Below are 127819 nucleotides of genomic sequence, written 5' to 3'. Positions count from 1 at the left end.
GGAGTTTTGACTTTTTAGGCTTCTAAAAATTATTGAAGTGAAACAACCTGCTCACAAATCATAGACATACAAACCATAACGAGGGCTCACATGAATTTATAACATGGGGCCACGGGCAAAGAAGTTTGTGAATTACTGATATTGATGACTCAAATCACATTGTACACACAGTCTGATGTCTTGAAAATGCATTAAATATCTAGAAACTCACAAATAAAGACCAAATATACAGACAAACAAACAAAAAACGGAATTAATTAATTGAAAATGAATGCCAGCTTACCATAAATTAAATCTGACAAAACTGACAAACAATAACAAAAACATAGTTCATGCAAGAGATCATAGTAAGTAGGTAAAAAAAGAGGTGGATATCTCCTGTAATGTTGCAAAGATCTTCAGTTAGCAAATCTGATAAAAGTACAGAATAAATACAATAAAAACTGACCTGGTAAACCTTGAGATCATCTCAATGTTATTCTGTTGGTGTGATCTTTTTGTGATGAGTCAACACGATGGTGTACGTTGCACTATAGCCTCCTCCAAGGTGAGTCAGTTTGTCCAGTTTCAATTTAATTAAGCTCTATATCAGATGAAAGACAGATGGAAGTCTGATGGAGATGGATAATTGTTTGGACAGCAGACATTAATTGAAAATGAATGGAAAAATACATAATGGATCAGTCTGGCTGCCCTGTTGGATGAAGCCTGAAGTGAGAAAAGAGAGAAGAAAGAGGGAAAGCTAGAACTGAGAAGCCTATAGCACTGTCTGAATGAGAGTAAAAGCATAAAACCCAGTTTTTATGAGACTCCACAATCAAAGAATATACTAACTATACTGGAGATTTTGCCATTATTTGAGATTTTGGACATGGTGGTCAACGAAAACAAAAGAGTTCATCACCTTTAGTACAGGAACATTCACTAAATGTAATGACAATCTATTAATCTGCCTATTAATTTCAATATTTTCTCAGGTGCAAGTGTAAATTATAACCTGGTCATCAAAAGCATTAGATTCATCTTGTGAGTAATCACAACAGATTTGATACCAATGAGAAAAATGAGAATCTAGTCATAAAGTTATCGTGATGAGCTCACTGAGCCTTTCCAAGTAAAGCCATTCGTAAGTCGAAATGGACCCGTGGAAAACCTGCCCAAACCCGACATGAATAAATACATTTTCAAAAAGAAGAAACCTGACTTGAGGGCAATAATAATCAAAAATAACAGAGAATTTTGATGGTAATCACTGTAAACTGCATATGTGCTGTGTAAGGTGTTGCGACAGGGAGGATTGGGGAACGATCACTTGGTTAAATATTCACATAGTTATTGGTATTAACTTCATCACCACCTCACTGGTCATAACAGAAAAACCCACTGGACAGTTGGCGTATTTGCAGGTTTTTCATGTTGTCCCAGAAAAATGTGACTTATTTAATTCTTATTCTAGTCGACTGAAAGCTACTATGAAACAGTCTCATCTCCAATTATGTTTCAAAAACAAAATATTATGTGTTGGAGTGGGGTTTTTGACATTAAAAGCATTTGGGAACCATTGTGTCAAACAACAGAGCAACATAAAATATTCAAGAACAGAAAGAAAGGAAAAGTCAACAGGCAGATGGTAGGAGAGTGTCAGCTAAACAAGCAAAGTGGAAGCTGAGTGATCTTTTTTGTCTTTTTCTTTATCTGTCTGGATGGATTTCTGCTCTGTGACTCAATCTGTTTTCAGTTTTCTCTGCTCAGGGGAGAGCAAAGAAAAGAAAAATAACAGGTGAGGTGAGTTTTTATACTTGTGCTGTCAGAGATGGCTTTATGGAAATGGGTTTTGGGGAAAGTAGGAAAAGAAAGAGACAAAAGATAATGACAGATACCCAGAGAAGATGAGCTTCAGAGAAAGGGAGACAGAGAAAACAGAGGGGGGAGGAAAAAGTGAATGCATGAGTTGAAAATAGAGTAAGAGAGGAAAGCTTAGTAGAGGAACATGTAGAGGAGATATGGTGAACAGGAGGTATTGAATTCATGGAAATTGGGTTATAGGGAGAGAGCAAACGCTTTTTTCTTGCAAATGTGTTGTTCACACCTGAATCCGCCTCAATTTTGTTACAGTTTCCCGATGTCGTGACACTGGACAAGTCCTACACACAGTGAATATATAATATGGAGTAAAGTAAAAACTTACCACTGCCTTTGGTAACTAGACAAATGTGTCAATAAGGAAATTTGAAGTCAGGATTTAGTCAAACGCAGGCAGTGCAAAAGAATCAAAAATAAAGAGAGGGCTTGCAAACTAAACTCTGGACCAACTTAAGAATTCCTGGTATGTATGTGTGTATTTCTGCAAGTGGAAGAGCGAGCAATGCATTTTGCGTATGCTTTATCAGGCTCGCTTGTCAGTTAGGAGAGCAGATCACTGGTATAAAGCAGTGGTTCCCAACCTAGGGATTGGGCCTTCTTCTCATGAGATGAGTCCAAGTGGTTGCCATTTGATTTCTGCAGCAGAAGAAACAAAATTTAGCTCCACAAAATTAAGATGAATTTTTGTACTTTAGCAGTCACGTTCTTCTGGAGTTTTGACTTTTTAGGCTTCTAAAAATTATTGAAGTGAAACAACCTGCTCACAAATCATAGACATACAAACCATAACGAGGGCTCACATGAATTTATAACATGGGGCCACGGGCAAAGAAGTTTGTGAATTACTGATATTGATGACTCAAATCACATTGTACACACAGTCTGATGTCTTGAAAATGCATTAAATATCTAGAAACTCACAAATAAAGACCAAATATACAGACAAACAAACAAAAAACGGAATTAATTAATTGAAAATGAATGCCAGCTTACCATAAATTAAATCTGACAAAACTGACAAACAATAACAAAAAACATAGTTCATGCAAGAGATCATAGTAAGTAGGTAAAAAAAAAGAGGTGGATATCTCCTGTAATGTTGCAAAGATCTTCAGTTAGCAAATCTGATAAAAGTACAGAATAAATACAATAAAAAACTGACCTGGTAAACCTTGAGATCATCTCAATGTTATTCTGTTGGTGTGATCTTTTTGTGATGAGTCAACACGATGGTGTACGTTGCACTATAGCCTCCTCCAAGGTGAGTCAGTTTGTCCAGTTTCAATTTAATTAAGCTCTATATCAGATGAAAGACAGATGGAAGTCTGATGGAGATGGATAATTGTTTGGACAGCAGACATTAATTGAAAATGAATGGAAAAATACATAATGGATCAGTCTGGCTGCCCTGTTGGATGAAGCCTGAAGTGAGAAAAGAGAGAAGAAAGAGGGAAAGCTAGAACTGAGAAGCCTATAGCACTGTCTGAATGAGAGTAAAAGCATAAAACCCAGTTTTTATGAGACTCCACAATCAAAGAATATACTAACTATACTGGAGATTTTGCCATTATTTGAGATTTTGGACATGGTGGTCAACGAAAACAAAAGAGTTCATCACCTTTAGTACAGGAACATTCACTAAATGTAATGACAATCTATTAATCTGCCTATTAATTTCAATATTTTCTCAGGTGCAAGTGTAAATTATAACCTGGTCATCAAAAGCATTAGATTCATCTTGTGAGTAATCACAACAGATTTGATACCAATGAGAAAAATGAGAATCTAGTCATAAAGTTATCGTGATGAGCTCACTGAGCCTTTCCAAGTAAAGCCATTCGTAAGTCGAAATGGACCCGTGGAAAACCTGCCCAAACCCGACATGAATAAATACATTTTCAAAAAGAAGAAACCTGACTTGAGGGCAATAAGACCTGGGGCCTGTTTCACAAAAGCAATTGCTTATAAACAGATCGCAATCAGCGACAGCAACAAGTTTCACAAAAGGTTGTGACCCGCAAATTTGCACATACGTTTGCGTATTCAACAGGGCTCTCACGTGCTCATGCATGGGTGGCAAGTGTAGCGTTTGTTTCGATTAGTTAAATGTGCCAAAATTAGCAGAAGGGAGATAATTTCATGTTGCAAATTGCAAGTTGCAAATTTGGTGCAACGGGCCCCTGATCCAAAATGTGTTCGACCCAAACAGACCCAAGGAGTGAGACAACACCAACACGGGCTGCAGCATGATCTGCCACCAATTGCATAACAGTTACGTTGTTTTTCTTTTCCATCAACCAATCAGCTTGCTTGAAGCGTTGTTGAGCTTTAGGAGGTGTGTGCATCGACTCCTCTGCAAGTCTACGCGACCTATACTTACCCGTAACACCCTTCTCTGCGTATTTGCGGATACGTTTACATGTACTATCTCGGAGGAAGCATAATTCCAGTTTTATGGTTGAAAAGAGCAACAACACGTAATTTTTACTCAGTTCACACTTTCCATCTGCATCAAAAAATAAATTTTTCTTGTGTGATGATTGTGACGCACCAGGTGTTTAGAGCTGATAGTCCACTTGGGCATCAGGCTTATTGACACACAGGCCCGAGTACTGTGGCAATACAACAGGATCCCATCTGACCTAGTTAGACTGAACATAGTTTTGACCTGGCCACTTCGGTTCCTGGGTTAGATCTTAGTTACTGGGAACCGAGTGAACCCGTGAAGACCTATACAACTAAGTCTAAGTAAGCTCTCGAAGCCTAGCTGCATAGGTACGCTACTTACCGACTGGTTTAACTACAAGTCTGATCAGTAAGCAGAAAGGGAAAGACAGAGTAAAGGCAAATGGAGGGAAAGTTTGTGGCGATAAACAGTTCCTGTGCTGCTCCCATGTTGTCAAAAAAGCTTCGCTGGAATGTGTTGAACACAAACACACACACAAAACCCCCCCACAGAATCCAGAGCTGTGGGCTTTCTTCACAGAGCAAGGTCACAGATGGCTACTAATGCCCCGATCACAAAAACATCAACCTCTATCTTCATCTCCGCCACTACATCCTCCCTCAGCACACACACACACACACACACTCCCACATCATCCTCCACTCTGCTTTTTTCACTGAATAAATTAATCTTAACAGGAGCCTTTTCTCCATCATGTGTTGCTCCCGTGTTGCAGCATAAAGTGTTGTCAGTAAAAACAGATTTATATGGAAACATGAGGCAAAGAAAATGCATTATGTAATACATCAGCAACTTGTCAGCCACTCGTGTGTTTAATAGTGTCTGTTGTGTGTGTGTTTATCAGATGTGAGGCCGAAAGATTATTGGAGGCAAAAAGTTGATGAATTGTTACTTGAAATGACTTATTATGAAATACATACATGTATGTAACATGTATGTGTACATTTCTTTTCTTGATTTTTCCTCGTAAAGCACTTTGTAATCTGTTTTTTTTAAGTAGCATATAAATAAATGTTATTATAATATATATTATTACATAAATTAGTCATTTGTACCCTCAAATTATTGGCCTCTAGGGGGAAGTGAAATCCAATATAAGATGACAACCCAGTTTCTTCACTTTATAAAGCTGCTATGTTAATATTTTAGCAAACAATTCCCTACTTCCTCACTGTTTATCGACTTTATATCGAATCGGTCCCACATACACCGTCCTGCTGCCGGTAATACTCAGAGCACCAAATGTGTATTAATCCACCACTAAAAATAGTCCCCAACAAATGAACTATTTACTCCTATTTGAGTAACGTTTGCCCAGCTATTTTAGGAAATTACAGAGCCTTTTTTTTTTATTAAACTATATATTTGTGAACTGTTTTTAAAGATTTACATCTTCGGTAGGAACCAATTGGATCGGGGCCACAGACAGGATAGCGAAGTCCCAAAGTATTGATAGATGGTTTATCACATTGTTGGTTTTGGCCTTTTCACAGGATTTGTTAGCATTAAGAAAAATCTAGAAAATCATCATTATCCTTTCAGGAATCTGCTGCTGACAGCCAATATATCCACATATTACAGACTAAAGACGCTAAACACCAAGCAGCATGTTTAGACAACTTTTACTATCAGATATGTAACCCCTGACACTTGGCAGGCTCGGTGCGAAGGAGATGTCTAAGCTAAGATCCAGAACATCTCAGGTACGGAGGAAATTTGACACCATATTCATGCTCACTCTCACCCCAATTTGCACAATCTATATGTCACATTTGTGATAATGAAAATCCAACTTTAACCTGGCTTCCCTCCACTCCTTAATAGGTGAAATCAACGAGGGACTTTTCCACCTGTACTCACCTGTTAAATATATTTCATTGAAAAAGTGTCTTGTCTGCAAGCATTCAGGTACTCTGTCATATGTATACGTTTTTATCCTGTCCCATGTTTCATTTATTCACTAAAAGTGGCGTTTGACATCACAGGTCTACTTTCAAAGACCTGTTCCCTTTTTAGAGGTTGAACCGCCTCGCTGCTGCGTGGTGCAAACATCAAAAGCACGTTCAGTCTCAGATGTATTTTTATCCCCTCAGCCCCCCACACACACTCCCCTTGTCTGAGGTGAATAGACCCTTTTAAAGGATTTTGTCTGACCACTTCCTTTATTCTCCCCGCTGAAGGCTAATTGAGGTTGTGCAAATTAACAGAGGGAGCTGTCAGACGGTGGGAGGCTGGGGTTGGGGGGGGGGTTGGATGGCGGAGAAAATAAGCGCTTCCTCCTCAGTGGTTCCCAAAATAACCCGCCCCCGTGGCTTGATCGCCCCACTCCTGAGGACTGGGTATCCCAGCTGTGAGACGGGCTGTCAGAGTCGCTCTCTCTCTGACACACACACACGCACACACACTCCCTCCTCCTCTACTGTGCAGAGAAAGCAATATCAACACCTACACACACACACACACACACACACACATCCAATACAGATACAATACTCCCTCTCTATGGCTTATTTATTGCTTCCATTTTTATGTTATTACATTTTTAACTTTGGCATCTTATTATGCTGCTGACAACCATATCTGCAATCTTTACTACCATGGCCAAAAGTATGTGGACAGCCGAACATTACACCCACATGCGATTGTTGAACATCTCATTCTAAACCATGAGCATTAATCTGCTGCTAGAACAGCCTCCACTCATCTGGTTTCAGGCTTTCCACCAGATGTTGATCTTGGCTGCAGGGATTTGCTCCCATTCAGACACAAGAGCGTCAGTGAGGTCCGACACCAGTGTTGGGTGATAAGGTGTGAGTCACAGTCGGCGTTCCAGTTCACCCCGAAGGTGTTAGATGGGGTTGAGGTCGGGGCTCTGTGCAGGCCAGTCAAGTTCTTCCACACCAAACTGGGAAATCCATTTCTTTATGGACCTGGCTTTGTGTACGGGGATGTTTTAGTAATGTTACTTCTAGGTTGTATTTTTCCACTTGTTACATGTATTATCTGTTTGAATAGTTTATTTCACTCTTTTTATGTTATTTTATTGTTGTATATTTTATTCAGTTTCATTGTGTACTTTCCCCCCCATGATTTATTTAATTGTATAAACTGAAATGTGTTAGTCTTGATTAACATTGATAAAAGGTGCTGTATAAATAAAGTTTATTATTATCATGTTGAAACAGGAAATGGTCTTCCCCATGTAAATCATTTTATTAAAATCTGTCTGTCTATCTATCTATTTATTTCAGGATTCTGGAAATACATTCAGAACGGTGTTAAGGGTTGTTAAATGACCTGAGGTTTTCAAACAATGCTGAGTAATTGCAGGAGATTTATGAGAAAAGACATGAGAGATTTCTAACATTATAAGACATTTCTAAAGAGAAATGAAAGAGATGGATGAATCTTGAGCGTAAGAGATGCCCATGATAAGGACACTTCTTTAGTACATTTTAATTTAATTTTAATTGAAATGGAAGGAGCTCTATTAGTCAAGCGAATTCATGAGTCAAACTTCACAACCTCCTACAGTCACATTTGTTCAATGAAAGTGGCATTTGACGTCACAGATCCTCTTAAAAAGAGCTGTTTTCTGTTCAAAGGTTGAACCACTGCTCGCTGCTCTGTGATGCAAACATCAAACACACGTTCAGTCTCACTTTAACTCTGCAAGTCACATTTTCAAGGGCATACTGCACTTGCTTAAAGGTCCAGTGTGTAACATTTAGGAGGAGCTATTGGCAGAAATGGAATATAATAGTATAATAAAAGTATGTTTTAATTAGTTTATAAAACCTGAAAATTACCTTAGAATGAGCCGTTTATATCTACAGAGGGAGCGGGTCCACTTCCACAGAGGTCACCATGTTGCGCCGCCATGTTTCTACAGTAGCCCAGAACAGACAAACCAATCACTGGCTCTAGATTGGGTCGTTGGCGTTTTTTGCGAGTTTCACGGCCACCGCAGTTTCTCCTACACGCTTGGAAGGGGAGGGTGAGGTAAGCGGTATTCAAATTGTTGCAATCTGCAATTTCACCGCTAGATGCCACTAAATCCTCCACACTGTGGAGCAAAACACAGTTCAAACCCACAGATGGTTATTTTTAATTCTAGTGGCCTGCCCAAAGTTTTCAATATGTCAGGCAGGCTGAGTTTTGGGTAAACAAAAAATAATGCGCAAGAATTCCATTTGTTGTCAGTCTGTCTGTCTTAAACACATCATACTCCTCCTGTCTCGTGTTGTTGGGATGAAAATGGCACCATGATTGCTTGTAGCATACAGAATGAGCAGCTGAGAGCCTGGGAGAGCTTTAGAGCGTTCTACAACAGAATAAATAAATACAAGGCAGAAAATGAAAGGTTTAAATCACCTCAATATCTATGTCTGGATGAGCCTTTGTTATTTTCAAGTTTGCAGAGAAAGCTTGATTTTTTTGTGCCACTGAAGTTAAATCCAGGTTAAACACAAAAGCGTTACCATGTATTTTCTTCTGCACAGGATCTGATGCAATCATCCCTTGTGGAATTTATGAGCACTGACTTTAAAACCTGGCTTTGATGTTAGAGGACACGCGCTCCAGTCGTGGATATTTGGATGAATTAGCTGCACAAGACTGGAAATATTGAATAAAATCAAAATGGAGAGACCACGAGTTCAAACAGGAAAATGTATCCACTGCAGGCTAAAAGGAAAGAGTGGCTGGATTGTAGGAGAAGATGGGGGGAAAACCTGAGACAGAGAATAATGATTTTAGTTCCTTTAGCTGGGGTTGAGATGCCTTCAAGCAGAACGCTTAAAACTAGAAACGTCCTCAGTGAAGCCAACAGTGGGGGGGCTGCAGTTGTACTGGGCAGCTTCCAGGTATGTCGATGTAATTGAATTTGAGAAAGGCAGTGTAAAAGAAAAAAGGTTGGAAGTTCAGAAAATTTCCCCAGGATAAATATAAGTTAAAAACATGAGAGTCAAATATAAACAAAAGAATAGTGGAGTTTTTATTTTCATATCTTGTGACCCAGAGCTCCATGAATGAGTGCAGGGTGAAAGTCATGCTCCACCTGCTGTGTGAGCGGCCTCAGGTGATGCTGCGAGCTCGATAATACACCTGGCCGACTCTGCCAGCATATGGACACCACCAGGGGAGGAAATGTAAGCTGCCACGGGGGATTATTGCAGGTTACACATGATCTATCTATTCTCTCCCACTCCATGTTTACATGGACTTAAGAAATCATGCTAATGACCCTAATTTAATGCCATATCTACATTAGGATGCTATATTATCATGATATGATCCGGTTACAACCAGTTTATTAACCTCAGATGCTTTCTCTAATGTTCCTCCAGCTGTTGTATTGCACATTTTGAATTCAAGTGGAGAAAAAAACAACTGAACAGCAATGCCAAAAATCTGAAAAATCAACCAAAATATTGCAAACACATTTTTATCCATAGCTGAGGTGGGAAAGTTAGTGGATGGAAAAAAAGTAGATGCAATAAAAAAACAAAACAATGATGCAGCAGAACCTCCTTCCACTTCTTCTTTTGGTTTAATTTCCTGCAGTGTAGACAAAGTGTTGCCTCGCCGCACCATTACAGGCCTCCATGCTACATGCTGCTCTTTTAATGCTCAAGGTGAAACTCAATATGGTAGAGTACACTCTGTGAGGCAGTTGTATTGCTGTAAAACTTGAGCAAACAAAGTCATTGTTCCATTAAGGTAGTGGTTCTCAAACTGGGGGACGTACAGCCACTGCAGGGGGGCGCGTGGATGTTGAGCAGACCTAAAGTTGCGTTGACATAAACAAACAAAAGTGCTCTGATGCTAGCAAGGCTGTTTTGCTAACCTGAATCTTTTGCTTATTTCAGTCGCCCGTATTATTAATTATTGATAAAAAATGAAATCCGCTTTTGCTGGGGTGGGGGTTGAACTTTTTTCGGCTTCTGAAGGGGACGTAACAGAAAAAGTTTGAAAAACTAGCTGTACATTGAGGTTGTACTTGAGGTTGTACTGAGCTAAATGCTAATATCAGCATGCTAAAATGCTCACTATGACAATGCTAACATGCTGATGTTTAGCAGGTATTATGATCACCGTGTGCTTCTTAGTTTACTGTATTAGCTAAAATTTGCTTATTTGCACTAAACAAACAGTTGAGGGTGATAAGAGTGTCATTTGTACAACACTTTAGTTTTGTGATTTATGACCATTTGGTCATGATTAAAAATCCAAAAAGTTAAAAAGTTAAGGTATCATCAAAGTTATTACAATTCATCCTGAGGAGAACATGAATGTCTGAACCAAATTCCATGGCAACTCAAAAACACAAATGTCAACCTCATGGTGGCGCTAGAGGAATAGTCGGGGGCTCACCAAAGTCAGTAGGATTCATCATCTGGGAACAATGGATATGTGTACAAAATTTCATCTGAATCCATCTGATAGTTGTTGAGATATTTCAGTCTGGACCAAAGCTAAGACTAAAATTGGTCTTCTTTGATAATGCATACTCTGTTTTCTTTACAGCTAATCAATGAATGCAGTTTACATGAATTTCTCTAATTCATAGTATCTTAATTTGTGTAATTTAAGAGTATTTCAGAGATTTCCCTTAAAAGCGACCATTTCGGACATCCTTTAGCACTGCAGTCACATTTCTGGAATTTTGCTTTGCCTCTCATTACGTGAATGTTGAGGGGAAGTAGAGTCCCTACAGGTCTGGATTAATATCGATCATCCACAAATGCTTGAAATTTGCTTTCCACCTGCAGCCTATAATTTCATTGATATTATGTGCATTTTCAAAGAGCTGAACCCATGTCTTATCCTGCATGGACTCCACAGGTGAAAGAATCCTGTAACAGGTAAATGACAGGTATTTGTGATGTACTCTGCTGGATCCATCTTGCTCTTTGGTTTTAATTTGTCCTATTCATGTTGTTGAAAGGAGATGAGAATGAAATCATGTCAAGATGTTTTTGTCAATATGTCAAGAATTGAAAAGAGGCAAAATATCATAATGTAAGCATCAATGCTAAATGTCAGAATTTGTTGTCAGTCCCTCAGAAATGAAGACAAACTGCTTCTTCTTTACAGGCTCATCATTTTGCACCAACATTCACCTTCAATACAAAAGGAGAGAAATTCTGTACAGAGCAAGAAAAAAAATATGTTTCCTCTTGAAGACAAGAGATAAATGGCAAAGCATTTGAAGCAGTAGGTCACACAGCTCTACTCTATATCATCAGACTCCGTCAGGAAGGCCGATTCTCACTAACTATCCTCATCAGGTCGTCTTATGGGGAAGAATCAGTTGCAAGAGTTGTCTCCTCTCTGTTGGGGTTTTTCCAAAAACATCTAAAGCGTGACGTACAGAAACAGGAAGACATTCAATTTCGTCATCACTCTGGGGCTCCACCTCTCAGGTATCATCCAGTGAGTTCACTGGGTGTTGTTCAAGGGCTTTCCATAATCATCCATCGATTACCTTAGCTGAAGCTGAAGTCCATGCCACTTCATTTCCACCAAATGTCAACCTCATGGTGGCCCTAGAGGAAAAGTCAGGGGATCACCAAAGTCAGTAAGGCAAGGCAAGTTTATTTATATGGCACATTTCATACACAAAGGCAATTCAAAGTGTATATGAAACAACTAAAACAGAAAATAAGACAATTTATAAAAGAAAGAATAAATAAGAACAGTAAAAAATACGGTAGATTTAAAAGATTTAAGAAGTGCAAAAGTATAAAAATGTGACATCTTTAGATGACCCCAGGAAAGGCATTGGCAAACAGAAACATTTTAAGCCTTGATTTAAAAGATCACAGGGTTGGGGTAGATCTCAAGTGCTCTGGAAGTTTATTCCAGATCTGTGGTGCATAGAAACTGAAAGCTGCTTCTGCGTGTTTGGTGCTGACCGTGGGGACGGTGAGCAAACCTGTCCCAGAGGATGTACGAGCTCTGGATGGCTCGTAACAGAGCTGCATGTCAGAGATGTATTTCGGCCCCAAAACACTCAGTGCTTTGTAAGTCAATAACAGCATTTTGAAATCAATTCTTTGATGCATAGGAAGCCAGTGAGGCAGCAGTGTTTTGAAAAAGATGCAGCTGTCTGGTTGATTTTTTACAGACTTTTACAGAGACCTGGAAAGACACAATTACAGCAGGATTCAGCATCTGGGCACCATGGATATATGCACAAAATTTCATCTGAATCCATCTGATAGTTTTTGAGATATTTCAGTCTGGACCAACCGATTGACCGTGGATGTTGTGGTTCATGGTCGGCGTCTCACCCCTTATCAGAGCTTTTTAGCTAAAAACAGCTGCCTGCTGCTGCTGGAAATGAGGAAATGGGCTAAAAGAGACTAAAAAGCTCCATAGAGCTGCAGTGTTGGTAGATTCATTACTACACATAATCATTTTACTTATTATATTAGTATAAACCTATTGATGAGTAGAAATTGGTAGAAACAGGAGACAAGTTAGACGGTGTAGTCCCTCATTCAAAGACAAGTTAGTTAATAGCAAAATAAAATCAGATCTCTGTAGTTTCCTAATAATTTCCTGGGAAGAACTATGTGTTTTTGTGCTAATTAAATGGGAAAAACATTACACTTATGATTCATTCATTCAAATGAATTGCCAATGTAAAAGAGTCTTTTAGTCCGAGGACAGCAGGTCAGCTGAAATGCAAAAATGTGAAATTTGTCTACAGGCAAGCACAATTCAACATATATGGTGATCAAAGTTTCCAATAATAAATGAATAATAAATGGTAAGCTGAGATTTTCTTTGAAGGAAAGTCAACACAACTAAACTTTAACTAAAATAACAGAACTTTGTCTCTATTTTTGCGTTAACTATAACCAACGTACATTGAACTTTTCATGAAACTAGGAAATTATGGAGCTGTAAAATGAAGTGTTAACGATACATTTTACACAAACTTAACATGGGTTTTCCAAATCTTCTTCAGTCAACACTTTGTCAAAAGCGTTGATAATACTTTCAGTCATTTTTTGGAGCTATATTAAGTTTTTGCTACACTACTTGTTAGTAGCGTACATTCATTGTTGGCTTTGGTCTCTTCAGGGAATTTATTGATACAAATAAAAAGATAAAACAACATCAGAGTTATCTTTTGAAAGCAATATCTCTGCCCTCTCTCTAACTCTGCCTGTCAGTACCACCGGGGGGAACGTAACATAAGCCCTGCAGAGGGGGTTAAGAGAGGTTGCAGATTAAAATGCTATGACACTGGGAGTTGGATAGACTTTAAATAATGCATGCAGCATCATCAGCTCTGTGTCATGTGGACGAGCCAAAGCTGCAGAGACTCCGTTCAGCCTGAGAGGCCCTGAGGCTCTGGATGACCTGCCGGATCTCCAAGGCTTTGAGCGGGTCAACGAGCAAAAATGAGGAACAGTTCAATTTCAATAAGGTGGTATTTGCTTTACAGCAAAATAACACATTGCATCAAGAGAATAGCTTTGTAAATGTCTCTTCCCCTGCATCTAATCTTTATGACTGAAGCAGGTTTTACAGGTAAAATCAATAGAGGTGCGACGTAACTAAGTACAGTAAAAATGCGAGATACTTTTCTCTTTGTATATTCCATTTTGGGAGTTTTTTCTACTTTTCCCTCCACATTTCTGAAGGGAAATCAGACATATGTCACTGCAGACTCAGATTTTACACTCAACATGAAATAAATATCAATGTTCTTGTTTAGAAATCTTGTATCTACGCTGTCGCACAGCCTAGTTTCAACGCAACGATACAGTGGCCTCCAGTTTCTCCACTAACTCTCCGCTAGAAAGTGAATAAGCATATTTACCAAAATGTTGAATGCTATAGGACTTGTTTGCTTTTTACTAAACATTTTTTTCCACATTTCTAAGATCAATAAGGGATCACAGCTTCTACTTGGAAGGACCAACAGTAATTACATTTTCAAAAATAAAGCAGCTTATATATATATATATATATATATATATATATATATATATATATATATTCTATTCACCAAGTTAACAAGTCCAAATCAAACAACAAAATATCATCACAAAATGTTGAAAAAGAAATCAGTTTCATGATGTGACGCTATGATCAAGGTTTGGTTAGGTTTAGGCACAAAAACAACTTAGTTAGGTTTAGTGAAAGATCATGTTTGGGGCTAATATCACTCCTTTGTTCAGGTTCGGGGCCTCCGTCATCATGGTTGCAATAATAAATACGTGTCAACAGGGTCAATTAGTTAATAGCTTTAGTATACAGGCCTCAACCTCAACCATTTTAAATTACATGTGCATGGTTTATTACCTGCTTTGAATAGGACTTGGTTTGTCCTGGACTTAACTCAGTTCCACCCCCCTTTTGGATCTGGTTTTAACTCAAACTTACCTGATCTGACTTAGCCAGGACCACAGAGAGTCTAAGAACTGGGGCATCCTCATGCAGAACAGCGAGAGGAGCTCCGTCTGCAGGAGTTTGTTTTGTTTTTGTGGGCTTCCAGCGACTCCCAAAAGAGAAAAATAATACAGCCTGCTCCTTGATTGCACTCTCCCTGTTGTCTGCGTTCTTGTGTTTGCTGTTCAGGTGAAATTGCTGGGAAAGATATTGCTGCTTTATTAAGGCAGTATGCAGCAGACACAGAAAGAAAAAATGAGAGCGAAATGAGAGGAGAAAACATTTCGTGAGCTGAATTTTGACTCCTGATCACAGGCGTGTGCCAACATCATCCACTGAGCCAACAGGACAACATCCAAAGGCAGATTTGAATTTTAATTCATTTATTCATAGAGTGAGCATCAGGACCACTGAACAAAATTATACTAATTCAAACCCCCACAACTTTCACATATAAAGATATTTTCTTTTTGCTACTCTTTCACACCCATTGCACCTCAAACTATACTGGGTATGGAAGTGTTTGCATTTACCACTCAGTACAGGACTCCATAGTGTTACATCCCCCCATTGGTGGATGTGGAAATGTGAATGTGTGAAATGTGCTAATGTGAAGTGTTGCTCCCAAGGCCTCAGCTTTAGGTCATCCTACCTCATACTGCTGGTTGGTGAATCTGGCAAAATGTACTTAAAGTATCAAAAGTAAAAGTACTCATTGTGCAGTAAAATGTTTCTGGATGAATGTTACTGCTGCATTAATGTGTATGTTGCATTTTACTGCTGTAGATGTTAAAGGTTGCATCTAACTACTTTATATACGGTTGGGTAGTTTAATCTACAGCAATGCATCATGGTCTATAAGATCATCATATGTTTGTAGCGTTGCCATCCTGTGAGAACCACGTATCTCTAAAAAAAAATTCAGCTTTGTGATGATGCATTTTCCAGCTGATCCAAGGGGGGGGGGGGGGTTAAATAGTTTAGAAGTAGGAGAATTTTCTCAACCCATAAAGGAACTTAATCCTTCAGTTTATAAGAAAAATTCAAAACCACCACATTTGGAGATACATGGTTTTCACTGAATGTAGTGGAGTAGAAGTATAAAGTTAAGTATAAAGTAAAGCATGAATGGAAATATTCAAGTAAAGTACAAGTACCTTGAATTTGTACTTAATGCAGTACTTGAGTAAATGTACTTAGTTACATTCCACCACTGGAATGTAGGGATCTGCGGCCAATCACAGACCAACTGGGGGTATAGAAAGGCTGAGGGTAGGGTTAGGCAATATGACGTTACATACCGCGCGATGGTAGAAAAGTGTCCACCGGTAGAGATTTGGCAACACTGTTTCCACCGCAAGAGCTATCCCTTAAGATGCCCACACATGATCAGCCACTCTGCGCTGGAACTGGAAGTTCCAAATAAAAGAAGAAAATAATGAAACGTTATGAAGTACGGTAAGGTATGGTTATTTTAAACCATTTCTTAATTGAATTTACAATATCGTGATATATACCGTTACCATGATAAAAAATTACATATACCTAGATTTTGGCCATATCACCCAAGCTCAGGGACTGCTGATTTGTTTTATTTCATTTAACAGTTAACTAATTTAAGTTGTTTAAGTTGTTGTTTTGTATCTTAAAGGTGCCCTGTGGAGTTTTCTTGTAAGTAAAGTTTCCACTCAGTGTTGCTCACCAAAACACCTTGTGTGTATCCTTGAGGTCTAACAAACGTGTTGAATGCATTTCCTTCCTCATAAATAATTAGCAAATCGGATATTTCTGAAAAGTGTGAAACCTGCATTGTTTACATCCATATTTACTTGCTAGCAATCGTCTATATCCCTGTCTTTGTTAGTGCATTGCTGCGTTTCTTGAAGCATTACCACCACCTGTAGATCAGTGGGATAGTGTGAAACCATGGGCAGGAATGTGTATCCCACCTGCGTGTGCACATGACAACAAACACAACAGGAACCCACATGTAGAAAATTGCTCCATAGCATTGCTAGTGGTCAAAAACTCCACATGGTACCTTTGACTCCGTGCCAGGAAGCAATTTTTGTGATAAATAAAAATAAATGAATAAATGTAATGTAAGCTGTATCACAATAATGCGATACCTAATACCATATTACAACACTGATAAAAATGTTTCACTTTGGTGTCTGACATATACAAAGTGTATCCCTCCCTCCTCTCAGCTCTTCACAGCAGATAAGATACTTGGGCTCTTTAAGTCTCAGGGCTGTTTACCTGATGAAGCCTTTATAAAAAACCATCTACAGTAGGCGGAGGCACACTCACTCCAGCAGCAGCTCACATCAACCTCTTTTCCTCCTCCCAACCCGCAGGCTCCACCTGCAGAGCCGCCCCATCTAAAATTGATTACGGTGACATTTACTATTCATAGAAAAGGTTACTAGAGTAACCCTGTGCTGTGCCACATGTTTGAGTGGAACATTATTCCCAAACAAATGAAGAGGCTCTCTTCACTGAACAACTGTGTACCAGAGCTGAATGACAAACTGGTTGTGTAATTATGAATAATATGCATATCTACTGTGTATTTGGTTTATATTTTTCAAAATGGAAAGTGTTTAAATTATTACTGTAAAATAAATATTTTAGTATTTTGATGGAGTTCTTTTTGGCACAAAACATGGCTGATGATGATCAAAACTTTTTCATACATTATTGACCTTGTGACTGGTTTCTGAATTATTAGTATTTTTTAAACAAGTTCTCTTATTGTTAAAATGCAAAAAAGTCAGTTAAATGTAATATAGCGCTGCTTTATAACATGGCCTCGGAGAATCTGATTGGCTGGCAGGTGTCAGCTAAAACTGTAAATTAGAGTTTCGGTTTCTTAATCACTACTAAAGGGGTGATATTAACCTGCAGGTAACCATGGCAACAATACTTCTGTTTCATCCTACGTTATCTGAACTCTCAGCGGTGAATCCAACCTGACCATGGGTTAAAACTGACTTCAAACGCAGCCTCCATTTTTTTTTCCCATTAGAGGCTGTGTTGATGCACTCTGAGGTGCCTCAGTAATGAAAAAAAATTCTTCTTAACCTCCATTCAATGTCTATTTAAAATTGATTAAATATTAATTTTGAAGTCCAACTGAACACACAAAAGTGATCCCTTTTGCAGTCAAAAATCATTAATTGTTTATAATTTTTTTAATTGTTTAAAAGGAAAAAGGGTCTTTCGAGATATATCGAAATGCTTTTTTAGCCTCCAAACCTCTGAGTGGCAGAATAAAACATGTCATTTAAGTTCAGTTGGAGTTTGATAAAATAAAAAATTTCATGACACATTTGCTCTTACTGCTGCACAAACTTTTAGAGGTCATGCAGAGGCCTTTTTTTTTTCATGCAGAGGCCATTTTTTATTTAGTGAGTTTTGACATAAAAAAAATGACTATATATATATAATGACTGTAATTATGAATAGTATCTCATTAATTAGAAGATGCCACATCAAAATTATGAAAGACACAATTCACTATTGACTCTAATTGGGCTTCCACACAAAGCTGTATGTTAGCTGAACTGTTTGAACACACTTCAGGTTTTGATTCAGCAACCTACATTACAGGCATCAGCCGCACATAAACAATATCTACATGTGTTCCACTTGAAGTCATCCAAACCATTTCAACAGCAGCTACAAGTTAGCAGATAAATGTTTACATTAGCTTTCTGCTAAACATTTCCAGTCACAGCGTCGTGCTGGGGAGCCATGATGAGTCTAACATGGAGGTGTTTTTACACTGTGTGGGCGTCCAACTCGAAGGCTGAAAGGCCTCAGAGGAGACGGAGCTCCTAGCTGGCTGCCGTCCATACAGTGAGTGCTCTTCATACAATCAAACACACTGCATCTCGCTGCTCTTTAATTTGGCCAGTGCACATTCAAGTGTTTAATCAGATTCATGCTGTGTTTCATCAGTTCGGCCTTTCAAGAAATCTTCTTTCTGCTTATGTTGTATGGCACATTTTCAGCATCAGTTTTGTGTAATGAAACCAAACCTCTGCCCTGTTTTGAAACATTTTACTTGATTCAAGTCTCTAAACACACATTATGAGAGCCGTGTTTACTAAAATCGTGCTTTTACTGACTTAAAGATGCATGAAGTTAGACAGCCAGACAGTCTTTTCAAAAATGAACTACTTGGGTATAAAAACACGATATTTTTCAGTACAAGTATCAACATTAGACATTAATAGACACGAATAATGATACTCAGTTCTAACCTCAAGACTGTCCTCGAATGCAGTTTAAAAGTTTAACCTCTTGAACTTTGATTTTGTTCTTAAAGGAATAGTTTGATATTTTGAGAAATATGCTTATTTGCTTTCTATCTATATGTTGAATATAAGGCTACAACCAGCAGCCAGTTAGCACAAAGACTGGAGACAGGGGGAAACAGCAACAAAGGTCACCTACCAGCACCTCTAGGCTAATTAACTAACAAGTTATATCTTGTTTGTTTAATTCATACAAAAACTGAAGTGTAAAAATGACATTTTATACTTTGTTGTCACCATGAGATTGTCAGGCAACTAGTGGAGAATCCAGAAAGTCAAGGTCAAGGAATAGTCCGGTCCCCCGTAAAACCACGTTTAAACACTTCAGTTTTTGTACAGCTTAAACAAACAAGATATAGCCTAATATGTTAATCAGTTGACTTTTGAGGTGCTGGTAGGTGAACTTTGTTACCATTTGCTAAGATTAGCTTAACTCCCAGCGAATAAGCATATTTCCCAAAATGAAGAAAATGAAGACATGGTTAAAATCTTATTTTGCCTGATTAAATTAATAAAAATGAATAATAATTGGTTATAGGCAGAATCTCTGATTTTATCCAGTTAATGGAGTAGCCAGATACCTTACTATAATTATTGATCAGATTATGGACTGAGGGTGTGGGTGAGGGATTCGTAATGCATAACAGGATGTCATCGGCATAAAGACTATTTTATGATGCCATGACTTTGACTGGATGCCTGAGATACGGTCACATTGCCTAATGGAAGCAGCCAGGGGTTCAATGAAAAGTGCAAACCGTAGTGGGGATAATGGGCATCCTTGTCGAGTGCCTCTTTTTAATTTAAATGATTTGATATTTGGTTACAACAGATGCAGCAGGTGAATTGTATAGTGTTTTGATCCAAGTAATGAAGTATGGCCAGAATCCAAAGTGGTTAAGGGAGGTGAAGAGAAAGGACCAGTCTACCCTGTCAAACGCCTTATCTATGTCCAGGGTTGCTATGATGAATGGTGGGCTGTTTTGGGAGAAATTATTTTTTATAAAAGTTGATCAGGTTAAATAATCTTAGTGTGTTTTCTGAGGAATGCCTGCCTTTGATGAAGCCAGTTTGATCTATGTGTATTACTGATTCGAATCTAACTGATAAAGCCTTGCTTATAATTTTTATGTCCGTGTTAATTAATGATATGGGGCGATAGTTGGAGCATTGAGTGGTGTCCTTATTTGGTTTTGGGATGAGTGTAATATAGGCAGTGTACATATGATAGGGCATGGTGGTATTTTGGTGAATTTCAGATATTACTTTGAAGAACAAAGGTGAAAGGAGAGGCCAAAACTGTTTATAAAATTCTGCTGGATAGCCATCTGGACCAGGTGATTTATTGTTGGGCATGAGATGAAGTGCTCTAGCGATTTCCTCTAGGGAGAGAGGTATCTTTAGGTTTTCTGTTTGGGTTTGAGTTAGTTTAGGTGGGGAGACATTCCTCAGAAATGCTTCTGCTTCCTCCAGAGAGGTTTTCTGGTCTGGTCTGGTCTTGTGGAGGGATTTTGAGTTATATTTCCAGATGATTGAGATAATGATATATTTCTCTGTTTGTTGTTTTAGTTGATTTACTAGAAATTTAACAGTTTTATTTCCAAATTCAAAATATTGTTGTCGAAGTTTAAGGAGCGTATATTCGGTTTTTCAGAATGTTTGGTTTTCTGAAGTTCCTTCATTATTGAATCAGTAGGTGCTTGAGAGGCCAGAAGGTCCAGTCTCTCCACCTTTTTTTGGAGGATGTGTTCTTTTGCAATTTCTTCTTTCTTTTTGTATGAACAGTATGATTATTTTTCCTCTCATGACAGTCTTTGCAGTTTCCCATAGTGTACATGCTGTTATTCCGGGAGAGTAATTGGTTTCGATAAGGGATGCCCTTTCTTTTTATCAATAGTTATGGAATACTTTAAGTAATGACTTATTGAAGTGCCATCTGCAGGGAGGATGGGGTTGGAGTTCTGCTGTGAAAGTAATACCAATAGGGGCAAGATCAGAGATGATAATGCTATGGACGGCTGGGTCCCCATTTCAAAGAGAACCTTTCAACCTTATAACAACAAATATTTTTCATTTCATTTTCTTGCTATTACCATGGACCAAATTATTCTGTTGTTTTCTTAACAACTATAACTTTTCTTGTTCACTTTATCTTGTTATGTCACGAACCTTTCTATATTTTACACAAACTCTACGTATTTCGTTAAAATAAGAACAGTTCTGAATATAACGACAAATGGATTTATCTCATTAAAACAAAAAACTTACTGTATATAACGTAAATTGTTAGAACAAGAAATTTGTTATAACATGAAAAGGAATTTGTTAAAATGAGAAACTTTTCACTTTACAATGAAAAACTAAGCAAATTTGTTATTTGTCTTTGGTGGCAGAAATACTCTGACGTACACTATAAATAAAATGTATTACTATTATTAATTAAACTTTATTTTAAACAAGCAATAGGAAGTATGTCATCACCCACAAATGATGCAGTCACTTTTGGGCCAATCAGTGCCAGAAAGGATCATTGTCTAAGTATATTCAACTAAATGTTTACACATATTTTTTATATGTTGTGACTTATGTGGGCTGCATCTTGTATTGTCTATGATATGTTTGACATTAGTAAAAAACCTTGTTATCCAGTCGTGGTGAGCTGTGAGAGGACAGTGTTGGGCTGCAGGCAGAGGGCGGGTGTGCGTTACCTCGGCCTATCACGGACACATTTGAAAGACCCGTTTGAAGCCAGCAGGAGTGGGAGATGAAAGTCCTGGCACAGCACACTTTGACATCATCAAAACACAACTCCCTCACAACACTCAGTGGCTCTAATGGCTGTGTTAAAAGGTACTTTTAAATACACAGATTTACAAGTGGCCGCTGGCATGGTCCATGTGGTCTTTGTTCTGAATTGAACATGAATGAATTCTACATAATGAAACAGGAGAGCATCCAGAGGAGATACAGCAGAGCAAAATAATGGTTATTTACTGAGATTGAGCTAGTTAACATCCAGGCAAAATTTTGAATTTGTTTTGGAGATTCAAAGCAGTAAAATAAAAATAAAAACACTTAGTAGCGTGAAGTTTCATTGACAACTGACGAGTAAATACTTTGTACCACCAGTTTTGGGGATTTTTATGCTGTCAGATATATGAGAAGGAAGGATGGAAAGAAGGGAGGAAGGAAGGGAACAAAGAATGAAAAGGTAAAAGCGAAGAAAAGAAGAAAAACAGGAGGAAAGTGAAAAGAGGAAACAAGGAAGGGGGGAAGAAAGCAAAAGTAATAGACATACAGAAAGGGGGGAAGCAAGGAAGAAGGAAAAAGGAGGAAATAAACGTTATTAAGAAAAGGAGAGAAGGAGTGAAGTGGAAAGTATAGAAGGAAGAAAGGAATAAGAGGGAATGCAGAAGAAGAGAAGAGGAAAGGAAGACATAAAAGAACTTAAGAAGAAGAAAAAGGAGGGAAGAGGAAGAAAGGGAGGAGGAGGAAAGAACTGAGGTAGAAGTAGGGCAGAAGGGTAAAAGGGGTGGACAGGAGGAAGAAGTACGGAAAAAGGAAGTAAAGAAAGAAGGGAGGAAAATGGACAGGATAGAAGGAAGGGAAGACAGAAAAAAGGTGCAAAAGAAGCAAAGAAGAAAGTAAAAAAGAAAATAATTCAAGAGGAAGTCATAATAATCAAATAGGAAAAACTGAAAGAAAGTTATATTAGTTATATTTTAAGAGTTTATCTCATGTTGAATGTCACATTTTAGTCTGCAGCAATCAGATAAATGTGAAGAAAAACATGTCGTACAATATTGTTGCATACAGTTTTGCTCCCTGATAGCAGAAGTAGAAAATCTCCCCAACAATATAAGTACCAGTACCTTCGAATTAAGTAAAATAAGTAAAAGTAGTTATTTTCCACCTCAAATAGAAAGAGGACATGCTAACACGCTGATGCTAAGCAGCTTTGTTTAGTGTGTTAACATGCTAACATTGCTAATTAGCACTAAACACAAAGTACAGCTGAGGTTGATAGGAATGTCATTAGTTTTGCAGGTATTTGGTCATAAACCAAAGTATTCAACGAAATCAAATTTTGGCCTGCTGGTGGCGCTAGAGGAAAAGTCAGAGGATCACCAAAGTCAGTTTGATACACCCTCTGAGGATCATGAAATCCAATAGTTGTTGAGATATTTCAGTCTGGACCAAAGTGGTGGACCGACTGAAACTTCCATCAGCTACAAGCAGATACATTTAATATATATGAACTTATATGAACAAACTCAGATATCTGTTGGTATGCAAGTGCAGCATCAGTGAATCTTGTTGTACAAATCTGTGACAATGTTTTACTGATTGGAGCGCTGCAGCAGCAAATGTTAAAAGCTTCCACCTTTGTGAGAATTATGTGTAAAATATAAGCGAGACACAGTGTGTGTGTGCAAGCCGTCCTTAAGAGGAGTGCAAGTCTTCCTTCCTCTGAAAAACAGCTTGTGACATTTGAGAGATAATTGACACTGCATTTTTCCTCCCCTCGCAGCCTCGCTCCCCGCAGCCCTTCATTTTCCCAGGAGTGACCCCGCTTGCTCCGATGAAGTGCTCTTCACAAGGTTGTCATTCGAAAGGTCAGATCCAGAGAGGGAACGAGGCATGAAAGAAATAAGATGGAGATCCCACCATCCATCTCGCTGTCTGGATCAAGACTCAATCTGACCTTCAACAGTATATCAGCCTCAACAAGCTATCAAAGTGTATGTGGGAGCGCAGTGCATGTTGCCTGTTCGTCTGAGTGTGTGTATACAAGACAGAATGAAGGAAGAGACACAGACTGACACAGAAAGCCTTTAACAATTAAAATGGTCCTCTTCTTGTGTGCACTGCATAATCAAAACTATTTTATTTTTGTCTCAGTGGATAATTTAAAGTTATAGCATTTTCAAAAAGGGCAGCTATAAGCATGTCTTGCCCTTGAATTGAATTAGTCAACCTGTGGGGCAACAGTATGAAGCAATCAGACAATTAATCCTCTTAACTATGGCTGAAACTTCTTTTCTTTTCTTTTTATGATTATTTGATTTGATTATTAATTTAGTTTAAACAATGTCAGAAAACAGTGAAAAATGCCCATCACAATTTCCCAAAACCCAAGTTGACGTCTTCATAACGCTTGTTTTGTCTGAGCAACAGTCCAAAACCCCAAAATATTCAGTCAACAATGATATAAAACAGATAAACAAAATCTCACAATTAAGAAGCTGGGACAAGAGAATATTTGGCATTTTTCTTGATAAATGACTTTAACCTTTAGATTATCGAAATTGTTGTTAATCAACTAATTGTTTCAGCATTTAACACAATAAGATTTCAGTCACTGTTGGTGACAATGGTGCCAACATATGTGCCTATTTGCATATTTTTATGGATGAGTTCTTGCACTAAACACGTAGAATGAAAACCTTTAATCGATACAACATTAAAGTCTGTAGAGTGATTAAAAGTACAGCAATTATCTGTGGAGGTGGTTCTTTGTTTTGTGTGAAATCTTTGCAATAGCTTTAAATGTCAAATTGTTTCCCATAATAAAAGAAATAGTGAAATGAAACTGAAAGTGCAACTTTCATCAATTCAATCTGGGAACCAATCAGGAGCAAACTGAGTCGCAAAACACAGAGAAATCCAGACTTACAATGCTATAGTGTTAAAAACACACAGATACCTCGCATTACTGTTTTTATCTGGTGACTAAAACTATATAAAATTACTTGAGAGTTTGGGTTAAGTTCATAAAAGACCAATAAGCAAATAATGTGTGTGACAAAAAAACCTTATTGTTCCCCCTCAGGCATAATTAAATGCATAATTTTGAAAATGGCCACATGGAACCATGATTTCTTTTACCAAATATTGTGAAAAATGAGCGTCATAACCAAACTCGTTCCTCTTTGGCTCCCCTCACTTAAGAATTACAGTAATCCGTCCCTTTAGACCAGTTTTCCAATTAACAGAAAAACTGGACTTAACTAGTTAGTAGTACTAAATAGTCTTCCATCAACTGAAAATACTAAATTGTTCCTGTGCTTCTCAATGGGTGGTTGTTTGCTTAATATGAATGTATTTTAGTAAGCAGTTTAAAGACTTCACTTTGTGCTCTGGTGGTTTGAGAACTAAAACATCAAGAAGAGTATTATTCCTATGCTGACCCAAAAATGTTTTGGAAAAAGAATCGTGCAAACCAACTAATATGGAATTTAACAAAATCCCACTGTAGCTTGTCTTCCCTTCCAGTAAATAAATGAAATAATAGTTTTCACCTGGATACACCTGGTCAGAATAAAACCTTTGGAAAACCTTTGCTGTGTTCATGTCACATTGGACTTTGCTGTAAATTTGACCTCCTGCATGCAAAAAAGCCTCTAAGCGATGAGAGCGTGTGGGATTTTTTTGTGATCTGTTGAAATGATTTAATGTCGAAATATAAAGAACATCTGTTGCTATTTGGCCATGGTTGATTTACGAATAAAATTATTTTGATTGAGGGCTCCCAACAAGTGATACATGAAAATGCTTCCTGTTCTTTGGCTATGACGTGACATGCAGCAGTGGGTACAGCAGATGTTGGGATTACTTTCCTTGAATAACTATGAGGCAAGAAACATAAATCAGAGAAAAATAAAAGCAGAGTTTGGATTCATGGTGCAGCCTCCAGCTCAGAGGAGAAGAAACACACATGAATTTCCATCACTGAAAAGATGGAAAAAGAGAAATACTGCAAGGCTGAAATCCCACAGGACATCTTTCTTTTTACAAGGGAAATATTTTCCACGAAATAGTATGATTATTAATATCCATATATCTAGTTAGTGTTACTTTTTATCTTTTATTTTGTCCTCGTTGTCTTCTCAGGGAATGTTTGTTGATTTATTTGGTGGATGCTTTTATCCTCACACTGCATTAAAGCAGTGGTTCCCATCCTGGCCTCTAAAAACTATCGAATTGAAACAATCCAAGAAGGCAACATCCCTCTTTAGACATACATGACTTGTGATAAGGGGTCGCAAGTAGACATTACTTTGCTGTAAAGGAGCACAAGCCAAAACACTTGAGGAACCACAGCCGTGGTGAGGTCAAACCCGACTTTGCCTGGCAAAATTTTGGTAAAAAAGCAGGCGGGGCAAGAAACAGCACGGGCAGGGTTACACGCAGAAATGGCAAAAGCTTGTGTGGTTCCACAAGTTGTAAGTTATACAGCTTCTTATCAAACACTTAATTGTCATTAACGTCTATTACACTCACTGCACCTGAGCAGCATCATTGCTTCTCTGCTGCCTGCCTATGGAGTTACATTAACATAACATTAACATAACGATATAAACACTCAATATGTCCTGAATTAGTCAATAGCCCATCATTCTCAAACTGGCTGGACACTGGAGAGCCTTGAAATTGTGCGTGTCAAAGTTCAATCAGAACAAATGAGGTGGGGAGGAGGAGGATATGGACTGGCAGTGATGAAGAAGAGGGTGTCTAGCATCCTGAACAATGTTTCCCACCCCCTCTTCCACATGCTGGTTGAGAAGAGAAGCGTCTTCAGCCAAAGACCTATACCACCAGGGTTTTCCACCGAGCAGCACAGGAGATCATTTTACTTTTTTGCTTTTATGTTAGTACTTGCGTTTGACACTTGATTTTGCACTATTCTTTGTGTGGTTTGTTCGTGTACTGCTGCTGTGACATGTGAATTTCCCCCCGGGGATAAATAAAGTATCTATCTAAAATGAATGGGGAGTATTGACCTTCACAGTGTCACATTCATTATGGCTGACTGTAGTAGAACACAGCAACAAATCTGACAGTGGATGTGGTTAAATGCTCCACAGTAAGCCGTGAGACAGACCAAAACTAATATCAACAATTATTGCACTATTATTGGTTTGCTGCTGTGTTTTTGCCCTGAAGCAGCAGTTTTATCTGAGTAAACTTCTATCGAACAGATGATGAGCTTTCTGTTTACATCCCCAAAAATCACCTATTTGAAAATGGTTCCCCTGAGAAAGATGCATCACTCATTAAAGTGGTGGAGTGTGTGAAAATGTCAAACAACAGCAGAGTGTTTCCAGCAGATCATCTTTGTCTTCCTTCAAGCAAGTAAATATGTGAATAAAGATATTTTGAACACCAGACGTAATCATGTAAGATTTTTATCTTTGATTAGATTATGAATGTTTAAAGCAGCTCTTTCAAATCAAACTGTTCAGACTGAGCTCTTATACTGAGAATTAATTTTACTGTTCTGAGTAGATGACATGTATCACAAATGTGTATTTTGATCTGATGAAAATGATACCTGCACAATGATTTCTTCACCAGCTGCTGAGATTTGAGGCTTTCAGGTCTCACCTTCCGGTCAGTGCTTTACATTTTGGAACAAAAGCACCCTGACCGCTGACTGACATTGCAAGACTTGCAACTGCGACTGTTCTCATGCCTCAAGAAGCAAAGTGACAAAGCAGCGTGAGAGTGGAAAGTGGAAGATAGACATGACTTTTCGTTCATGTTATTTCAACACCTCATGCGTACTGAGTGCTGTGTGTACATGGTCTATGTAGCGTTAGCTGTCTCTCTTTATTGGGTCAGTTGTGGTGATGGTAAATAACCAAACTGTCAAAACTCACAGCAATGGGGGTGCCTGTAACCTTAGCGTCAGTAAAAACTAGCAGCTGCTCTCACTTGACTTGAGGCACTACAGATGTCATTAAACGCCACAGACTTTTTCCACTTATAGAAGACAAAGATTTTCAACCAATCAGAGTAAACTTGACCTTCCCTTCGAACATAACAAACCACACGGACAATAAATTAAAGAACGTTTTAAGAATTTTTGAAAAGGTTTATTACTTGTGCAATAATTTAGGCTTCCAGTATTTTAAAAAATATCATGTCTGTGACAAGCAACACACATCTAAAATATACTGGTTATTTTTACTTCTGTAGTCTGTAACAAAATGGACTGCCTTTAAATTCCTGTGAACATATTGCTCCAATAAATTTTAAGTAAAACAAAACACGATTACATTCCCTTTAACACCTACTGTATGAAGACAATGCTTACATATTATATATTAAAGAATGTATCGTAATAACATCGAATAAGTGATGAAGGCTTTTTTAATCAAATACTGTTCTTTAAAACATCGTAGCTATTATTACAAAGTGAATAGTGAGACCAAGATCACCAAAACTACAGCAGTCAGCACTTAACACACAGTGATGTAATTTACATCTAGAGTAAATGTAAAAACTGTGCACAAAATATAGTAGCTACCATTAGTAGTAGTAGTAGTATGGCACACATGAGCTAAATACTTAAGACAGCATTTAGAAACATCTGTCCAGATATCAGATTAAATATCGTGGGCATCTGGACGGTGAGGGCTTGGAGCCAGAGAGAGAAAATTTAATTAATCAAATTAAAAATCTGTATTTATATCAAAATCACAAAGCTGGAAACAGTCATATACGACGGGCAAAACCTCAGACACGTAAACTGGAGATTATTCTGACATGCTAAGAGTTAAAGTATCTTTTGTTCATTTCCAGGCAGACAGCTTCGCATGAAAAGAAAATAGCCAAAAGGCAAAGTACAAACTGGGGGGAAAAAAGGGTCAAGACAGCAACTTGGTCCCTTCAATCATCTTCATTAGCTTACATGTGTCAGAACAAGCTCCATCATCAGCGTAGATGAGTACATGAAAAGAAAAAAAAAAACACCTTCTGTACATTTATTTAAGGAAGTGGCAGCACGACTCTGGCTCCAAGCCCGTGAGCTGGGGTTTGGGAATCTGGTTTTCTACCCTTCCTCCTCTCTCTGCGTAATGTTTCTATCCATGCAATGTGCTCTTCTAGTGGACTATCATCATCCAAGTCTGGACACTCACAGTAACAGTGGATTATGCAGGAGAAGAGTTTGTTCAGTTGGAATCCTGCATCTCCGCCTCTGAAGCCTCTTCATCCACGCCGACATTCGACTGTTCCTCATCTGGAAAAAACATGCAGATGCTGGATTACTCCTCAATCTTTCAAATTAGAGTTGACTTTGATTTCTGTCATGGTTTTGTTTTTGAGCATGTACCACAAAAGTGAGGGAGTGAACGGGAAATAAAGCTGAGTTTGAACCCTTTTCCAGATCTAACTACCACTACAGGTACTTTAACAGGACTTGTATTACGGTGCTCTGTTCCCAGGGTCCTATTTATATGGCACGTAATGGGAACATGACAAAAGGCCCTGAGTTCCCCAGTTCTAGGGTTAGGGGGTTAGGGAACTTAGGACCCTGGGAACATAGATACGCTGCCAGACAATGCATGTTTCGCAGGTATAAAGATAAGATGGCAAATATGTTTACCATGTTTACTATCTTTGTTTAGCATGTTAGCATGCTAACATTTGCCAATTAGCAGTAAACACAAAGTACAGCTGATGGGAATGTCATTAGTTTTGCAGGTATTTGGTCATAAACCAAAATATTGGACATGTTAAAATTTTGACCCGATGATGGCACTGGATGAAAAGTCAGAGGATCACCAAAGTCATTAGGATTCATCCTCTGGGGAACATGAATGTCTGTACAGAATTTCATGGCAATCCATCCAATAGTTGTTGAGATATATACAGTGAGGACACAAAGTGCCATTGCCATCCCTGGAGCCACTAGCGTGGCAACATTTTTTTATACGATTTTTTAACTCTAAATATTGATATCAGTATCTGCCTAAAAAAGTTCAGGTACGGTTCAGACTCTCCTGTGAACCGAAGTGTTTTCAAGCTTCAACTTTCTTGATTTTTATAGTCCTTTTTCTAATAGATTTTGATAACCTTATTTAACAAGCAGGAGCCTGTTTGATTGATGATGATTGTTGGTTTCAAATTGTAGATATATTTCTGGGTTCCTGCATGCTCATAAGTATGACATGCGTTTTGATTCGTTTAACATGTAAAAATCAATAGGAGAGGAAATGATCTCATGTTGCAACTTTGGTGAAACAGGTCCCAGATCCTTAACTACATCAAGCTAAATAGAAGGTCAATTAAAATCTAGATAGAATGTCCACTAAAGAGCAAATGTCTGCTTTGTTGTTGCACAAACCCCAATTTTTTATAGCAAATATGGTGGATTCTGCTGTTCAGTTGCATTTCACAACATCAAGTGGTAAACCCTCACTGGAAAACTGCATGTATCCTGAGTTGTATGACTCCAGCAGTTCCCTGTTTGGGAGCCAAATGATTAGACTGACTCGATATTGCAATTCCTTTCTCAACTCAGTGATGCATATCATCATATTTCTGTGCAAAATATTATGCCACAGTATACCAATACTGAACATCTCTGCTCTTGAGTGTTTCCTCCTTTTGTTCAGTTCCTCCGGTCAGGTGAGACTGACTGCAAAGTGTGTCATTAGCATAAACAACTAACTACTGGAAGCCATTACAGGAAATAACCTTTTGTGAGTATAAAGAGACAGATGGCCAACAGCTCCTCATGTTTGGAGAGACACTCAAAGGCAGCTGTTTGTATGAACACCAGATAAGGCCAGCCAGTGGTGGAAAGTACATTTACTCAAGTACTGTACTTAAATATAATTTTAAGGTACTTGTACTTTACTTGATTATTTCCATTTTATGCTCCTTTATACGTTTCAGAGGGAAATATTGTACTTTTTCCTTCACTACATTTATCTGACAGCTATAGTTACTTGATCATGATAGATCATGATTTTACATAAAAAAACATATAAGCTTATAAAATAAAATACATTGTTAAACATTAAACCTTTTTGGCTTGTGATCCCTTTACAAAAATATCAGTGTTTGGTTGGGGCCCCTTGTCACGTTTCAGATGTCTGAGTTGCTGAGTTGCTGAGTTAACAGTTCCACCAAAGAGAGATTTCCCCTCTAAACTTCTCAGATAGTTTCATCTAAATAAATGTTTGATGTAAAATGTACATTTATCCGATATTTCACAAAAAAATCAAAGATTAGAGAAAACAAATTTGTTTAACAGAACTTTGTACTTTCTTCTTTCCTCTCCCATTAATCATCTCACGACCCCTCAGATTTATGTTGCGACCTTTTGGAGGGGTCCGACCCCTAGGTTGAGAACCACTGGACTAAACTAGCTTACAGTATTTTAAAGTAGTTCAAACTAGCTCCATCTCGAGCAGCTACAACAGTTAAATGCTGCTCTAACATCTAAAACAACATAATAATATAGTCACAGGAGACATTGTACTGCAGAACAAGTACTTTTACGTTTGATACTTTAAGTACACTTAGCTGATACTACTTCTGTATTTTGAAATGCATGAGTATTTTTACATTGTTGTATTGCTACTTTTTCTTAAGTAAAGGATCTGAGTACTTCTTCTACTTTTGACTTTTGTTCCTTGTAATTGGCCAGTTTAAATCTAAATGAGCCAAATAAAAAAAGGAAACAAGGTCAACCTTTCCGCTGTGGCTTCAGACCAAAGAAAGCAAACTTTCAGTGACCTCACACTCCTCCTCACCTGCAGTTTGTTCCTCTGCACTCTGTCTCTCAGTTTGGGCGTCCGGAGAGCTCGGCTCGTCCGGCGGCCAGCGGAGCTCGCCACTCTCCACCTCGGCTCCGTCTGTCGGCTCGACCACTATGGAGGGAAGCCTCTTGGACAACTTTGGATACCTTTCATGGGTATCTGGGAAGATCTGTTTAAAGCTTTATGTAAGGTTAACTAAAGGTTTATCATATTTGGGGGGATAAGAACATCATTACTCACAACACGTGAAAGAACAACAATCTGGTACAAATGGGATTAGGAAAACTGTGTATAAGAAGAAGGATTAGCAGCTGGATTTATGAAGATGACTTCACTGATTTGTTACTTTGATCTCTAACTTCAAATGTGCATATGCTTGTGATGCGATCTTTTCTATTTTCTAATTAAACTGTATCTGAAATTACACACATCATTGGTCTGGAAACCCTGTAAGCAATGATCTGGGCCAGGGTGTATAAAACTGGGACTTCCTGTAGAAGCTTTGTATAAAGAAGCTAAAAGCAACTTTTAGCAAAGTGTGATTCTTCACTGCTGACTGCAGTGACTCCTAAGTCTTGTAAAATAAGGACTTTAATTATGTCTACCCAAAATTCACCCCATCAGCCAATAGCAGGCCTCCAAAGGTGACATGTCATGCACACCTTGTCATGATTAAGACTACCCAATATTCATTGTATCCAACACTGGCATATATTGAACAATGCAAGAAGAAAGCTGTTATGTTTACAATATAAATATATTCTATCAGGAATATCATTCGTAAAAATCTTTAATGGGTTAAAGAAGAATATAGTTATCAGTCTAAGTGATACTCGTCTGTGGAGGTCCTATAAAATGCTTGTATGTGAACAAACTACATGTTTAATTGCTTCTGTTATTCCAAAAGAGAGAATTTCCAGGAAAAGTTTACTGGCAGGTTTTTATATTTCGAATTTGTCATTTCTACGTTTTGTTTCAAATCTCAGCAAATATAAGACGTATTGCATTAGATTGACAGACATGGTTAATATGAACATTAGGAAGAATCACACTGACATATGAACATTTGATTGTATTCATGCTGAATCCATCATGTCTTGAACCTCCTCTTGTTGTATAGGAGTGTGAGGGACTGGGACAGACCTGTACCTTTTATCAACTTATCATATATTTACAAAATATGGAAAGTGTGTTTATTCTTAATTCTAAGAATAAGAGCAAACTTGTGAATTTTGACAAAATTTTGCTTCATTTACAAATGCTGACCGTGGTTATTTGCAGAAAAAAAGACATCGAGAGGTCTACTACACACAATTTGGTGGAAAACTGTACATTTTTTAGTTTACTATAACCATTGTTTTAACTGACTATATTTGAATGGGAAACAGGTCCTGGTTATATGTGACCTAAACCTAAAAAAATAAAAAACAAATCAACTAAATTAAGCCCAGTTTTATCCTAGATGCCTTGATGTCCTGACCTGCAAATCCCCAATCAATGCTTCCTGGGAAACGCACTACAAACATCCTTTGTTCAGTCCATGTTGTTGTAGTTTTCTTGAGCCGTTTTCACCAAAGAAAGTCCCTTCAGAATATATCAGTCTGAAAAGTTGAAAAACATAAGCAGCAAAGAGAGAAACAGAACATCTCACTGGCAATTTAAAATAAAGCATGAGTGATCACTCTTTACACTTCACCTAATGATGATACATTATGTTTAGAAAATAAATCGCACAGTAGTAGATGATAACTCACTCGGCTGGATAAGACACATACCATTTACTCACAGCAGGACTGAGTCCAACTAAAGACCTTAGTCGCGTCAGCCCACATTTCACTCTTGCTCATCGCTCCTGTGACTGTACGCTTTCTACTCGAATAAAACAGGACTGCTTTCAAATAATCTAAACACACACATTCACACAAATATATTCACACACATCTGGAAGGATACTGCGTCCTGATCTGCTGCCGCTCCACCCCCACTAAAGTCCTCCGTACCTGGCTCCAGAGAGTTCATCACCTCAGCCATCCTGGAGGAAAACACGCAGATGATCACCAATCAATAAACTGTCTGTGCTGTGTTTCTCTACTCTGCTTCCTTTGGCTTTTTTTGTCTTGAGTTGATGTCACACAATGGATGTTCAATGTTCTCTTACTGATTTCACTTACAGCCTGTGGATTAGTGCAGTGTTCTAATTACTGACCAGTGTAAAAAAAACAACTCTCTACTGTAGAACTACAACTACCTAAAGTGTGCACTGAATACTTTAATTACTTTACAGACTCATTTATTAGATATTTCCTAATTTAAACATCATACATCACACATTAAACACAGACAAAATACAAAAAGTATTACAAGTATTAGTAGTATAGCAGTAAAAGTGTTGTTTTGTTATCAGTAAGCTACAATTACTCAGGTATCATTTTGGCACCGTTAATGAAAAATGTCTAACACTAATGATTTTCTAAAAGTTGCCCTGTGGAGTTTTCTTATAAACAAACAAAAGTTTCTGTTTACATTCAGTGTTTCTGATCAAAACGCCTTGCGGGCATCCTTGAGGTCTAACAAACGTACTGAGTGCATTTCCTTCCTCATAAAGCATTTGCAAAACCGATGTTTTGAACATCATTTAACCACTAACTAACATTACCACTCGATTTGGCTAACTCAGACTACTGAAGCCTCGTATTAACTTCAGCTGAACTTGAGAATGCTTTTTGATATAGAACAAGAGCTGCAGATATTACAGCGTGGTCACTCGCTTCATGGCCTGTATGGAGAGGAGAAATGATTACAGCCACCATTAACTCTTCCAATGTACATACAGACATGTGAGTGTTGTATTAAGATAGACTTTAGCTATAAAAAAAAAGACTGAAAATATCTGATCAAAGAATAAGCAAAGAAGATCCAGCCTGGCAGTCGATACCAACTTTTAATACTTGATGCTAGAGACACATGTTGTTCGGTACTAAAAAAGTATTGAAGTTTGATATCCACCCCTAACTGCTTCCCCACTGCGTTCAACTCCATCAACCAGGCACCAATATGCGTTCACTTTCTTTAAAGTTAAGCAGACTTAGAAACTTGAACCTGCAATAACTGATTTTTTTTGGCCACTTGAGGGCGGCGGAAACAAGTTGCGAAAAACACTGACATATTATCACCTTTTACGTTGATATGGTGAACTTGTTAGCAAGCAGTTGCTTATTTACACATCCAGCAGTTACGGAGTAACATGATCATTCATTTGAGTCGTGTTTGTGTCACCTCTCTTTTAGCTCTGTTTTTGGTCTCAACCAACTCCTGAGGGAAATATCAGGCTCTTTAGCTGCTAAATGCTCCACTATGTTCACCAGCTGGTCTCTAACTGTGTCTGTCTGCTGTTTGCTGCTGAGCAGGTAGTGAACAGTGAGTTTTTACAGCTTTTTCACTGAAAACAGCTGCCTAAAAACGAAGCTATGAGAGCGGTGAGAGTGAACCAGAACAGTAAAGTTGTGGCCGGACAGATAAACAATGAACTGAAACTCAGTAAAGCCGAGGGGAGCTGCAGATTCAGCTCATACTTCTCTGTAGGCTCATCACTACGAGTGACCACATTGTTTTCACATTGTCATTTTATACATTGTTATTATAAAAAATATCGATTATAGCTGCTATATAACTGTTGAACAGTGTCTCAGCAGAGGAGACACCACACCTCATTGCAACATCATGGCATCCTTCACCTCCAGCTCATCCACTATTTTCTTATATCGGGACACCTGGTCGTGCATTATCACTAAATAATACTGAAAGTAGAATAACACTGGACTGATACCGTTCTTTTATTAATAAAATATAATATATTAAAAACCAGCCGGCAGTACCACTCTTCTGCTCACTAGTGAAAGGCAGACTTTACATGTGACAAGTTATCAGAAACACCACTTTCCATACAATCACACTGGCAGTTGCTGTTGCCATGGGGACGAGCGATTGAGATTGTATGCCTCTGATTGTCTGAGTAGTGCACTTTGCCTGAGCGCACGAGGCCGAGAGCTGATTTGGGGGTATTCATGTGTGCCGTTACGCAGCAATTACCGCCTTCAGGACGGAGCCATGTTGTTGTGAAACCTGGAATCGCTTCTGCCCTCCATCACCGCAGCACCGAAACAATACGGCCTTTATTCCTCATCAGAGGCTCGTATTGTTCTTCTGTAGAGAATCTGTGCGGTCACTCTAGTCGGTCTCATGTCCAGGTTTTAAAAAGGGAAAAGGCTCTGCGGCTCTGAAGGTAGCAAACTGAAGATGCCTGTGGAGCTCTGCACATGATTCCAGTCTGATCTTGTTTCTGAGAAGTGCATTCACTCTGCAGTGATGTGAAGCATAACAGACACAAGAATTTAAATGTTGATGCCAGGCGTGACGCTTCTGTCATGCTTTTCCTCCAGCTGAATAATAATGCCTTATTTGAGCCATTAGGTTATCCATGCGTTAATGTCTGCCTGTTTACTCTGCGGGAAGCCGCTTCACTTCTGCCTCAACAGAGAAATGAAATGTTAAGTCTCGTTACATTTTTAACTGGTTGAAGATGAAGCAGCAAGTGTTTCAACTGGTGGTTCAAATTATGGCATCTTGCATTTTAAAACGTGTAATACATCCATTATAGGTCTTGAGTTGAATTGAGCAGAAGGTAAAATTCTTGGCCATGAAATAAAACTCATTTTATTTTGGGCTGTGTTCTTTGAGTGTTAAAGTAAATAACACTTAAGTGAAGATTTGATGGTCGTTGACGTATTAGAAGTTGCTTTATTAAGGCAGTGAATCAATACTTTCAACCTGACAACTGAAATCCTAAACTCCTAAAGATCCTATAGATTTCTGAGCTGTGAACTACAAATATTAAAGGTGCCCTGTGGAGGTTTACTTTCATTATTTCTCACCAAAACTCATTTTAAATCATGCATTATTTACATCCATGTTAGCTTGCAAGCAGTCTTCTTTTGTTGGTGCAATGCTTCACTTCTTTGCACATTACAAATAGTGCGAAACCAACAGCTGTGGCCACAAACAAAACTTGAGACCCACCTGTAAAAACATTGCTCCACAGCGCTACTAGTCAAAACCTCTACAGGGAACCTTTAAGCATCCATTGGAGCTACAACTAACAATTGTTTCATTACTGTTTAACGTCTTGCTTTAAAGAAAAGATCGAAACTGATGGCAGATACCGATCACAAGTAAGTTAAAGTAGAAATATGACTATGTAACAGTACATAGTCCTGCATTCAAAATCATGTAAAAGTAAGCACATATTATCAGCATAATGTACTTAAAGTATCAAAAGTAAAAGTGTTATGTTTTTATATATCTTATTATTGGATTATTATTACTGATGCAATACTGTGCAAGCAGCATTTTCATGTTGTAGCTGGTGGACGTGAAACTACTGTTAACTACTATTTGTGTATAAAGTAGCATAAAATGATAAAACTCCAGTAAAGTACAAGTGCCTCAAAAGTACAGAACTTGAGTAAATGTACTTAGTTACATTCCACCACTGGATGAATCCAATATAAAGTCTTAAAATTGCGTCTTTTTTTGTGTTATTCACAGTCAAAAAACTGAAATGTAATAATTTATAATGATATGAAAAAGAATACATTTCGAACAACTAATCAAATATCAAAACTGTCATCAGTTACTTCTGTGTTGATTGATCAAACAACTGTTTCAGCACTAGTCGTTATTTTTATAAATATCTATTGTCTATATCTTTTCAAAAACTGAAACTACAAAAGCTAAAATCTAAATCAGCTAGAGCTGAAACGATTAGTCCATTAATAGATTAGTAAAACGACAGAAAATTAATCGGCAACTAGTTTGATAATAGATTCATTGTTTAAGTCATTTTTCAAGCAGAAATTGCCAAGTTCCAGTTTCTCAATTGTGAGGATTTGTTACTTTTCTTTGTCTTATTGATAATAATCTGAATATTTTGGGGGTTTTGGACTGTTGGTCGAATTAAACAAGACATCATGTTGGGTTTCAGGACATCCTAACAGGCATTTTTCATTATTTTCTGATTTTATAGACTAATAAATAACCGTCAGATTAACTGATAATGAAAAAGATTGTTAATTGCAGCCCTGAAAATCAACTGTACAAGCCAAAACCCACAGGAGCAGCCTGATGTACTGCAGCATCACTTTGCTGATGTTGGATTGCAGACTTGAGTTTGAAGCCAGATTCTTGCACCTACTAAAAAAATTAAATCTGATTTTCACGTGAAACACCACCAAATCTGCAGAAAATGATTCCGCTTGCAGCCACTGTCTCATCTTCCATCCTTACTGTTTGCTTTTCGGATGTAAGATGTACATCTGGTGTGACCTCACGGATTAATATTCCTCCTTCATGAGATTAATCACGGTGGAGACCAGTTAAAGGGGCGGCGGTTCCAAGAATTACCATCCTCCAGGACTGTTCGACAATCAATTTAATTCCACTATTTCATTTTTGCAGATATAAAGGATATTGATGGGATTTTGCTAGAACGGCCGCTCTACTCTCGCTCCTCTTATCGCCCCAGCTGCATTTCAAACATTTTCTGCTACTAAATCGGAGCCAGCAGCAACACCACCTCCTCAAATGCAGGTTGCTCAGATAAATCCAGCAAGTTTTTACAGCCCAAGGACATGAAAAAAAAAAATTCAATCCATGGCCAAATATAGAGAAATTTACTTACCACACAGCCTTCTGAAAGGTTCCACTGCTCTGTTTTTGTTGCAGTCTAATTTGATTTCTCTTGTGTTTGTTGGCCTAGTTCACATTTCCTGTTCTATTTTTCACTTAGTTGATGTTTAAATGGCACAGAAACTTAGTTTTATGCATTTGATACATTGGCAACATATGTATAATTAATAAATGTGGTTTTGAGAGCAGGTTCACTTGCATGGCACACAACAGGTAGCCAGTTTACTGCAGGTAGCAGATACTATTAATAGATAGTGTATAAAACACAGCTTCTGCTACACCTACACTTAAACTCACTATACAGGCTGATCAGTGCTTTCTGCCTACAATCCCACACAATGAGCATCACTAAACCTCTAAGGTACAGTTTAAATTATTAAACTGCTCAGTCTTTCAGTTACTTTTATGAAAACGAATAAAGGCAGCTTCTAGATCAGTGTTTGAAATGAAGAAACGTTTGTCTGATTGTTTCCAGAGTGGTTAAAAGGCGGATGAAAGCTCCGTACCTGTCTGCGGGCTGATCCAGTGTCTCAGAGCAGGAAGGTCTCCGTCCTCCGCTGCTTCATCACACTGATGCTGCTGATGCTGATGATGAGGATGATGATGGTAGTGATGATGATGATGATGATGATGATGATGCGGGCTGTTGTGGGCGACAGGCGGCGGGGTGCGCGAGGCTCCCGGTGAAGTTGCAGCTCGCCTAAAAGTGTTCAGAGACTGCGCAGTGGAGCGAGACCGATGCTGCCTTCAATGGCTGTCGGAAACTTTGAGGTTACGAGAGGGAGAGTGCGTACGAGGCGCTGTAGTTAGACTAAATGGCAAAAAGTATGTGGACACCCCGTCCCATATACGTTTGTGTACTTTTGGTGGATTCGGTTAAGGATTATTTTAATGCTACAGCATACAATGACATTTTAGGCAATAGTTAGCCCCAGTTTGTGCCTCTCATGTATTGCCAACATTAGATTCCAGTCACAGACAACCACTGATCTTTGAAAAACCCAGGAGACTGAAGGTATTTATGTATTTATGTTATGCGGATGACACTCAGTTGTATCTCCCTGTCAAGCCCACTGACCTCAGTATGCTGAGTTCTCTGCAGGACTGCCTGTCTGACATAAAAAACTGGATGTCGATAAATTTTTTTCAGCTCAACTCAAAGAAAACTGAAATCCTTGTTATTGGGCCCCAACACATCACTAAACATATACTGCCATCTACTGGTAACCTGTCACAACATATCAAGCCTGTTGCAGGAAATCTTGGTGTCCTGTTTGATAGCAATTTATGTTTTGAGCAACATATCACTAAGCTTGTCCAATCATGTTTTTATCACCTCAGAAACATTGCAAAAATCCGATCCTTTTTTTAATCTTACTGATGCAGAAACTGTTGTACATGCTTTTATCTCCTCACGCCTTGATTATTGTAACAGCCTGTTCACTTGTCTTAATCAAAAAACTTTGAAAGGACTGCAGACTGTACAAACTCAGCTGCTCGGCTGTTAACCAGGACCAAGAGGTTTGATCACATCAAACCTGTTTCAGCCTCTTTACATTGGCTCCCTGTTTGTTTTAGGATTGATTTTAAGATCTTGTTGATTACTTTTAAGGCTCTTCATGGCCTGGCTCCAGATTATATTTTAGACCTTTTAATCCCTTATGAACCTTCACGTAGTTTGAGATCTTCGGGCAGGGGTCTCCTGTCTGTTCCTGAGTCCAGGATGAAAACTAAGGGGGACAGAGCTTTGGCCATCAGGGCCCCGAGGCTCTGGAACAACTTGCCCGAAGACATTAGGTTGTCTGAGTCAGCGTCTTTGTTTAAGTCTCTTCTCAAAACACATTTGAAGCACATCTGAAAGCATATCCTGATTTTACCTGAACTGGCTGTTTATTTTATTGCTTTTGTATATTTTATGTGTTTTATTTCTTTATATTTCATCATTCACCGTGGTATTTTATTTCTCTTGTTGTGAAGCACTTTGTACTTTGTTTTGATAAGCGCTCTATAAATAAAGTTTTTTATTATAATTATTATTATTGTTGTTATTATTATTATTATTATTATTATTATTATTACTATTTCCAGAATCCTCAAAGACTATAAAATATAAAGCAATACAATGCAAATGGATTATAGACAAAATCAACTGATAATAAAACATTTTATTTCTGTTTCACGTCATATAAATCGAGCATGTCATTTATGGCTCTTTGTCTGGATTACAAAACGCCAGGCAACTTGAGGAATGGGGTTAAAACAAAACATCTACTGCACTTTTTTATTGTGCAGTAGATGTTTTGTTTTTTACTCTTCTATAATTATTTTTCTGAAATATTGATGCTTAGCTCTGTGACTGGAATGTAATGTAATAGCCTACATATGAGGCACAAACCGGGTCTAGACAGTGTGTGTTTCCAACTGTGTGGCAAAACAGTCGTTTCCTGTTTTAACATGACAGTACCTCCATGCACAAAGCCAGCCCCAAAAAGAAATGGTTTTCCCAGTTTGGTGTGGAAGAACTTGACTGGCCTGCACAGAGCCCCGACCTCAACCCCATCCAACACCTTTGGGATGAACTTTAACGCAGACTCTGAGCCAGACCTGATCACACAGCATCAGTGTTGGAGCTCACTGATGCTCTTGTGACTGAATGGGAACTCATGAATTGCAAAGTAACCATGTTGCTCCTTTCACACTAGTCTATTTTTTTGTTAGTTTACAACTTAGGTGCTTGCAGGTTTAATTTAGAAATGATCTGGTTATTTACTAGATGAGTTTTTTTATTTATTTATTGAGTAGTAGTGACCTACAACTAGGCCAATTAGCTGTGATGCATTTTGGTGTTACAAGGCCAAATTATGCTAATTGAGCGATTAAGCTCTGAATTTAAACCTGATGAGCGGTGAGTATATTCCCTTCATGCATCGCGTTCCTTGATTAAACACAAGCCATCAGAAAAACTTTTTGTAGCGTTAATTTTTATCTAAATTCCCGACCAAGTGCGCTCTTGAATCGGTTTTGATTGATGGCGGAATTTACTAGGAGCACTTGAAGGCAGCACCTAATCAGCGGTGAACCGAGCAGCCGTTGATGGTTCTAATACTGTTAGCAGTTAGCTGAATTTGTCAGGTAAGCTAACTTGCCACATTTTACACTATAACGCTAAAACTTGAACTTAGGAAGATGTCGTCTCTTCTTATAGGCCTATTTTAATGTTATAACATTTAATTAAAGTTAGTGAAGGGTTATGTGATGCTAACTATCAAACAGCAGCAAAGCCTATAGCAAGAAAATATTCCTCTTTTTTGTCATTAAGCTAGCACAGAAAGGTTTCATTGTGTGTTATACAGATAATTCACTTTTTCTAACCTTGTTATTTTATCCCAATAACACACAGTGATTGTAAAAATATACTTGTGAGCTGTGTCTCCCTCTAGTGTCCAAATAAGTTGCATGTGTATTAATGCTTCCTATGACAATGTTGTGTAGTCATGAGCAGTTTTATTACTCAATAAATAATACTTACTCAAGTAAAAGTAGCAATACCACAAGTAAAAGTAGCAATACCACAGTGTTGAAATACTCTGTTACAACTAAAAGTCCTGCATTCAAAAGTTTACTTAAGTAAAAGTACACAAGTATTAGTATTAAAATATACTTAAAGTACCAAAAGTAAAAGTACTCATTATGCAGAATGGCCCTTTTCAGAAAAATGTATATTGTATTATTGGATAATTATTGATGCATTAATGTGTAAGCATCACTAATGTTGCAGATAGTAAAGGTGGGGCTCATTGTAACTAGCCTACTTCATGCTTAATCCATAAAAATACAGTACATCATAATTTATTAGTTGATTATATTTTATATAATTAATCTGAATCTGTAAAGTAACTAAAGCTGTCAAAATAAATGTAGTGGAGTGAAAAGTACAATATTTGCCTCCACAATGTAGTGGAATAGAAGTATAAAGTAACATAAAATGGAAATACTCAAGTAAAGTACATGTACCTCAAACCTGTACTTTAACAGCACAGTACAGTAAATGTACTTATTCCGCCACTGGTCATGAGATGATAACCTTATGTTAAGTAATGTATTTTTGATAATGTCATATTTCTTTTTTTTAATCCTCTCATTTTTGCTTTTTTATGTTAAAACAGAATAATTTTCAGTCTTGCAGCATTTTATATTTGAGAAGTTTTCCAATACTCATTCAGCCCACTTTGACCAAATCTGATAGCACTAAAAAGTATGACGTTATTTAAAATTTGGTGAACTAAAATTTCACAAAATATGACATATTTCAGTAAATCAAATGAAACAGAAAAACCAGGAAAAAACACTCTTTGGGTCAATGGGGCCACAACCCAAACAGGTTTGAAACCCACTGACCTGGATTACAGAACATAACTCTCATCATCAGCTTCAGCCACAGGTTTGCATATAGTAATATTTATTTATTGTGTATAATTTTACAAACAGAGTTAAAGCCCATCAGAATTCAAAGAGGACCAGTAATCAAATAAAACTCCAGAGATAATTAAAAGCTATTTACACAGCCAGTTTAATATTCCCACTTTGTACAGTGATATTGAAAGAGAATATACTGTTGATATATTTTTACTGTAGCAAATTAGGTTCTAAGCAAAATATTAATAAAAATATAGTTGCAGAAATACACTTGCTGTGTTTCATCATAAGCGTTTCATTTCAGCTTTGCATTGCTATTGTTTCTTTACATTTTAGCTACAGCAACAAGAATATCTTGGTGATACGTGTACATATTCATTTTTCTGTCATATACTGCACTACAGTGAAATGATTGTAAACATATTTTGGTCATATGTCAGTAACATTGATAGATTTTTTTCAACAGTCTTGTTCAGATCAACTGTTTTTAAATCAAATGCACTGGTGATTATCATCTGACAAATAAGAGCACAAGTAAGTTGGATCCGTGTTGCACATTAAAAACTATGAAACGACAAAGATATTATAAGTTTTGATAATCAAAAGACATGGCTTATATTTGGTGAAGCAAATGTCATAATTTGCATTAAGGGCATTCAGTTACACAGCTTATTAACAACTTAATCACATTGTCAGTGTGAATTACATGAATCCATCTCTTTATAGGCCAACAACATGAAACCAGAGACTGAAGTTAACACCTGAACACTGACAAAATCTTTCCTGTGATTGGTAAGTTAAACTTGCTAACGATCTTTTCCAGTTGCGAACCTGTTTTCTATCTCAGCCTTCTGTCACTTATGGACTTATGTGACTTATGGGCAGTGAAATTTAGAACCCATTGGCCACTGAGGCTGGAAACTGAAGGATTGTATCTTTAGACATAATTTACATCTAGTTATTTCATTTTTCAGCTCCATCAAAGAACCTCATTTTCTCAGAGTGCACAGAGTCTCTCAGTCGTTGAATGGATGAAGCTGTCTCACCTGAGACAGAAGAGTCAAACATATGTGTAATTTGTTTAGTTATCACAATTGTTTCTTTGCTCTCACTTTTTTCACTCGATGTTTCCCTAACTAAATGCCTCTCATAGACCGTTCTCTTGCCGCTTTGTAAATCTTCGACAGTCCACGATGAAGCTTCGTTAGCCTCTGATTTTTGGAGAAGGCCTCCGGTTGATTGGACTTGGATAGCAGTTAGTAGCTTGGCATGCTGTGCTTCTGGGGTTGCTTGTATATTGGATGTAATGACATGTATTTTTCCAGATTCCAGTCTGAGCGTGTCTTCCGATGAAGATGAAACTCCTGATGACGGAATGGTGATTTTCTCAGGCAAGTCGGGCTCAACCGAGATCAGCTCAGTCCTTGTGGTGGAAGTAATGATGTTGCTGTGAATCTCTCCAAGCCCTGTAGCAGCATTGGGATCAGAGTATTTGACAGTTACCTTAGTTGGAGATGATAAGGACAGGCCAACATGCTCACTTGTCATTGCAGAGCTAATATCAGCAAAGGCATCTGATGACTGGACAGAACAGGTGGGGCTTATTTCCTCATCCACTGTTTCCCCAACTAAGCTCTTTTCATCCTTGTGCGTGTCTTTTTCAGAAATCCTGGCAGGTTCTGATGGGGAGGACAGCCCAAACTTGGGGAATTTAAACCAACCTGTCCTCTCAGGACTTTTGACAGTATCTTGCTTGGTATTTGTTTCCTTTGTCTCTAACTGCTTTCCACTGGGTTCATCTGTTTCATGAACTTTCTTTGAGGTTTCAAGACTTTCTTCCACTTTTGGAACATCAAATTCAACATCAACATTCTTGAGGATCTCACCAAATGATGTCAAAGTCATTTTAGGTGATTTTCTCTCTCCTTTCGGCTCAACTTCCATTTCTAGCTGATCTTCTTTGCAGGGGACATATTCTTCTTCAGCTTTGGGTCTTGAGAAACTCAGCTTTGGCATTTTAAATGATGGTAGTTTGAATTTACTTGGAGAGGTAAGACCCACACTGTCAGTCTCAGTCTTTGTTGTTTCAGAATCCGTTATTGCTGCTTTGGATACATCTGTTTTAATATCAACACTTAGACCTTTGATGTTGACCTCCTTGAGTTTAGCTCCATCAGCTTCAGCTACCTTGTCTGCATCAGGTGATTCTACAGTGACATCATAGGTAGCACCTCCAAATTTCGGCATTTTCACCGTTGGCATTTTAAATTTTAATGGTGATCCTCCATCATCTTTTGACTTAGCTTCAGTCTCAGAAGCTTTAATTTCCACACTAGCTGAAGATTCTTTGACGTCAATTTCAGGGAGTTTGACTTCTGCTTTAACTTCTGGCAGTGTGATGTCTACATCTTTCTGTGATGCATTTAAATCTTTTTCAGGTCCTTTTGCTTTTGGTTGTGCAATGCCAAATGTTAGCAATTTAAACTTGCTTCCTTGTCCATCATGTTCAGCTTCAAGCTCAGGAGCGTCAATTGGCATTTCAGGTTGTTTGACTTTCACTTCTCCCTCTGGAAGAGAAACATCAACATGTGGAAGCTTAGCACTAAGATCAGGTTCTTTAACACTTGACTTTGAGAAAGAAAATCTGGGTAGTGAAAATTTTGTTTTTTTCAAGTTTGCATCAAGTTCTGCAGCAGGTGGCTCTTCCACTGAAATAGCTCCAGAAGGTCCTTGGACTTCAACATCTGGTAGACAGACTTCTGCTTTGCCCTCTGGTGATGTAACATCATCGTTGGGTGTTTCAAGGTTGACATCAACATCAGGGGCTTTACCACCTGTCCTTGAAAATGAAAATTTAGGAAATGTCCAGTTTGGTCGTTTCAACTTGGCTTCAACCTCAACTGTAGCTGCATCTGGTACTGAAATAGCACCTTCAGGTTCTTTGACTTCAACATCAGGCAGTTTGACCTCAGTTTTAGCTTCTGGTAATGTGACATCTACATCTTTCTTTGATAAACTTAAATCAATTTCAGGTCCTTTAACTTTAGGCATTGAGATGCCAAACTTGGGCATTTTAAATTTGCTTCCTGATCCTTCAAGTTCACCACCTTTGACTTTCACATCTACAAATAGGCCTTCAGTGTCAATGCTGGGTGCTGTGACATCCACTGTAGTTCCCTCTCTAGGTACTTCCAGCTTCGCTCCATCAATTTTAATGTCTTTGTCCACATCAGGTGCCTCCACACTGACCTTTGGAGTAGCAGCTCCAAATTTGGGTAATGTGAATGTTGGCATTTTAAATTTTGACGGTGATCCTTCAACATGACCTGTTTGAGCTTCAATCTCAGGGGCTTTAATTTCCACTTTAACAGACGGTTGTTTTATTTTGACATCCGGAAGTTGAACTTCAGCTTTGGCTTCTGGGAGTGTGACATCTACATCTTTCTTTGATGAGCTCAAATCGATTTCAGGCCCTTTCACTTTTGGCATTGAGATGCCAAACTTTGGCATTTTATACTTGCTTTCCTTCCCATCTAATTCTACTTCACCTTCTGGTGGCGTAAGCTCCACTTCAGGTTGTTTGACTTCCACATTTACTTCTGGAAGAGAAACATCAACATGTGGAAGCTTAGAACGGACTTCAGCTTCTTTAACACCTGACTTTGAGAAAGAAAATTTGGGTAGTGAAAATTTTGTTTTTTTCAAGTTTGCATCAAGTTCTGCAGCAGGTGCCTCTTCCATTGAAATAGCCCCTGAAGGTCTTTGGACTTCAACATCTGGTAGACAGACTTCTGCTTTGGCCTCTGGTGATGTAACATCATCGTTGGGTGTTTCAAGGTTGACATCAACATCAGGGGCTTTACCACCTGTCCTTGAAAATGAAAATTTAGGAAATGTCCAGTTTGGTCGTTTCAACTTGGCTTCAACCTCAAATGTAGGTGCATCTGGTACTGAAATAGCACCTTCAGGTTCTTTGACTTCAACATCAGGCAGTTTGACCTCAGCTTTAGCTTTTGGGAGTGTGACATCTACATCTTTCTTTGATAAGTTCAAATCAATTTCAGGTCCTTTAACTTTAGGCATTGAGATGCCAAACTTTGGCATTTTAAATTTGCTTCCTGATCCTTCAAGTTCACTTCCTTTAGCTTTAACATCTACAGATAGGCCTTCAGTGTCAATGCTGGGTGCTGTGACATCCACTGTAGTTCCCTCTTTAGGTAATTCCAGCTTTGCTCCATCAATTTTAATGTCTTTGTCCACATCAGGTGCTTCCACATTGACCTTTGGAGTAGCAGCTCCAAATTTGGGTAATGTGAATGTTGGCATTTTAAATTTTGACGGTGATCCTTCAACATCACCAGTTTGAGCTTCAATCTCAGGGGCTTTAATTTCCACTTTAACAGACGGTTGTTTTATTTTAACATCTGGAAGTTGAACTTCAGCTTTGGCTTCTGGGAGTGTGACATCTACATCTTTCTTTGATAAGCTCAAATCAATTTCAGGTCCTTTCACTTTTGGCATTGAGATGCCAAACTTTGGCATTTTAAACTTGCTTTCCTTCCCATCTAATTCTACTTCACCTTCTGGTGGCTTAAGCTCCACTTCAGGTTGTTTGACTTCCACATTTACTTCTGGAAGAGAAACATCAACATGTGGAAGCCTAGAACTGACTTCAGCTTCTTTAACACTTGACTTTGAGAAAGAAAATTTGGGTAGTGAAAATTTTGTTTTTTTCAAGTTTGCATCAAGTTCTGCAGCAGGTGGCTCTTCCATTGAAATAGCCCCAGAAAGTCCTTGGACTTCAACATCTGGTAGACAGACTTCTGCTTTGGCCTCTGGTGATGTAACATCATCGTTGGGTGTTTCAAGGTTGACATCAACATCAGGGGCTTTACCACCTGTCCTTGAAAATGAAAATTTAGGAAATGTCCAGTTTGGTCGTTTCAACTTGGCTTCAACCTCAACTGTAGCTGCATCTGGTACTGAAATGGCACCTTCAGGTTCTTTGACTTCAACATCAGGCAGTTTGACCTCAGCTTTAGCTTCTGGTAATGTGACATCTACGTCTTTCTTTGATAAACTTAAATCAATTTCAGGTCCTTTAACTTTAGGCATTGAGATGCCAAACTTTGGCATTTTAAATTTGCTTCCTGATCCTTCAAGTTCACTTCCTTTAGCTTTCACATCTACAGATAGCCCTTCAGTGTCAATGCTGGGTGCTGTGACATCCACTGTAGCTCCCTCTCTACGTACTTCCAGCTTCACTCCATCACTTTTAATGTCTTTGTCCACATCAGGTACCTCCACACTGACCTTTGGAGTAGCAGCTCCAAATTTGGGTAATGTGAATGTTGGCATTTTAAATTTTGACGGTGATCCTTCAACATGACCTGTTTGAGCTTCAATATCAGGAGCTTTAATTTCCACTTTGGCAGACGGTTGTTTTATTTTAACATCCGGAAGTTGAACTTCAGCTTTGGCTTCTGGGAGTGTGACATCTACATCTTTCTTTGATGAGCTCAAATCAATTTCAGGACCTTTTACCTTGGGCATTGAGATGCCAAACTTTGGCATTTTAAATTTGCTTCCTGATCCTTCAAGTTCACCACCTTTAACTTTCAAATCCACAGATAGGCCTTCAGTGTCAATGCTGGGTGCTGTGACATCCACTGTAGTTCCCTCTTTAGGTAATTCCAGCTTTGCTCCATCAATTTTAATGTCTTTGTCCACATCAGGTACTTCCACACTGACCTTTGGAGTAGCAGCTCCAAATTTGGGTAATGTGAATGTTGGCATTTTAAATTTTGACGGTGATCCTTCAACATGACCTGTTTGAGCTTCAATATCAGGGGCTTTAACTTCCACTTTGGCAGACGGTTGTTTTATTTTAACATCTGGAAGTTGAACTTCAGCTTTGGCTTCTGGGAGTGTGACATCTACATCTTTCTTTGATGAGCTCAAATCAATTTCAGGACCTTTTACCTTGGGCATTGAGATGCCAAACTTTGGCATTTTAAATTTGCTTCCTGATCCTTCAAGTTCACCACCTTTAACTTTCACATCCACAGATAGGCCTTCAGTGTCAATGCTGGGTGCTGTGACATCCACTGTAGTTCCCTCTTTAGGTAATTCCAGCTTTGCTCCATCAATTTTAATGTCTTTGTCCACATCAGGTACTTCCACACTGACCTTTGGAGTAGCAGCTCCAAATTTGGGTAATGTGAATGTTGGCATTTTAAATTTTGACGGTGATCCTTCAACATGACCTGTTTGAGCTTCAATCTCAGGAGCTTTAACTTCCACTTTGGCAGACGGTTGTTTTATTTTAACATCCGGAAGTTGAACTTCAGTTTTGGCTTCTGGGAGTGTGACATCTACATCTTTCTTTGATGAGCTCAAATCAATTTCAGGACCTTTTACCTTGGGCATTGAGATGCCAAACTTTGGCATTTTAAATTTGCTTCCTGATCCTTCAAGTTCACCACCTTTAACTTTCACATCCACAGATAGGCCTTCAGTGTCAATGCTGGGTGCTGTGACATCCACTGTAGTTCCCTCTTTAGGTAATTCCAGCTTTGCTCCATCAATTTTAATGTCTTTGTCCACATCAGGTACTTCCACACTGACCTTTGGAGTAGCAGCTCCAAATTTGGGTAATGTGAATGTTGGCATTTTAAATTTTGACGGTGATCCTTCAACATGACCTGTTTGAGCTTCAATCTCAGGGGCTTTAATTTCCACTTTAACAGACGGTTGTTTTATTTTAACATCTGGAAGTTGAACTTCAGCTTTGGCTTCTGGGAGTGTGACATCTACATCTTTCTTTGATGAGCTCAAATCAATTTCAGGACCTTTTACTTTTGGCATTGAGATGCCAAACTTTGGCATTTTAAATTTGCTTCCTGATCCTTCAAGTTCACCACCTTTAACTTTCACATCCACAGATAGGCCTTCAGTGTCAATGCTGGGTGCTGTGACATCCACTGTAGTTCCCTCTTTAGGTAATTCCAGCTTTGCTCCATCAATTTTAATGTCTTTGTCCACATCAGGTACTTCCACACTGACCTTTGGAGTAGCAGCTCCAAATTTGGGTAATGTGAATGTTGGCATTTTAAATTTTGACGGTGATCCTTCAACATGACCTGTTTGAGCTTCAATCTCAGGGGCTTTAATTTCCACTTTAACAGACGGTTGTTTTATTTTAACATCTGGAAGTTGAACTTCAGCTTTGGCTTCTGGGAGTGTGACATCTACATCTTTCTTTGATAAGTTCAAATCAATTTCAGGCCCTTTTACTTTTGGCATTGAGATGCCAAACTTTGGCATTTTAAATTTGCTTCCTGATCCTTCAAGTTCACCACCTTTAACTTTCACATCCACAGATAGGCCTTCAGTGTCAATGCTGGGTGCTGTGACATCCACTGTAGTTCCCTCTTTAGGTAATTCCAGCTTTGCTCCATCAATTTTAATGTCTTTGTCCACATCAGGTACTTCCACACTGACCTTTGGAGTAGCAGCTCCAAATTTGGGTAATGTGAATGTTGGCATTTTAAATTTTGACGGTGATCCTTCAACATGACCTGTTTGAGCTTCAATCTCAGGGGCTTTAATTTCCACTTTAACAGACGGTTGTTTTATTTTAACATCTGGAAGTTGAACTTCAGCTTTGGCTTCTGGGAGTGTGACATCTACATCTTTCTTTGATAAGTTCAAATCAATTTCAGGACCTTTTACTTTTGGCATTGAGATGCCAAACTTTGGCATTTTAAATTTGCTTCCTGATCCTTCAAGTTCACCACCTTTAACTTTCACATCCACAGATAGGCCTTCAGTGTCAATGCTGGGTGCTGTGACATCCACTGTAGTTCCCTCTTTAGGTAATTCCAGCTTTGCTCCATCAATTTTAATGTCTTTGTCCACATCAGGTACTTCCACACTGACCTTTGGAGTAGCAGCTCCAAATTTGGGTAATGTGAATGTTGGCATTTTAAATTTTGACAGTGATCCTTCAACATGACCTGTTTGAGCTTCAATCTCAGGGGCTTTAATTTCCACTTTGGCAGATGGTTGTTTTATTTTAACATCCGGAAGTTGAACTTCAGCTTTGGCTTCTGGGAGTGTGACATCTACATCTTTCTTTGATAAGTTCAAATCGATTTCAGGCCCTTTTACTTTTGGCATTGAGATGCCAAACTTTGGCATTTTAAATTTGCTTTCCTTCCCATCTAATTCTACATCACCCTCTGGTGGTATAAGCTCCACTTCAGGTTGTTTGACTTCCACATTTACTTCTGGAAGAGAAACATCAACATGTGGAAGCTTAGAACGGACTTCAGCTTCTTTAACACTTGACTTTGAGAAAGAAAATTTGGGTAGTGAAAATCTTGTTTTTTTCAAGTTTGCATCAAGTTCTGCAGCAGGTGGCTCTTCCATTGAAATAGCCCCAGAAAGTCCTTGGACTTCAACATCTGGTAGACAGACTTCTGCTTTGGCCTCTGGTGATGTAACATCATCGTTGGGTGTTTCAAGGTTGACATCAACATCAGGGGCTTTACCACCTGTCCTTGAAAATGAAAATTTAGGAAATGTCCAGTTTGGTCGTTTCAACTTGGCTTCAACCTCAACTGTAGCTGCATCTGGTACTGAAATAGCACCTTCAGGTTCTTTGACTTCAACATCAGGCAGTTTGACCTCAGCTTTGGCTCCTGGGAGTGTGACATCTACATCTTTCTTTGATAAACTTAAATCAATTTCAGGTCCTTTAACTTTAGGCATTGAGATGCCAAACTTGGGCATTTTAAATTTGCTTCCTGATCCTTCAAGTTCACCACCTTTGACTTTCACGTCTACAGATAGGCCTTCAGTGTCAATGCTGGGTGCTGTGACATCCACTGTAGTTCCCTCTATAGGTACTTCCAGCTTCGCTCCATCAATTTTAATGTCTTTGTCCACATCAGGTACCTCCACACTGACCTTTGGAGTAGCAGCTCCAAATTTGGGTAATGTGAATGTTGGCATTTTATATTTTGACGGTGATCCTTCAACATGACCTGTTTGAGCTTGAATCTCAGGGGCTTTAATTTCCACTTCGGCAGACGGTTGTTTTATTTTAACATCCGGAAGTTGAACTTCAGCTTTGGCTTCTGGGAGTGTGACATCTACATCTTTCTTTGATAAGTTCAAATCGATTTCAGGCCCTTTTACTTTTGGCATTGAGATGCCAAACTTTGGCATTTTAAATTTGCTTCCTGATCCTTCAAGTTCACTTCCTTTAGCTTTGACATCTACAGATAGGCCTTCAGTGTCAATGCTGGGTGCGGTGACATCCACTGTAGCTCCCTCTCTAGGTATTTCCTGCTTCGCTCCATCAATTTTAATGTCTTTGTCCACATCAGGTACTTCCACACTGACCTTTGGAGTAGCAGCTCCAAATTTGGGTAATGTGAATGTTGGCATTTTAAATTTTGCTGGTGATCCTTCAACATCACCTGTTTGAGCTTCAATCTCAGGGGCTTTAACTTCCACTTTGACAGAAGATCCTTTTACTTCAACATCAGGGAGTTGAACTTCAGCTTTGGCTTCTGAGAATGTGACATCTACATGTTTCTTTGATAAGTTCAAATCGATTTCAGGCCCTTTTACTTTTGGCATTGAGATGCCAAACTTTGGCATTTTAAATTTGCTTCCTGATCCTTCAAGTTCACTTCCTTTAGCTTTGACATCTACAGATAGGCCTTCAGTGTCAATGCTGGGTGCTGTGACATCCACTGTAGTTCCCTCTCTAGGTACTTCCAGCTTCACTCCATCAATTTTAATGTCTTTGTCTACATCAGGTACTTCCACACTGACCTTTGGAGTAGCAGCTCCAATTTTGGGTAATGTGAATGTTGGCATTTTAAATTTTGCTGGTGATCCTTCAACATGACCTGTTTGAGCTTCAATCTCAGGAGCTTTAACTTCCACTTTGGCAGAAGATCCTTTTACCTCAACATCCGGAAGTTGAACTTCAGCTTTGGCTTCTGGGAGTGTGACATCTACATCTTTCTTTGATAAGTTCAAATCAATTTCAGGACCTTTTACTTTTGGCATTGAGATGCCAAACTTTGGAATTTTAAATTTGCTTCCTGATCCTTCAAGTTCACTTCCTTTAGCTTTCACATCTACAGATAGCCCTTCAGTGTCAATGCTGGGTGCTGTGACATCCACTGTAGCTCCCTCTCTAGGTACTTCCAGCTTCACTCCATCAATTTTAATGTCTTTGTCCACATCAGGTACTTCCACACTGACCTTTGGAGTAGCAGCTCCAAATTTGGGTAATGTGAATGTTGGCATTTTAAATTTTGCTGGTGATCCTTCAACATCACCAGTTTGAGCTTCAATCTCAGGAGCTTTAACTTCCACTTTGGCAGAAGATCCTTTTACTTCAACATCAGGGAGTTGAACTTCATCTTTGGCTTCTGGTAGTGTCACATCTACATCTTTCTTTGATAAGCTTAAATCAATATCAGGCCGTTTGACTTGAGGCACAGAAAAACCTAGACTTGGCATTTTAAACTTGCTTTCTTTTCCTTCATGTAGAGTTCCTGTAGTTTTCATATATATTGATGGGGTTTCAGTGTCAATGCTGGGTGCTGTAATGTCAACTGCAAGAACGTCTTCATTAAATTTAATGTCAGCTCTATCAATTTTGATGTCTTTGCATGTATCAGGCACTTCTACTGTGGCACTTGGACTACCGACTCCAAATTTTGGTAATTTGAATGTCGGCATCTTAAATTTTGACGGTGATCCTTCTCTATCCTTTGTCGTAACTTTTATCTCAGGAGCTTTAATTTCCACTTCAGCAAAAGGTTCTTTCAGGTCAACGTCAGGGAGTTTGACTTCAGCTTTTGCTTCTGGAAGTGTCACATCTCCTTCTTTCTTTGATAAACTTAAATCAAATTCAGGCCCTGTTATCTTTGGCATTGTGATTCCAAACTTTGGCATTTTCAACTTTTCTCTTTGTCCATCAATTTCTGCTTCACACTCTGGTGGTTTCATATCCACAGCAATTTTAGGAGCTTCTGGGAGTTCAACCTCTGCTTTGGCTTCTGTAAGTGTCACATCTTTCTTTGAGAACCTTAAATCAATTTCAGGTCCTTTTACTTTTGGCATTGACATTCCAAACTTTGGCATTTTGATCTTGCTTCCTTGCCCATCAAGTTCACCTTCAGAATGCCGGGATTTAATTTCCAGTTGAGTTTTTTTAACCTCCATCTTTGCTTCTGGAATTGAAACATCTACTTTTTCAAGATTAATGTCAATTTCAGTGGCTTTGGGGAGTTTAACCTCAGCCTTAGCCTCTGGTAATTTGACATCTACATCTTTCTTCAATAAGCTTAAATCAATTTCAGGCCCTTGTACTTTTGGAATTGTGATTCCAAACTTTGGCATTTTAAACTTGCTTCCTTCCCCATCAATTTCTGTTTCACACTCTGGTGGTTTCATATCCACAGCAATTTTAGGAGCTTCTAGGTGTTTGACCTCAGCTTTGGACTTTGGAAGTGTCACACCTACATCTTTCTTTGAGAAGTTTAAATCAATTTCAGGCCCTTTTACTTTTGGCATTGTGATTCCAAACTTTGGCATTTTGAACTTTTCTCCTTGTCCATCAAGTTCACCTTCAGTCTGCAAGGACTGCATTTGCAGTTCAGGTTTTTTAACCTCCATCTTAGACTCTAGGAGTGAAACATCTACTTTTCCAAGATCAACCTCTGGAAGTTTGACATCAGCTTTTGTCTCTGGTAATTTGACATTTACTTCTTTCTTTGATAAGCTTAAATCAAATTCAGGCCCTTTAACTTTTGACATTTTCATTCCTAACGTTGGTATTTGAAACTTCCCACCATGACCATCCATTTCTGCTTCATATTCTGGTGGTTTAATCTCCACAGCAATTTTAGGGGCTTCTGGAAGTTTAACTTCAGGTTTACCCTCTGGAAGTTCCATCTTAGCCTCTGGAATTGAAACATCTACTTTTTCGAAATCAACCTCTGGAAGTTTAAGATCAGCTTTACCCTCTGGTAATGTGACATCCACATCTTTCTTTGATAGGCTTAAATCAATTTTAGGTCCTTTTACCTTTGACATAGAGAAACCAAGGTGTGGCATTTTAAACTTGCTTCCTTTTCCGTCCTGTTCAGTTCCTGTAGTTTTCATATCTATTGAAGGGCCCTCAATGTCAATGCTAGGTGCAGCAATGTTAACCACTGACACCGCTTCAGGGATATTAATGTCATCTCCATCAATTTTGACATCTTTGTCCATATCAGGTACTTCTACAGAGACGTTTGGAGTACCAACTCCAAACTTTGGTAGTTTGAATGTCGGCATCTTAAATTTTGATGGTGATCCTTCTCTACCTTTTGTCGCACCTTTTATTTCATCAGCTTTAATTTCCATCTTAGCAAAGGGTTCCTTTAGTTCAACTTCAGGGACTTTTACTTCAGCTTTGGCTTCTGGTAGTGTCACATCTCCATCTTTCTTTGATAAGCCAAAGTGAATTTCAGGTCCTTTTACTTTTGGCATTGACAGTCCCAACTTTGGCATTTTAAACTTGCTTTCTTGCTCATCAAGTTCAACTTCAGTGTCTAATTCAGGCTTTTTAACATCCAATTTTTTCTCTGAAAGAGAAACATCTGCTTTTGCAAGACTGACATTAACTTTAGGAGCTTCTGGGAGTTGAACCTCAGCATTGGACTCTGGAAGTGTGACATCTACATCTTTCTCTGATAAACTTAAATCAATTTGAGGCCCTTTGACTTTAGGCATAGAGAACCCCAGATGTGGCATTTTAAACTTGCTTCCTTTTCCCTCATATTCAGTTCCTATAGCTTTCATATCTATTGAAGGGTCTTCAGTGTCAATGCTGGGTGCTGTAATGTCAACTGCAAGAACCTGTTGATGAAATTTAATGTCATCTCCATCAATTTTGACATCTTTGTACGTATCAGGCACTTCTACGGTGGCACTTTGAGTGCCAACTCCAAATTTTGGTAATTTGAATGTCGGCATCTTAAATTTTGATGGTGATCCTTCTGTATCATTTGTTGCAACCTTGATCTCAGGAGCTTTAATTTTCACTTCAGCAGAAGGTTCTTTCAGTTCAACGTCAGGGAGTTTGACTTCAGCTTTGGCTTCTGGTAGTGTCATATCTACTTTCTTAGATGAGCTGAAATCAATTTCAGACCCTTTTACTTTTGGCATTGTGATTCCAAACTTTGGCATCTTGAACTTGCTTTTTTGTCCATCAAGTTCATGCTCAGTCTGCAGAGGTTTGATGTCCAGTTCAGGTCTTTCAACCTTCATCTTTTGCTTTGGAACAGAAACATCTCCAAGAGTAACGTCAACCTCAGGAACTTCTGGGGGTTTGACCTCAGCTTTAGCTTCAGGTGGTGTGACGTCTACATCTTTTTTTGATAGGCTTAAATCAATTTTAGGTCCTTTCACCTTTGGTACAGAGATGCCAAGATTTGGTGTTTTAAACTTGCTACCCTTTCCTTCTCTTTCAAGTGTTTTTATCTCTGTCCCATCAATGTTTATATCCTTATCTGCATCAGGCACATTTACATTGATGTCTGCAGTAACTGCTCCAAATTTGGGCAGTTTTTTGCAGATTGTGTGCCCCTCAGCTTCAACATCTTTTACTTCACCTCTGATCTCTGAAAAGGAGATGTCAGCCTTTGGCTTTGCAGCATCAAGATTAACCATCATAATGCCACCATCCTTTTTGGCTGATGAACCACCTACTGAATCAATGTATTCAATGCTGTCAATTTCAGGTATTTTGATATCAGATATGACTCCTCCAATCTGTCCCTTGCCTTTCCATGTTTCAATTTTTGACATTTTTACTTCTTGGTGGAATATAGTCCTTTCTCCTTTTACATCATCACTTTTTTGCTCAGAGATATTTTGTTTTGGCAAGTCAATTCCAATGTCAGGGATTTTTATGTCTGGTTTTGTGATCCCAAAGCTAGGCGTTGTCATCTTTGCCTTCTTTGATTTCTTTTCTGATTCTTTTGAACTGAGTGTAGCTGCGGAGTCATATTCAAATTTGATGCCCTCTGTTGATGCCCTCTTCTCAGTTTCTTGTGCCTGAAGAATGGCTGCTTCTTGTGTACTTTCTTTTCCAGGTATTATAATATGTTCTCGTTTATAAACCTCAGTTTTAATCTCTTTGTCGCTTTGTTTTGCCTTAGCTTTGTATTTCTTTTCAGGTTTTTTTAAATCTACCTTGGTCACAATTAAAAGTTCCTCTGAGCTTAAATCAGCAGGTGTGATCTTTGGTAGTTTGACTGTAGTCTTGGAGATTTCTGGAGAGACAGTTATGTCAAACTTAGTGAAGTGTGCATCATGTTTTGCTTTGGTATCTACAACTTTAGTAGGTGTTTTCACTGATATTCTTTGCGCATTTGCATCTATCACAGTAATTTCTTCAGGAATAGGCACTCCAGACGTGTCAACCTTAGGCAGCTTAAATCCAGGCAATTTTGAAACTGCCTCTTTCACGCTGTCAACATCAATTGACAGTTGTTCGGTTTCAGCTTGAATTTCTTCATAATGTCCTGTAGAAACAGCTTTAGGTTCTTTAATTGTTTTGGCTGTGGTCCTCATAGACATGTCCTCCATACCTGGAATCTCAATGTCTTCACGTTTGGGAAGTTTTGTTCTGGAAAGATTGCTTTTTGACAGTCGCTCATAAGGATCTTCTTTCTCTTCTGTACCCTCAGTTGTAAGCCGCTCAAGTTTAGCTGGACATTCTTCAACATTTAAATACATTTTTTGTATAGTTTCCTCAGTGGGAATTTCACTAAAGCCTATTTTAGGCAGTTTGAAAGTTGGACCTGTCTTTGTTTCTTGTTTTTGTTTAATGTCCTTGCCTTTCTTTGTTTTTTCTTCCCCTTTCTGTGGAGATTGCTGTATAAATGCGACATCAGATATATCAAGTTCCACCTTTGGTACACTCATTTCCATTTGTGTTGTCACTGATTTGGCTGAGATTACCCTTGAACTCTCACTGCTGATTATTTGGGTATTGGCATCAAGTGCTAGTTGATCTTCCTGTAGTTTTGTGTGTGACTCAAAACTTGGGATGACATCTGATTTTTCATTTTCAGGTTGATCTGCAATTTCAATACTTGCCCCCAGCGTTTTCAGCCTTTTTGGTGAGGATTTTGCTTTTGCATCTTTCTTGTGCAATCTATCCTTCCCCAAAATTTTTATTTTTAATTCAGACCGTTCTTTCTTCTTCTTCTTCCCGTCAGGGGACTTGATACCAGAGGAGCTTTCTTGATCTGCCAGAGCCACAGTTAGATCTTCTGTTTTCAAAGTGCTACTTATAGTGATGAGTTCCACCTTGTGTTGAACAGTGTGAGGTTCAGTCAGTTTTTGATCATTTTGCTCAAGTCTTAAGTCTTCCACTACTTTCAGATGCTCTGTCACATAGACTTCAGGTGTTTCTCCTGAGGGGCTTTCAAGGCGCTCAGGTGAAAGCATGTCTGATGCTTCATTTGTCTGGAGAATGTTGCCACTGATCTGCCCACTTGTTGGTACGTCTGTGTCCTGGTCTTCAGATGAACTTACGCGGCCTCTCTTTGTCAGAACAGGGAGCTTTATTTTATTCTTCTTTTTGCCTTTGAGAGCATCCTGAGATTTTATAGGTGACTCTGTGTCACTTGTGGTGGGGCTAAGCTCAAGCTTTCTCTGCTCATCAGCCTCTGAGGAACTGTGAGACCTTGTGAAGCGGGACTTCCGTCCTTTTCCAAAGGAGGGAAATTTAGGCCATGAAATGCGGGCATCACCGCGTCTTTTAGTTTTTCCTTGCTCCCTCATCTCTGGAGCATAAAGATCGTCCTCCTGTTGAGCAAGAGAAATATGAAATGTCAGTTTTAGCCCCAAGACTACCTATCATAAAGAGTCTGAGCAGACAACTTGAAAATAGTTACAGGGATGACGTCAGATTCGATGGCTGGTTCAGTCTCTGTGATGTCTGGTTTGCGTTTCAAGCAGAGCTTCACTTTGTAAGCCTGAGCGTGCTCCAGAATCTGAATGGCATCCTCGTATGACATGTTGTCAAAATATACTGTGGCGCTCAGAATCTGATCACCTGTGTAAACAATAGCAAAATATTTCAGAAGTACTTAGATAAGAAGGCTTTCAGTCTATGAAACTGTTTTAAAAATTAAAATGGCATATACAGTATGATTAGTCATTAGACTTTGTAACTTACTCTTAAAGTTTCTTCAGTTAAGGTAATGACATTTGTATGGATGAAAGTGTTAGTACTTAGTGTATTTGTAGTTTTAAATGGGAGTTTTTTTTGTGGGTGTTGATAATGTAATAGGATTTGAAATTCTATAATTGGAAAATATACAAGAAAATACAATACAAGATTTAAAAGTTCCATAGATTTTCCAATTAACCTAATTAGAAGCTTCATTAATCCCACATTTATCATTCAGATTAGTTAGAGTATGTTTAATTTTCATTGTAATTGTAAAGAAAATGTCACTATAATTGTTTCTCATTTGCAACTGCTAGTTTACCTTCTTTCAGTTTCAGACTTTTTGAGGCAGGTGACTCTGGTACCACTTCCTTAATGAAGATCCCCTCGTTCCCCCCTCCACCATAAATGAGACCCTCTGCACATCCATCTTTGGCTGTTTTCACTATCACCCCAGACTCAGGGCTGGGAACTTCCTGCCAACACATCAAAATAGAAAAGATAAAATAATTTTACCTTTAGCTGTGCTATTGTCTGCTGCAGCACAGCCTGAAGGGATTCACAGATGCAGTACAGAGAGGAGAAGGTGGGAATGTCTCACCTTCAGTTTACTCATCTTTGGAGTTGAGCGCTTTTCAAACATGGACCCAAGCCCAGACTTTTTAGTTTTCTTTCCACTCCCACTTTTTTGGTGTGGGTCATGCTCTACTTCACACTAAAAGGAAAATAGGGAAAAAAAGTTTTAATTCTAACTAAACATGATACTGAAAAAAGATTGCTGTTGCAGTCAGAGCTTCAGCCTTATTTAAACAAAAAAGGTGACAGAGATATTTCATCAACAGGCTTTGAAAGTATTTGCACTGAGAGGGAAGGCTAATGCACTGTATATACATACATTCATACATGGGAGTAGCTGAGTCTGGATCATTTTTGCAATATGCAACAGTAAACAAAACAGAGAGCCCATCTTACATCACACTCTGTTGACTGAACACAAATGCTGTACATGTAGTGGGTTAGTTGATGTATTGTTCCCTCAAATTATTAATTTGTGCACTCAATATACAAAGTATATCCACATATCTCAGTCCAAGATGAAAATAAATTTTTATTAAATCCAATCTGTGTATGCTGAGAGTGCAGAGGGGGAAAGAACAAATGGATTGATGGTGATAATTTATTCCCTCAAATTAGGGAGTTATTAAATGAAGGGATTTGAGGGAACAAATTACTAAATTAATGGAACAATTTATCAAAAATTGCCCCTCACCACTTAGCAGGCTTTGTACAACAACAAGCTATGGTATTCCTAGCAGGCTGTGGCTACTTCAAGGTTGTGAGGAAAGAAAAAGAGCCAACAGAACATTTTCCTCCATTAAAGGATTAGTTTTAAAGTTGCTGACAGAAAAACACATTTTTGAGAGTGGCAGCCAAGCACAGCAACGCACTAAACTTAATGACATACCTCTGTTAACACCACCATGTAGTTTAGGACTGTTTAATGTCAGCATTTACACATTGTGATTACGAGTTCACAGTAATCGAGATGCATGATTTAATTGTGAAATTTCTAGTGGCTTTTATAGTATATAATTCCAATAATTATTAATTTCTACAAATTTGTAACATTTGAGTGTCGGAGCTTCATGTGGAGCAAACACTGATACAGTCCAGTTACAATCTTCTTCAATTTCGTTAATCTTTGTTTTAGTCATTAAAGATACTCCTCATACTTTGATTTTAGGACATACATACTGTAGCTCCGTGTAAGCAGAAATGAGCCAAATGCAAAAGCTTGCTTCTCAAGGTCACAAGCTTGTTTTTCTAACTTAATCTGACTAAGGCATAAACAAAATATTGTGTATACGTATTTAATTAACCAGATTATAGTTTTTGCTCTGTAGTAACCTGATTTCTAAAATGTCATGTTAAAATGAAAGGTGTGAGATTAAGATAAACCCAGTGATTTCTGCTGGAAAAACCTGATTTCTTGATCATGTTTATAGCTTAACTGCATATCCAAGTTATTGAAGTGCATGTAAACAAGTTCTCTGAGTTATTGTCTTAACCAGGTTTCTCCCTGTAACCTGGTTTGTTGTGTTCGTGTACTGTAACATAGTAGTATGTTGGTTCTCTGTACCTCTTTGTCACTGTCAGTGTATTTTTCGGTTTCAGGATGCTCCTCAACGGGGGACGATCCTTGAGGGCGTGGTCTCTCTCCCACTGTGACCTGAGATGGTTCGTCACATATCTGCATGGACATAAGGTCAGTCAGAATGAAAACAGTCACATCTATTCCCAAAACAGTTGTTGTTATCATTTCAAAGATGACAATTGTGTCAGTTTCAGTCAGACATTTTTTCATCTGCCTAAACAGCATCTCCTCCTCTTCAGCCACCTGAAAATCAGTTTTAATGGTACAACTCATGTAGCTGCGCCTGCAGCATGAACCACAAAGGTGTGGAGAAAACTGGATCACAAATAGTGTGATAACACCTTGCTATGCCATAGCAGCATTGACTGGGTGTTTGCCTGTTTGTCATTTAATAATTTTCACATTAGTAGTGTGTTTCCAGGGATGGCAATATCAGTCCAACACTTTGGCCAGAGCAAAATATCTCAAAAATAAATTGTAATTTATTCCCATAAAATTTGGTACAGAAATTAATGGTTCCCAGATGATTAATCCTAATGATTTATCAACTTAATAGTTTTGAACAAGGGCCTTCAGACTAAGTAGCTCAAGAAAAGTAAGGTGTGCCAAATTTAGAAGGGTACAGCTGTTATTTCAATGTGTCAGACACACATTTAATCAACATTTAGGTAAATATAAGTATCAGATCAGACTCTGTATCGGAGATACCCAATATTTAAAGTCACTCACTGAATCGTCCTCTGTACCAGGCTCTGGTGCTCTCAGCCTTCGACCAGCTCCTGTTCACAACAAATAAAACAAACAAACACAGAAAATAAACAAAACATAAATACCTAAATAACATCTGATATGACATCTGCTTATTGTAATAATATTTTAGTAAACAGAAGAGCTTCATTCCAACAGGCTTCACAAGCAAAAGTACATAACTTCATCTAAAAGATATGTTGCATGGTGATGCACAGCTAAAGGGGAAATTGCATTACGTAATTTTAGCAGTACCAGTCATAGAGCAGCTGAAAATCCACTTACTCTAAATGAATAATGTTGTTAAATGTCATTTTTCAAACAGGCATTATACATGTACAAACACAGCAAATAAAATGCATTGAATGATAAATATGTAATTACTTTATTTAACTGTACAACATTATATTAGTATAAAACGTACACTCTATACTGTAACGTTATCTCAGCAGAGTGATGTTTTCTAGCCTTTTTATTGCATGAATGAATGAATTCAACACAGAAACTGCACAAATGTAAATTCACAAAAACAGAAGTTGAGCACTGGTGTTTATCTGCAATTAAGCAGTAAGCTGAGACCACCCAGTCTGACTCCTAGCAGTTGTTTTGAGGCTCAGAGAGACAGTGGAGCCGATGATGAGACTATTTAGAGTTCTTCCTGGCAATAATTCCCCCAGGGACCTGCTGCCTCCTCCATCTGTTAAGTGATCCTTTGTATTGATCCACAGATTTGATTCTGCAGCCCCTCAAGGATGCCAAAAAGGGAAAGTCTGACTCCAATTTGACTATGGTTAGTCAGATTATTATTATTACCCACTCTGATACCTAACCTTTATTTAATTTGATTCCATTTTAAACTGCCTATTTTTTCAGGTTATTTTAATCTGAGGTTCATTGTACTTTGGGATGTCGTCCCTGTTAGTAGTTCAAATGTTTGGGATAAAAATAGCAACTTCCCAAATTTATAAGTTTGCATACTGTAAATCAAGGCTTGACAACTGTGTTGCTCTGTCCTCCACAGCTCCACATTTGCTGTGGTTTTAGATCCTCATTGGCTAATAAATTCATGTCATCAAGAGGCCATTGATCAGCAGATGTTATGTTGTCAGTAGAAATTAGTATTGAATAAATGCAGTTGCACTCCACGTGGAGAATCATATTATTTCCATTGTAGATAAAAATGTTTTTGGTCTTTGAGCAGCTGATTCACTAGCAAGGACCACACCATCAGCAGATGCGTTTAAGTGATTTATTGACGAAAACAAAAGATTATGAGTGAAGCTTGAACTCTTGCACGTCTTCTGTCTATTGCTTTGTGTGGGGAAGCTTTGTGGGGAATCGGCCGTAGCACCCGGCACGACGGAGAGTAGCAAGGAGGGGAAAACTAGGAGAAAGAAAGGGGTGGGAGGGAGGGGCGTAGAATACGAGAGCGAAAGAGGACGAGGTGGTTTAGGTGGGTATTTATGGGAATGCAGGAAGTGGTGTGATTGAGGTGCGGTCCTGCTCCTGAAACTCTGCAGCTCCAATTAATTTTTTTCTGTTGTGGGATAGCTGATAAGTTCTAGGACTAAGACTGCAGTCTTTGTTAAGTCTTACTGAAGCACTAAACTCCTCAACTTAAATGAATTAATTAAAGGAAAATCTCACCCATGTATAATGTTTACATCAATATCGTATCAACTCCCATAACCTGCAATGCTGAACGAGAAGGTCTATAGTTCAATTCTTTCATGGTAACAGGGGTCCCGAAAGCATTTACAAAACAGTAAAGTTAATCAGTGACCACTTTTATCAAAAACACTATAAAAACATTAAATATCAAATCAAAATATTTGTGCAGTAATTCAAATCTTGGGTACCCAAGTGTACGCTCCACATGTCAATAACAAGAAAACACTTGTTTGGGATGTAATCAGCATTTTGCTCCACAAGTAGTTAGAGAGGTTTTTATGGATGTTGTGATATTATTTTGCTCTCAAAATAGCTACCACAAGTAGAGGCTAAACTTATTAATTTGAAAACAGACTTTCTTCTGGGGTTAAGAATTCCTTTAAAACCCTGAAAAAGTGTTACATTTTTAAATAAATTTCAATTATATAACAGTCCTGTAATATGCACAGTATTGAACATATATACTGCAGCACCATAGTTTCTCAACTAACCACCACATTGATACCCACCCACTGCCTTAATGTATGTCATGTGAAGAGCTCTGACTGACTGTGTAACTGCATTAGAAGACAGTTAAGGCAAGAGACTGATGGTGTAAAAAACCTTCTACTGTATCAGGGTGTGTTGCTGCCTCAAGGTTGATAATTCTGAAAAAATACCTGAAACACAACCTGCACTGTCATCATAGACATTCAGTGCTCTGACACCAGGATTAGAAATAATATCAGAGAATATTTATCTGAACTCTGAACACACCGCAATCTTGACGTGTTGTGAAATATAATAATAAACCGTTTCTACAGATGCCTAAACCATTAACGCAAGTGTTGTATGAATCCTTATCATACAGTCATTACCATCCGTCTCTTTCAGTCCAGGTTTGAGTAACAAAAACCTCTCAGAATTTTTAGAGCCCATTCTGTGCAATCAAACAGCTCACCTACCTCCTGCTGTTGTTTATTTAACTCCTGGAAATAAACCGAGGTGTTAATAACACATTGTCCAAACTACCCTTAAACATTCCTGGCGTGAGTGTGACTGCCAAAGTGCCCAAAGTGATTTGTTCAGTCTCAGATGGACAAAGGAGGCGGGACAAAAATAGGTTGCAATCATACCTTGGGTGTCACTCCCAAACTGAATTAAGTGGTTTGTAAAGGTCCTCATGGTGACTTTAGTTCAGAGACTTAACTCTTTGTACCACATATTCCTTAAAATATCTTTACATTTACATGAATCTCTCATTAATTACTACCACACCCCCTTAAATTTCCTTAATTAATTAATGAAGGGAAAGACCACCTTACTTTTCAAGACCACCTTAAACAACTCTCAATTTTTGACAGTTTACTTTCTAATGTAACAAAAAATTCAGAGATGGAACCATTGAAACTACCTTCATCTCAAAACCTCATATTTTTTGGTTTATGTTTATATCTCTAAGGCTTTTGCCATTGCAGCAAAAAAGTAACTGAGTACCTGTAATGAATTTAATTTACTAAAAAGAAATGTAATACTTTAAATTAAAGTCAAGGGACATTTAATGGAATCTGGAGAAACTTAATGAGTCTTTTCACATTAACAACCAACAAACCAATGCACAAAACACATTAAAAATCCCTTAACTGATAAGAGTTTCCATAAACCAATCCAATAATAAGTCCTTTAAAATATCAATGATACTGACACTTTTTTAATATATGACATTTTTAGGGATGGCTAAAATATCTCAGACATTCATGGTCCCCAGACGATGAATCCCACTGGTGATCCCTTGCCTTTACCTGTTAGCATTTAGCTCAAAGCGCCGCTGTGTCTAAGTACAGCCTCACAGAGCTGCTTTAAGCATCAGTCCCCTTGCAGACAAAAACTTGCAAATACGTTAAATGTGCTTCTTGAAATGCAAGCAGGTGAAAGTCCCCCATGCAGAAAGAGAAGGATAGGTAGTTAGGTTTCAGCCATAACAAACAGATTAGATGGAGGAGACACGCCTAGAAACAGGAAGTAGTTTGTCATTGAAATAGTGAGGCAGAAAGGAAAGGTGTGGAGGTTTTGCGGAGATATTTACATTCAAGTCTGGCAACTGTGGTCCATCTCGTGAGAGTTTTCCAACAAGTTTCTGAGAAATGATTTCTTGTTTTACACAACCAGTTTTGAAAGTGGGTTTACAGCTGCACCTATCCATTCAATATTAAATTACTTGTCAATATAGTCATTTTTTTATTTAATTGTATACTTAGGTTTGAGACACCTGATACATTCAATATTCTGTTTTGCGCTGCAGAGTGAAGTGGAGCTACTGATGGTCCAGTGTGTCTTCCGCAAGTTAAGCTGAACAGAATTAGGTAGATTCATTAAATTAACCGGATGCCTGGGTCCCTTAAAACTGTCATGTGTCATGTCTCAAGTACACAGCTGCTGGAGTAGTTAGTCATTGCGTCAATTTGTGCAGTGAGCTTTATGGAGGATTCAGGCCCTGCTTGGCATGACTGGATGATGTATTTCTTTATGTTATTCACCACTTCATCCAGGCGGATGTCCAGTATTTCTGTCCCAACAACTGGCACCGCACATGTAGACACGCCTTTCTCAAATATTTGTCATGTGGGCGCTGTAAAAGGCCTGATAACAACTCTCACTGCTGACTAAAATTGTCAAAATAAAATTACATAGTGAACATATTTACTTGTTTGAATTATTATAGATTAGATATTCATAAACCTGCTACCTAATGTTTTAATTTTACTTTCACAGCAATATTCTGCAGATATGTAAGCACAAGCAGTAGATGCTGAAGTCTTTTGTGGTGCAGATCCTGCATGATTCATATTTGGGTGCAACTGCAGCTCTGGATTTGGGTGTGGCACATCCCTCAGTGCTTGTGCTGATGTGACGAGGAATGAGGCTTATAAATTACTGTGACTGCTCTCAAACAGCACTGATGCGGACACTTAAACTCATCTGTCCTAACACAATGCTGTGTCAGTGAACCTCTCATGTACTCACCTGTTTTAGCATTGATTCAAATCATAAGATCTTACAAAAACAAAAACTGCAGTCCTAGAAATATAAATCAGTTTGTAGATTTACTCTTGACTGAAAATCCTAACTGTATTGTGTTAGTTGCCTGTCCTCAGCTCATCTCTTACGTAACCACCTTCTGCTCCAGTTTGTGTTTCCTGTTGAAAAACACCTGGAAGGCTCCCTGAAGCTCCCCTCTTCACTAAACTAATATAAAGTAATACAGCTCATTATTCGTGCTCTTGGATTTGGATTTGTGTAACAGACACAAGCTCCTTTCACTGGAAGGCAGTTTGTTTGGATCCAAATTATAATAAGATTTGAGTGAAGGAAAAAAAAAACAGAATTAGATTTTCTGCATGGATTATATGAACACGAGACTGCAAAAGCATATGCTTTCAATCTATTAATCTGCTGCAAATTTAGAGCGAGTTTCAACACAGCTCTGGAATTCGTATCTTAATCTGCATGTTTTCCCACAACATGCAATTACACCAATACTACAATATTATTTCAGGTCAGCAACCTACACCTGAGTTGAACTGTGTTTGCAAACAGTTCTTGGTGTTCTGTCTCACATGCCTGCAGCACCAAGTGATTTAAATGTGATCATTTAGTTGAGTTATTTGATTGTAGTTATTTTTTAGTTTATAAAATGTAAGTTATTGAACCGGTTACTGTCAAAGTTGTTAACTGACAGTAACTTTTTATCTTGACCACAGCCATGCAAATAGAGTCAAGTAAACCTGCAGTTCACATATGTTTTTGAGAATTGATTCCAAGTAACTCAAAGTTCCCCTAGTCTGCGTTTAAGTGTCCTATAAGAGTCTTTTCCTCCCAGACAAGAATGAAAATCTAGATGGAAATTTATTAAAAACAAAAACATTGAATAAAGACACAAAATATGAGCAACTTCAGTTGAAACTTTTGGTGTCCCTGGCGCCCTAATTGGTCAAACCATTGTCAAAACTGTAAATTAAAAAATATATATAAAGCAATGTCCTCCTGGATGATGCTCCAAGCAGGTTAAAACAAATCCTCAGATTGACTCTTTTCAGCAGCTACACTTATAAACTGAGGCTGATGGTTTATAATGAATCAGGATCGTCTGCTTTAGTTTAGGCTCCACTGCCAAGCAGATCAGTCACCCCGTCTCATTTCCTAACAGTAAGCTGAGCTTTCTCTCTCTCTCTCTCTCTCTCTCTCTCTCTCTCTCTCTCTCTCTCTCTCTCTCTCTCTCTAACCTTGAGTGTCGCCTGAAGCCTCTCAGAGCAACACAAACCTCTCCACATCTTCAGGCTGATTTAATTAAAAGTAGCAGCAGAGGTAAATGAGGACAATTGTGGGAAATGGAAAGTAGAAACATAGCCAGTATTATTTTTAAATTAATATTTTACCAGACAGCAGATATTCACCCCCTTTTTACAGCAAACATCAACCTGAGCTTTGCCACAACATCAGCCAACACAATACAAGACAATACTTTGTCCTTGATAACATATATAATACTATGATGTAAACTAATAACACAATATTATTTTCTACGTACTTGGAAGAAATGTAGCATAACCTGGCAGTTAAATGAGACACATTTTAAATTCCTGTAAGAATTTTTGTGGTTTTCACCTGAACCATATTTTCATCCTTGGTAAGAACACCGACCCTGTAGAAGCCTATGAGATACATTTTAAAATATTAATGATTTTTACCTACTATGTCTATACAATTGTTGCTCATGTACAACAACAAATCACACACAGGAACTATTTCCAACAAAAAAAATGTAACCATTGTTGTCTGCAAAACCAACGCGTCGCGTAATAAAATCATAACTTTTTACAGATTTGCAATTCAGACTTTTGTCACGATGAAGTAACACATCTATTTTTTTCAGAGCATAATTTCAAGATTACAACCAATTTGCTTCATCACTAATTCACGCAAACTGCGTAACTATGTTATATGCTCACATACGTGGTTGGAAATGGCCATTTTACATGGCATGTAGAATCATTTAAAAAGATCATCAACATCCATTTGATGTAACCATAAAGACAGAATTAATTTGCCACAACTAATTTCTATCTGATTCCCTTAAACCCTGCATTTATAATCGTGAAAAATGAATACTGGGATATATCAAGAGAAAGACGGTGAGCGGTGTAAGCGGTAAACCATGCATTGCGTAGGTTTTAGAGCTTTCAGCATCCTAAACTTTGAAAAGTTTTAATATTTTTTAGGTTACTACAGTAAAACAGAGGTTACAGATAGTGGCTCTTCCCTCTTTCACATAAAGGCTGCAGCTTTAAAGCTTAGATCTGTGGGGTTTTTGCCAGTGAAGGTATTGCTAATTTTGGGAATACTGTTCCCACATTTCAGTCTCCTTTTTCATCTTTACCCCCAGGAAGTTATCCTCTAACACTATTTTTACAATCCTGATGTCTGCTTTGCTGAACTGCCACAGTAACCGAGTCTGTTTGCCTTTCAGCCTCTGCTTCAAACACACAGCAGGAGGGAAACAGGAGAAGTGCAGAGCCGCCTGACATCCTCGATGATGACATCTTCAAACACTCCCCTGCACTCTGCAGACACACCCAGCGCTCACTGCAGGTCAGCAACACAACTCAGCATCAGCACCAGCCGCCTTACACTCACTCACTGTCTCTTTCCATCACAAACACACACACAGACGTAATCTCTCCCACTGTATATACTGAACCCTGCTGCTGAATCAGTGAATTGCTCAGGGGAAAACAGCACAGACAAAGTCATAGAGAGAGGGAAGCAGAGGGAGCAAAGAGAGCAATGCCCACCCGTCCCTGAGGAGGCGGCGTGCCAGTTGGGGAAGGCCAGGTGGAAACAGTCGCACATGATGGCAGATGGTGGTGGAGGCGGCGGCAGCAAAGACGAAGTCCTGGGCCGGGTAGGGAGGGAGGGTGATGGTGGTGGTGGGGGGTTAGGCAGGTGCTGCTGCTGCTGTCGCTGCTTCCCCCCCGGCTAGTCCTGGATCAGCCTGTGTGTGTAGGTCGCAGCACAGCGAGGGATGAATTGCAGAAATAACCAGAGAGAATAGAGAGTGAGAGAGCTTGCTGCTGCCTTCGCTGCGCTCAGAGCTGTCCACTGAGTGAAGGAAACTCCCTCGCATGCCCCGAAAACATGGACCTCCAGCGCAGCATGCTAACTTAATTATGGGAGGAGCTGCCCCCCCCCAACACACACAGACACATCCCTCAATTCTCCTTCTACTCCTCCTCCTCCTGTTCTTCCTCTCTCCTCTGTTCAGTCTCATTGATCAGCCTAATCGGACAAGGACAATCACGATGTCAGCTTCTGGCTCCAGCAGTAACAGGAGGGGGTGAAACAGTGTATTGATGTGGAGCCATAACTCAATTTGATGCTGTGTACACTTAGTTTAAAACCCCTGGAAATCAAACTAAAACAGCACATGTTGCCATGTTGGCAGGCTGATAAAGTTTGGTTTTGTGTCAGGACAAGCAGATAAGCAACCATAAAAGTCAGTTGCAAGACTTTGGATTGAGCCAGGATGAAACGTCAATAGTAAAATCTCAGTCACAATTAGAGTCACAAGGATAAGCATGTAGCTCAGTAACATACAGTATGAGGCATCCAGTTTGCAATGTGGCCACATGTAAAATACTAATAGAAACTGTAAATACATTTAATAACAATAGTTATATATAGTTACCTCTCAGTGAAAAAAAATCTACATTAGTCTGTCTTACATTGTTATCTTGTGATTAAATATTGTAATTTACTTTTGCACAAAGTTCAACTTCAGTTTGTGTAGTGCTGAAAGTATTAATCCATTAATGAATTAGTTGATCAACAGAAAAATAATGGACAACAATTTAATCGTCATTAATTGAATAAATGTCATTTATCAAGCAAAAATGTCAAACATTCTCTTGTTCCAGCTTCTAAAATGTGAGGATTTGCTTGTTGCTTTTCTCTTATATGATTGTAAATCAAATATTGCTGGGTTTGGGACTATTGTTTGGATAAAACAAGCTATTTAAAGACATTACTCTGGAAACATATTAACATTTTTCACTATTTTGGGCATTTTATAGACTAAAGGATTCATCAATTAATCGAATAAATAATCAACAGATTATACGAATAAATATTTAACAGATTAAGCAATATTGAAGTTATTAGTTCTCCTACATTTCTCACAACTGCTTCTGCTAACATGCAACTGTATTTCACTGAATTTTTAAAAATGTATTAATCTTTTAAGTAATTTTCCTGTCAAAAATTGTAAAGTTCCTGACTCTCAGTTGTGAGGATTTGCATCTTGACTTTTGTGATAGTAAACTAAATATAATTTGGTTTTGGACTGTCCGTCAGAAGCCATTTGCAGAAATCACCATGGACTGTAGGAAATTGTGATGCACATTTTACACCATTTTATAACATTTTATAGACCCAGCAGTTAATCATTTCATTGGGAAAATAATCAGCAGATTTCTCAATAATGAAAATAATTGTGAGTTTATGAGTCATATCCACAGATATAACAAATATATAACAAACAACAACATAAAGTGAGGAATGCAGGGTACATCACCAATAGTAGTTTTTATAGTATGTTACAGAATTTTGAGGTGGATTATTCCTTTAACAGAGGCATGCTTGTCCTGAAATCCTGAAACAACAGACACATCAGGAGACCCTGATGTGAGACCCTTTTCCCTGAAAAAGACTGAACATGTGACTTCAAGTGAAAGCAGGTATCCCTTAGTGATTTAGCCACTACATCAGTAATGTTATGAAGGCCAGATGGAGAAGAAGGAGAAGGAACAGGTTAAGAGCTTTTTAAAACTGGGCAATTAAGACATAGCTGATGACCAAAAAGGGGCTGTGACTCCCTCAGGAGGAGGTTACTAATGTTGACCGTATATTTACCCAGGTGGTGGTTTGCAGGATGACATCCGTCAAAGTGTTGGACACATCCTCCCTGTCAGCATGAGGCTTTATTAGAAAATCTATTTGGACATTTTACCTGCCCGCTGGCCAATATCCCACAAATCTGAACGAATCATAGTTGCACTCACAACGTCTGTGGGTGCTCTTGTGTTTGAACGTCAGTGCTAAGTGATGTTTGGACCTGAGAGTGAAGCTAGTAGTGCATTAGCCATGTTGGGACGAGCACTCAGATCAATACGGCAGAAATGCAAGGCAGCATTATGGTGTGACAGGCAGCGCAGGTATCAGGTAGCTTGTATTATCCAGGCCTTGTTTCTAATATGTGTTTGTGTTTCTTCCTCTAAAATGTTTTATATTTGTGTGCTAAATAACTAAAAAGGAACAACAAAGCATCTATGAAAACATGAGTGAAGGAATATTTTCAAATCATACTGCTCCGGATGGGTGTGTCTACCCCAGCAGAGCAAAAATAATATTATCAGGTATCAGGGCAGATATTTTAGGCACATTCTCAATCTCTGCTCACTGCAGCATGCAGTTACTTTCCAGTAATGCAGCAATTCAATCTGATAAAACAAAATAAGCAATTACTCAAATGTGAGGGAATAATTACAGTTATTTTAACCCATTATACATTCAATCACACATCAGTTAAACAAATTTAATGATGACATTTCTGTTACAGCTCCCTTTTCTGCTTATCACAACACTACATTTATGATTTTATAAATGTTCTTTTTCTGAATCTGCATTCAAGTCAGGGCAAATCCCGACAAATGAGATAATCTCTTTACATCTTTTCTTTTTTTTTCTTCTTCTTCTTGGCTATGGGCAGACAAAATGACACAGCATTTAGTTTTGGCAGGAGTTCAAAAAACATTTCCAAACCTAAATCAATTTCTGGCTGGAGAGAAAAAGGATAAATAACAGCTGCATTCTTTGTCATCCGTGTGGAAAATACAACTAGACGATGTGCCACCACATTCAGGCTTTTTGTTCATTTTCTGATCATATATCTGTTGAATTCCATTTTTGAAGCATTTATCAATAAGCATGTTACATGAAAATGCTAGAAGACAAAAAGACACAAGTCAGAACAATGTGGACATCATTACCAGAGTCTGAAAAGGCAGATTGTGCTGTTCTGTGGTTTATTGTTTATCCTTCTCAGGTAACGTGTCTCAGTGTCCTTCAAAAATGCCACAGAACTCCTATTTATTATGTATATGATTGTATTATGTATCATTGGGAATATGGCAAAATAAAGTTATGTTTAGACTAAATCCACTTTTTATTTATTTTTTTGCAGACCGGTAACATACAGCAAAACACATAAGTAAGATAAAAACAAATTAACACAATATCAAGTCAAACTTCTCAGTCTAATATCTGTCCAGCAGATGCTAATCAATATTAATTCTGTTTAAGGACACATATATTACATATAAGAGCAAAACCTGGCAGTAAAATAAGTTACAGACTGTCACACTGTGTCAAACATTTTCCAGGCATGTTTTTTAAAAGCCTGATGTTATCTGAGTCCTGTCCAGGCCGCGTCCTCATACATGAAACTGTTTTAGCAGCTGGTAAAGTTGGAGCTATGAGTGACTTAACTGTTTATGTAGGGACCTTGTTTCATCTGTACGCCCCCACAGACAGAAGATACAAATCACATTCTGTTAATTTACTATATGTCCATTTCATGTTGCTCTGATGAAGGTTCATGATATCAGAAGCTGAGGTATATGACTGGTAAATGGAAAGCACACGCAGCTTATTGAATGTAATTTGCCACACCTATTACCCGTTATTGATGGCTTTACCGATACCACCACCATGCATTCTGCTGATAATGTTAAACACCACTGCCATCAAACTAGACGCCTGTATCCTGTGAGCCAGGTTTTCCATCCAAGATTCAAAGGAAGTCTGGAAAGCATCTTATCAAGCATTCATTCAGATCAGTAAAAAACATATTGGAGCATTCAGCTGCTTTCTTCTGCCTCTCCAAAATTCCCAAACCTCATTCACTAATATCAAAATTAGGCATTGTATATATAAAATGAAGCATAATTCTGCAATTGCATGGCCTATTTGTAGCCTCAGATTTATTTTTTAAAAAGATCTGGATGGATTGTATTGGAAAAATGTGACCTGAACAGCCCCCGTGTCTTTCCACAGTTTTGCCAGGTTAACATAACATATTGCTAAATTAAAAACTAAATTTAAATATCCCACACCATCTAATGTACTTGATATATATGACAAAAAAGAAGAAACAGTCCAACATTTAATTTTAAAACACAAATAGATGATAAACTTCATGGAGCTACAACAGGTTCTTAAAAGCTGCATTAATTGATTTTGGCCACTTTGGTCCAGCAGAACAAGCTGTAAACAAAACACTGACATAAGAACCCCTTTTAAATTGATACGGCAAACTTGTTAGCAAATAGTTGCTTATTTACACGGAGCAGCAAAGTTTAAATATTATCTCCTTATAAAGTTAAAATTAACATGTTGCTAAAACCAAAACAAAGGGCTGAAAGATGTTGAAATGCTCTGTAGAGGTCATTTGAAGTCCATGATGTAAAAGCAAGGATTTAAAAAGTAAATAAACTGGAGTAACTATTCACATTCAAAAGTGACTTTCCCCATTAGATGTGCACCTACATCAAACTGACTTAAGCATCATAAACAAGAAAACAATATCAGCTTTTACTATTTTGGTTGTAACAGTATTCTTTGCTTGGTTTGAAGCAGTACTGATGGATGTGTTGCAGTTAAAGTGCTGTGAAAATGTCAGGAAAGGTGCGCAACCTTGTGAGAAGTTGGAGTGTACTTCATTTCCCAGAGAAATGCAACCTGATGAGCGTTCAGTTCCACACAACACACTGTGAAAAGCAAACCTGATGGTCCCAGAGACGAGCCAGCATCACATGGCAATGAAGACTTATAATACACATCCACACACAAGGACGCACACACACAAAATATGCATGCAGACACAGTCCACATACTGTTCTGTTGGAATGTGTATTGGATGAGACTGTAAGGGATCCATATACTCTGCTGGAGTCACGCTGATTTTAATTCAGACTCTGGGACATTCAAGCACTTCATGTTCATCAGCAGAGGGCACATATATACAGGTTCACCACAGTTGACTTCAGGGCAGTCTGCATTTTTTATATTTCCTACCAGCCTGGTAACTTTTTATCATAAAGCCTCTTTTATAATTAGAAAGTTCTCTGATCTTTTGTTGTAGCCATGCTAGCGTTGTGGCTCTACGGAAGGAAATGTCATTATGTCGATCGGTTGGTCGATCGGTCCACCACCTTGGTCCAGACTGAAATATCTCAACAACTATTGGATGGATTGCCATGAAATTTTGTCCCCAGAGGATGAAGCCTACTGACTTGGTAATCACCTGACTTTTCCTTTAGCGCCATCATCACGTCAAACATTTTAATTTGTCCAATACTTGGGTTTATGACCAAATATCTATATAATAATAATAATAATAATAATAATAATAATAAAATATACTTTATTGATACAGTACTTTTCAAAAACAAAGTTACAAAGTGCTTTACATGGTTGAACAAGGATTAAAACATTTCAGGACGGAGGCAAATATAATCAGGCAATTAAAATAATACAGTAACTGCAATGAAATCGAATAAAATAAAATAAAAATAAAATAAAACCCCCAATAATAAAGATAATTACTAATAATAAAACAGATACAATAAGTTGGCAATACAACAGAGTATTAGAATTAATAAAAGGCTTTTTTGAAAAGATCCGTTTTGAGAAGTGATTTAAAAGAAGTGACTGATCTGATGAAAAACTAATGACATTCCCATCAGTCTCAGCTGTATTTTGTGTTTAGTGCTAATTAGCAAATGTTAGCATGCTAACATTCTAAACTAAGATGGTGAACATGGTAAACATTATACCTGCTAAACATCCGCATGTTAATATTGTGAATGTCAGCACTGATGTTAGCAATTCACTCAAACCACCACTGTGCCAAAGTACAGCCTTGCAGCGCTGCTATTGTGGCTATAGAAACTTTGTATTGTTTGATAACTTTAACTGAGCAGCATAATACAAAAAACACAAAAAAAAAGCTGCTGATGATAACTAAGCGGCAACCTCGGGGGCTGAAAAATGAAGCCAAGGCGGATGTGCCAAAAACTACAGTTGCTCAAATGGCTCCAACAGCGAGTCAATCCCCATAGAGCTCCATGTTAAAATGCCCAACTTCACAGCAGAAATAAACATGTTCACAGCCTGGTACAAAAAACGATTTTGGTCTCTATAGTTAATTTCCATATTCATGACAACTGTGACGGGGTGATTTTTATGTGACTGACTCGTTTAAATTATATTAAGGCTTAAAGTTATGCATAATTAAGGACGTAGCCGTTTTTTTTTTTTATTTGGGGAACATTTTGCTATAATTAGATAGTTGACAGTGGAGATTTGACAGGAAATGAGAGGAGAGAGAGGGTGACATGCACCAGATGTCCTCAGCCAGACTTGAACTTGGGACTTTGGGAATACATGGTCAGCTTAAACCCCAAGGCCCATCAGTGGACTGGGAGACTGCTGAGGTCTTCCCTGTCCTGGCTGTCCAGGATAGGGAATGGCTGTCCTATCAATACCACACTCAATGTTGGGATTTTAAAGTGTACTTTATTGTCATTTCTCCATTCTGAGTATATAACTCACTTTAGATGTAGGCAGAATTCAGTATGAGGCAAAACTTAGTATAAAAAGACACAGTTTGCAGCTGGATTTATGGGAAACACGTTCATTTTGAAAAACACCACCACAAACAGTAGTAGAGTGTGAAATACCAATATTATGTTCTCATTTGTTTATGGAAGCTGTCATCATATTATAATAAATAATAATTTCAGATATGTTGATCGTGGTCATGCTATTTTCTGAGGTTTCTTGTTTTGTGTGAGTTCACCAAACAAAATGGCTGTCAACTGTGTTGAAATGGCAGCATTGGTCAGTTGTGTAAGAGGGATACAGCTGTGCACTAAATATCTCAGCTGGTGATTTTGATCAGCATCATGCTTTCCAGTCAGCAGTGTTGGAAATGAATTACGTCTTCATGCATACAGCGTGATTTCATTCTCTACGGACATGAAAGCTTACTGAAGGAGGACAGAAGGCATGTTCAAAATGCTGTAGTGACGCTCTTTGACATCATTTGAAATGCATTTATTTATGGGTGGATGGATTTATTACTCTCTGTGTAACAGTTTATCATGTGGCTTCTTCATATTGTTGCAAGACATAAACCAAAGTATTTTTGTTTGATTTATAGTAAAATATGATCTGAATGTAGACAATGTCAAATCAATCATCATACAATTCATTCTACATTGTTCATATTTGACCTCACAGAAAGTACCTGTATATAGAAATACATACTGACTGTTTTTCTCTCATATTTTTTTCAGCTTCCAACATTCGTCATGTTAAAGAGGTGGACTTGAGGCTGGAAGGTTGCTGGTTCAAATCCCTGCACAGACAGGTAAATAAAAAGTTATTCCGGCAGTTTCTCGGCTCTTTCAGCAGCCGTTGTTTACGTGTTGTTGAGCAAAGCAGCATGGACTGGTGTGATTGTGAAACAGGGCGTTTCAAAGGGTTTGGAGGATAAGAGTTGATGTTTGTGTTGCATCAGACCTTTTCATGTACAGACCCACAGACTTCATCCGTTTCAAAACCTGACAGTGAGTGATGAGTGGAATATTGAACTGCACCTAAACACATTATGTACTTGATTCTCTGAACTTCCACTGACCATGAGTTACCATTTTTATCTCTGCGTGATACAAGAGCTGTCCAGAAGTGTTGAAACAGAGCTCTACTCACAGAGAAGTTGAATTTGGGGGAGAGTGACAGCACACGTCATCTCATCTGTGGTAAAAACTTGCAAAAACTCCCCACCCTGGCAGTCACCTTTTGTACTTGCTAATTGTTAGACTTTTCAATAAACTGTTGCAACAATTTTGTGCATTCAGTTGTGATTGAAATAGACATTGTTTTCTGCCTCCAACAAAATCTGGGGAAAAAGCTTAAACTTAGACAGGTGTGCAGAAAAGAGGAACAACCATCGGATTTATCCTCTTATTGTTTTTCATTCTCCAGTTGATTGGCTGACTTCCTGATTTGTACAAGGACTGCATGTGCAAATTAAGTGTGATGTTTTAATGTTCACTGATGTCTGATGTACATTAACATTTACATAGAAATGCGTTTAAAAAACTGGGGTCATTTCAGATGCAAAGTCTGTGATCCACCAGGAAATCACCTATATTTACCACCTGCTATCATGCTTTTAGCACTTGCAGCGTGGCTCTATGGTTGGCAAGGTCAGTCAGTCGGTCAGTCGGTCAGTCGGTCGGTCAGTCGATCGGTCGGTCGGTCATCCAGAAAGAAAATATCTGAAGAGCAGATGGATTTCCATAAAAACATATTCATGTTCCCCAGACTTTGGTTAACCCCTGACTTGCTCTAGTGCCATCATCAGGACATTTTTATTTTATTTTTTACAATACTTGTGTTTATGAGCAAATACCTCCTAATGATGAAAACTAATGATATTCCCATCAGCCTCGGCTTTGTGTTGTGTTTAGTGCTAATTATTAAAATATTAGCATGCTAACATGCTAAACTAAGATGGTGAACATGGTAAACATTATACCAGCTAAACATCAGCATGTTAGCATGGTCATGGTGAGCCTGTTAGCATGCTGATTTTAGCATCTAGCTCAAAACACTGCTATGCACTGCCTCAGAGCTGCTAGCATGGCTGTAGACTCTTGTCAGTCTTGTACATCTAACTCCTCAGTTACTTTATGTATGAAAATAAACCTCTAGTTTACTGTGTATGATCAATACTGATTGGGCTCTTAATTAAGCACTGTAAAATATTTTTTGGATTTGCTTTGTAAGATTGTAAACATTTTTGAAATTATTAGACTACATTTTATCCCGTTCAAGAAATTGCTCCTGACATTGTCCTTTATCGTCATCAAACACAAACATACATTGTCACATCTTCACAGTTTGACCACTGCCGATACCTTCATGATAATCATCATCTTTAGTTTTATGGCACTTTTCTGATACAAAGTTGTTCACAATCATGAAAATTCAAAACATAAAAAAAAAATGAGACGAGTGAAATGATTACTTGAAAAAGTATTTAATAGATGAATCAATAATGAAAATAATCGTTAGTTGCACCATATCCATCATAGCTGTTCAACTGTTTACAGTTCAGTTCCTGAAATGTTTTTGGAACATGTTTTCACCTAACAACATCAATATTAATCAGGGTTTATAGTAGTTTACATAGTTAATACTCACTTATACGTAATATCAGTATGTACTAATCAGTGGTGGGAAAAGTATTCAGTGCTTTTACTTAAGTAAAAGCAACAATAACTAAACTGTAGGTCTACATGCAGCATTTAATGTTACAGCTGGTAAAAGTAAAGCAAATTTTAGCGACTCTGTATACTGTTGGGTTGTTTAATCTATGTAATGCATCTTATTTTTAAAAACTCATAGTTTGTATGTAAAATCCTAATCTGTTTTCTTGTTTTTATGTAACGTGGATTTAGAAAAGTGCTCTATAAATAAATATTATTATATTATTATTAATATTGAAAATAGAATTACTATCGTAATGCCATATTTTTCATCATCGTGTTCTCAAAGAATGCCAAAATTGTAATTTTTAAATCTCAGCAAAATGTGATTACTTCCACAATTTCCCATATTTAATCTGTTCCAGTGTAAGGTTTTAAAAATAAGTCAGATCCATTGAGAGATAAAGTTTGGAAATGACCTGGTCACTACCTTCCCCTTATTTCCCTTTTCAATTAGCGAGTCCACGTGGTCTGGGGTCACAACCTTTCCAAGAACGCCCTGCTACAAACCACCACAGCCTGTGCTCTGTCTCTGTCTTACAGTTAGTCCGTCAACAAAAACAACATACCAGCAGATAATTTGTTTCCCCGTGAAAAATGAATGGGAGCCTATTAGTCGGAAGATGCTGGTTCAAATCCATTTCGGTGTTCGGGTCACATCTCGGACCTGCACTTGAATCTCCACGGTGTCTGGAGGACCTTGTAAATCACTTACAGATAATAAGACAAAAAGGAATTTGTTCCTCAGGGTTATGTAGCTTGTCAGACACATTCTCACATCTGTCTTCACTGGGAAAGAAGTCAAAGATGAGACACTACTCAGACAGTCACAAGATTTCAGTCGTTTTTTTATTCCTGTGTCACATACGGGTAAATGTTTCACTCTCAGACTGATCCTCTGGTTAGTTTTCATGTTTTCCCTGCTTTTTGATATTTTTGAAGGGCCATTTTAAAACCATTTATTTTGGTATTTATGTATTAGGGTTTAAACCACATTGTAACTGAGTAAGTAAGTAAACTTTATTTTTATTCCTTTAAAAACCAGAGTTACAAGGTTCTTCACAGGTGCACATAAAATACAATACAATGAAATGCAACAAGAATTTTTGGAGAACATGGAGAAATAAAACAAAATAAAAAGGACAACATAAAATAGAGCTGAAATGATCGACAGAAAATTAATTGGCAACTATTTTGATAATCGATTAATCGTTTAAAGTAATTTTTCAAGCAAAAATACCAAACAATCACGAGTTCCATCTTCTTAATTATGAGTATTTGCTATTTGTCTTTGACTTATATGTGATAATACATCAATAATGTGGTAGGTTTTGGATTGTTGATTGAACAAAACAAGCTATTTGGAGACATAAACTTGGACTTTAGAAATTCTAAGGGGTATTCACTATTTTCTGACATTTTATAGACCAAACAATTATTGATTAATCGAGAAAACAATCAGAAGATTAATCGATAATGAAAATAATCATTAGTTGCAGCCAGAACATTAAACCATTAGACTAAGTTATACAAATGCCAGCCTATGCTGGTGGGATTTATATACAGCCTCTATACGGGGATTTAAAGACGGACAGTGATATTTTTAGCTGATATTTTGTGTGATTTTAAGTGTTTTAAGCCCACTTTTATGTCCAAAAACTAACTAGAGTTATGTCTTTACCAGAGGAGAAAAGCCTCAAGTAGCATGTTTAGACCAGCGTGGGGCGCTAAAACTTCAATAAAACAAGACCAATGAAATTCTTTTAGTTAGCAACTCTTTAAGGCTCTTTAAGCTCTAAAGGAGAAATTGCAATTAATATGAAAAAACGCGTCATTCTGAGCAATAATATAAAATAAATGGGCAAAGAAAATTAAATAAACATCATCATATCAGAGGTGGGTCATAACACAATAATACTAGCCAAAATATAAAAGCTACCTCAGTCTGCTTTGCAGGTTGCCTCAAATTTCAGGAGTAGGTACGATAACTGTAAAATTATTACTTATTTCCCTCATGTTCACCAACCTAACTAACTTATAGTTATACATACACAAAGGGATGAGAGAGCAAAAATGATGTATTGTTACGGTGTGTAGCTTTCTCTGGACAGAGCACTTATACTCAGTGCTGTTTAGGACACAGCTTGTTTGGATTTCACTCTTCAACAATAGTCAGATGCCCAAATGAACAGTGAAACAGTTTTTGCTTGCTGTAATCATTCCTCCTGTTCATACTGACCATTAAGAGATCCCTTCCTGATGCACGTTCAGTGTAAGTGATGGGGGACAAAATCCACAGTGTGCAAAAAGTTACAGTCTATTTAGTACAAAATTCACTCTTTTTTTTGTTTCACTGCAGCGCAATAGGTAAACCGTGTCCAGGGAAATACAGAGGGAATTTCATTATAAAAAGACTGTAATTTTGGAAGATATCCAATTGATTTGTCTAATTCAGGCTGCTGAAGCCTCACGTTAGCTTCAGATAAGCTTTCAAATAAATTTTTACACAAAACAAGGACTGTGGATTTTGTCCCCCATCACTTGGAAGCATGTTAAGAAGGGATCTTTTAATGGCCAGTATGAACAGGAGGAATCATTTTGGCAAGCAAAACCTGTTTCAATGTTCATATGGTCACCTGACTATTGTTTTAAGACAGACTTGAAAAAATGTGAAGCTATCCTTTAAGTTTTGATTTTTCCTGTGAGCAGAGGATGATCATGCCCAACATTAGAACTGATTTGGGCTGTTAAAATCTATATAGTCTCAAATGCAGCATCACTTTACACATTACACATAATTTACACTGATGAAAGGTGTTTTTCTTTACACTAAGAACTCCCCAAGTGCTGCTGGATGTATCTATCTATCAGTCCAGTCGGTCCATCCCATTGTTTTGCAGCAGCAGAGGTTGTTTGTTCTGTGAGTGTGTGCTGAGTCAGCCTGGTAGACGGAGCCAAAGCTTGGCTTTACTCCGCCGCAGCAGACTGATGTCTGTCTGCAGAGAAACATAAAACCCAGACTGACACACCGCAGCACTCTGCTGGGCCGCAGGCGGACATTTAGACCTTTAAACATCTATACCTTCAGTTTGACTGTGAGTAATGTGCAGTGTCATCAGAGATAGATAGATAGATAGATAGATAGATAGATAGATAGATAGATAGATAGATAGATAGATAGATAGATAGATAGATAGATAGATAGATAGATAGATAGATAGATAGATAGTAACCTTTAATGCATATTTGACTATGGATGTGGCTTGACAGTCAGACACGCTCTCTTCACATGTGTTTAATGATTAGCATTAGCAGTGGTTGTGTGCAGTAGCGCACGTGTTGCTCCTCCTCATGTGTGACCACTCCCTGAATTCCAGCACCAGAGCCCTCTCACCAACAACATCGACTGTAACTCTACTTCTGTCTTATTCTCTGGAGTGATATCAGACTCAGTCATGTACTGAAAGAAGGATGAAGTGCAGTAAAAAAAAAGGACACTGCATTTAAAAAAAAAGTATGCTGCTAAATAGTGAAAAACACATTTAATGTCACATTCATGTCATGTTTTATCTGTTTGTTTGTTTAGCTGTTTTATCGTGATAAAAGCCCAACCAGGGACAGGGGCTGCAAATTAGCTCCAGCTAGATGTCCTGAACACTTTAAACTGTATCTGTTTTATTTATTTTTCTATGCAGCAATGTTTATCTGTAATGTCCCTGTTAAAAAATAAACAAACCACAAAAAAGACACAATTTAGGCTCCATGGAGCCGCTTTTAAGTAGATTTCATCCCCGGCAGCTGCTTTTTACTCCACTGAATTGACAGCACAAGTTACTGCTTACTCTCAAGATTAAGATTTGTCAGTTTGTAAGTTGTTGAATAAATTGCTAGAGTTCAAACTACCAAACAGTCCATAATGCACCTCCTAAATACTGCTTACATGTTAGCACATCAATAATTTAATGACTATTTTTAATACTCGACTACATCGATTGATTATACAATACCGCCTTTTCTATAATGCAGTTTTTTTCCATTGCGTTGTTGTTACTTCTCGTGTATTGACCTGTAGTACTGCAGATGTGTCTGCAGCAGAGGTGAGGGTGAAACATGAGATTAGGCTTCTCACTCAATACTTTCCATGACTAGGATAGTTTCCAGTGAACTAAGTGACATTCCTAGGAACCCCGTTACCCCACTGTAAGAACTAGTAGTAATATTTGGTGCACAGAAGCTGACTTTGCGCAAGGATCAGGTTCATAATGAAGCTGCAAAAACACCAGACTTCAGGATCAACTAACGCCACCGGACATACTTTTTGTATCTGCACTGTCATGCTTTTACCATCAGCACAATCTGCTTTTCAGTCAAATGGCCACCAGAGGGCAGTATTGGCTTCCATTTGACTCTTCAGCCATATGTGGAAAAATATATTGATGCAGATTTTGCCCTGTGCTAAGCTTCCCAGGCTGTGTACTGCCTGTAACAAGCGCTAACATTTAAATGCTGCAGGTTAGAGATGTTTACACATTTAGGTTAACCAGTCACAGTAAAAAAAGCAGTATTATGGTGAAGTCTGAGAGAAAGGTTTCCCTGGGAGGCCGAACCCGGGGCAAAACAAATCCTCTAGATGCAAAAAAACAGAGCCTGTCCATAAACCACATGCAGTCAGTCATGTACTCATTGTGTATGCATGGTTGGTGTGCAGTAAGGCACGTGTTTTGAGAGGTTGGCAGAAATGACAATCAGTTTTTTGTAATCTGGATGTAACGTTTGTGTCTTTGACCCAAAAACATGTGATGTTGCATAATGAGGCCTGCTTTACAGTTTGTCAAAGGACTCACAAAAGGCACAGTTTGGGTATTTTTTACTGTATTATTGAATAAAATCTATAAAATATTCCACAGAAAAATACAATACATTATTAATTGTCATCTTATTACCTAGCAAACTCATCCTTCAGTTACATTTATATCATAATCAGCATCAACAACATACAGCTTGTGCTTTACAGACCCTACTGACACTGTACTTTCATACAATTATAAATAACACTGCAGCTTTCTGCTTTTTGTATTCAGTCCTGTCCGATAGATTGTGTAAATGAAAAAAAAACAACAGAAAAGTGGTTTTCTTTCACAGGCTGTTCACAGAGCCATTAGGAGCAAAAACAAGTTGTTGTCGGAGTAGCAGTGTGCACCTCGTACATCTCATGTGATTGGTTGGTGGGCTGAGTCTGGGCAAAACAAGCTCTAAACCCCTCCTACTGAACAAGTGACGCAAGCTGCTTCCTCCCACCCCTCCTCCTCCATGTCCTCTTATTTTTCCCTGCTGGCCCTTGCTGCCACCTCCTCCCTCTGATAGTTCACTGTCAGCTTGTCAGGATACATTAAGCTCATATGCCACTAGTGTTCACTGAGCACAGAAAAAAGAAGAAATGATGGCGGTTCTGGCTTTCAGTGCTTTACATAACACAGCTCTTAGGTTTTTTTTATCAATGAAGCTCGAGCTCAGACAACCACAAAAACCTCAACACGAATAAAAATTAGGTTCAGTAGTAAGGCACGTTGTCGACATGAGACAAGAGATGGGGATAAGGATGGATTACTTTGGTCTGACAGGAAAGCATTGGATTCCATTGGATTGGATTTTTCAGCCGAGTTAAAACGATAACATAAAAAACAGTGACAGACAGTCCATGGCTCACGGTGTAAAACAGGAGTGTCCAGGTAAACCAACAACAAACAGACATCAGGAGGTAGAACAGGAGTAAACCACATATAGTGAAGGTCGAGTATCCGCTTCATTGCAGTCCTCCACTCACTGTATCTATTCTAATGGACAGGTGATTTGAGTTTCAGGTAGAAACATATATAAAACAGTTTTTAAAAAACACCCAACATTGCAATAAAAATTCATACCATTATGGCCATAAAAATACATAGGCTTCTGTTGTCATTTATAATTCTGAGACATGGCAAAGTTTTCCTGATTGTTGACTTGAGGCGATCAGCTCCTCAGTCAGAACCAGAATGGGATTACATTACTATTTAAAATATATGTTTTATGCTGCGTTAATGACACGTTGCATTTATCATAAATACCAGCTGCCGAGAAGGATAAACTGTTCACATCAACCTTATGCTGAAAAGATGAGTATATTTCTTACACGGCCTCTGATAGTTTGTCCCATTTGATGTCACAAATGGTGCAAGAGTGTCAACAAAAGCAGTAGACATGGCAGCCAATACATTGACAGTCCAAAATCATAAAGATCTAAATTATAAGTTACACTCACACCTAAACAATAGACTCTACATTCAAAGAACAAATAATATCTGCTGTAGTTTGTGGTTGATTTTTCATTCATAAATAAGAATAATATTAGATAAAGGCGTTCCAACAAGTTAAAACATTTTACCCTTTCTCTATCGAAGCAACAAGATGTCATCCATTTCTCACGCTTCTTCTGATACGACGTGAAAGTGGCATTCATCTTCAGAGAATGGAAGCTACTTTGGCTGGTTAAACCCCAAATTCAGTGGCCACATTCTTCTTTTCACAAGCCAAATAAATATATAGACCGTCCACCCTCTGACCGCTGCATGACCACAGCCACAAAGACGTTTGGCTGATGTCAGTTTCTAATTTAAAGATCCTACATGGAGCGATAAAAAACATTCATATGGAAAGGAATCCCAGGCCTTTGCCCTCCTGGCTGGCTGAAGCACAGCCTCTTAAGTAATTGAAGGGATTTCAATTAATAATCAACCCAGGTCTGATCTAACAGCCTGAGTGACGCACAAACCATGGCAGCTCAGGTTGCTTCTTCACTGGTGGATTCACTCAGAGAGTTGCTGCTGCTTTTACTAAAACTTGATAAATCAGGAGAGTAAAATGGCATAAACACTGTGAGGTTGAACATTTAAGGTTCCATCTGCATTTAAAGTTTTACCAAAATCCACTGTCACATGGCATCAATTTATGCTGTCTAATCCTGTCCGTTACAACACTTCCCTTACATGTGTTGCACTGCACTTTTTTTTTTGCAAATTTGTCTAGACAAGGCTCATCTACTTTTACTACAGGTTATTCACCCACTGCTCAAAACACAACCTGTCCTGAAACTGCAGAGCTATCTGTTCTGTTTCCTGCTACTGTGGGTGCAGAAATTGGTCTCTCTGTCTGTTAAAAAATGCATTTCTCCTTGTTGAATGTCAACAGTAATATTTGATAGCTAGAAATTTCTACCATTTAATTCCACTGAGACTTTTAGAAATATCTGTATGTGCCTTCACATCACTTAAAGTGTGTTTGGCGACTTCTCCACCTGAGTTATAACAACCAAAAACAGTATAAAAGTGTTTAAAAGTGGATTTTTCTTTAAGTTTCCTTTTAAACTGGATTCTTCATCCGCTCATGTACATAACTCAGGATGTTGGATGGTTCCTTTTAAATGAGTTAAGTGCATAAGAATTATTGTTTAATCTACCTAAAACTAGCTGAAGCTTAAAACACATTTTCACCCAAAATATCAGATGGAGCCTTAAAGATCCAAGGTCACATTAGAGTCTATCAACCCTCAAATCAGTCCTTGTTCCCCGTCTCCACTGTCAGACTCTGAATCCTTGATTAACCAAGTGGAGTAAATGTTCAGGAGTTTGTCTTGGCGATCAGGACTTTACCAGAATCTCCATGATGTGGTCCAGCTCATTCATGTCCATCAGACATGACTGGAGACTCCCAGCTGCGGCATGGCTGGGAGAGCGCATTTTCACGTCCTCATCCGCCCAAAGCGACACACTGACGGGCCACAGGGAGCCCGCCGCCCAGGCAGAAGGCAGATCTGAAGTCTCGTACATTGATGTGTCAATGTCCTCAAAGATGTCATCTAGTGCGAGGTCGCTGAGGTAGCCCATGGCGTTTACTGCATCACTAAAAGCATTGATCGTTGCAGCAGGCAGTGATTTCTGCGAGTCGGGCGAACTGTTTGCCTCCTGAGAGGGGAATTCTGGGGACAGCGGCGGAGACAGAGATAGGTTGTCCCCATCACCCTCTGCACACCCGGGGCATGTAACTGGCATGTCCTCCCTGAAGTCGTCCCTGAGAAGGCAGGAGTCAGCGTGGACGCCGTTGCGGAGTGCCTCCGACGTGCAGGTTCCCACCCCATCGCTCTGCATGTCCTCCTGGATCTGCCTGAGCGTGTTGATGAGCAGCACGGAGCGACGCAGGCTGAGCTCCATCCCGGCCTGGTAGCTCTGGAGCTTCTCCAAGCAGAGGCCGAGAACCAGCTGACGCTGCTGCAGGTGGCTCATGTCGGATTTGGACGGACCCAAAAGGAACCCGCCCTCGTCTTCCACATCTTCCTCCCCATTCTTCTCCTTTTCTGCTGCAGCAGGGAGGGTCTCAGCCTCCAGCTCCCCCAAGCAGCTCCACTTCCGCTTCACGCCGCGCCCCAACATCGACCTAGATTAATAGATTACCAGTTACACTTGATGTACAATAACCAATATGAATTTTAAAGACATATATATATTATTACAGATATATTATTATTATATTTCATGGCAAAACACCACATGCATTCAGTGGTTTTCTGCAAAATTGCCTTTTTGTCAGATTGGAAAATTGTCAAAATTAGTGTTATCAACTCTTTAAGACAGACTGCAACTAACTATTTTCATTATCGATTAATCTATAGATCATTTTCTTGATTTATTTTGTATATACATATGTGTATGTGCATATACTATTTATGTAACTATATGATTATATTTTAACTGAATGTGTGTATGTGTGCAGGCATTTATAATCGTGTATATATGAGCTAAAAGAGATCGAAATAAACAAATATAAGATTTAGAAAACCAAATAATTTAACCATTTTTGCTTAAAAAATTATTTAAACGATTAATTAATAATCAAAATGATTGCCGATTAATGTTCTGTAGATCTATGAATTGATTAATTGACTAATCGTTTCAGCTCTAAGAGACACAAGCACCTGTAATTTGTAAAGTCATTGGTGGAGACTTTGTCTGCTCAGTTGTCAGCAAATAGGAAATCCAGGTTATACAGTATCTGAGACCCAGTGGTGGAGTGAAACTAAGTATATTTATATATAGTATACCATTTTATGCTACTTTATACTTCTACTCTACTACACTTCAGAGGGAAATATTGTACTTTTTACTCCATTACATTAGTAATACAAAATATAATCAACAAATCATTTATGATGTATTATTATAGGTTACTGTAAGCTACCCAGCAGTATATAAAGTAGCTGAAATGAGCTCCACCTTTACCAGCTATAACATTAAAGGATGTGCACATATAATGCATCACTGTTTATAATCCAATAACATAATATATATTATTCTGAAATGGGCCATTCTGCATAATGAGTACTTTTACTTTTGGTACTTTAAATACATTTTGATGCTAATACTTGTGTACTTTTACTTACGTAACATTTTGAATGCAGGACTTTTACTTGTAACAGAGTATTTTTACACTGTAGTATTGCTAATTTTACTTTTGTAAAAGATCTTAATACTAGGTAATTATTTTTTGGCTACACTGAGACACATTCAGGATCACATCAGCTTTTTTTTTTAAATGTAATAAACCTTTATGTAATAGCACCAACCTAGCAGACATGGCTAGTTTTAACATTCACTTTCATTTGATCAGCTCCAAAAGAGATTTTCTTGACATCAGAAATAGACTTGCAGACAAATGCTGCTCAAACTGCTTAAGTTTACAGGGTGAACGTTAGAGTTTTTCCATTTAAGACATCTGAAAAGGTGAACATTATAACTGTTATGACTCACTGTTAGACACCCCTGCAGGCTGAGAGACTTTACTCATCCACACAGACATGGCTTCGTTAGCTGTAGGTCATTGTCTCTCAAATGTTTCCCCAAATAACAAATGAGTACACATGAAACCCCATTTAATGAGAGTTTGACCCCCATCTGAAGAGATTAAAAGCTGCCTGGTCTGATTTAATAGAGAGATGAACAACCTAAGAAAGTAAATTGTATTATTAAATAACTTATTCCTACAATTTCCTCTCTTTAAAGTAGTAAAATTAGCGAATAATTTCACTCCATCCTACATATTTCCCCCATGAACACCCCCAACCCTTAAACGGTCCCCGGACTTAAGTGGGGAAACACTAGCTCTGTTTAAACCAAGTTAAAGGGTAAAAATCGAGGAAATTTTAAGTGAATAATAAAAAGAGGTTAAAAACCAACCTTACGTGCCCTTCTAAAGTGTCATGAGTTGTGTGAATCCGTCGTGTCTTCGGCTCGTTTCGTTTCGTCGCCGCGTTCCTCTGCTATCGAGCCCCAGGAATATGAGGAATGTTCGGTCCAGGCAGCGGGGGGAGGAGGCGGAGCCGCGGGGAGCTCCGGAGCTCACGGGCGGATATGATTGGTACGTTCACCCGCTGATCAAGCCTCCACCCACGCTACTCACGGGGCAGCTAAATGTGCGGCCGTTTGGTTCCGACAGCGGGCTGCCGCTGCGTTCAAGTGCGGCTTGAAAAAATCGGAAACCACATCGGAGCACACGTGATCGCCGAAAGTGGTCAGTGTGATCGGGGACATTTGGTTTTTAGTTGTGACACGCGTTTGTGGAAGAAGTACTCCGATCTTTTACTTAAGTAAAACTAGCAATATCACAGTGTAATAAATGCTTTTAATAAAGTAAAAGTCAGCCTGCAGTTAAAATCTTACTTAAGTAAAAGTACATAAGTAAGTTAGCGAGTTAGCATCAAAATATACTTAACACACCAAAAGTAAAAGTACTCATTATTCAGAATGGCCTATTTCAGAATAATCATTATATCACTGGATTCTAATTAGCGATGCATTAATGTGTATCACTAATGTTGCAGCTGGTAATGGTGGAGCTAATTTCAACTACTTTATATACTACTGGGTTTCTTAATCTATAATAATAATTCACAAGTTATTAGTTGATTTAAATATTGTATTAATAATAATCTGAATCTGCAAAGCAACAAGTAACTAATGTTTTCAAATAAAAGTAGTGAAGTAAAAAGTACAATATTGGCTTCCAAAATGTAGTGGAGTAGAAGTATAAGGTAGCATGAATACTTAAGTACAGTACTTGAGTAAATGTACTTAGTTACATTCCACCAGTGATGACAGGGATCTATGTTGTCCAACAAGTGATAAAGTATGAATGGAAATCCTGATCGTAGTGTTAAATACAACAGACACTAAAACTGAGCCTGCATCACTACAAGAACCACTATGGTTGACGGTGGTGGAAGAACTTCGTAGAAAAGGTTTCATTGTAGTCATCTGGACACTGTTTTCAGAATCAAGACGTTTCGGCTCCCATCCGGAAGTCATTCTCAATTGTGAAAATGGTCTGAGAACTCAGAAATTTAAGCTACTCTGTGTTCCTTAAGCCCTGCCCTCAGGGAGGAGTCTTCCTGAGTGTCTGCTGTTTAACCTGCCTAGTTTCACCTGAAACTGACCTTCTTTTGTTTCCATGATGGCCCAGTAATCAGTAAGCAGCCCTATTGTTTTCTGGCTGCACCTCCCTCATCACTGTTAAGTACCTGATTAGCATATGATTGGCTTGACCATGGTGTTAATACACTGTGGTAAACAGTTGGCAAGTTGAATCTCAGACCACCATTTCTATTCAAAGAGGGGTTTTCTTTTTTCACAAAAATGGCTTCTTTGACTCCTCTTTCAAACCAACTCTTCTCTCTACTTAGAATCTTAACCTCGCTGTCTTCAAATGTGCGGTTTGTAGCTTTTAGATGCAAATGCACGGCGCTCTGCAATCCCGAGTTAGCGTGTCGTCTGTGCTGATAAAGTCTTTTGTGAAGTGGCTGTTTAGTCGCACCTATGTACCGTTCTTTGCAGTTTTCCTCACTGCATTGAATTGAATAAACTACATTGCTCTGTTTCTGTGTGGGTATCTTGTCTTTAGGATGAACGAGTTTCTGTCTTAAAGTGTTGCCTGGTTTAAAGAAAACAGGAACATCGTGCTGTCTAAAGATCCTTTGTAGTTTTTCAGACAGTCCAGATACATACGGGATGGAGACACCGTTCCTTCTTGGTTTTGTTTCCCTTTTGTCCTGTTTTTTGGCTCTTTTAACTTTGTTGGGGGAGGAAGAAGTATTCAGATTCCTTATTTAAGTAAAAGTAAAAGTAATAATACTACAGTGTAAACATACTCTGTTACTGTTGGTGGAGAAAGAAGTATTCAGATTCCTTATTTAAGTAAAAGTAAAAGTAATAATACTACAGTGTAAACATTCTCTGTTACTGTTGGTGGAGAAAGAAGTATTCAGATTCCTTATTTAAGTAAAAGTAAAAGTAGTAATACTACAGTGTAAACATACTCTGTTACTAAAAGTCCTGCATTCAGAATTTTATTCAAGTAAAAGTTCAGTATTATTGGCAAAATGTACTGTGTCAAAAGTAAAAGTACTCATTATGCAGTAAAATGGCCCATGTCAGTGTTGTTACTAATGCGATAACATGTAAGTCACATTTAAATGTTGTAGCTGGCTGAGGTGGACCTAATTTTAACTACTTCACTGGGTACTTTAATATATAACAATACATCGTATTTCACAAACTTATCATTTGTTTACTATGTAATATCTTAATCTTTAAGGTAAATAGTAACTATAGCTCTCAAATAAATTTAGAGGAGTAAAAAGTACAATATTTCCCTCAGAAATGTTGTGGAGTAGAAGTATAAAGTAACATGAAATGGAAATTGTCATGTCAAGTACAAGAACCTCAAAAGTGCACTTTAGTACAGTACTTGAGTAAATGTACTTAGTTATGTTCCACCACTGGTGGTAGATAATACTCAAAATCCCAAAAATTATGTTTCGATCTGTTCCTTGACATAAACTAAGATGCATCAGGAAAAGACAGCTGCTTTCTTGTCCTGTTGCCATCTTTGTTCGAGTCAAGGAATAGCTTAATCGGTCAAATTTTGCTGTCCATAAGGGGAAATATGTTGTGTTGTGTTGTGAGAAAAGTCTTTCAGGATTACATACAGATCCAGTCTTCAAAAACACTGTAGTTACTCGAACCACTGTCCTTCTCAACGTGCCTTTTTCTAACAAGAAAAGTAGCACTTGAAGGTCCAGTGTTGTTCCTTCTGAATATTGACAGACGTGACATTAAGGGGGGCAGAGCATGATAGTTATTAATAACTCTCCTCTCCTTTTTAATAATACAATAACACAGGGTTTCTACCGTTTTCTGGCTTACCAGAAAACCTGTTTTTATGCCACAAATCTTATGACACAGTGATTAAAAAAGTTGTCACGTGAAGTCGAATATAACAGGGGACCCAAATAGAATATATAGAAATAACAATGTATTTAAAAGGTATTTATGCATTAAAATATTATCAAACAAATATCATTATATCAGTATTACAGTAGAAATATCTAGAAGGCCTGCAAGGCCTAGAAAGTTGCAGCGAGCAGCACCTGAACGCAGCATTTTAAAGGGACAGATGACTCAGAAGGGAAGTGGGGAGAATGTGACCGGAAAGATGGAGAAGGCAAACACCAAATAAGGCAACTCTTCATTCACGTTTTTCAGTCTCTTCCTCTTGAAGCTTTCACAGCTACACTTCTAATTCTTCTTTCCTCTTCTTCTTCTTCTTCTTCTTCTTCTTCTTTCTTTTCCTTTCCTTTTTCTTTTTCTTCTTCTGAACAGAAAGTAAACTCAACATTATGAAATTAATATATTTATTGTTTGCTGGTCTACATTTTGTGGTTTCTGTGACAATTGCATGGCCATTAAAATCCACCTTAAAACCCCAAATGCTCATGTGCTCATGAGCTGTTTAAATTTCACATCAGTGCCAAAATACCGACAAACTACAAGATCTGGTAAGTAAATTATAACCTTTATGCATGCAGGGGTTAGTTAATTAAGGGTTTGTTGTAAAATAACAGACATGTTTGGTTGTAAGTTGTTTTTATGGTAGTTTCTTTAAAGTAGTTCAACTCTGTTAGACAAACACAGAATTTATCTAGCTATGGGGTCAATTTTGTTATGTCCAACCAAAATGTTTGACTTGAATTTGTGAGAAATGCTTGTCTTGACTCCAGATCTCAAGTTTATGAGAAGCACCTGAAGGCAGCATGAGACCTGTGGCCTGTTAGCACTTATTAACCCTGAACCCACTCACGTTTTTAAAGGTGGTACAATCCTCTTACAGCAGACAACACATGTATTATAAGTACAGTATGTTGTTATTATATTGTTATTATTATTGAAGATCAGAGTAATTGCTTCCAGACATGTCACAAGTGAAAAAGCATGCCTTCTTAACATCACATGGTGTAAACTTCATTTCTAGTGCATCTCTGAAACACTGCATGAATTTTCTGCATCGCATTTACATTTTCTCTGTTGCTGCTTTTTAAGACATAATAGTCTCTTTCTCTGATGCCTTGGTTTTTCCTCAGGCTGCCTTTTTGCTGAGTCACAGAGAGGCCATTAATCTTTAACTATAGGCAAACCAAGACTAGGCGGCAGGCCAACATGCAGAGTAAGCTAGAATTTTACGAACAAATACCTTTTGACAGTTTCAAACAAGACTTTGAGATTTTTATTTAACTGTTGCATGTTTAACAATATGAAAGGTCTCTCTTCAGTAGACTAAAATAAAAGCATTCATTATTAATAGAAAATCCCTATTTCCACTGTGTACAGGTCAGCTGTATGCATGTCCTGAGCTGCAAACAGACAAGTCTTGTTCTGTTGAATCCATTGTAACTCTCTCTGCATATCTAATGCAGAATCTCACGGTCAAACATCGTCATGTGAGAGCACGTGAGGACAAAGGTCCTTCTGCAGCCAAATTACAGCTGAGTCACATCTAATTCACTCAGCATTTTTATGTTACTACAAAGGAAAATCTACTCACAAAAACTACAAACACACTCAAATAAAAGCAGTCACTGTAGCAATTCCCCTGAGCAAGGCACTTAACACCGTCAGGACTGACCTGATCTTGGCAGCTCCCGAGTAGAAATTCATTCTTCATTCATTCTGCAGGATTGCATATAATTTCATGAGTTATTTTCTGATTTTAATAGTGATTTCGTTTTGAATTATTTTGTCACAACAACTCCAAATACCGATGCAGTTCACTGACGCAGGTATGTTTGGCCTCTTTAGTGTCTTTGTACGGTACAGACACATACAACTGCCCATTTACTCTTAATTCAGTTCCAAATAGTTGTCTCAGTCAGTGATCTATTGCTTTCAATGAAAATAACAATAATGCTTGCATCTGAACAGTCACCACTAGAAACTAAAATTTTGAAAGAACACATTAAATGGGTAAGATTGGCGATATTCTGTATTTTTCTTATTGTCGACAAATCCAATGCAAACACCAAACCCAGCAATGACTCGATCCTACAAAAAAGTATTGTGTATCCAAAGCCTGATATATCTTACTCCTCTGTGCCAGAGAGCGCCACTGTTGTCCGCAGACTCTTAAAAACACATTAATGTGCCACACTGCTGCACTGGGTGACATGTTCATTCAATATGATAAACATGTAGTTTATTTAGAATCAATCATGCATACACCGTCCTGCTGCTGGAAATAGTCCCCAACAAATGCACTACTTACTCATGTTCGAGTAACATTTGCTAAAAACTACAGTGCCCAGCTGTTTCAGGAAATAGACTTTAAAAATACTCAGTAAAGTATATATTTGTGACTAGTTTTTAAAGATTTGACTTCAGTAGAAATGAATGGGCTTGGGGCTGAGTGCCACAGACAGGATAGGAAAGTCACCAAAGTGTTGAGAAGAACTAACACATTATTGGGTTTGGTCTAATTCATAGGTATTGATGACAATAAGAAATATATATTGTTTATTACCAGCCTTGTCCTTTGAGCTCACCCAAATCCAAAGGTCTATAATAAAAGCAGTAAAAAAAAATACTGTTTATGCCTAATACTAAAATAAGTGATCCAACCCACACCACACAATCAATAGTTGCACCTTTTATTATAAAAAATATTTACAAAGATGCTACAATGTTTTTTCCTTAATATAAAAAAATGCATACATTTTACAACGGTAATTAGTCTTTGAAGTTCTAGCTCCCATTCAGACCAGAGTGACATCCTTCAGGAGTGTTGTGGTAAGGTATTAAGCGTGTCGTAATACTGTATTTTTGTCAATACATTTTGTTTGCCTGAGTTAATCTCTTCATCACGATGATAAGGAACAATTTTGAAAAATGCATTTGATTTTCCACATCTTTAGGAGAAAGGCAACTGTTTGCATAAAGGAATTAAAGGACATTTGAGTCGTATACAATCATTTTGAAACACGTATGACAGAGCTGCATAGTGATTTAAATAGTAACCCAGTTGTTGTTATTATTATTACTAATAATAATAATAAAAAAATGTGAGGAATAAATAGGTACTGCATTCAGAACAGAGGGCAAAATTTGGATAAATATAATTTCATCGGGCCTCATGGTTGATTTGATAAGTCAATGTGGCATGTCTGTACCTAGATATAATAAATACAATAAATAAAACAATAAATTAGATTGGGTTAAACACACAGAATTCCTCATTTGTAGTACTAACAAATGAGAAAGAAATATGGCTTCTTGATGCAGTTATCACCCCGTGGTCTCTCCAAATGCTTTCAGAAAAGCTGTCATTATTAATATTATTGTTATTAGATCTGTGTGTAAAGCAGGGCAGGAAACTTACTTAATTTGTCCACTGGATACTGTAAACTTACCAGAAACAGTCAAATCTAAACCAGCCTTTTGTTGGTGGCTGGCAGTAATTTCCCTGCCCTGCATAAAGCTTTGAGAAAATGAAAGAACAGCGCCTATAAAGTGTGACAATGCCAGTCCTGACACCTGTTACAGTCGACTTGTTATACCAAACCATGGGAAGACACTGTCTCGAGTCTGGCTACATTAAAATCTTAAAAACCGCTTGGGAGGGAAAAATAATAATAATATCAAATGATACTTGCAAAATCCCCCAGCTGTATAATGCAAAAAATATATTTCTATATACACATACGTACATATACATATATTCCATTCATAATTGCTCAAATCTTTAGGAAAATATGCATTGATTCATAGATTTGGATTTACAATTTGTTCTGGTTTCTGATGCATGTAGTGTGATGAATTGTTCCTCAGTCCATGTAACAATAAATAGAAATGGACAAAATGGCAGAGAAGAATATGACCAGAAGGAGCTAGTATGACAGAATGTATGACAGACGTAAACATGGAAAGTACGTAAATAAGAATGCATCATGGTATAGGTAATTATCTTTGCCCTCTCACAGATATTGTCAAGTGTTGGATTTCATCAACAAAGTAGGAAACTAACTGCTTTGCCCACAGGCCAGGATGGCTTGTGAAACCCAAAATTCATCAATTTCACCCTCACTACTTTAAACTGCCAATTACATTTTTTTAATAAAAGATGAAGGTCCCAACAGCAGCTGCCGACTTGCCTAAGTAGCCGTTAGAGCAGACGAACTACACCTCTAACAGCCAATCCCAAAATCTACTTTGCTTGCTGTTAATTTCCCACCTTGTCCCAAAACCTCCAGCAATCTCCATGTGTAACAATACCACATACAGAACATGCACATGTGTACTGTGCATAGTCTGGAAAGAGTCTGAGGGATCAGTACAGGCCAGAGGAATGTTCTGAGTTTCAGGATCCCACTATGATCTCCATGATGTGGTCCAGTTCGTTCAGGTCTGACCTGCAGCTCGAGCTGGAGCTCAGGGTCGTTGGCCCGTGAGAGGAAAGGCTCTCCAGCAGATCGTAAGGCCCCATCTTTGGGGCGGTCTGCATGCCTGTCAGCACCGTATCGAGGTCATAGTAGGACGGGTCCACGTCTGAAAACAGTTCCTCGAGCGCAGGGTCAGGGGGTGGCGCCGGGTGCTTGATCTCAAATGTCCCAAAAACCTGCTCCCCTGTCCTGGAGTCTGCGTTTAGGTGGTCCCGGTCTCCCTCCTCTCCCTCCGACACACACTCCTCGCTGTCCTCCTCTTCATCCTCCTCGCACTCACCGTCTTCCTCTTCCTCCTCCCAGCAGGGTCCCATGCCAAAGGGACCTGCCAGGTAAGAAGCAGAGGACAGCTGGGGGGAGATGGGCGACAAAGTGGACATGGTGACCTCTGTCTCCACGTCTCCCTCCATCACCACCTCCTCAGCGTGGTAGCCTTCCTCCAGACCAACCACGGAGAAGGGCTTCGGGCTCTGCCCGGCCTGAGCTGCCGCGTCCGTTTGCCGGCACAGCACCTCTGTGGCTACCAGGCGGTCAGCGGGACACTGAGCAGCTGCCAGGGCCTGGGTCATTATCTGCCAGGTGCCGTCCTGGGTCATCTCCTCCTGGATCTGCCGCACTGTATTAGCGATGAGCACCGAACGGCACAGGTTTGGCTCCACCAGCATGTGGCAGAGCTGCAGCTTGATCAGCGACATGTCAAGCAGCGACTGCCGCTGCAGGCTGTAAGAGGACGTCAGCGCCCGAGGCACCGCAGATGAAGCTGCCGGGCCCTGGTCACCACTGGAGACCGGCTCCTCCCCGGAGTCTGAGAACTTGCGCTTGGTGCCCTTCGGGAACATGTTGTCTCTCTGTGGTGATGACGAGGAGACAGAAACACAGTCAGACATCAACGGACAATACTTATCTGACTAGCAACTAATTTATCACACTGACAAACACACAAAATGCCTACTGAATTTCACTAGCTAAGATCTTAGTGAAAAGAATAAGTGCCATGTAATTAATTATGTAAATGTGTGATGTAATGAGGCTATGTGGTGTAGTTTTTGTGTCTGGACATGAAGGAGCTAGGGCTACAATCTGCTCAACAGCAGCTGTGACTTTATCAATAAACTCTACAGGTTTAAACTCTTTATGAACTACAGTAAACAGTAAATTGTTTGTTGTAGTCTTTTTCGTAAAGTTTGCTATACCTTTCCTGTTGAGAGGCACAGGCAATAGCAATGCAGCTTGGTCCCGGCTGCAACGCTTCAAGTACTTTTGTACGAGCGACAAGCAGCTTTTGTTCAGCACCATTTCTGCCCATTTTAGGCCAGTCTGAGGCAAGACTCCTGCTGGGCGGAACAACCACACTTTTAACAGACCACTGAGCCACCGAAAATAGCATGGTTACCAACTAAATGCCGACGCTGCATCAAAGTAAGCACAGACTAGAGAGACCTTTGTCAGAAAACAAAAACAGCACTCAAGTTACATGATCAGTGCACTTAGATTCTTTCCCACTGCCACCTGTGATCAAGAAAATATCCTAATCAATAAGGTGCTTTTAAGGGGAAAAGTGATAAGAATATGGAAAATAATAGCATTTACAATATTACACAATACAATATACCACCATGAACCACTAATATTTACAAGGGATATCAGGTTTCCAGATCTACACACGACACCCTTCAAAAACTAGTAGAACAAGATTTTCACTTTCTCTTCACTGAGGGAGGGGAAGAAAAATAGGGTCAACTTCCTTATTACACACCGTTTGGAATACAGATGACTTACAGGAACAAAACAACACTCCTGCCAACATTAAAGGCCCTCTGACTCCCCAAAATAAACGGGATGCAAGTAAATAAGGAGACTGATCTCTGAACAGCAGCCTGTGGCATTTAATTTTCCATCAGACAGAAAAATAGTGCGCAGTGTCCAGCTGTGTCTCCTCTGAGTAAAAACCTGTGGGCAGGGCATTTGGGTGAATGAATCCACTTGCTTGAAATTTCTATTTGTGATACATTTTTTACAAAATAATCACAAAAAAAGTAAAACCAAGGGTACAATAAAAATAGTATTGATACATGCTGGAGTGTAAAAGCATAGCATTAGGGTTTACAGAATAGAAATCAAACAGCAAAGAGGTGTTAACAATTTTACAAAAACTGCCCACTCTTCTGTGGAAACCAAGATGAAACTTAATGCACTAAGTTGTTGTCACAATTTATCGCCGCACCAACAAAGCAGAATTTGTTTTTCATGCCAGGCAAAACTAAGGCCCTACGACCTGTGAAAATTACATACCATCTTACAGTTAACACATTGTAGTACTCAGGGGTGCTGTGCACGATTTTACAGCCAAAAACTGGGATGACAAAAACATAATTAAACATTTTATCAACATATAATCAAACATGTAATCCAAAAATTGAGTGATTTCTAATTAGGAATGGATTGTAAACGCTCCTTTACTTCAACCGTCAATAGAGGGAGGTACTGTGCTTCTTTACACACATGAAAACCTGACATAAAATGAGAAAAAGTGATTAAATTACAGCTACTGGCTTCACCTTATTGATCAGATGAATAATCTGGAATCAGCACCATATTTTCAAAAAGTTATAACCCATACCAAAAAAGAAATGGATCTAAAAGATCTTTGAGTCATTGCTTGCATACAGAAAAACATTTCCTGACAGTGGACAGAATAGGAAAAAAAGTCATTTTTGAAGGTACCCGGAGATCTAAAATACAAAAGGGTGAGAAAACAATTATGGACATATGTTGTCTTCTTGTGTGGTGCATTTGTGGCTGGCCCCTGTTAAACAAGAGACACTAGAGAGAACTAGCTCCCTGAAGGAAAACAACAATGTGTAAAAAAAAAAAAAAAAAAAAAAAAAAAAAAAAATTAAATTAAATAAAAAGTGAACAAGAAATGAAATACAACCAGGAAGACCTACAACCTGAGAGAAAGCACACTGCACAGAGAATTAAAAAACAGTTTTGGACATGACAGATTTTTTTATTTATTTATTTTTTTAAAACAGGTATATTGATTAATCTGGTTTTTGAACACCCTATAGTTTAGCATTTTGGGGTTAAATCTCAAGGATTCCACCTTGATATTAATTTAACTGTAAATACCATAAATCTACAGAGTAAAGGTCAATATTTGTTTTATATATTTTCTTTATTGTTAAAAAAGAGAGAGAGACAAAAAAAATCAGACTGGAAATGGCTTACATCTTGATCATTCTGATTTTGCACATGTAGCAGACAAACATACATCGAACAGCTGATGCAAAAACATTAACCTACAGAATGTACAATTGCATGAACACCCAAAAATAACAAAACACAATACATGTACACCAAAAAACTACAGTCCGACAAAACCCTCTGACAGTTTCAAATTATTTTTAAACATTTAAACTTCATTATGCATGGTTATTATGCCATTATATGCATTCATCATTAACGGTGCTGCTAGCAATACTTTATAGGTCAATATATATTGATTTGAGACGTATTTTGTCTGCTATAGATGCTTAATTGTAGTGATTGAGATTTAGATAATTTCCAATACAATAAAATCAATTAAAATCAATTTCATTTAAACCTACACATTCTTATGTTGTTGTTTTTTAAAAGGGGCCTTAACAGTAAGTTTTAACAAGATTTGACAAGAAAATGCTGAAACATATGATGTTCAAAAACTTAAGATACCAGGAAATGAGTCATCAAGAGCCACAAAAAAAAAGAAATCACCTGGTTTAAATTGCATAAATAGTATTGGAGTCAGATATTAGTATTACACAATTATATATGTCAGACAGCGCTACTGAATACAGTGTTCAGGTAAAACATTGCTACTAAACTGAGCTCCTGTGTTGTATTATGCTAGGAGCCAGAAGCCAAACAAAATGCAGCCTCGCTTTACGTCAATGGCTCCTAGCATGACCCATCCCCCACTGCACACTGAAAACCCAGCACTTCCCCAGCACGCCGTGCTAAATGAATAAATAAACTTACAACACGGCGGCATTAATTTTCCCCACTTCCCCCATCAAAAACACAATGTAACCGCTATCAGCCGCCATGTTAAAGCCGTCACAGCCGCTGTAAAGAGCGGTTCGGAGCTGTCGGCCGTGACTGCCGCATGCTTTGTCTTTTCAGCATCACAGCTACCGAGCGACAATGAGGCCATTTTGCGCTAGTAGCTAACAGCTAGCCGGCTAGCTATGCTACGGATCTGACTTTACGCTTATGAGCTGCCGCTAGCTAACCGGGCTAAGATGTTCAGTGAAACGGGGAAAAAAACGATTCCTCCGTGGAGGTACAAAACGATTGGCATTCGTCTCAGTTTGGCCTTCTTTGGCCATTTCCTCTCATTCAAAAAAAAAAAAAAGAATGCTAGCAAGCGTAAAGCTAATTAGCTAAAAGCGCCCACCCACACATCCTCCGCGGTCCTTCCTCCTTTCTAGCCAAAAACAAGAGTTTTCGCCGCGGCTGGGCTGTTAAGTTCCTAAAAACAACAAACGGTCACCCGGGTGCCTGGTTAAAACGACTATCGCCGGGTAGCCGTACTCACCTCGTGTTTGTGTTATTTTATTCCCGTCTCGGTCATAGGATCGACGGCAGGGAGAGCGGAGATCAGGTTCAGATGAGATCATTCATGCCACGGCTTCAAAAACTGAACTACCTCTGTCCTGCTGCTGCGGAGCGGACGGCAGGAGGGAAGGAAGGGAGGGGGAGGGGAGCCGACAAAAGCCAGCCATATGCCTGGGATTCCTCTCTAATGATTTCTCCCCGGTTTTCTCTTCTGCTAATGCTTTAATTTGACAAAACAAGTGAAAGCCTGTGGTTGGCGTCGAGAGCAAGAAATAAAAGGTCACAAGTTATTCGCTCTGCATTTGCACTACATTTATATTTACTTACCTTTTTTTTTTTTTTTTAAACCAAAGAAAAACAGTGGTGGAGGAATTATTCACATAAGTTAAAAAATAAAAATAAAAATAGCAGTACCCAGTGGTGGAAACATTTACTCAAGTACTGAAGCACATTTTTGAGGTAATTGAACTTTACTTGAGTTTCCATTATATGCCACTTTATACTTCTAATCCACTACATCTCACACTTATCAGAATCAGAAATACTTTATTGATCCCCGTAGGGAAACTCTTTGTTACAGTAGCTTGCCTTTACGTCAGTGCACACAGGAGAAAGTACTAGAAAACAATATGATACACTATAAAACAGGTCAGAAAATAAATTAAGTATCAGGTCGGTATAAGTATAAGATAAACTAAGTGTCGAGTACCAAGTGGGTTTACCGGTTGATGATGAAAGTACAGTATAATAATACAATGTAACCAAATAAGTAATAAGTAATAGTAATAAGTGGAGGTGCATGTACTGTCGAGAGTAATTGAGGTATATGATATCAATAACAATAAATAAGAAATATTTATATATGTTACTCCACTACCTTTATCTGACAGGTATAGTTACATGTTTCTTTTCAGTTTCTTTCTTCAGATTAACATTTTTCATTGAAAAAACACACGATAAGCTCGTACAGTACGATGCATTGTTTAAGAGAAGGCTTGTCGCCTCTTACTAAAAGCATTTGGGGCCCCTTGTCGTGTTTCAGATGTCTTTGAGTTGTTAGCAGTTCCACCAATAACAGATTTCTCCTCTAAACTTCTCAGATGGTTTCATTTAAGTAACTGTTCACCTGTTTTTTTTTTCTTTCCTCTCCCATTAATCATCTCACGACCCCTCAGATTCATCCTGTGATAAGGGCCCTACCCCCAAGTTGGGAACCACTGGACGAAAGTAGTGAAACTGTACATAAAGTAGTTAAAGTTAGCTCCACCTCGACCAGCTACAACAGTACTTTTAATACTTTAAGTGTATTTTGTTGATAGTACTTTTGAAGGGCATTTACTTGTAGTGGGGCATTTTTAGATTATATTAGTTAAAGTCCTGCATTGGAAATATTACTTATTAAGTAAACTATTATTAGCAAAATGTAGTTTTGTAACTAAAGTAATCAATGCAGAAAAATGTACCACAGGAGTGTTATGCTATTATATATTATATTGTTAGATTATTATTGCTGATGCTTTAATGTGAAAGTAGCATTTTATTGTTGTAGTTGGTGGAGTTAGTTGGGGTTAATTTTATATACTGTTGCATAATCTGTGCATCATATTTGACAAGCTCATCATGTGTTTTGTATGTAAAACCTGACCTTTTGTATGTAAAGTAGCTAGTAACTATAGTTGTCAGATAAATGTAATGGAGTAAAAAGTACAATATTTCCTTTTGAAAAGTGATGATTAAATAAAGACTCTTTGATTTTTGTGGCCTTAAGGTGGCTAACTGTAGGACATAATTTACACACCTTTATTTATATAGCCCAAAATCACAAATTTACCTCAAAGGGCTTTACAGTCTGTACAACATATGACAGCCCCCGTCCTTGCACCCTCAATTCAATGAGGAAAACTTCCACAAGAAAAGCCTTTAACCAGGAAAAAAGGGAGAAACCTCAGGAAAAGTAACAGAGGAAGGATTCCTCTTGCTTTGGACAAACATAAATGTAAATTCCAGGACAGACATGCAATAGCTGCTGTATATACAGAGCAGACAGAAATAACAGTTGGCCCAGCATACATAAATCTGATATATGACAAAATAAGGAAACTACATATATATAGTGAATGGAAGCAGCTAATGAGTGAGCCATCTCGCTTCCTTCTCATCTCTGTTGAGAGTTGCACATGTGCAGTACTGATCGGGCGGGATGTTTATGGATGTAGCAACACCGGCAAACATATCTTTCACAAATCAACGTTTTCTCATGTGAGTTCTGACCACGCTTAGTCGCTTTTCAAACCATCTGTCAACCCTGAAACATAAATTTGACAATGAAAACAATGAAGTATTTGTTTATTTTACCTCCATCTCCAAACGCCTGCAATTTTTTATTACATTCATTTGCATTTGTTTAAAATTTGTCATTACCAAAAACAAAACAAAAAAAAGGTTTTAAATAGGCTGCTGAAAATGTTTGGCCCATTTACATTTTTTAAAATCTGGCCCAATTAAATTTGTAATTGAATAGCCCTGTCATAGTGCATCTTAATAGTCAAGTCAATTTTATTTATATAACCCAGTATAACAAATCACAAATTTGACACCCTCTGTCCTGAGACCCTCAGTTCGGATGAGGAAAAACCTTAATAGGGAAAAAATAGAAGAAACCTCAGAAGGAGCAACAGAGGACAGACAGACAGGAAATAAATAGACTGTAAACATACATGAAGAATAAGGATCCGGGAGGACCCTAACAGACCTGAACCTAACAACCTCCTCTCCACCATGGAGACCTGGATGAGGACAGACTGCACAAACACACAAGAAGTAAAACTAAACACAGATAAGAGAAAGGAAACAAACACACAGAGGGAGAGAGCGACAAGGACAACATGCACACAACGGGAGAGAGACAAGAGGAGAGGCTGAATCCAATGGAGGGCGAGGATCCAGATCCAAAAAATCTAGAGAGAGGCACCGACAGCCAGAGAGAGAGAGAGAGAGAGAGAGAGAGAGAGGTAGGCACACAGCTTGGACATTCATGTGCTTGTGGGACACAAACAAACAGAGGGTTAGAGAGATTCACAATATAAATACTCCATCAACAAATAAATCAGAATGAACTGTAACATACTAGCAGTGAGAGTGTGTTTTTGCTAATCAAAATCTGTATTAATTTTATACAGTAGTGGCAATAAATCTTTAAAATAGTCTAAAAAACCCGGCAACTCACACCAAAACATTCAGATGTATAAATAGCACTACAGGTAAGAGGGAAATATGTATTTTTGATCTGTTCCCAGTATACAGTAAATCAACTATCCATCCAATCGGAAGGTCGGCGCTTTGATCCCGGCTTCCCCCAGGCCGCAAGTGTCCTTGGGCAAGACACTGAACCCCAAATTGCTCCCGAGGTGCCTTCGGTGTGTGAATGTGTATGAATGGGGTGAATGTGATATGTAGTGTGTGAAGCGCTTTGAGTGGTCGGAAGACTAGAAAGGCGCTATACAAGTTCATCAAAGTCCATTTACCATTTACCATCCTTGCAGGGTCGCAGGGTCGCTGGAGCCTGTCCCAACTGGCATTGGGTGAAAGGTGGGGTACACCCTGGACAGGTCGCCAGCCAATCACAGGGCTGACACATAGAGACAGACAACCAAACGCGCTCACATTCATCCATTTTTGGGAGAGTTTTTGAGGCTAGAGGTTACTACTGTACAGATTGTAAAGCCCCTTTTGGCAAATTTATGATTCGTGATTTTGGGCTATATACATAAAATTGACTTCTTCCACCTTATTCTGTCTTGTTTATACTAACAGACGTTTGCAGAAAAGTTTTTGGTAATGATTTGAATTGATTACAGGGTGAATAATGTCACCACACTTGCGATAATTAAAATTAATACTGTTTTAAGGAGTCAATAACAGATAAATGGAGATTTTTGCAGCAATGTATCGATACTGATTACAAATTGCAGAAAATGAGAAAACATAATCAACACCAAGTGTAAATGCAATTGGATGCCATTTTGTATCTTGACACAGATTATGTTTTTAATGCCAGATGTTAACAGGGTCTTAAAATTATGTGTATTCCCCTTTATAGTTGGGTTTCAAAGCTTATATTGCAAGTTGAATTAAGTGTCAAAATCTAGTATGTTTATCTCTTCCTGAATTTTCCCTTTTCACCCTTTCAGCAGTGTTTTTTTCCCCTCTGATGCCAAGACTACCACACACAACACTTTGAGCACGATTGGTGTAATTATCAGTAATTATCGGTGCCGGTGATGCTTATTACCTCTGCCATGGAGGTTTTTTGTTGTCACTCTTGGTAATTAGTTTAATCTGGCTCCCTATTAATGATGTATTTCAGAAACCTAACGACAGATTTTAAATTTTTTAGTTAGTATTGGGTTTGAGCCAAAAAAGCAGCTGATTATATTTCTTCACTGATCTGGGATCTCATAGGTACAGTAATTACCCTTCACACCAAACCTGGATGAGGTGTTATTTAAGGTCAATTACATTAACTTATGCAGCGACATAGACATGATCCCTCACTGACTTCCCACATGTGAGCACTGTCAGTAAAATAAAGATAGTAAGATGTTTCCTCCACGTGTCAGCAGTGGAGTATGATAAGGACCGCAGTACGAGGGGAATAAAACAGCACAGTCCCTTAATTTTCCTGCTTAATGTCTGATATGTAAATTCTGCTTGTTGGAGGAATGTGTTTACTGTGAGCCATGTAAATGCTCTAGGCCTGTCATTAGGGACGCAACTGACAATTATTTCAATCAGTCGAAATAAAATATATATATAAAATGTTGGAAAACTGTGAAAAATGCTCATTGCGGTTTCCTAGAGCCCTAGGTGAGATATTCTGAGGGAAATATAGCACTGTATACTCTACTAGATTTATTTATATTCATTATTTAGATTAAGATTTTACACACAAACTATACAATGAGTTTTTAAAATAAGATGCATCATATAAAGTCGCTAAAATTAGCTTTACCAGCTACAATGTAAAATGCTGCATGTAGACCTACAGTAACACTCAACAGTAACAAATCACACTCACAGGGGTCATTTTTGCATAATATAAGTACTTTTACTTTTGATACTTTAAGTACATTTTGCTGCTACTACTTTTGTACTTTTGCTCAATTAAAATTTTGAATGCATGCATGACTTTTATTTGCAATGGATTCATTTTACCTTTAGTTATTGTTGCTTTTACTTAAGTAAAAGTACTTTTCCCACCACTGATTAGTACATACTGATATTACGTATACGTGTGTATAAACTATATAAACTACTATAAACCTGATTAATATTGATGCTGTGGGTGAAAAACATCAGTCTCCAACATGTTTCCAAAACAGAAGTTAAACAGCTATGATGGATTTAGGGCTGCAAGTAACGATTATTGTCATTATTGATTAATCTATCAAATACTTTCTCAATTAATCATGTAGTTTATAAAGTAGTAAAAAAAAAAAATGCCTATGACAATTTCCCAAAGCACAAGGTGAGATCTTCAAATTGCTTGTTTTGTCCGACCAACAGTTCAAAACTCAATGATATTCAGTTTATAATGATATAAACCAGAGAAAAGCATTCGTGTAGCTGGAACATCTTAAGTTTTGGTTGATTTTTTAATTGATTATCAAAACAGTTGCAGATTCTTTCTCTGTTGATGGACTAATTGATTGATCGATTAATCGTTTACATGTCATTTTGACAAAGCAGCCCTTTGGATCACCCAGTAAATCTATTTTATCAAAGACTTTAGCATTAGCCTCATATAATAAAGCACTTTATTGTCAAAGTATTGCCGAGTATTGTCCCTGAACGCATCTTTTAGAGAACAAAATAGGGCATTTTACTGATAAAAGTCACAAAACACTGCTAATGTCTAAGTTTGTTAAAGTTTTTTCCTTTAAAGGAGTCTTCCTTTACGAGACGGAACTAACGTTATTCTTCAGAAAATTACTTCCGGCAGGGGGGAACATTTGTCACTCGTTCCACAAAGTTCCGTTTCCAGCAATTTCTGAGACACGGCAGATAAACGCAGGAGCACCGCTACAGAGCCAGTAGCAGCTAGAGGCTTCTAGAAACAACGTGCACCGGGCAGTCACCGGCAAACAAACCTGCTCTCCGCTCACAACGTTACACATTCAAGCTTGTAAAGGCATTTAGCTGGCCAGATGGCTAAGTGGGGAGAAGGGGACCCTCGTTGGATTGTAGAGGAGAGAGCCGATGCGACTAATGTCAACAACTGGCACTGGTAAGATACGATAAAAGGACACTGACTGCTAGCTAGCCCGCTAATGCTAACTTCCACACATTGATCTCTTATTTAACGCCATGTCAAGCTACAGCTGTTATTTTTGGGGATTTAGGTCCCCTATGTAGATCCATTAGTGTTATTTGGTTGTTCGTAGACAGTAAAATGTAGAGTATTATTGAAGTAAAGAATCACATTTGGGGGACTTTACGATCGTTTTCAAGTTAGCTTCGCGTGTAGCTAGCTACTGTAGCTTTTAATGCATGCATAGAAGTTGATAGCCGTCGGTGGTGGTTAACAACACTTTGTCTGTTACAACACACGTGTTTCAATGTAATAACATGCTCTATAGTGTAATCATGTGGTAATTAAGTTTTCGGCTTCGGTTATTACACCTGTATAGAGCACGTGAGGTAGTCCCTTTTTACAAAGTGACTGAATCGTATAGTTTGTGGCTAACGTCACTCGCTAAAAAACTATAAATGGATCCAAATTATGGTGTTCTGACAGTTGTTTCTATCTTGTTGCGAGCTCGAAGTAGTAGTATAAAAGTGGCCATAAGTATTGCAACACATCCTATACACCTAATACATATACTTTACTGTTTCTAGGGTTTCCTCCATTGTAACCTTTAACATCATTCAGTTCAGAAATGTATTTCCTCACTTTACATATCTAAAGGGTTGTTCCAAGACTCAAAGGGCCTCTAGATGGTATTGTGTCATGATTACATTCCTGTCAAGTACATCTACTCAGTGATGTCTTTATATCAAGCAAGTGCTGCTGTTAAAAGTTCCCAAAATGCAGCTTTGGTGACTTTAAACTCATACTTGCTGGCTGTGGATGTAAAGGATGAAGGTTCGGACCACCACAGGCCTCTACTGGCTACCTTTACTGTTGGAAAATGGCACTTCTGCGATAATGGCATCTAATGTCCTTTTTGAGGTTTGGCCATACCACTGTTTTGAATGTTTTAAACCATTTACTGTGAGTTACTGTGTGCATATTACTGCAGTTTTTCATAGTATATCATACAATGTTAGATTGTTGTATGTGTTGTTCCTGGTTTCCTGGCAGCTCCGTATAAAAATTAACATATAAAGCTTACTTGAGATGATTAATTGATTACATATGACATCATGTCTGAATGTATTGTCAGTTATGTTGTCGTGCAGTAAAGCCCTCCCCGTAACAAACTACACTTTCAGCTGCAGACCAAGATAATGCAACATATTGACATATACAAGTAGACTTGACGTTCACTGTAATACGTTCACCATCTCAGGAAAGTTTGAAGTTGATGATTTTTATACCACGATGAAAATTAACAGAAACCAGCAGCTAAACAATATTAAATAATGCAGAATGCTTTTGACAATGATCAGCAGTGTAATATAAAACACTACTAAATAAATCATATATACTTTGTGCTTGTAATTAATATATAAATGTATAGTTAATTAGCTAACACATGCAAAAACATTGGTATTCTTTCAAAAACAGAATGTCTGCATGTAAAAAAAAATAGATTGAGGAATAAATTTCCCCCAACGAGTCTCTCTCAGCAGCTTGCTGTCAAGGCAACAGCTGTTCAGCATCAACCTGTGGGCAGACTGAGTTCGCTCCGAGTGATTTGTAGAGATGCATTAGGTGTTGATAGGACTTGACACTGCTGTTTTTAGCGCTAAATGTCCATGGTAAATAAGGTAAAAGACTGATATGCCTTTTTGTAAATCCCTAAATTCTGAATCCCTCTGAAGATAAATTGCTCAATAGCGTACTGATGTCTGTTAGAAGCTATGCATCTTCAGAAAAGTAGGTTTGTAGCATAGTATACAAACATTGAACAGTAAGGAAATGAAGAACAAAAAAAGCTCATGACACCTGCTCAACATAACACTGTAAATATGCAGATTTGTGTTGTTTACCCGTTTGCCCATTGCTGCTGGACTTTTCAGGACTGAACGAGATGCAACAAACTGGTCGTCGGACAAGTTGAAATCCTTGGTCCTCGGATTGACCGTGGATAACGAAGAGGGGAGCTGCGAGGTGACAGAAGTCAGCAAGTTGGAAGGAGAGGCCTCGATTAACAACCGGAAAGGGAAACTTATTTTCTTTTACGAATGGAACCTGAAAGCTACTTGGACCGGTAAGTAGAAGATTGAGGCTACTGTTGATTTTGTTTTGGGGAGGAATTTGGTTAAATATTTCTGCATTAAATTGGCGACACATTTGCTGACAGTGGTGGTGACTGTCTTTGCCGCTGGACGAATGCAGAGGAAACAAACAGAAAACTAACTTAATCACCTGTCTTACTGCAGTGCTCATTTCCTGAAAAGCTGTGACAGCTTTCTCATTTTGACAGTCAAACGCTTCTTAAAATAGAAAAGGACAGTTAGTCATCATCTGATCAAAAAGAGGTTTTCCTGTTGTTATCTCTGCTGACATCTGTATTCTCTTCATTTTACCAGGAAAGTCAAAAGCAGGAGTCAACTATAAAGGAACAATTGAAGTTCCAAACCTTTCTGATGAGAACGACATGGAAGATCTTGATGTAAGTTTCTCCAGCGAACTTGTGTATAATGATACTGACTGGTGTAGGAACAGTGTGGTGACGCCCGTCCTGTGATCCATGTCCAGATTTCTGTATCGTTGAATAAAGACGAACCTGAAACGCCACTTACCAACCTGATGAAGACAAAAGGAGCTGAGAAAATCCGCGAAGCCCTCGGAAGCTACGTTGGGTTCTTAAAAACAGGTGAGTGAAACCAGTCGGTGATCCAAATTAAAACACGAGAGGTCCATTCATCACCAAAACTTAAAACACAGGATCAGTTACAAGTCTCAAATTGATTGTAAAGTCTTTTAGGTGTTTACAGTGTTTATCTGTAATTTCAAAGGTCAGAAAAAATTGATTTGGCCTTTTTAACAGTGTCATTTAAGTCATGGCGATGACTGAATTTTAAGATTTAGTTTGCAATGATAAGCCTGTATGCCTGAGTTAAAATGTGTAACAACACCAGATTAAAAACCAAGAAGTACTTTAATTTAATATAAATGTTCATGTCAAACAGAAAGAACTGCCACTTTCTCTCAGAAAACTATTCTTTTTGAATAGTAGGATTTGTTTTTACTATATTGAGGATAAACATCCTCAACGATTATTCACTGTAGAGTTTTAACCCTTTGTATTAGTTTATTTAAAGTGGAATTCTTTCCTTTAATTCAGTGAAGATGAAGAATAAGTTGGCTCAATTGTTTTTATTTTTATTGCAGAGTTCACACAGGGAATGATCCTGCCTACGGCCAACGGTGTGGCCAAGCTGCAGTCCACATCGCAGTCCAAATCCAAGCAGGATAAAACTCAGGTTCGCGCTGACAGTCACAAAAGATCTCCAGCCATCACCTCCATTTTAAATTATTCACTGTATCAGAATCATCAGTTATGAACCCTCAGTGTTTTCCCTGCGGCAGTGCAGATCTCACCAGACTTTTGTTCTTGTGTGGAACAGATTTCCTCCTCAAGCAGCACAGCTGCTCCAATCAACACCGGCGTCAAGATCCCCACCTGTAAATTCAGCATGAAAGAAACGTTCCTCACCTCACCGGCTGATCTCTACAGGGTCTTCCTCAACCAGGAGGTGAGCGCCACCTGTTTATCTGACGCTGCTCGGGTTCAGTTTTCTACAAATATTCACTTTATTCTCAGACCACACAGCTAAAAGAATAAGTTACAAGCGCCAGTTTAACAAATATTTGATTTGACTTCATCTGACTAACGTCAGTGTTTGATTAACGTGTTTGTCTTGTATCAATCTGCAGATGGTCCAGGCGTTCACACACGCTCCGGCGATAGTGGACGGAGAGAGGGGCGGAAAGTTTCGTCTGCTTGAAGGAAATGTTTTCGGTGAATTCACAGAGCTGGTGAGAGTGACGTTCTTTTATATTCATCAGCAATGAAGAGTTGGAAGATTTTTGTAGGTTTTTGTGCATTTTGTTGTTCTCTATTCTACCACATAACAATGAATCCTCTCTCCGCCAGGCACCTGATGAGAAAATAGTTATGAAGTGGAGGTATAACAACTGGCCCTGTGGTATGTTGATTTATATAGTTTTTTTACTCTTAAGAACACACATTCACACACACATAATTTTTCACACATGCTTAATGTGTGTGGCTGGCTGCTATAAAAAATCATTTGGACTAAAATCAGAATCAGAAATACTTTATTGATCCCCGAGGGGAAACTCTTTTGCTACAGCAGCTCACTATCACGTCGGTGCACACAAGAATAGAAATAATAATATAAAATAATACGTCAACTCAAACACACTTAACTTAATCACTTTTTTTATATAAACTACATTTGCCGAAACTATGTAGTAAACAAGCTTGGCTGGTTATATTATCTCATAAGACAACTTAATGTAACTCTGTAGATTGCCGGATAAGAAATAATTAAAAAATGGACTAAATGTCCTTGGCTGCAGAGTCATATCATTTTTATTATTAAGAAATGACAATGTAGAATTAATTGTTTAAGCACTGAAATGAAAGATGATCTGCCTCAGTGTGGGGCCGTAACTCACTTATTTTACATTTGCTGTTACTAATAAAGTTTTTTTTTATAGTGTAACTTTTTGTACAACTTCAGACTGATGGTACGGTGTGATTTTATTCCTGCTGCACAGAGCATTACGCGACAATCACGATGACTTTCTTGGACCGGAGCAGCGAGACGGAGCTGAAGGTGGAGTGTCGAGGCGTCCCGGACAACGAGGAGGAGCGGACAAAAGAAGGCTGGAAGAGATACTACTTCGAAGCTATAAAACAGACTTTTGGCTACGGAGCACGACTCTTCTGAAGATGGTGTACTGTAGTGCGGTTTTCATTTGTTATGAATTTTTAAACTTCTTGTCCTTCGATCTGTCTGGCACAAGATGTCCCATTGTAAACTCATAGCACGAGTTAACGAAAGAGACGAAATAGGTGAAGGCCAGCCTGTCACCTGTCAGTGTATGTGTAAATGTTTTCATTTCTGAACATATTTAAATCTAGATTTCTCCCCGTCAGTATTTGGGTCAGTTGTTCAAAGGAGCGTAAATGGACTGTGCCTTTGGGACTCTGGATGGAAAATGGGTAGAATAAAGCAAAGAAGAATCTATTGAACCACTAATGCAAATTGGCCTCCACTTATATAAATATGTAATTACTGCAAGAGTTAAAATAAATGTTGGGTTTCTTTTATTTGAAAATGATTTCTTACTTATTTTACTCTTTTCAAGTGTAACTGTAGTGAAGATGCTTTCAGCCAAGATGCATGTTTCATTTAAAACCGCCGGATGTTTCCATTCCATCTGCAGGTAGCTAGCGTAGCAAACTAAGAGAAACGTTTTGCTATATTTGGCTTCCAAATGTAAATTTCCAGTAAAAAGTTTTCAGAACAAAATACATCTATTTATTCATCACTTCATCCCTCCACGATGTAAAAAGTTTAGTTGGTTGGAATAAACCAATCCCTGTATGCTCTTGATTTGTTTTTATTTATGTGAGCACATCTTTTAACTTCTTCACATTAAATTCGTAAATCACAGAAGCTGAAATGAACTTATTTATTTACAATTTGATTACATTTCATATGCAAAGGTTTACTGTCTTTAAAACGTTAATTTACAAGTGCTTTAAAAATGAAACGCTCAAAACAGAAACCGCAAAGGCCACTATTCAGCAAAATAAGCACTTAGTTTGGTTTTAAAGGTTGCTGCACAGTGTCTAAAATGGCATTTCAGCCATAGAGACGTATTATCTTACCATCTAAACTGTAACGTCATTGGACCAGAGCATAACCTCAGATTTATTTTCAATTCAAATGCAAAACAAAAGTTTAAAGCAAATTGCCTAAATAACAAAAAAGCTTTAGAATTTAAAAGTAAAAAGCTATATATATATATATATATTGCATAATTTAAGTTCATTATAAGTATTTTCTTTTAGTGTAAAATTAAGAGAATTTAAGTTCTTCTTGTCCTCCTAATACATATCTGCTACAAACAAAAAGGAAAAGGGCTTCATTACAAAATGTAATATTTTCAAAAAACAAAAATCCCAAAAACTACATTAGCAGGCAAATGTCTAAATTATTATATAACTTAAACAACTTTTTTTCCCCATAGTAAATATCCCCATCAAAATGGTGACCTGGACCAGGTTAAAGCTGGATTAAAGACGAACTTTTAAACAAAAGTGACGTGATGAAATGACGTGCTGCTGTGAGTTCGCAGCTCTTTCCTCTGGTTGAACGCTCACAGTCATAAGCAGATGTAGAGCTCCGACTCCTGGAAGAAACAGAGCAAGTGAGACTCCTGTGAGGCTAATAAACTCCTAATAACTGAGGTTATCAACAATGTTGGCGTCCTAGGATGAATGTGCCTCTTTACATCTTTCCTCTGGTGCCCCAAGACAAACTTTACATGTTTTACCCCAGATGAGGTAAGAATATAAGAACAGTAAAGTGTTTTCTGGAGTGTAATGGACGTCACAGCCTCATGGGGCCGCTATTGTAACTTACAGCCTTTTAGTCTTGTTAGCTGAGAGTTCAATCACCAACTACTGAGCAAGAGCATCTAACCTTTTTTTTATATATAACCTGCTCTAATGACGAGTACTAAAAAACAAAGACATCCTCATAATCTGTGTTGCTGCTGTAAGAAGATAAAATCATCTCTTACTTTGCATGTCAGAGGATGAATGTGAGTTTAAGTGTTTTCAGTCGTAGGATACGTACACTGGAGCTGGAGTCGTTGTCCAGTGAGTCGAGGCTCGATCGTGGCGCCATTTCTACCACTTCAGCCGTTTTTTTAAAGAAATGTCATGCTGTCTGGTCCTGGACAGAACATCATGTAAGAATATAGGTTACAGCTGAAACAATTAGTCAATCAACAGAGAAGTTTTGATAACTGATTAATCATTACGGTCATTTTTCTGGCAAAAATACCAAAAATGATCTGATTCCAGCTCCTCAAATGTGACGATTTGTGGCTTTTCTTTGTCATATATGATAAAGTTAATTGAATCTTTTTGGGTCTTGGACTGTTGGTCGAACAAAACAAGCAATTTGAAGATTAATTTCATTGACCCAAACGATTATTCGACTGATTGAGAAAATACTCTACAGATTAATCGATAAGATAGTTATACTGTAGATACAAGACAAAGATCCTTTTCAGTTTCAGATTTAAGTGAACTTGTGTAATTTAGAACAAGTTGCAAAAAGTTTCAATATGCAGCATTTAAAACACAAATATTTTACCTCGCACAATATTTTGTTGTAACTATTTTCCTTTAATGCTTCTAAAAGTGCTATTAAACTAAGCTTCTCTGAAAAGATGATGACTTGGATAAAAAGCCTATAACACATATTATCTGTGTTTGTAAAAAAACACTTTTCACCACCCAAACAGTGTGTTATGTTTGAAGCTGAACTGATGAGAAATCTTTCCGTCTCTACCTGTACAACGGCCACACACTCATGCCTCTGTTGTCCTTCTGGCCTGCCGTAGACGTGGCTTGCTCCGCCAGGTCTTTGAGGAAGTGGAAGAGCTTCTCTGACTCTATGCACTGCTTCCTACGCAACAACGCAACACAATAAATGAATTGTCCACTCTCCATGTACATCTTTTTGTAAATACAAACATGACTTTAAGTTATCACATTCTCAAAAATCTAAGCTGTGTCCTAATTTCATACTGAAAAAGTTTTAGATATTTAGTGCGTTTACACACAAAAAATGGGCAAAGGCATGCTCAAAAGTGTCGATATGCAGACCTAATTACTTTAATTTTTGAGTAAACATTAAAAGGACCGAGAGGTGCGACCACATCACACCTGTTTCAGCCTCTTTACACTGGCTCCCTGTTTGTTTTAGGATTGATTTTAAGATCTTGTTGATTACTTTTAAGGCTCTTCATGGCCTGGCCCCAGATTATATTTTAGACCTTTTAATCCCTTATGAACCGTCACGTAGTTTGAGATCTTCGGGCAGGGGTCTCCTGTCTGTTCCTGAGTCCAGGATGGAAACTAAGGGGGACAGAGCTTTTGCCATCAGGGCACCGAGGCTATTATTATAAATGGTGATGAAGGCAGCTCCAAGAGGATTTAAGAAAATAGCAAAGTAAAAAGTAATCCAATAAAAGTTTTTCCTTGCCACTGTCGCAAAATGCTTGCTCATGGTGGGATTTCTTGGGTCTCTGTAATTAATATTATAAAGAGTACGGTCTAGCACTGCTCTATAGGAAAGGTGCAATGAGATAACTTCTGTTATGAATTGGCGCTATATATATAAAATTGAAGTGAAGTGAGTTGTTAAATCTTTAGAAAGTAATTTGCTTTGTTTTTGTGAGTAGAATTTGCAGCAGCCTACCGAAGTCACAGCAGTATAATTTACATAAAAAGACTAATGTAAAACGATTTCTTGAATACCAATACTATGAAGATAAGTATGTAGTACATACTGTATACTATTAGTTTGGCATATGGGCGGTGAATGCATCAGAGCTGGATTAGTCCTGAGTTTTTCTTCACTACAAATATCCAGTCAGCACACTTACGAAAGACGAACAACGACAGATTATATAATAACTGTCAGACAACGGTTATACTGTCGAAAATACACAGACAGAAGTTGTTGCTGTCCATTGTGCTGAATGAGACAGGGGCGTCCGGATTACGTCAGGTAACCGCCACGCCTTTGTGAAGGTGGAACAACAGGCTTACTCACATATGAGCGACAGATACGACGGCGCTGAGCTTCGACTGAGTTATCAGACAGGTTTCAGTCAGCAGACACTTCAGGAACATTTCCAACGCCCGAGCTGCTCTCTGCAGTTCAGGACTTTACAGCTCTACGACGTCACACTTCACTTCAACACATCTCTACGTGCCTGTGAGACAACGCAGTCATCTCTCAACACTGGAGAGATGACTGTGTCATCTATATTTCCTCCAGGACTACAGCAGAAAACAGACTGTATCACCGGCAGGGATATTATTTTGGTACATTTTATTGAATTATTTATTGTTGCAGCACTTGGTTTGTTAATTAATGCCTCATTTAAAAGTAGCAGTGTGTTAAACTGAGCAGGGGATGGCTGCAAAACCTGGAAGAAATCCATCCGCTCGGGTTTCGGTGGAGAGTTTTGTGTCCCATGATAATAATATACAGTAATTGTGAGGAAGAACAATGCATACTTTCAGTTTTTGGAAGGAATAAAAAATGGTTTAATGTAGGATCGGATATTTGAAAATTTTCAATTCAATTGCCAACAACATACCAGAGTTTCAGTACCTAAAACACAAAAAAACACGTTTAAAAATAAACGCAATTTCTCAAATGTTTAAACATAAAACATCCTCACAGTCTGTCTGTATTCAAAAAGGTTTTGCATGCCATGTGTTAAGATGGTACCTCGATTAGAATTAGATATACTGGAGGGACTACAACTCCCAGCATGCTTAGGAGTCCTTAAGGAGGAACTGAAGGAAAACAGGGAGTTGGAGGGGGAGAGGACTGCTGCAAAACAGATGGCTGAAAGTTGAATTAAAAGCAGTAACCTGTAGCTGCTCTCAGCACTGATCAAATACCGCTGATCCTGCATATCTGCGGGTTTAAAAAGGATACAGATGATCACAGGAACCGCCATCGCAATCCTTCCCACCTCTGTGTCCTTCTGCATGATCTTTTTGATGCGACTCTGGGAGCAGAAACAAAGATTTCAGCACTTTCAGAGACATCCAGAGAAATGACATGCCAAGTTAAGATGCTGCATTCAGGCGCTTTCCTCGATCTGAGGTCATGAAAACAACATGTAAAGCATTAAGCGCTAACACTTCTAAATGATAATAAACAGACCCTCGAAATCAGTTGAAGTTTTTAATCGATGCTGTTTTATGAAATGGTTAATTTGTCATCTATGTGTTTACGTAACATAAAATACATATATATCAAAGAAGATTCAAAAATACAGAAGAACAGAATTAAAATAGAAAGCAGTGGAGCACAGACCAATATACAGTTAGAATCAAAAGTTCTTATTATGCTGCTGATCTGTGTTTTCTTTTGTCATTTCCTTTCTATTTCTTTCTTGTTCTTTTACGTTCTACTTCTTTTCCTTCATTTTGTACAACGTTTAGTGTTTTGTTTTTGTTTTTTCTGTTAAATTTGCCCTTTGCATCGTCCAAACAAGGCCAGTGCCGAATATATCGGATCTGTCAAGTACTTTAACATCTGAATGTTGGTATGAACATCTTCAGATTTACCCCAAATTGTTAACTCAGCGTCCGTGCTGTCTGCACTGTAAATATCCCGTGTTTAACCCGGGTATCGTAAAAAGTTACGGTTTTCAGTTCACCACCTTGTCAGGACGGTGATATTCCAGATGTCCGACAGCCCCTGAAAGCAGCAGGTGCTCCCAACATGGCCGCAGCTAGCTGTTAGCTGCTGTTAGCTGCTTTTAATCTTTTAACCTTTTAACAGCTTTCATACACCAGAATAAAGTTTATACTCACAGGAGGGAACCGTACATTATATCTTCTCTTCTGTCCGGGCATTTTACTCGCTTTAATCCGCGCGGTGCGATCACATTTTTCATGTTTTTACCGCAAACCGCCGCTGAGTCCATTTGTTTACCTTCAGCAGGAACAAACCTGAAAAACTGATGCAAAAAAAAAAAAAACACACACCTGAGGTCAACCCCTCGTGACCCCAATAATGACGTCATGACCAACGCCGGTTCCCTGGGTAGTTAATAAAAAGTAATTCATAATTTTACAAGGACAAATAAAAAAAAAAATGTTTAAACTTCATCAAATCAAAGGAATTTAAAGTTTTGAGAAATGTCATTAATTTCTGGTGTTTTGCATTTAGTGTAATCCTCTTTGAATTCAACAGTTCAGACTATTAACATTTAACTCAGACATTTAGATGCACATAAGATACCAAGACATGATGTATAAGAAATGTGTGCTATAAGTGAATTCCTTCAAGAGATAAAGTTGAACACTATGTGTGAAACTGGGGGAAGTGGACACACACATCTCTCTCCCTTACAGACTTTGTTTTCCCACACAGATTAAGGTAAATTCACATAAACATTTTCCACAATATAAACTCAAACATCTGACATCTAGCTGAGTTTACGGATAGAGTATCTCCCGCGTCTGAGCCGATTTCTCATCTTTCTTTTACATAAATAAAAGTAGTACACATAAAAACATATATATCAGTCATGTCGGTAAACTGCAGACCAAGTAAAAAGATGCTTTTGTTGGACTTTACTTTATTTGCAGATTAATTGATCATATTAATGCACTTATACTGCACATATTCTTTATACTGTGAACATTTGCACATTGCATCCTCTTCATTTTAAACACTGTACAGCTCTTTTCACTTAAGAATATATACATTTTACATATTTGTAATGTACAAATTTTGTTTTATACTTTTGATTGCTTGACTTTTGCAGTACTTATTTTTTCTCTTACTTTGTATATTTGGACTGTTATGCACCACAACGCCAAGGCAAATTCCTTGTGTGTGTGAAAACCTACTTGGCGATAAACCTGTTTCTGATTTTGAGTCTGATTAACCAGCTCACGCAGACATCGATGTGATGTAAAATGTGCCAGATTTTGACAAAACGCTAATTCGTTCTCTGTGATATCTGGGTATGTTCAAAGAAACTAGACTCCATCTTGTGATTGGATCACACCAGCCGCAAGGCCAAATCGGTGTGTATGTGGGCCAGGGGTGTAAAGTGGGGGGGCTGATGGCCTCTTCCCTACTTCCTCCCCCCCTACTCCCGGCGGACCACACCCATCTTCAAACTCGGCCTTCATTTTGCGCTCAACTACACACCTGTAAAGCTTCGTGACTGCTTCTTGCACGGTGGTGACGCTATCACGTCGACGAAAACTGTGCACAGACATATAAACACCTGGCAAAGTACTCAAAAACCGCTTCTGTGGTAGTTCCCGCTACAGTAGGCGTCTCCAGGACCACATTTTGCCACAATGACACGCACACACAGACACATACACACACACACAGCCACACTGTGGCAGCTGGTAACAAAAAAACAAGACAAAAAGCAGAAAAAAACAACACCAAAGGACATTTAGTAAAATACGGCCTTATAGAACAGGTACGTAATAAGAGCCATTATAGAACAGAGACATACAAGCACTTATACACTTTACAACAACAGCCGGGGCCAAACATGACAAAGGACAACGAAAATATAGAATTACAAGGAAATACGAATGACGCATGCTGTTTTTTAAGAGGTTGTATCTTATGTCATTTCTAATTAAAAACAACAAACTGATTAAATTAATAAGAAAATTTTTCCACAGCTCTTTTTAAAATAAGACACAAACATAATTTCTCCATTCAGACTTGAAACTGACATATGCAAAGCTAATCTGGCTGCACCTCCACAATCCACGTTGCTTACACTACATCTTATTCATGCAGGTATTTACAATCTCGTGTTAAAATTTAAACGATCTACTGGGTTGTTGTTGAAGAGCTGAGGACCATCTAGACAACATGGACATTTTCATTTGGACTTGACATGCTTATAAATCGATTATCTACAGTTTATTCTCTCTCTGATTGCTCTACTGACTACAAAGGTCAAAGATAAGCAATATCAGTATTCATTACAACGGTTATATTACACTAATAAAGCTTCAAAGCAGCAGGACGGCTCTTTATTTCTGTTTCTTAATTTGTTTTCCTTTGTGAAAGAAACACGGCAACATGTTGCCCTGTGTGCTATTTGCAGTCTGTATATTTGCCACATGTCATGTAGACGGTAAGCGTTTTCTTGCCCGAGTCTCTACTAAAACTACCTCTTTTAATTTGCTGTTGTGCAGCCAGCTCTTCTACATGTGGATCTGAACCGGCCCGTCTACAGAATCTGGAACAAACATGTATTTATAATTTTTCTTCTCTCTTGCAGGTTACACATTAAGGGAAGAAGAAGAAAATTTAAACCAGGTATTGTCTCCATCTAAAACATTCAATACTGTATAACCGACATGACATTACAGAACAAAACCAACCATTTCTTTCTTGGTATATATATATATATATATATATATATATATATATATATATATATTATGGAGCACTGGCACTGTTTCTTTTGCTGTTGCTGTCACTCTGAATAAGTTAAATAAATGTCTAAAATTTTAATGAGTTTCACTCTACATAATTGACTGTAAAATAGTCTGAGAGTATAAGAATCAATAGTGCAACTGAGTGTGTGTGTGTGTGCATGTATACTTTTAGATTTTTATTAAATATCAGACGTGTTCACTGACCTCAGCTACAGAACAAACTGTATGTATTTATTAATGTCATTGTTTGATAACATATTTTGTAAACTGATTCATTTAAAGGCCTTATGCAGAGGTTTCATGCCACTTTCTGCAAGATGTGCGCACAGTCCGCTGCTTTAGATAATAAATTAGAGATAGATAATAAAACGCTTACAGTATATGCACAGTAAACCTTTGAATTATTAGCACTGAGGTGTGATAGATTGCTCTTCTTTTAATAGCTGCTAACCCTAAAAGAGGTTCATTTAAACCACTTTCCAACATGCACCTCAACCCATAAATCTTCCGGCAACTTTTTATGTTGTGTGGAAGCAAGAGTTTGATTTTCCATTAAGACTTTCAGGTAATTATCGTACTTATGAATAGCTCTATTCCAGGAAATCTTCCTCCATGACTTAGTGGGGAAAAAAGCAACATTGCCATGTAAAGGACCAAAAAAGGTTTAATTTTTTTTTCGAATTGAAAGAGACGGACAGCCTGCAGCTGTGTTCTGGGCCCAAAGCACCAAATGTGGGCTGGCTCTTTCCAATACGTGGCTGCCAGGTTTAGCTAGTTTTTTGGAGGGATGCAGACTTGGGCTTGGAGTCAGTTCCAGTGTGCAGCACTCTGCAGACTAGTGTTGGGCCAGTGCTGACACCTGGATTTAGCCCAGTATACTTTGTGCATTATTGATCATTAATCTAGCAACCAGGTGTGCTGGATACAAGCTGCTGTTGGGCTAAGCGATTTTGGACGCTGGGTGACCTCGTGAGCCAGGCAATATGTCTAGCTGTTCCCTTTCTATCCAGAATGGTTTTGTAATGTGAGAAAAGACTTGACATAGATGTTTTTCTGTGTGAGCAACAAAAAACAGTTTACATTCACCTTTATTTAACCAGGAAAGCCTCACTTTTTCAAAAGGAACCACATAAAACAGACAGAATACGCCCGAAAATCAGAATTGCACAGAAATGTGATTATAAAATTATGAACATTTCCAAATCAGTAACGATTTCACACTAAAACAACCTTAATTGTACCTTAAAACAAGAGCTGTCTAAAACCAACAATAACTTAATGATACCAACACATCAAGATGATAAAATACACAAAAACATCAGCAGCCAGGAGAGAAAGCGGCTCAATACGGACTTTGGGAACTGTTTGGGTCCCATGCATTAAAGGAACACCATTTGAGAGTTCAAGTGTCCACACAGTGCCGGTCTACACGCTGCCAGATTTAAACATCCTGAATATATGTGCACAGTGTTGGCTACTGTTGAGTAAAGTTTAAAATGATCAGCCTTTAATAGACACATCAGTCACACCCTAGTGCATACTATCAGAGTTCATGCAACCCTGAAGCCATTTCAGCTCCATTCAGAACAAACAAACCTCCAGTCAAAACTCTTCAGCTTTAAACAGACGTCTCTCGACGCCACGCTAACGGTGGGAATGTGTCTGCGTGGTTTTCCTGCAGGATGTTTTAGGAACAGATTTTCTCCAGCGTCGTCTGCATCCTCTCTTCAACTGCCCCGACATGAGTCCGTCTCCCACCGTCCCCACCTCGGGTGAGTGTCACTTTTCTGCTACTTTTTACTTTTACCCCACTACAATTTGGCTGTAAATATTCAATAACTTTAGTTACTAGTTACTTTGCAAATTCAGATTAATAACACAAAATATAATCAACAAATAAATGATCATGTATTATTATAGGTTAAGATAAGATTTTATTGATTACCTGGGGGGAAATTCACAAGCTACCCAGCAGTACTATATATAAAGTAGTTAAAATGAGCTCCACTTTTACAAGCTGCAACATTACATTAATTATAATCCAGTAATATAATGTATATTATTCTGAAATGGGCCATTCTGTGTAATAAACACTTTTACTTAAGTAAGATTTTGAATGCATGACTTTTTCTTCTACACTGTGGTATTGCTACAGGAAGTTAAAGAAGTAAGAGAGTACTTCTTCCACCACTGCCAACATGTCTGTCAATATTTTGAATGTTTTGGTCCTAAATGCCTTTAATGTGAGAGCAATACACCTGCACTGAAGTGGTTTCTACATGCTAAGCCAGTTAACCCCTTTGCTTTATATCTGACTCCTTTAATCCTTGATCCTTATTAAGTTTAACGTGTGAAAGTTAAATCAACTGTTTGCACATGCAAGGTGAAGGCATCTATGAAATTTGGGTAAAAACGGGGACCATGTCGAAGAATGAAGAACAAAGTGTTAGCTCTTACAGAGATATTCTGCTATCAAGTAAAAAAAAAATGCTTCAGAGCTCTGCTTCATGTGTTGGTTTGTCTCTTTATTCTGGCTGTTTCCTTGTTTGTCTTCTGTTCTAGTTGAACATGTTAAAGCTGCAGATGTCAAAGTCATCGCCGCACTGGGAGACTCTTTAACTGTGAGTGAAGTGGTGTTACAGAAATACAAATACTTACAAATGTATTTATCTTTAATAATTTTACTGGGAACTGTACAGGTTTGTATTGGCATGGAAATCAGTACAGTGTGCCGTGTTTGATTAGAAACCATTACCGGCTCAAGGAAACCAAAATAATTTAAGAAGGAAAACACCAGAAACAATACAAACCCAGTAGAGAACAATATATTCCTTCATGGAAACCATTAGAATAATTTAAAACATTAATGAAAAATTAGTTTTATTGGGTTTAATGTCATTATTATTATAATTATTATTATTATTATGAATAGTAGTAGTAGTAGTAATGAAAACATGTTAATACTTTAATAGTGTTTCTCTTCATTAAGAATATTGCCTGATTTTATTGCAGACAGCTATTGGTGCCAATGGTTCTACGATTCTCTCAATACCTCTTGAATTTCGCCACGTGTCTTGGAGGTAAATCAGTACAACGCCCAATGCCCTTATCTCCATTTGAGATAATCTTGTTTTTTTTTTTTTAAACCTATGTAACCAATAAAGAACTCCAAACTCTCACTTGAATATCAGTGTCCTGTCAAAGGTAATCAATAGATGATTTATACCAATCTGTAGCCGGCTCAAAAAGCTGCTAATTGTTTTGCAACACTGTATCCAGGTTCATTTATTTAACTTTATCTTATCTTTCCAGTCACATTATACACGTTTTTATTATTAATTACATTTTTATTGTGATTTATGTTATTATTGGTGTGACTCCATTCATCACAAACCATGTCCCTTTCTTTTCCTTTCTTCTGCGTACAGCATCGGAGGATATGGAACTTATCAAAATGTCATAACACTGGCAAGTAAGTTAGGTTATAGTGAGCAGATTACAGTTTAAAGAATCGCAGGAGCAAAAATAATCTCATTTCAATGTGTAAAACCAAAAGACAGCAGCTATCTAGGTTAGCAAGTTAGATTAGCCGACCTAAGCTAGTTATATAACTACCTAATGAATGAATGAATAAAAAAAAGCTGTATTCATTTTCTTCTTCTGCAACCTGCAATCTGCAATTCTTTGGCTGAGATTGAGATTATTTCTGACTTTGACGAATGTTTGTAAAACTAAAACCTCTTTATGCCAGGACGACTTGGCTTGTTTGTACCATAACAATCTATGTCATAATGAAGCATTTTCGTCTGGTAAATATTAGAGCTATCAGCTGACAAAATCACAGGATCCTTTCTGCTTTATGAGATCTATATTTTTTAAATGTTTGATTGTCTTGTTGTCCAGATATTTTCAAACTCTTCAATCCCAAACTGCTGGGTCCATCACCCGTGATGACATTCCACGGCAAACCAACAACTGTCAACGAGACCGGCTTCAACTTCGCCGTCACCGGCCACAACACGCTGTAAGACTCTGACGGCCTGGACGCTCACTCGCACTTTATATTATGTCCATATTTTTCCTTTGAGTTTTCTGTTGACGCAGTTTGGTGTTCACGTCTTCTTCTTCCCTCTCTGTTGATATTTTGAAACTGTGTGGAGTTTCAAACAATTGGAGAAATATTTGGAGATGTTGTGTGTATATATATATATATATATATATATATATATATATATATATATATATATATATATATATATATACATATAAATAATAGAGTGTAACTTTAAGCTGTACAATACATTTTCGTCATGCAACTGTAGGAAGCTTCAGTAAGGAGGCTGCAACCATGAGACACTGAATGTCTTCAAAATGTTTTCCCTTAAGTTCAAAGATCAAAATAATTACAGATGCAAATTATTTGATAATCATACGATAATGTTTTATTGATGTCAATATAACTGGAGACTCAACGCTGCGTGTGTTGGTGTGTGTTTGTCCTTCCTCAGAAATGTCTCAGATCAGATAAGACACATGATAGACACGTTCAAGTCTTATCCAGTAAGTCTCAGTTAAATGATAAATAATCTTAATCTTCTTCTTCGCGTGACATTCACCACCAAACTGAGACAAAACTTCTTTTTTAGGGTCTGAACTTCCAAGAGGACTGGAAGCTGGTGACAATGCTGATCGGCATGAACGACATCTGCGATTACTGCAAAAACAAAGTAAGAGCTTTGGTGTGTTTGTCTGTATTTGTTGAGCTCAGTTCAGATTTATTAAAGATTTTTTAAAGACCAATATAGTTAGATTTTTAAAAAAATCTGATAACATATTTAAAGACAGACTTAACAGTAGCTGATAATCTTGTTTTTGCTGACCTCTTTGCTGTGTCAGTTCACCGTGACATTACTGCTGGGAGTGGTTACAGGTTACAGGTGCAACAAAGCCCACTTCTGTCCACACCTATCAGTGATGCGGGGTGTGGTCAGGGGTGACACTTTTAACCAGAGAGGGCAGAGAAACACTGCTTTCCAGCGTGGTATTAACAGATATTAAGTGTTTTATATGATATGATTATTCTACTATTCTCTCTAATTATTTGGTAGCAGTGGAAAATATATAGGACATATTAGGTCTATACACTGAACACTGAACATTTAGATTAATGAGTTTAGCGTACAAAAATAATAAAAAGAGAGGAAAGATAATGTCAGAATTTAAATCTGATCCTCCCTTCACTTCACGTTCTGCTCAAACTCTCCACAGATTCTGTTCTCCCCCGACAGCTTCATTCAACACATGACAGAAGCTCTGGACACGATGATGAAGGAGGTAAGATTTTATAACCCAAAACAAGGTCAGAGACTAGATCGAAAGTCTAGAGCCACACCAGGCTGAACTCCTCATTACACACCAGGAAACTAACTGTTTCAACCTAAATCAAAAGGGTTTATTCTGCTTTAAGAGATTTCAGGCTCAGCTCTACATTGTCAGATTTGACTATCTATTAGCTACAGCTGCACTTCTGAATCCCCCCACACCTTTCCCATGTCGGTATTGGGGGGGGCTGCGATAAGTTTTGTAACTGCCCACTTTACGCAGCGATTGGCCAGGTGTGCATAGGTGTGAAAGTAAACAGGGTTTGAACTAGACTGCCTGAAAGTGTGCGTCATTATCCTTATTTTAAATGATTATTGCGTCTCACCCCTCTATTTGGCAGCAGGCTTTTTGCTTAACCTTCGAGTGTTATAGTGTTATAGTTATAATAACTTTTGCCTTCAGGTGTGTTCGGACAACAAGTCCTACGAACTAGTTTGTTCTGAGCATCATGAACCCTTTATCAGCTGTCCTTTTATCACCTTTAACTGTACATCGTCAGCATGTTAGCTGTACTTTGGCTTGGCTATGAGCTTAATGCTAACATCAGTTTACTATAAGTCTGCCGTAAGTATGCTAATATGCTCATCAGAGGCATATTAACATGTTAGCAAGCTTAAATGCGAACAGTTGGTATGTAAAAATTAGCATGTCAGGGTGCCCCAGGGGTTAGTGTTAGGGTTTCCTGTCATCCCTCTACTTTGAAATACCAAGTCAAGATATTTCAGTCTGGACCAACAGGCCGACCAACATCACTATCCCTGCAGGCCAGGCGCTGATGTAGAAAAAGTAAAGGGAGGGTTTAACTTTTTTAACTAAGAAACTATTCATTCAGCCAGTTGTATTGATAAAAACACACTGTCTATGAATTGTGTTGCCTAAGTTGTCAATGTATTGTGGAGCTTTTTATTTACAGTGCCTTTGTATGCATTTATATCTGTGCAACTGCTGAAAAAACAGTTTTGTTCTCCACTATCATACTATGAGAAACTATGAGTTTCAGTATGTTAGTGGAGTGGAATGGTTTAAGTATGAGAGCAGATATGCAGACATTGAAAGAAACACTCTTCAGTCTGCAGAAATGATTTCAGTCAATGAATGTTTTCTTCTGTTTTCAGATCCCCCGGACAATCGTGAACGTGGTGCAGATTCTTCCCATGAAGCCTCTCAGAGAGGTTCAGAGACCGACTCTAGGCTGTCAGCTTCAAAAGTTACCTGACCATTTTCTTATTTTTTTGTTTTTACCTGTTAGCCAAACTGCAGGACCTAACTATTACCACCAAATTCTATTAAAAGTAGATGTCTAAACTTCCTTATATTGTTTTTAGATAATACTATATCACTCAAACAGTCACTATTATTGGCAGAATGAGATTCATATTTTCACCATTGTCAGATTAAGAGTCCTGAATAAGAATCATTGGATTGCTGAGCTAGCTAGATTTCCATTTTCAGGAAGTTAATGCAT

At 38.2% G+C, this 127819-nt stretch overlaps 7 protein-coding genes and 1 long non-coding RNA gene across 18 annotated transcripts in view; 3 read left to right on the top strand and 5 right to left on the bottom strand.

The window, feature by feature from the left end:
- Positions 1–27915: 27915 nt before the first annotated feature.
- Positions 27916–39368, bottom strand: LOC122861995 (protein LBH-like). Its single transcript, XM_044167140.1, has 4 exons — positions 38876–39368; positions 33579–33657; positions 31620–31794; positions 27916–29095 (listed from the first exon to the last, which is right to left on the bottom strand). The coding sequence occupies exons 2-4, from the start codon at positions 33654–33656 to the stop codon at positions 29028–29030; spliced, it is 321 nt and encodes a 106-aa protein (XP_044023075.1). The 5' UTR covers position 33657; positions 38876–39368; the 3' UTR covers positions 27916–29027.
- Positions 39369–42811: 3443 nt separating this feature from the next.
- Positions 42812–69837, bottom strand: LOC122861360 (neuroblast differentiation-associated protein AHNAK-like). 4 transcript variants are annotated; one of them, XM_044165579.1, is made up of 8 exons: positions 69454–69830; positions 61934–61983; positions 61190–61300; positions 59651–59764; positions 59372–59525; positions 58772–58932; positions 52465–58682; positions 42812–50994 (listed from the first exon to the last, which is right to left on the bottom strand). In XM_044165579.1, exons 1-8 carry the CDS (start codon positions 69509–69511, stop codon positions 43749–43751), a joined length of 14112 nt encoding a protein of 4703 aa, XP_044021514.1. In that variant the 5' UTR covers positions 69512–69830; the 3' UTR covers positions 42812–43748. The 4 variants fall into 4 exon arrangements, with proteins under 4 accessions (XP_044021514.1, XP_044021515.1, XP_044021512.1 ...); XM_044165580.1 differs by having other exon boundaries at positions 52903–58682; positions 69454–69827; XM_044165577.1 differs by having other exon boundaries at positions 42812–58682; positions 69454–69837.
- LOC122861365 lies at positions 43460–102829 on the top strand. 4 transcript variants are annotated; one of them, XR_006374479.1, is made up of 5 exons: positions 43460–43577; positions 61225–61315; positions 69129–69250; positions 77077–77150; positions 102679–102829. It is a non-coding gene; the product is annotated as an uncharacterized LOC122861365 (long non-coding RNA). The 4 variants fall into 4 exon arrangements; XR_006374478.1 differs by lacking the exon at positions 102679–102829 and adding an exon at positions 77456–77663; XR_006374480.1 differs by lacking the exon at positions 102679–102829 and adding an exon at positions 62680–62741 and having other exon boundaries at positions 77077–77449.
- On the bottom strand, positions 83907–89583 carry si:dkey-177p2.6 (uncharacterized protein LOC568712 homolog). The gene is made up of 2 exons (XM_044165585.1): positions 89319–89583; positions 83907–87522 (listed from the first exon to the last, which is right to left on the bottom strand). The coding sequence occupies exon 2, from the start codon at positions 87516–87518 to the stop codon at positions 86730–86732; it is 789 nt and encodes a 262-aa protein (XP_044021520.1). The 5' UTR covers positions 87519–87522; positions 89319–89583; the 3' UTR covers positions 83907–86729.
- Positions 95103–101641, bottom strand: cdca4 (cell division cycle associated 4). Of its 4 annotated transcripts, XM_044165584.1 has the most exons (3): positions 101484–101638; positions 98098–98235; positions 95103–97752 (listed from the first exon to the last, which is right to left on the bottom strand). In XM_044165584.1, the coding sequence occupies exon 3, from the start codon at positions 97741–97743 to the stop codon at positions 96823–96825; it is 921 nt and encodes a 306-aa protein (XP_044021519.1). In that variant the 5' UTR covers positions 97744–97752; positions 98098–98235; positions 101484–101638; the 3' UTR covers positions 95103–96822. The 4 variants fall into 4 exon arrangements, with proteins under 4 accessions (XP_044021519.1, XP_044021517.1, XP_044021518.1 ...); XM_044165582.1 differs by lacking the exon at positions 98098–98235 and having other exon boundaries at positions 101484–101641; XM_044165583.1 differs by lacking the exon at positions 101484–101638 and having other exon boundaries at positions 98098–101471.
- A 4714-nt stretch (positions 102830–107543) lies between the features above and the next one.
- Positions 107544–113323, top strand: ahsa1b (AHA1, activator of heat shock protein ATPase homolog 1b). Its single transcript, XM_044166805.1, has 9 exons — positions 107544–107789; positions 109748–109938; positions 110261–110343; positions 110430–110547; positions 111066–111157; positions 111302–111430; positions 111612–111713; positions 111832–111883; positions 112482–113323. Exons 1-9 carry the CDS (start codon positions 107710–107712, stop codon positions 112652–112654), a joined length of 1020 nt encoding a protein of 339 aa, XP_044022740.1. The 5' UTR covers positions 107544–107709; the 3' UTR covers positions 112655–113323.
- A 664-nt stretch (positions 113324–113987) lies between these two features.
- On the bottom strand, positions 113988–118596 carry LOC122861836 (dr1-associated corepressor). 2 transcript variants are annotated; one of them, XM_044166806.1, is made up of 6 exons: positions 118354–118587; positions 117467–117539; positions 116567–116660; positions 115298–115414; positions 114575–114673; positions 113988–114125 (listed from the first exon to the last, which is right to left on the bottom strand). In XM_044166806.1, exons 1-5 carry the CDS (start codon positions 118393–118395, stop codon positions 114628–114630), a joined length of 372 nt encoding a protein of 123 aa, XP_044022741.1. In that variant the 5' UTR covers positions 118396–118587; the 3' UTR covers positions 113988–114125; positions 114575–114627. The 2 variants fall into 2 exon arrangements, with proteins under 2 accessions (XP_044022741.1, XP_044022742.1); XM_044166807.1 differs by lacking the exon at positions 116567–116660 and having other exon boundaries at positions 117400–117539; positions 118354–118596.
- A 1946-nt stretch (positions 118597–120542) lies between these two features.
- The window catches only part of LOC122862025 (phospholipase B1, membrane-associated-like), a 10091-nt gene continuing 2814 nt past the window's right edge, over positions 120543–127819 (top strand). The window contains exons 1-11 of the mRNA XM_044167183.1: positions 120543–120665; positions 120813–120850; positions 122654–122744; positions 123535–123593; positions 123985–124052; positions 124401–124444; positions 124876–124996; positions 125481–125532; positions 125619–125699; positions 126241–126306; positions 127470–127561. Of these exons, the coding sequence (XP_044023118.1) occupies positions 120611–120665; positions 120813–120850; positions 122654–122744; positions 123535–123593; positions 123985–124052; positions 124401–124444; positions 124876–124996; positions 125481–125532; positions 125619–125699; positions 126241–126306; positions 127470–127561 (767 nt within the window). The 5' untranslated portion in view covers positions 120543–120610. The remainder of the gene's footprint in view (positions 120666–120812; positions 120851–122653; positions 122745–123534; positions 123594–123984; positions 124053–124400; positions 124445–124875; positions 124997–125480; positions 125533–125618; positions 125700–126240; positions 126307–127469; positions 127562–127819) is intronic.

Source organism: Siniperca chuatsi, linkage group LG15 (genome assembly GCF_020085105.1).
Source record: "Siniperca chuatsi isolate FFG_IHB_CAS linkage group LG15, ASM2008510v1, whole genome shotgun sequence".
NCBI classification, from domain to species: Eukaryota; Metazoa; Chordata; class Actinopteri; order Centrarchiformes; family Sinipercidae; genus Siniperca; species Siniperca chuatsi.
This window is presented reverse-complemented; position numbering and strand designations above follow the sequence as displayed.

Coding starts and splice junctions, on each gene's coding strand:
- LOC122861995 (XM_044167140.1), bottom strand. CDS start 33,656: ATGGCTGAGGTGATGAACTCTCTGGAGCCAGGTACGGAGGACTTTAGT. Junction 31,795..33,578: donor CGGCAGCAGATCAGGACGCA/GTATCCTTCCAG, acceptor AGCTTTAAACAG/ATCTTCCCAGATACCCATGA. Junction 29,096..31,619: donor TGCAGAGGAACAAACTGCAG/GTGAGGAGGAGT, acceptor TGTTTTTTCCAG/ATGAGGAACAGTCGAATGTC.
- si:dkey-177p2.6 (XM_044165585.1), bottom strand. CDS start 87,518: ATGTTGGGGCGCGGCGTGAAGCGGAAGTGGAGCTGCTTGGGGGAGCTG.
- LOC122861836 (XM_044166806.1), bottom strand. CDS start 118,395: ATGCCCGGACAGAAGAGAAGATATAATGTACGGTTCCCTCCT. Junction 117,540..118,353: donor ATAATGTACGGTTCCCTCCT/GTGAGTATAAAC, acceptor TTCTGCTCCCAG/AGTCGCATCAAAAAGATCAT. Junction 114,674..115,297: donor AGTGTGTGGCCGTTGTACAG/GTAGAGACGGAA, acceptor TGTTCTGTCCAG/GACCAGACAGCATGACATTT.
- ahsa1b (XM_044166805.1), top strand. CDS start 107,710: ATGGCTAAGTGGGGAGAAGGGGACCCTCGTTGGATTGTAGAGGAGAGA. Junction 110,344..110,429: donor ACGACATGGAAGATCTTGAT/GTAAGTTTCTCC, acceptor ATCCATGTCCAG/ATTTCTGTATCGTTGAATAA. Junction 110,548..111,065: donor CGTTGGGTTCTTAAAAACAG/GTGAGTGAAACC, acceptor TTTTTATTGCAG/AGTTCACACAGGGAATGATC.
- cdca4 (XM_044165581.1), bottom strand. CDS start 97,791: ATGTCTGACTGTGTTTCTGTCTCCTCGTCATCACCACAGAGAGACAAC.
- LOC122861360 (XM_044165577.1), bottom strand. CDS start 69,511: ATGTGCGACTGTTTCCACCTGGCCTTCCCCAACTGGCACGCCGCCTCC. Junction 61,984..69,453: donor CGCCGCCTCCTCAGGGACGG/GTGGGCATTGCT, acceptor TGTTGTGAACAG/GAGCTGGTCGAAGGCTGAGA. Junction 59,765..61,189: donor ACACTGACAGTGACAAAGAG/GTACAGAGAACC, acceptor TTTTCCTTTTAG/TGTGAAGTAGAGCATGACCC.